The sequence below is a fragment of the Calidris pugnax genome, unplaced genomic scaffold, assembly GCF_001431845.1.
Source record: "Calidris pugnax isolate Ruff unplaced genomic scaffold, ASM143184v1 scaffold70, whole genome shotgun sequence".
Classification (NCBI taxonomy): Eukaryota; Metazoa; Chordata; class Aves; order Charadriiformes; family Scolopacidae; genus Calidris; species Calidris pugnax.
The window spans coordinates 6,442,083-6,585,040 of NW_015090862.1; the positions used below are offsets into that span (position 1 = coordinate 6,442,083).

General features: G+C 38.4%; 7 protein-coding genes across 18 annotated transcripts; 5 read left to right on the forward strand and 2 right to left on the reverse strand.

Moving 5' to 3' along the window:
- Positions 1-1,754: 1,754 nt before the first annotated feature.
- PYGO1 (pygopus family PHD finger 1) lies at positions 1,755-7,782 on the forward strand (the record flags this gene model as incomplete). The annotated part of the gene is made up of 2 exons (XM_014944302.1): positions 1,755-1,850; positions 3,584-7,782. Coding segments are annotated over 2 exons (1,218 nt in total), but the record flags the coding sequence as incomplete, so codon positions are not given.
- A 5,756-nt stretch (positions 7,783-13,538) lies between these two features.
- On the forward strand, positions 13,539-22,360 carry DYX1C1 (dyslexia susceptibility 1 candidate 1). The gene is made up of 9 exons (XM_014944340.1): positions 13,539-13,667; positions 14,222-14,369; positions 14,777-14,910; positions 15,804-16,044; positions 16,774-16,919; positions 17,580-17,689; positions 18,229-18,382; positions 19,397-19,502; positions 20,882-22,360. Exons 1-9 carry the CDS (start codon positions 13,545-13,547, stop codon positions 20,989-20,991), a joined length of 1,272 nt encoding a protein of 423 aa, XP_014799826.1. The 5' UTR covers positions 13,539-13,544; the 3' UTR covers positions 20,992-22,360.
- Positions 22,361-22,432: 72 nt separating this feature from the next.
- On the reverse strand, positions 22,433-24,083 carry LOC106889377 (chromosome unknown open reading frame, human C15orf65). Its single transcript, XM_014944303.1, is given in 4 exon segments — positions 22,433-23,300; positions 23,302-23,456; positions 23,459-23,626; positions 24,056-24,083. Coding segments are annotated over 4 exon segments (387 nt in total). The 3' UTR covers positions 22,433-23,264.
- Positions 24,084-24,819: 736 nt separating this feature from the next.
- CCPG1 (cell cycle progression 1) lies at positions 24,820-47,835 on the forward strand. Of its 4 annotated transcripts, XM_014944335.1 has the most exons (11): positions 24,820-24,893; positions 29,492-29,563; positions 33,349-33,463; positions 34,446-34,525; positions 34,718-34,925; positions 35,924-36,019; positions 39,101-39,355; positions 40,234-40,245; positions 42,820-42,941; positions 43,860-45,256; positions 47,043-47,794. In XM_014944335.1, exons 2-11 carry the CDS (start codon positions 29,504-29,506, stop codon positions 47,221-47,223), a joined length of 2,526 nt encoding a protein of 841 aa, XP_014799821.1. In that variant the 5' UTR covers positions 24,820-24,893; positions 29,492-29,503; the 3' UTR covers positions 47,224-47,794. The 4 variants fall into 4 exon arrangements, with proteins under 4 accessions (XP_014799821.1, XP_014799822.1, XP_014799823.1 ...); XM_014944336.1 differs by lacking the exon at positions 40,234-40,245; XM_014944337.1 differs by lacking the exon at positions 35,924-36,019.
- On the reverse strand, positions 47,783-57,159 carry PIGB (phosphatidylinositol glycan anchor biosynthesis class B). Its single transcript, XM_014944339.1, has 12 exons — positions 56,927-57,159; positions 56,704-56,839; positions 56,330-56,447; positions 55,607-55,711; positions 55,338-55,468; positions 54,642-54,782; positions 54,187-54,238; positions 53,561-53,772; positions 52,264-52,328; positions 49,768-49,978; positions 48,832-49,012; positions 47,783-48,280 (listed from the first exon to the last, which is right to left on the reverse strand). Exons 1-12 carry the CDS (start codon positions 57,036-57,038, stop codon positions 48,164-48,166), a joined length of 1,581 nt encoding a protein of 526 aa, XP_014799825.1. The 5' UTR covers positions 57,039-57,159; the 3' UTR covers positions 47,783-48,163.
- An 877-nt stretch (positions 57,160-58,036) lies between these two features.
- RAB27A (RAB27A, member RAS oncogene family) lies at positions 58,037-93,275 on the forward strand. 9 transcript variants are annotated; one of them, XM_014944341.1, is made up of 10 exons: positions 58,037-59,097; positions 59,603-59,753; positions 70,560-70,677; positions 76,468-76,658; positions 82,280-82,314; positions 84,212-84,384; positions 86,003-86,088; positions 86,833-86,936; positions 87,702-87,825; positions 90,526-93,275. In XM_014944341.1, exons 6-10 carry the CDS (start codon positions 84,232-84,234, stop codon positions 90,722-90,724), a joined length of 666 nt encoding a protein of 221 aa, XP_014799827.1. In that variant the 5' UTR covers positions 58,037-59,097; positions 59,603-59,753; positions 70,560-70,677; positions 76,468-76,658; positions 82,280-82,314; positions 84,212-84,231; the 3' UTR covers positions 90,725-93,275. The 9 variants fall into 9 exon arrangements, with proteins under 9 accessions (XP_014799827.1, XP_014799832.1, XP_014799830.1 ...); XM_014944346.1 differs by lacking the exon at positions 82,280-82,314; XM_014944344.1 differs by lacking the exon at positions 76,468-76,658.
- Positions 93,276-96,759: 3,484 nt separating this feature from the next.
- Positions 96,760-107,614, forward strand: RSL24D1 (ribosomal L24 domain containing 1). Its single transcript, XM_014944692.1, has 6 exons — positions 96,760-96,884; positions 99,048-99,161; positions 101,466-101,538; positions 102,271-102,334; positions 102,836-102,921; positions 104,553-107,614. Exons 1-6 carry the CDS (start codon positions 96,804-96,806, stop codon positions 104,624-104,626), a joined length of 492 nt encoding a protein of 163 aa, XP_014800178.1. The 5' UTR covers positions 96,760-96,803; the 3' UTR covers positions 104,627-107,614.
- The last annotated feature ends 35,344 nt before the right edge of the window (positions 107,615-142,958 follow it).

The window sequence follows — 142,958 nt, forward strand, 5'->3', positions numbered from 1 at the left end:
GATATGCTATCCTCAAGCATGAGTTTATTTTGAGAACATAATCGTGACATTATGCCCTAGTCTTTGAAATTCAGACTTAAAATTTGATAGGTGTTGATTTGGGTTGTCCACAAATCTTCCTTATGTATAATGAAAAATGAAATTAAATTTCAATAGTGACAGCCTAAGCCAAAAGGAAGTTATTAAAGCAGAAGCAGAACTGGATTCCTGCTTGAGGTAGGACTGTTAAATTTCCTGAAACCTCAAAAAAAGGAGCAGGGGAGGAAGGAAGTGGTAGGTGTGAAAATTTGTCAGACCTCCTTTGATCAGGAGTATTTGAAATAACTGTTGGATATTTCACTCTGTATACAATAGGTCTACTTCTTCCCTGTGAGAAAAGATTTTGTATTACTTTACTGAATAGTCCTCAAGATGGTTCAGCTGTCTGCTGAGAATACTTGTCTAACGTAGAGCGGCATAATGTCATACATTATGCTTCTTAGCATAGTACTATTGATAATTCACAGTTATCTTCAGGTTGCCTTTGGTAATAAAAACAAACCCATGTGTTGCATCTTGATAAAGTTTGACTTGTATTCTGAATATGAGTTTTAAACAAAGAACAGAAAAAAAATATATATACAGTAACAGTCTAGAATATTAAGAAGTGGGCAATCCAATGTAAAAATTTTAAAGAGCAAATAAGCTATTATTTTAATGGACCTGGTAAAAAATTAATTAATACACAGTTTCTTAATGTAATGGTTTTAGTATCTTAACACCTGTTGCTCTCGTATCACCTGAAAGTGATTTTCATACTTCAGCTCAGGGTTTTCTTCGCATTCCCATATGATGGGAAATTTACTTGAGCCCCCATGAAGGTAGGCCAGCTAGGATAATAAGGAATGTGCTAGAATCTTTTGTTGTTGTTGTTTTTTGTTTGTCTACAACCTAACTAGAGTTTTAAAAATAAACTCACGTTATATACAACTTTGAGAGCTTGTCCCAGTATTACAAAAGGTAGAGAAGAGTCCCAGGTGAAGCACAGATATCTCTATATTGCTCAGAGTCAAGTCTGATTGAGTAACCAATAAAATGAACGTTCTTTACTTCCTTTTGTGCCGGAGCAGGCATGCTCAATTATTCTGTGAGGTTTCTGCAGAATAGGGCAGGTACGCTTAGAGCCCCTCTCATTTTTGGCAGGTGTCTTTTTGTTTGATCAAGTCTTGGATTTAGTGAAATTCAGATCTGATCAACTGGAAATCTGTATAAACAACATGGCAGGTTTTCAGTGGTTTTCATTCATGTATCTACTACCGTTTGTTTTTTCCTTCATGGCATATTGTAATGCACTGTTGTATATCAGTACAGTTAGTTTGATAAATGCTATGTCTGTGTAAGTGAAATAGGAGGTGAATCTTAGGCGGGATTTTAAGCGGTTCTTTTGAAAGTTTTATGTATTATGCGAACAAGAAATACTTCTAACTGGTGAAGTGAAGATGTTAAGAACCAAGGGACAGACAAACATAAAATAAATGGAAATATTTATTCAAACTGCAATGAGCATGAATTGGACATTAAAGTGGTAATGGTGTAAGATTAGCTGTATACGAGGTATGTTAACTTCTACCTCCGGATGTTTGCTAGGACTTGCATTAATTCTGGTGCTTTACATCGCAAGTACAGTATTTGTAACAGATAACTGTTGCTATGACAGATGGAGGCAATCTTAAATACAGTCTGTAAGAAAACTAATGCAGTATTGTCCTGATTGAAATTTTGTAGGTGGTGACAGTGGATTGGATGGGTTAGGAGGACCAGGAGTACAACTTGGAAGCCCTGATAAAAAAAAGCGCAAAGCAAATACACAGGTAAATTCCCTTTGGTTCTTTGTGATTTCTAATAAATAGTGCACTCAGATGTTGTTTGCTGGTATGACTATCTGGCATTGTTCAGAATATCAGTCTGTTCTTACAAATAGCAGTTACATGCAAAAAATATTTCACTTGTACTGTGAAGTTGAAATCTTCATAATACTAGTTATCCTCACTGAAGTTATTTTAATCTCTGTAGGTTGCCAAAGACCTATAAAGAGAGGAGCACAGTGAGACTGCAATAACTTGTGTTTTACCATATGGATGTAATTCTGAGACAGACTTTCTTTTAATGGCTTTGTAGCCATTGGTAGAAATCTGTACAGCATGAGTAGATGCCATGAGACTACTTTTCTTCATACTTTTATTCCTAGATGTGTAAGTTTGTGGGCTAATGGATCAGTTCAGTTTGTTAATGCTTTGACCATACTCTTGGCGTATTCCCCAAGTGATTTTCAAGCAAAAGCTGTGAGGCAGGTTCAGCTCCTTTCCAGTGAATCCCTGCAGTCTGGCATTTCTATACAGTTTCTGTTTCCAGAAAAAGGAAGCCTGAGTACAAAACATCTAAAGCAATTAGGTATCTGTAGTGCAGAATTTTCCTTTGTGTGTTCATTCAGCTTTGAATGAGAGTATCTGTTAATTTGGTACTGCCCAGTGAGAGTAATTTTATTTATGTAGGTCAAACATCCACTTTCTGTTAGGCCTATCCAGATTCCATTGAGATGTGGATCTGTTCTCTTAGTTTTTGTTTTGTTTTAAAGTAGTCATGGTGAGAAATACTCAGTTAATTTAATGGTTTCAGACTCTTTCTGGGTGGAGCTTTCCTCGTATTCTGGAATGATGACAACTGTAGAGGGCACGCAGATTAGCTTCTTCTATTTTCTTACCAGGTTCAAAATTTGCAGCACAGCAGAAATTTTTGGGGAAAAAAGAAAAAAGTTCAGTTGAAGTTTATTAGTATTTAGGGGGAAATGCTTTCTGTGAACACATCTTGAGGGTGAACCAGCTGGATGTTCCCCACAGGCTACTCTACAATTGAATTTAATTCTGCAGCCTCTCTGATGACATTTAAACAGCCTCTGGTCTCCATTAAACACTTGGTTATGCTCTGTAACCAGAAATCCTTGTATTTTATACCTACTGACTATGGTTTGCAGACTGTCCACAAGCACTGAATGCTCATAAGGGACACCTTTGTTTGGTACACAGAACGTAGAAAATTCCTACATGCAGACTCCTATATTTTGTATACCTTTTTTAGGGTTTGTATATTGTCATAGAAGTGGGCTGTCTTAAGACATGTACATTCAGTAAAATGAACCCAAAATAAAACTAAGGAAATGCTTCAAATCTGCTCTTCAATATTTGGAAACGTTTTATGCATGTGTTTAAGTGACATGTGACTTTCTGTTTTGTTGCTTTTCTTATGTAAAAGATTAAGAACTAAAAGTCACACATCAAGTAGTATTTTCAGAAGCATGGTTGTGCAACTGCACAAGTTTTAAAACACTGAGATTACAATAAATCACCATGTTGCCTGGAGCCCAAACTCCTCTCTTGCCTCTGTACTGAAATTTCAGACAGCCTGGCAGGGTACAGTGGGTGAGCTTTACACAACAGCTGAACAGTTCTTTTAGCAGTAGTGCTGTTAATCCAGGACCTTTGAGGTTGGTCTGTCTCCCAGGGAAATACTAAAACTAATGTAAATGTTGTATTTAAAATATTTTTAGGGATCATCATTTCCTCCTCCATCTGAATATGCTCCACCGCCGAATCCAAGCTCTGACCACCTTGTAGCTGCAAATCCATTTGATGACAACTATAATACTGTGTCTTATAAACCACTTCCTTCAGGAAATCCGTATTTTAGTAATCCTGGTTATCCTGGCTTTGGAGGCTATAACACTTTCAGAATGCCACCTCACATGCTGCCTAGAGTGTCCTCGCCATATGGTGGTTCTTACTCTCTCAGAAATCAACCACATCCCCTTCCTCAAAACCCTGTGGGAATGGGTTTTAGCCGACCCCACTCTTTCAGCTTTGGTCCACATGATAATCCAGGTTTTGGGAATCAACCACCTTATAGTAGCGGTCAGATAAATCAAAATGTCAATATGCCTAGTCAGCATTTCAGACCAAATCCTGGTGAGAACTTTGGTCATTCTGGTCAGATACCTCACCCTGATGTGCCATCTAACTTTGGTCCTGGAAACAATCCAAATTTCCCAAATTCTCAGCTAGAGTCAAACCATTCTTTTGTTCCTCCACCAAACGCGTACAACCAGACAAAATCATCAGCACAAAAGCAAGACTTCAGTCAAGGTGCAAGCAAAGCATCAAGCCAGAACACTGCTGCTCATCAGCATCATCACAGGACAGAGGACATTGTGAGTCAAGGTAACAGTGACCTAAAAAATGTTACACGAAACAATGTGGTAAATCAGGATAATAGCCATTCTAATAGCGCTGATAACACTAATGCTGGTCATTCAAATGGGACTCAGAGTAAGTCCCGCCAGCCTCGAGGTACTGCTGAAGGATGCAACTCTGAAAAGAGCAACAAAACAGCCCTTCATCCCAGTCGTCATGGTCACTCATCCTCTGAACCCGTCTATCCATGTGGAATTTGTACACATGAAGTTAATGATGATCAGGATGCTATCCTCTGTGAAGCCTCTTGTCAAAAATGGTTTCATCGGATCTGTACAGGCATGACTGAGTCAGCTTATGGCCTTCTTACGGCAGAAGCATCGGCAGTATGGGGCTGTGATACTTGCATGGCTGACAAAGATGTGCAGTTAATGCGTACAAGAGAGACTGCAGGACCACCTGCATTGAATACGGACGGCTAACAACGTGAATTGGTGGTAGTGGTTGAAATACTTACTATGAAGATTTGGTTACAAATTGGGTACTTCACTTTCTGCAGACAATCAGTTGTGTTTGATTGCTGTCGTCTTTTTTTCCCTTATCTGTTTTCATTCATAAACTTCCATCTCAGCTTTTGTACTCTTTGTTTTCTGTGTGCAAATGTTTTACAGGATGGAATATTTTTTGTTTCCAATTAAACTGTAAAACATAATTGACAACTGATCAGAATTAGGATGTGCGTTGACAATTTTATCGAAGGCAAAAATGTGCCTGTATGAATAGCACCTAATTTGCTAGTATTAATGTCTTAGTAAATAACACTAGCATTTAGTGCTTGGGTTTAATGGTACTATATTTGCAAGTACTCATTACACTTTATTTTTTTGGAGGTGAATGTCCATTACAAATGTTCTTGCTATTTTTTCTTTGAATATAGTGGAGACAACATGGAGGAATGTGCAGTACTAATAGTTTTTATTTTAGGGTAAACACAGAGAATTTCATGTGTGCTTTTTCCTATTTTTGAAGCAAAACATTAACACACTATCCAAAAATTGATGATTTCATGTTTAGTAACACAATGAAACCTGCTAACTCTCGCACATTTATATTTCCTCAAGAAGGCAATGATCTCTTTTGACTTCTCAGCAAATACTTACTGAAGACTCTTGCTAGGTCTTGCAGGATTTGGAAATAGTTACAAAATATGATTACATTGGAAAAAGAACACATCAAGTTTATGAAGTCCAGTGCTTTAAATCTAGAGAATACCAAAACTAGGGTTGCATATGTAACCTTAATTTACCTTAAGCACATACATTAGGAAACAGTGTCTCCATCTGTCACGGCTGTGCAATCATGCACTTCTCTCTCATCCTTTCTCATTGCTGGATCTGGTCTGCTGCCTCACTGCTACCTGAGAAGTGTGAATGAACTAGTGCAGGGAAAGTCCTGCCCATCTTCTAGGGCTTTCAGCTGGAGCCTGCTCGGTCGCCCTGAGCTTCCACAGTCCACTTGGCATGAAGGAGGGTGCAAGGTGATGGACTGTGCTCAGCACAGGCTCTGAATTGGAGGATAATTTGGCCCACAAAGTCTTAAAACTGAATTACCCACTGCTGCCTCAGCCAGTCTTGCACTGAGGGGCTGGGAAATCTAGGGTGAAGAAAAATACAGCTTTCACATCAGGTGAGTTTAGCTCGCATCAGGAGCAAGTAATTGGAATTTAGCTTCTTAGCTAAACTTGACGTCCAGCTGACAAGTATGAATGGTACTAGAGCTTCAAGTGTGATGCTAAGAATTCCCTTTTAATATGGGTAATTTGATCTTATTCTTGATCTCAGAAATACACACCCCCCCTTTTTTTTTTTTTTTTTTTTTCAACGTGGGAAAGCATCTAGCTTTGAAGAATTCAGCCTTAGGAGTGTGGTGAAGTTGCATATGCAACTGAAAATGGGTCTTTCTGTATAGAGAAGTGTTGCTTTAACTTAACTAAAAGGTGGCACTGTAGTAACAGACTCTGCCTGCAATACTCACCACTGTACTGGAAACCTTTAGTTTTTAAACAATCAGCAATTAAATCTAATGTCAGGCATTACAGGTACTCGTCGCGCTCCTTAATGTGATAAAATTGTTCAGGTCTATGGTGATGAGAGAGGTAGGAGCCTATATAGACTACAGTCATCTTTATAAAGAGGTAGTTTCTTACGGTAAGCTATGCTAATGCATGAAAAGCAAGGCCTGTTTGTTAGTTCATCATTGTGCTTGATTTTAAATGGGCTCTACTGTAGTACTTTCCTGGAAGATACTGTGCAGATCTACATAACTGTCCTTGTTTTATTTTAAAAGTGAAAAGCTTTGTATACTGTTTAATGGAGAAGTGCAGCATTGCTCTCCTTTTTTGTCTTGCCTCTCATCAGGAAAAAGGAAATAATGTCTAAAGTGTAAATGACACAATTCTTATCTTGAGAATTTCCTGTATGGGGATGTAAAGAAAGTTTAAAGCAGATCCATGGCTTCTCTTTTCATCACTGTTTGCTTTATTTAGCAGAGAAATGGAAACTTAATCTTAATTTTTTTTTAGAGGTGTGATATTTAAAAGCAAACGACAGAAAAACCAAGCAAGCAACAACCTCTGTTAGAGAGATTTATTATTCAGTAGTTTTCCTAATGACTGACTGACTGTTAGAATTTGCTTTTGGTATCTAAAGTAGAAATTAAACTAAGCCTTTTTTAGGTGGATTTGTTCCTCTGGGAATCAGTGTAATCTCTGCAACAATTTGCACTGTGAAGGTAGTGGAGCTAGTTCAGACTTACAACAATGTCAATGAAATAAGAAATTCTGCTCAGTGAAAAATCAACAAAAGCTCCAACGATGATATTGTTACCCAAACATACTGTTCAAAATACCTTTCCCACTCCTGTTGTGAGAAGATGTTTGGGGTGTTTGTTCTCAGAATTCCAATTAATGTTTTAACCTTTTGGAGCAGACATTGTATTTAAAATACCTGTGTATTTCTTAATCTCTTCCTCAACCCTACATGAAGTTACGCAAGTATTTTCTGTATTAGCTACCAAGGATTAGAATTTAGTGTTCTTACAAACTTAAAATCAATTGTAGTATCACTTTATAAGGCCTTAAATCCTGTATTTGTGAAAGTTATTCTAACAATTTATTTCAGTTTTTCTAAACTGCTACTATGTTGGGTTTGTAACCCAGTAAATTTTCTGTGTTTTATTAGCCTGCAAATTCAAGGCATTAGCAAATGCTAATTATATAAAATAAAAACAAATTAACAACTAAACCAAATTTGTTACCACACAGATCATAGAGATATGACTGATTAGGATCTCCGAAAGTCATCCAGCCAATACACTTGCCCTGCTGATACGCTCTTGGCATGCCTGGACTCTTCATCTAGAGAGAGGGTTACACTTTGTTTTTCTCTGCATGTATTGACTAGTAGTAGTTCAAGTATGCACAGGAAAAACAACAATCATGTTTTGTTAGTAAGGTACTAGGAAAATGTCAGCTGGTTAGAATTAGAAATTAGTTATAGAAGGGCGGGTGGGAGGGAGGGTTGATTAGAATAGGTGAGGTTTTTTGTAATACTCTACATGAAACAATTTGTATTGAACTATCATGTGCTTCTTTCATTACTAGTGGTTTAGACTGTACTGGTGCTGCACACCAAAAATATTGCAAAGATTTTGTAAATCTTACAAACCTTAACATTTTTGTGTCCTTTTTAAATTGCTCCTTGTCACGGTCAGAAATACAGCCTGTATTACCCAAAATGTTTTGAGTGGGTTTTGTTTTTTTTTAACTTCAGGCTGAGATAAATAGGTATAAACTGGATTGAACTGCCCTTAATACTTAGGGGTTTTCATCCCTTTAAAATACTTGCTTCATTGGTGTCAGGCTAAGTAACAGTACTGCAAATAGGCTACAAGGTCGGTATCAAAAATCCTGTTTCTGGCTGTTTTACTGATCCCTTCTACAATTTGAGACAAACAGGTTAACTGTTTGTGCCTCCATCTCTTCTTCCAGAAGATCAGACCCAACGCTTACTTCCCAAGGGTGTTTAGAGGCCTAGTTGTTATTTGAGATCTTTGAGTGAAAGAGACAAGATAAAAGTAATAAAGTTTGCTCTGTTAAAACAGAAATATAACTTTGAGGGCTGCTCAAAGAAGAATATACTCTGTGACCTCTGAAGTTTTTACATCTAAGAACAAGTTTTGTAATCGCATTTTTCAGGCTTAACTTGAAGCACATGAGCATTAATGAAGTCAGTGGAGCTGCATGCACGGTTGAGATGGTTTCAAAGTGTTTGCAGTTCGGGGCCTACGATATTTGCAAGCAAAATGCTTTTCATGGTTTGAGATTTTTACAAAATCAACGGTGTTCAAATGTAGCACCTTTTTAACATTTGTCTTTATTCCAACTTAATATGATAACACATCTGCATTAAATATATCCCTTTCATTCTATAAATAAACATTGCCTGGCAGTAGAAGTATTGGTGTAACATTTTTAAAAAAGGAAGTCATGCTTCTTATCATGTTGTATGTGACTTAAATGACTGTTTCATATTAAAACTACTTTCCTTATGTACTGTTTAAATATACCTGTTTTGGGATATCAGTTCAGTACTTTTTATACAATCTTGAATGTGTTCCACATTGGTGACATGTATTTTTGCAACAACCTTTTTGTTTTGATTTTAAATTAGAGCATGTCTGAAGTAATACATGCATTAGTGCTGTGGTGTGTGGCAAAGTTAATGTATGTAATTCAAATTGGAAGAAAGTTTCCAGACTTTGTCCAACATTAACCCTGTGACCAGGGATTAAATTACTATGTAATACAAATTATTTCATATCACGATGTGTTTTAAGCTACTCTATGAAGTATGTGAAACATTATTGTTTATGGATTGGTGGCTGGCGTGGTATCTTGCATAGAATGAGGCGTGATAGATCGTAGCAATTCATGGTAATTAAAACTGATTACCTTTCAGAACACGCAGCACTTATGTGCATTGTCATCTTGTTGCCATAACTGTTAGTATGAATTTCTTTATATTATCCACTGACAAATGGGTTAACATTTGGTAATAAGCTCATGGGTGTGAAAATTCTATTCTAACACTCTTTACTTTGTTTACAAAACACATAAGTTTTTTATCTATTGGATGTGATTAGATATATGCAGGCGGATGTAGAACTGGATGTATTTTAAAGTTACTCTGCAATTACTGAGTTTTGTCTGAAGCTTTCTATATTAGAATAGACTCTTCCTTAAAATTGGAAATTAAGTGTACTTAGCAGAACTCTTAAGGCAATATAACTATCCTACACTACATCTTGAGTTATGCACATTCACTTCTTTGTATGGAACTCCAATGATTCTTGTTGGCTTATGCTTTATATGGAAATAAAGGGTCTTTTTAGTGCCCTAGTGTTGTGTGTCATCAGTTTTGAGGTAATTAATTCTGAATGGTGGTCAGCCTCTTAGAGGTGCTGCATATAGCTTAAAGTATTCAGTGTTGCTCTTAGTTTCCTGGTTCAGCAATGGCAAATTCCAACATCATAGAGAATACATGTTTTTGTATGGTTTGCCATACTTGATTGATTTTCCATTTTGAGTTCAAACAAATGCTCTGTCTGAAAATAATTTTTGATCCAACCCTACCTTTTTACTTGGAGGTTTGTGCAGCTGCATTGGAATTGCTGTACTGGGACGGTTTGGGATTGGAGTCAGGAGAGATGTTGTGTCTGTTCCTAGACACTTGCCTCATCTACTAAAGGATGGTGTAAACCTGAACTTCCATATAACTTAAGGAGGACAAGCTTTTAATATAGTTCTTCGTTTTGTTGCTTTATTGATACTTTTTTCTGAAATGTGAAATAATACGGAGTTGTTGAGGGATTTTTACTTAAAAGACAGTCACTCCTCCAAGTTTAGAGCAGACAGTGTGTTCTTTAGCGCCTTCTGACTTGGGATTTTTTTTGTCCACATTCTCCTTTCAGTATTAAAGATGAGTTGAAAAAGGCAAGTTACCAATCTACTGCCATCCAAACAATGCAAAATATAAGCTGATTAAGATTGTTGACATTTAATTTTTTTGTTTAATAATGATGTGATATTTTGCCTTTTAGAAGAACATATATCAGAATCTGATTCAAGCGTTCTTGGAAAATGTGTATGGTAGATTTTGTCCAGCACTGTATGTAACTTACTTTCTGTTGTCTGGTTTCAGTTTCTTTTAAAATAAAGATAATTTTTGCGGGGAAGTTGCCTGTTGATTTTATAAAGGTGATGTAATGGCTAGATTAACTCTTTTAATGCTTTGCCTGTGAGAATGCATTTGGATGTTATAATCCTGCAAAATATGAGGTTGTATTGATCAGAAAAGACAGCTCCTGCCTCTCTTCAAGAGGTCCACTGTTCTGGCATTAATCTGAAGTAACTTCAAAGCAGATTAGAAGAGGTCTTGCACTATAAACCCCATTTCGTTCTTATGAGATGGGACAGAAGGCTCAGGCACCTCTTGGCTGAAGAGATTTTTTTTTTAGAGCTTTCTGCACTTGGGAAGAGATTATGCAAATAATTATTCTAATTTATAAAATTATTACTGAGCTATTCCTGTGTGTTGAAATGCCAGAACTAACACATACCAAATCAGCACCTTACTAGTAATTTTTAAAAGCAACTGATATGGGTGGTCCTAAGCCACACATGCAAAAGAGTTTGTTGGAGTAAATAGCTCCTCATAAAATGTTCCTGCTCTTCTTAAAAAATATGGAAAGATGGAAGAAATGAGAGAGAATTTAGAAAGGACTGGAGAAAAAAAGGTTATTACATTAAAGATAAGAAAATGTAAACTACTTAAAGGACTTTTCCCCCCGTATATTAAAGCCTCTGAAGCTATTAGAAGTGAAATAACCCCTGGAAGAGATGGATATATGTATTGGCAACTGAGAGGTTCCAAAGTATTAATAATATTATTAAGATTTGACTGGAATATAAATCTCCATCCTTCATAGCACAGGAGATAGGAATTTAAGAATAAAGTTTTCCAAGGAAAATTTTATCTCACTACAAAGTTTCATGCACTTTTGACGATAAGTTAGTGCCGACAGAAGAACAATCCTGGATGGATCTTTCTCTTGGTTTATTTTGCAAAAGTGTCACAGTGAGAGCTTAGTTATTTGTCCAAGTAAGTTAGCAATGGGGGAATGTGCATGACAGAGGTGGTGTTTCTTCAGGTATGTATAAATATAAGATTTTTAAGGTTGATCCATGACGTTGCTCAGTCCCTTTTATGTCTTAGCAGCTAAATCTGATACTTTGCCTTAGAAATGTGTTAGTGACATTTACTGTCTTCTATAAATGAAATACATAGCTTTGCATTGAAGATCCAGCTTTTAAGCAAATAGACTTTTTTGTTAATGTATTGGAGCTATTTTTGTGTAACTTGAGAACACCGGATACAGGTAACCATAACTATGTCCTGTCCTGTAAAGGACATTGTATGCCCCTTCTGGCAGGAATAAATAATGAGCTGCTTTATTTCAGTATATTCTCTGTGATTAAACTAAAATTGTCACCAGGATGGCCAGGACAGAAGACCAGCAGTCAACAGACCGAAGACCTTTATTGTCCTTGAATGAAGTCTCTAAAACTGAAGGATGCATTTTGGATGACCACAGCTGTCACATTCTGGAGTGGTAGGACATTATCAGTTACTGTTACATTATAATTATTCTAGCTGGTGCTGCTATTGGAACACCCTGATTTAAAACAAAACCAAACCTTATACCCTTTAACTCCCAACTCTTCTATTACTTCATCTAGGAAGAAAATAGGCAAATAGGATTTTGACTACTGTGTGCCGTTCTGGCCTTTCTGTTTTCAATGCAGTAGAACTCGGAAAGCTTCGGAGTCAGCAAGGAAAAGCTTTGTAAAAGAAAAGTAAACTAAGTGTTTCTAGGTAAAAAGAACATCTCTCAAGAGTGGAGAAAGGGGTATAAAAAACTGAATGGCACAGAAGGGATGTTTGAACTTCCTCTTTCATCCTTGTCTTCACTTGCCTGAAGTTTGTCTTGGAATACCAACAACTAAGAGATATTAAATAAAGGTAACATGAGAGAGGTTTAAAACAAACCGGAGGAGTTTTGTTCTTACAGGGAGAATCTTTCCTCAGCTTTTATTTACTTACTTTCTCTTACAGTTTGTTAGACTGATGGCAGTCTGTTTCTGGAGATGTCATGGTTTAAGTCTGGGGTCAGAACTGTGAACCACAGAAGTCTCATCTTCTGCAGCTGACAGCAAGGCTCCTTATACCATGATGCAGATCCTACCGTAAGTCTGAAAACATATATTGTATGAGGTTTAAAAGAAAAAAAAAAAGTCACTTGTGCCAAAAATACCTAAAGCATTTTGACTTTCAGTTAAATCTCTTTTCTCTTGTACTTTTCAGTGCTCTTGGAATGAGGAATTGAATTCTCAGATTCCAGTCCATGCAAACATTCATCCAGATGATACTGATGTAGGTGAGTGAGAGTGGAAAATAACCTAGAAATTGTATCAGTTATGATGGATTTCTTGCTCTGAGAAAGTTTTGAACCTCTGTGATATCTACTTTTATAGATATATGTATATATACACACACAACTTAATAGCAACCACTGCTATTTGAACATTGCTTTATTATATAGAACATAAAAATCAAATTTTCAGTGACACACATCAGAAATCTTAGCTCACTTTTCTTTGGTCATATTTTAAAAGAAAGAAAAGGGGCAAAACTAGACTTCTTGGTTCTGGATTTTTTCCAAATAGTTCTAAGTAGTTGTTTACTTTAGAGGGACTCAGGCAGACTGGGATGTTTATGCAGATGTGTTTGGCTCTCCTTTCGAGCTCCCCAGCAGCCTCTGCTTTCTCCACAGTAGCTGTTCCAGCAGCAGAGAGTGGCTGTGGGTTTGAGGGAGGCCCAGCACACTCTGCACATCGCCGCCAAGCCTGTGAGGCAATCCGTCTTTCAGAGGACGTGGGGAAGTTTCAGTGCATTGCTAAATCAGCCCTCAGCTTTTAATAGTTTTTACCAGACGTTCTCAAAGAGCAGTTTGTCTCTTTATGGCCATGCATTTGGATAATAAAGCCCGCCTTCCTCCCCGCCCCGCTGAGGTGTGAATGACGACGACCCCCTCCCAGGCACCGCCGGATCCCTCCGCGCTGGCCCCGGACGCGCTCTTGCAGAGCACCGGAAGCTCTCCTGCCCCTAGCAACGGCGGCGCGCCCGTAGCAACAGGGCCGCCATGCCGGTGTGGCTGCGGGAGCACTGCTGGCGGCAGACAGCCTCCGCCGTCTACCTCTCGCTGCCCGTGCGAGGCCTTCAGGTCACTCCCGCCAACATCTTCTGCACCGACCAATACCTGAAGGTGAGGCGGCCGCACTCCTCTCAGGAGGCTGCTGTTCATGAGGTGTCACCGCACTGGGATGTGCTGTGCCCATGGGCCTGTGCTTGGCCTTGCTTTATCGCTCTGTTAAAAAGCACTGGCTTAATACACTATGGCAGCAGTGCTGTCAAGTTTATCATCTTTTATGATATTTACTCTATAACCTCCCTTTGTATGCTGCAGGCTGGTAAATACCCATCTCACCAGAGATAACAGCTTTACCACTCTTCATTCTTCTCTGTGGTAGTGCTCCTGCTACTCAATAAGTACCAGCTGCCTTTTCTCTCATACACAGCTGCTTATATTAGGACTCAATTCTAATTTTAAGGACTCTATTGCAGTGCTGAAGAAGCAACTTTTTCAGTTTCTTTTATCTAGTCTAATAAAATATATAACCTTTATACCGCATACTAAGCAAATTAGTTTTGTCAATAGCATGTGTTTCTTGAGGATTACTGTATGCTTGTACTGAGTATTTTGAATATGTGAGATTTAATTAAAAATTGTAAATATTAGTCCACGTTGTATTTTTATAGGTAAGCATACCTCCCTTTTTATTTGAAGCCATTTTATATGCTCCCATTGATGACACAAACAGCACAGCAAAGATTGGAAATGGAGTCATTTTTTTCACTTTGTATAAAAAAGAGGCAGCCATGTGGGATTCCCTAACTCTAGGAAATGGTAAGTTCTGCTGTGAAAACAAGGTTTTGTGTAAGAAACTCAGACTGTGCCAAAACTTTACAAACTCTAATAAGCAATGTGAAACTTCTGCTGCTAGATATCTGATAAGTTAAACCTTGCTGTTCATTGTTTAAACCAGAAAGTATATGAAAACAGACAAAGAATATGTGCAGCCTCTAGTGCACACAGCACAAAGCAATGTTTCTTGTAACTTACATTTTGTGTGTTAGCAAATCTTAGATTTTTCTTTTTTAGAGATGGGCTTGATAGAGACTGCTTTGTGAAATTTGAACCACATTGCGTTTTCCCTGACAAATAGCAGAAAGAATCCTGGTTTTATGAATATGGTACATAACAGTAGAACTTCACGCCTAAATTACTAGAATAGTTTTTATTTTTTTATCAAGCTGACAAGGAGAAACTGCAGTATCTAAGAGAGAATGCTGTTCTAAAAGCCCATGAAAAGGCAAAAGAGGAGACAGAAGCAAAAAAAGTTACAAAACAGGAACATAAAAAATATGCTTTGGAGGCCACAATGAAGGTAAGCTTAGAGGAAACTCTGCAAGACATGTAGTGTGAACAATTATCAAATAATCTGGTAGCTGCTTGGTTAAATGTACCTTAAAAAATATGAAAAGTACTCAGTTCTACTACAGTGGTGGAGGACCTTGTTATTTCTTTGTAGTTAAAACATATCTATTACCAAATATGAAAATGATACAGAAAAAAAATATTTAAGTTGCCATTTTCCATGAGTAATACTAAAATAATAAAAATAATTGGCAAGGAGCTCATATTTTTGTCAGTTCAAAGGAGACTACAATAATATGGCAAAACCATACTCTTTCGTGGCCTTTGCATCAGTGCAAGTGTTTAGTCATTTGGCACTATTAAAAATACAGATTTTTAGACAAAATTTTTATGTATAGAAAAGTCTAATCACTTTATTTGTGTTGAAAAGGATTTTAAAGAGTATACAATGAAATTTTAAGATTGAATATGAAATTTGGACCAAAATGGACTGCAGTTAGTAGCTGTCTTAATAGCAATGTTGTACCTATTCTACCTGTGTAATAATCTGAGAGACGAGAAATAGTGTATTAAAATTAAGCCATATATTTTACATTTATGTATATTCCAGAGATCTGCATTGGAATATGGGTAGGATTTTCATTGTTTGCAATGATAAAATTTATTTCTGAATGTGTTTGGATCATACCTTAGTCACAGTAGTAAAATAGTGAAACGATAAGACTTGTAAAATCTAACCAGAAATCTTTATCAGTCATTTTTAAGCATCTTTCATAACTCTGCTTGTATGATCACAGCAATGATGACACTATGCTTGGGACATGAAAGTGGGAAAATAATGGTAACTTAGTCATCTTACTATTATCAGGTGTTACATGTCTCATAGGCTTATCATTCAAACAGCTAGAAGAAGCAGAAAGAAAAAGAATTGAAGATCTGAAAGAAAAGGAGCGGCAGAAGGTCACTAAGGAGTTGGAGTTATGGCAAAAACAGCAAGAAGATGCTGAGAAACAAAAGAGGGTACAAAAAGAAGGGGAACTACATGAAGAAATAGAGCAATTAAAGGAGAAGAAAAAGGAAAAAATGAACAAAACTAGGATTCCCAATGAAGGAACTTCTAAGACCAGACTCAAACCTACTAAAGGTTGTATTATTGGAGTGTATTTTATTATTCTTTCAAGTGTGGGTATAACTTTATTCCTAAATATTCCTAAATATTTTGGTTCATTATTTATCTGTCTCCACCATACCAAACTAACTCTTTTAAACTGCAGTTATTTTAGAGTTTTTATTTTCAGGCAATTTATTGAGCTAAAGCATGGGAGTTCTTAGCTCTACTTTAAATCTTTGGAAATACAAAGGCAGGTTTTGTTCTAAGCTTCAGAAAAGTGAAACAGCAAGTGTCTCTGACAGTGTAATGCAGACTTTGAGGGTGGAGTTCCTGTTACCATAAGTTACCTAATTGCTGGCTTTCGGAGAAATATGCAGTCTCTTTCGCACTCTGTCCCATGTCTTGGCCCCACAGAAAGCCGATTCAGGGAACTAAAACAACAGAAAATATTTTATTTTTGTTTTGCTTGTTTGTTTTGGTAAGGTTAGTTTTAGCTCTTGCAGTTGCTCAGTCAGAGAATCATATAAGTGACAGAGATAGTGATGTAAGAGAAGTTTAAGTTCGGTTCTGACGGATAAATAGATGGCATGATACAGCCTGAACAAACATTTTTTGAACTTTCCCTTCAAAAGAACAACTCTAGACCTTTTAGAGGTTAAGTTCTAATGTGAAGAATTTCTAAATTAGGTGTACTTTGGAAGAAAAACAGAAAAATCCCTTTTGCTTCATTTTTCATTTCCAGTACTCCAATTTTCTTCGTAGGTCGTGGTTCCTATAGTATATTTTCAGAAAACTTAAAGGAAGAGCAGTTACCAGCTCCTCGATCTGCTGCTACAATTAAAATCAACTTTACATCACGAGTTTTTCCTACAGCTCTGCGAGAATCTCGCGTTGCAGAAGAGGAGGAGGTAGGATTGCTCTCTGTTTTAGTAAGATGCTTCTACTGTCTTCCAAGGTGGTGAATTTCTTACACCTTATTCAGTAAGTTGGCAAAAATGTTACCTCTGCCAAGAAATGTTACCTGTGCAATATTCTTCTCTTCTAAGGAAGTCAGTCTTATTTAAGATGTAAAGAAATCTTTTTACATAAAAATTCTTTTCACCAAGCATGTGATTATGCAGATTAATAAATAGCATGTACTTTTTGTGTTGGGAGTGGAAAAAAAGAAAGGCAGAAATATTAATTGAATTCCTTGAAGTACAAAGTTCAAAATGTCTTTACTCTTATATTTAAGATTCTTTAAGTTCTTCCTTCTTAAAAAGAAGCTCACAGTTAGCTCTTCTGAGTTCTATTGAATGAACACAAAGAGTCATTTTGGAAGTTCCAACACAAACAAGCAAACAAAAATGGGTTAGTGATGCAGTAACCTTACCTCTCACATAGTCATAAAATATTTGGGGAAACTTGGAAGGTTTTCATATCTGACAATATTAAATACTTCTGCCCATCCAAAATACATGGCAAATAGAATTCTTTTGATAGGACTGAGTGAAGAGATGAAAGCAAAATCCTTTTTTTGGATTTGAATTTTGCTTCAGAAAAAATACATGCACATTGTATATTGACAGTGGCTACGTAAACAAGCAGAAGCCCGAAGGACAATAAGTGCTGATTTGTCTGAGCTGGAAGATTTAAAAGAAGAGGAGAAGAATCCAGATTGGTTAAAGGAGAAAGGAAAGTAAGTTAGATTCCATTTGAAGATGTATTTAAAACAAAGTATTAATTATATAATGTGTGTCTATTGTTTAGTTTTGATATTTTTATCCTAGACACAGATGTATTTCCTTTCATTTGTACTTTTTATTGAGAGGTTAAATATCTCTCTAAAACAAGCTTTAGGGATTTGATAAAAATTTTGGTATGTTTATATAGCTGTGTTGTACAGAAAGGTTTGATTAGGAGATAGTAATTAGATACACAGTTTTCAAAATTAGTCCTGTGTCTACATAAATATGTTTACCTCTTACTGTTCTTCATTGCTTTTAAGCAGTCACTGGTTTTGTTAAGTCATGTGTCTATATGCTTTATTATCAGCATCAAGTTTCACTGAACTTCAACTATGTTGTTCTCAGGAAAGGCTGTAAATGGCCATTTCCAAGGAAAAGTTACTAAAACTTCAAATTTTTTGAAAATGAATTGTGAATAATACATAGTTATTTATTTTGTGATATATCACCTTGTTTAAAGTGCATATTTCACTTCTTGTTTTATACTTAGCAAAATGTTTGCAACAGGAAACTATCTTGCAGCTGTAAATGCATATAACCTCGCAGTGCGGCTAAACAATAAGCTTCCCCTACTCTATCTGAATCGTGCTGCTTGCCACCTTAAACTGAGAAATTTACATAAAGCTATTGAAGATTCCTCTAAGGTATAAATATATAGGTTCTCTGACTGTCATCTTATATGTGGTTGTGATTTACTACTGTGATGCTTCTATTTTATGCAGATCTATAAACAGTTATTATTGTGATTCAAAATTTATAAACTCAAAATTGATAAAACGAAGCCATTTTAATGAAATATTAAAACTTGATAATGATTGATCAATGAACTTTCATAAATTTAAAAGAAAACAACAACAAAGAAACCCCAAACCATACTTCCACACATTTAGACTAAATGGCCTTATGTTGACTCAGTATGTATTTCTTTACAGGTAAAATAGTGTAGCAATATAGTCACCTGGAAAAAAAAGACAACTTTGAGAAGGAAAAAAGAAACTGTACACAGATACTTTTTGTATTATGTTGTGGTGTTCTTCATTTTGTGGGAAGAAAAAAAAAAAAGGTGATGGTGATGAGGATACCTTAGAAAAATCCCAACAAACAAGACATTTTTAGAGAAGGACTGTATCAATTCGATATTTTAGTAGCCATTATCTGTGCAACAAGAGAGGAGGGATATCAAATGGCACGTGAATAATTTGAAGAAAGTTGTCCCAGAATTATTACTTCAAAAAAATAATCAGTACTTGGTGCTTGAAACTTGGGTTTTTTTAGTAACTACTGCTACACGACATGTACTTTTTTAGGGCTGGTTTCTTTCTTTTTTTTTTCTGTAGCATTGTATGTAATATCATGTATGAAAATAGAATACATTATTTGACTGTAATAAACATTTAACACAGTATTTGTCAGTTTTTAGTTGTGGCAACGAAACTGTATTTAGCAAACTGTGGGGTGATAGATACAAATCTTAATGAATAGAATCACAAGGTATATAGTTATATTTGAATAGTTATTTTCTATTTCTATTTGAATTGTTATTACATTACTGTATAATAATACTAATTAGGTGAGAGAAGTGCATGTAAATAAGAAAAAAACCACCAAAATTATGGAAAATTGACCTAAAAATATTTTGGGTTTTTTCATTTGTAAAGGCACTAGAACTGCTGACACCACCTGTTCCTGATAATGAGAATGCTCGAGTAAAAGCATATGTGAGACGGGGAACAGCATTTTGTCAGCTGGAATTATATACTGAAGGTGAGACCTTGATTTTGTGAAAACATACACATGGATTTATAGTGACATGCAAGTAATTCTGTTTGGCTGAATGAGACAGCTCACACCTTTATTTTTTTTCAGGAGAGCTATAAAAGGAGGCCTGTACAATCTATGTCTCTTTTTGTTATGAGCCGTTATACCACATTCCTTAATTTTTATTTTTTTATGTTACTGGCTAATTGCAATGCCACTTGAAAAATCTTTACAAGTTTTTAAAAAAATTGATTGCATGCTCCTAGTTTAAGGGAGTACAAGTTAGTTTTTCCTTTGAGGAAAGAACTTTAGTGAGTTGTGTATCCTCTGTTTGATCTATTGGGTAGTCGGTCTTTCTGTGCATAACAGTCAGCTATTGAGCGTTGCAGCAGAAGGTATTAGTTAAGAAAGAATGAGAGGTCAGAGATGAGGTATTTGCATTAGGAAGCATTCAAATGTAGGATGCAAACTGATATGAACTAGTTTGCACTAGTTTTGCTGTTCATGGAGTAATGGGTTATTAGTTTTGAGGTTATATTTACAATATTTACAACCATAGAACAAATTAACTTAAGATAACCTGAAATACTTCTACAATATTTGCTTGTGAAGTACTTCATACCATATCTTTGTAAAATGGTGTATGAAACCTGTATTGATGAGCAAAATGTTTCATCAAGTATGTGTGATTTGTGTGAAAATATTGGAATTAAGTGTCCCTACTGAGGTCTCCAAGAGTATCAGTTTAGTTGTGTAAGGCAAATTTACAAATGAAAGTTGGTAATAGGAAGCGAAGCATATTCAAAATGTCAGTGTGGGCTTTTCTCATTGGTTTCCTTTTTTTGCCTATGAATCACTTTGTCATTCCTTAGAGCTTCATTTGCACTTGGAAACCTTATAAGAAAGACAATTAAACAAGATTTTATTTTGCTTCCTGTACTCATGGTTTGCTTTCTTCTCCCCAAGCTCTAGCATTCACAGTTCGTGTCTTCGTTTTTCTCTTGTTTTCACGCACTTTAATTCTGTCATTCAACTTTTCTCTCTTCTGCAAAACGTTTTTGAACATTCCCCTCATGCACGCATGCATATATATACATATATATATATATGAATGAAGAGGCCCTGTTTTCATGTTTCAATACCTGAAGATGTTTATGTAGGAGAATGTTTCCACTAAAATGTTTTTTAAAATTATATAAACAAAATATAAATTTATTTACTAACAGAAGTTAAACCTAATGTCATTCTGATTTCATCTTGCTCAGTAGCAAAACTCAAGATCAATATTCTATGTATATGATTAAGGAACAGTTATTTCCAGGTAGTTGCTGAAGAGGATGCTCTTGCATTATTGATTGACATTCTTATTGATGTATCTAAATTAGGTCTCCAGGATTATGAAGCAGCTCTGAAGATTGATCCTGAAAATAAAACTATAGAAAAAGATGCTGAGAAGATTCGACACCTAATTCAAGGAACAACACAAGATTCTTAATTAAAAAAAAAAAAAAAAAAAAGCTTTTTGACCTGGGTGCCTTTTAAGGGCATCAGTAGGAACCTTAGTTCTCTTCAATATTTTGTTAACTAGACATTTTTCTGTTTCACTCAGAACACCTACAGAATTGGTAAAATGTTGGGTATATGAATCACTATTTTTGGAAAGTAGAATAGTATTGTAGATTAGATATGTTATATCTCATTTTGATACAAAGTTGTGGTTCTGCTTTCTATGAAATATTTGTGGGCTGAATATTAAAACACGCTTTTGGTACTTGATTTAAAGTTACTCATGACTAAATGAAATATCTGTCTGGAAATATCTACTGAATCTAGATAATGGGTTTTCAGGCAACTTCAGTAGCTCCATATAGTCAACAACTGTTAACTTCTTATCTTTCTGTTCTCCACCAAAGCTGAAACAGATGTGTGTGATATGGTTATGGTTATAACCTTTCCTCTTTTTTTATTGTTCATAGTGTTTGGTACATCTGAGACTAAGACAGTGAATTTAGATACTTGAATTCAGGCCTCTAGTTTGGAAAATCTCCACCTTGAAACTTAGAGGTAGATTTTATGATTTTATGTAGTGCAGAACATTGTTTTTAATGTTAAGTAATGTACATTCAATATTTTCAGAATATTTTGAAGCCTTTGTTCGGGCTGAAAAATTATAAACTTGTAGCATTGTAGTGTAGTGTAGTGACAAATTAATCCTGTGATAAATTGTCCTATCAATGAATATGACTTAATTCTTGCATCCTACTACAATTAGTAATCTTACAGAGTAGCTATACAGCATATTCTGAATCAAAAAGATTGTTATTTATATAATTTTTTCTTGAGCTAGTATTTAACTTGTACTCTGTTGACATTGGTCACTGTCTCGGGAATACTGGTGTGATTAAAGATTCTCAAAAAAAGAACCATCCCGGAGAGGTTACAAGTGGCGTAAATTGGCATGAAGTATGACACTGTGCTTTGAAGTCCTGCACCTATCATTTTAGATAGTGGAAGAATGTAATATAGTATTATATTGTTTATATATATATATACGTTAGCATTTGTATTACAGTGACAATGAAATGCCTGAAATACTGGACTTGAAGTGGTTCTGTTTTATTAAGCATTCTATGCAAGTTGTGACCATTTCAACTACGCTCCCTTCAGTAGCAGTTTTAGCAGACTTCTGAATTTTCCACATCGGCCAGTTTCCTGAATGCCATTTATGACTGATTTCTGTCTTTAGAAGAAAATATTTATTATGCAGATAAATGTCATCCTGTGTAAACTTTTCACTTTTGGAACAGGGAGAAGGTGGCAGGTGTTGGTTCCAGTTGCTTTACCTAGAGCCTTGAGAGGAGTCCTGAGGTGAGTCGGAAATGTCTGGGGTAGCTGCTGTTCCATCTTTCATACAGGTCCCTACTGCATTGCAATGGAAGGAGGTGAGAATACTTTATTTATAGCAATTATAGGACGGCAGTGTAGGAGCCTTAGTGGCTCAGTTGAGTGTAGTGGCACACTTGCCAAAATAGGGCTGTTTTCTGAGGGTAAGTGGGGGCTAACGAGGAGAGACAGCGGCAATGGGAAAAAGAAAATGCAAAGAAGCAGGTGCTGGTTCAAAGTTCCACGTTTTCTGCTTTGCTTTCAGAGCCTGTTAGAACAACCTGTATACATCTGTGTAGGCTGTTTGTATTGTAGTGATTCGTTATAGAGAGGCACCTTGTTCTACTGCTATGAAATAGAAACAATGCCCTCTTTAAAGGTTAGGGAAGCAAATAGTGCTTGGTGGTGTGAGCAGTATCTGTCTGTTTCATCTGATTATATTGGGAGCATATGGATGTTCCACTTCTGACTTCAATAGCTAAGCCAATGGTGTGGACATCGTTATCAAAGTCATGCTTTGTGTTGGTATTAGTGTCCTGAGATGTAGGAATGTGGAGATTGACTAAGTTTTAAAACCAGAAAATACTTCAATTTAACAAATAACCCTCAGGTTGAGGTCTCTTGCACTTAACTCTTTCTATAAAATTACAGTTCTGCAGTTATGATACCGGTTTCAAAAGTTTTATTTTTATGTGTTCAGGCCTGATTGAGAGAAGTGTATCATCAAATGGGCTACGTGTTTTTTTGATACATCTTATTCAACCCATCAAAACAAAAATAAATCAGATATTGACAGTTATTCCCAGAATGACTGAAATAACAGATTAGTTTTCTTAAAGCTAAGTATCTAGTCTAACCCTATGACAAAAAAATAGAGATGCATTTTTACAGACTATGCTGTAAATTGGGGTAGTCACCAGTCACCACTTCTGTCAGTGGTGGTGTTTAAATAACTACCTTGAAATGACCCACAAGTGAGTAAGTGTTTTGAAAAGGTTTGATCCACTGGGTGATAAGTACGGGGTACCACCTGTGAGATAGGTGGAACAGCACCATATTCACTTGAAGTTGTTTTAACAGTAAAACTTGAGGCTTTGTCAAAGAACCATTGGTCATGAGTGTTTTGGGGTTCAGCATATGAGAAAACACCAGATTGCCAGGATTTGTGCAGGGAAGCAAAGGAGGAGGTTGGCTTAACTCAGTGTTTGGACTTAGGGCAGTTTCTCGGCAGAAGTCATCTTCTTTCCCTACTGAGAGACAGATTTTAATTCAGCATTTCAAATAACAGGGCAAAGCATTTCATATTTGTTACACGTTTGTGGTTGAAGCAAGTGTTGCTCAAGATGTGTATTGAAATACATGCACAGTGGAAAGTGAGGAACTTAACACTGCTGAGTTTTGACCTTATTTAGTAATCTGTAGACAGCGATAAATGGACTCATGTTGACTATGAAGTATAGTGACAACTGGAATTTGCATCAATTTCTGCGTTAGTGATAATCTTGAGCATAGAAAATATCTTAATATATGTGGCAGAAATAATTAGTATGGATAATAAAAATAAAAATGAGTAAGAATATAGTGAGGCTTTGTGGATGGTTTGTTTTAGATTCTTATTTTCTAATGTACAGAAATACGTATGCTAAAATAGAGCCTTAAACAAACCTCCAAATTACTTTCTTCCTCATGTTCACATGCATGCATTTTTAATTTTTTTTCCTCTGTGGGGCATGAATTAAGTTATGACAGAGACTTGGTAGTACATTCATGCAGAGTGCTCTAACACGATATTGATGAGCGTGGGGTGAAATGGCACTGAATCGGGTACCTCCCTTGGTTTTGCTGAGTGAGCCGTTCAAACCCTGTGCTTCAGAGGTGCAATGACATCTTCTTTCTCTATTTGTCAATCGCTTAAGAGATGAAGAAAACACTGAAGTTGCTAGTTTAGCTAAAACTCAAGTAAGGAACTCTGGCTTTTCCTTTGCTATGTTTATTAACGAGGCCTGTTGTCGTCTCCCGGTTATGTTACCAGAGCCCTGCTCGGCGCAGACCCCTGGGCCTTGGGCACTGCTCTGCGCGGCGGGAACTGCCTCATCCCGGTCGCGGGCGGCCCTCGGGACGGACAGCTGCTCCTGGAGCAGTTCCAAACCTCCGCTGTTGGGAAACTTTCCAAATAGGTTAATTCGCCGCCATCTACTCGAAGGATCAAGTATTTCTAGCCCAGAGGCAGGCCCTGCCTGGCGCTCGGCGGCGTGGCGTTGCCATGGCAGCGGGGGCCCGGCGGGGCGGGGCCGGCCGGCCGCCGCGGTGCTTGCTGGGCGTTGTAGTTCGCCAGGAGCGCGGGACGGCGGGCGGCGGCGGGGCGCGGACTGCGCTGCCCAGGGTGCTGCGCGGCACCGCCGCCGTGCGCAGGCGCGGCCCGGGCGGGTCGGTGTTGTTTTTGACGGCGTCACCGGCGGTGGCGGCAGCGGCGGCCCCTCGTCCGTGCCGGGCCCCCCTGGGGGCCGCGCTCCGGTAAGGCGACGGGAGGGGCCCACGGGGGGGGCTGCCGCCTCTCTGCCGGACCTCGGTGCGCAGTCACCCGGGGAGCGTGGCGGCCCGCAGCGCGGAGCGGCTACTTGGAGCGGGGCGAAGCCCGGGGGGCGTTGGGGCCGGGGCAGGGTGGCAGTGAACGGGGCGCGGTGGGGCCGCCGGGCCTCTCTGAGGCGGCCGAGCGGGCTTAGCGGGCAGCGCTCCCCGCCGGGCCGGCCCCGGGCGCTGGCCTTTGCCAGCTTCCTCCTCTTTCATCATCTGCCTCCGTCTCCCCGGCTGATGCAAGGTGTTCTCTTCATAAATGGTGTTATTGTGGCTGTCGCGGCCCGGCCCGCGCTCCCCCGCAGGTGTGAGCGGGAGGGCGGCAGCGGGTGCGGGGCGAGGAGCGCCCGGCCGTGGGGTGGGCCCGCGTTCAGAAGCTGCGTTGGCCTGGCTGGAAATCATAGCAGGGAAATAGTCCTCAGGGGTTGCTAAGTATTCATCAAGAAGAATGTGGCTTTGGGGAAGAAATTACACGGCTTTGTGAAATAATAAACCTGCACCAAAACCCTGAGGTATAATACTGCTGTAACGTGTTTTTATTTCCGCTCTGCAGCAAAGAATCTGCTGTAGAAGAGAACTGAGTTTTTACTTGGAATGACAGCACAGCAAACTCTAAAGAACGCCCATTCCTGTCGGTGCCTTGTTATTCATCTTTGTCAATGCTTATTTGAGTTTTTTTTTAGTCTAGGAAATCCTCTTTGAAGACGGAAGAAGTTGTTTAGACTGTTATTGTAATGGTTATTCTTTCTGAGACTGGTATTTATTCTACTTCACAGTGGATAAATAGGATGTGATACGTGTTACGTTGTCAACAATACATAGGGCTGTAAACTTATACACCTTATGCTTCTGGTTTGCATTTCACTAAGCTTAGGGAAGTAGTTCACACTTCTGATTCCCTACACTCTTCCATCTGTCCCTAACAAAAATACTTTGAGGTTGAACTCTGAATATAGTGGGTATTTATTTTGTCTAGATAGAAATTTAAAAGGTGATGTCACTGTGAGTGTAGGACATTTGTGGGCCTAGAATCAGCTTTGCAGTTTAAACGGGAGTGTAGAAGAATGTGAACTATAACTTTCTTTTGAAAAATAGTGGCAGTGAAGGTATTTAGTGAGAAGCCAAACCAGTGAAGCTGTGTCTGGGGGGTGTGTATCTTTCTTTTTTTTCAATCTTTCCTTCAGGCTTGGCCAGACATATAGGGGATGTGGAATACTTTGCTGTATCCTATAGTTATCCTTGCTGATAGTGGACTAGAACCCCTGTTAGCGTCATCTTGATTTGTTAGGAAGTTTGCAGTCTTCATGTCTGTTTAATTCCTGCCTGAAACAACTTGGTTTTTTTAATAGCTTGCATTCAGGAAGACAGTGCAAACTGTATCTAGCACCTCTGGGCGGGTAGGAAAAGCCACCTGCTTCTTAGTGAGTCTTTTTCACTTGGTGGTGAAGAATACAAGCAGATGAAGACTTTTGTGAATAGATCAGTTTAGCCATTGGGCTGAGATTAGCTTTCCATGTTTCAGTTTACTTAAGGGATTGTGTTTGACCTCAGATTTAGTTATGACTATGTGTGTTATATTAATCTTTTACAGAAATAGGCTTTTACAGAAATTAGCTCTAGCTAATGATTGAAGTTTAGGAACACTGTACCTAGGTGGGTTTTTTTTTTTTTATTTAAGCTTTTTAGGCTGTTTTGCTCTTTTAGAGCTAACTAATGATAATTAATAAAGTGCTTGACTTTTGATAACTGTTTTACACATGTATGTGTGCTGAATGTGCTTGTAGGAATATAGCAACCCTAGAGATACCATTCAGTCTGATGCTACGCTAGCTATCTGTCACCTTTGATAAATTTAACAGTTCTATCTGTAAACCTCAACGATTCTGTCATTATTCTTTTTTATCCCATACTTTTTCTTGATATTAAAAACTTTTCTATTTTGGATATTGATCACCTGTATGCAGTTAAATATGCAGTATTAGTATAATCTGGTTGAAAATAAGTAAGGCCAGCAAATAATAGAAAATAATGATTATTTGTCTGCTTGTTCCTGTGTTTATTTTTTTAATATTTTTTTATTATGCCAATACTCACAGAATTAGGTCCTGAAGCTTTCATTTGGGAACAGAAGACAGGTGATTAACGCTTCATGGAGCCTGAGGCCATGGTTGTGTATTCAGTAGAATTGGTTTTATGCAGTGCTTAATTACCTGTCAGTCTGTGATCTAGTTGGAGAGGGAGAACACGATAAATGATGAAATGCTGAGTTAGCTAGAGGAAGACAGACACTACGATGTCCAGCACAGAGTCTGCTGTTAAAACTTGCACTTGTATCAACAGATTTTATTTTTTTTTTCCCTATTAAAGCATTTGCATTATGTGACTTGGTTGTTTTTCATCTGGCACTGATATGCACTAATACTGGAATTGCCATGTTATGAAACCACTTTCTTCCACAGTGGAGATCAAATTCACTAGTAAGGACTGGGTAACCACCTGTACTATATTCGCCCCAAACTGTATTTTTTGTGGTTACACAAAAGGCTTGGTTTTCAACAGCAATAAATTTGGTACTCTTACGGTCACTGTTATTCACTGAACTGTAGAATAATTAAATGGAAATATTTTTATACTGAAGAGAATTCTTAAAAGATAATTTCAGATCACCAGTACAGTTTTTGCAATGTAACCAGTGATGTTTCCGATAGGGAGCAAGTTCTGGTGCTGGTAGTTACCTTCCTCTGAAAGGAAAGCTGCTGCTGCTGAACGCCTGGTCAAATTAATTTCATGACAGCAAGCAGATATTATCGCCTCATGAGAACTCTGGAACACAGTCTTTGCCATTTGGGCATTTGTTATTTTTTGATGATTGAGGTAGTATGATTTTAAAGAAATCATTATTTTAAAAAAATATATATTTATGATTCAAAAGAGTATGAATTTAAAAAAAAAAACCAAAACAAAAGCCCCTACCCAAACAAAAAAACAGTCCAAACCCACCTCCCACCCTGATGTTCCCTACCTGAGATTCCAGGAAAAGCGCTAATGAAAGAAAAAATAGATCTAGAGGAAAATGACAACCATATTGAAAATGGGGCTTTATAATAAATGGAAATCCAGTTTTTCAGTAATTTTGATACCTGTGTTGATTGTTAGTAAATATTTTTGCTTTATAAACTGTGGTTGTGATGATCACCTGATTACTATTACCTTTTTTATGGAGGAATCTGTAAAATATGTTAAAGTTGAGGAAAAAGTGTTACATTAGAAAAGCATATGGTAGCTACCATAATGCAGAGATATGAGACAAATGTTTATTTTTTAAGAAACCTAAATGGAATTGGAAGTTTTATATTTTGTTGTGCAAATTTTCTAGCCTTACTGGCATATTTAGATGTTCTAATTCAAGGTTTGTGTATATTTTCTGTGTTAACAAACTAGGATGAAAGAATTGATAATGAAGTAGGGAGTAAATAAATTTGAACAAATAGGTGCCTTTCTCTGTGTTCTTACTGGAAGTAACTAGGTGTGGGAAATAAAGCAGATGTCTGAAGTTCTCAGAACTCTCTGCTTTTCTATAAAACAACGTTTATATTGACAGCTTTATTGAACCATTTTTTCTTTTGCTGTTTTGTTACTTTGTATGCATAACGTAACACACAGTTGATTGGAAATTGTTCTATTTTGGGGAAGATTTTCCCCCCCGAGTTAAATCTTTAGTAAATTTTATTTAACAACTTGATATATTTTTATTTTAAGGAACAAGAAATGTGTTAAATTTCTTTTTAAAGTCTTTCTGTTAGTTAAGGACTTAAAAAATAAGCTGGATGTGTAACAATAATGAATACTCTGTATTCCTTGTAGAGGAGAAAAAATAAACTGGCAGCTGCAGGCAGATAGTTCTCTTCTTAAAATAACTTCCCAAGTCATCCAGTAGCATTGTAAAAGGTAAAATTTGTACTTCAGGTTTTTTTGTGCTGTTTTTGTACTCTCCCGGTACTCTCTCAATTATCTTCAGAATCAGTATTTCAAGAGTAGTTGAAAGGAGTGAAAGCAACACAAAACATTGTTTTGCCTCCTAGTTGAAGATACTTAGTTCCAAAGGTCCTACTTTGTGTTGTCTCCAAAAAAAGGTGTTTTTCATGAATAAACTGTAGTTCCTCTGCATGTAACAATGACTTTACCTACTGAAACATGTCTTAAACAATTACACTACAAATAAATTTTAATTATTCATTTATTGACTAGTGTTGTTTGTTCTTAGCTAGTCTAAGAGCTTTTTGACTGGCTAAAATAGTTATGTACCTAACAAAGCTGTTTTTGCTCTGAATATAAAAAAGATAATAGGAAATATGGAAAAAATAATATTTTTCTGTAAACTTTTATTCTCTTTTTCTTTTTTTTTCAATTCCAGAGTAACAGTTTGTGAGTTAATGTAGTGTTCTGTAACATTATGATTTGTTTTCTTTGTTTTTTTTTTCAAGAGAGCAGTGAAATTATGTATCTCGCATGTTAAAAGAGTCTACTTTTGCTTGCAGTGTACTTTGAAAATGTCTGAAAATTCCAGTGACAGTGATTCGTCTTGTGGCTGGACCGTCATCAATCATGAGGTACCCAATCTCAAATTAATAAAGGTCTATCAGGTTGAGACTAGCCATATGCAGTAAAATATTATTTCAACTTCGTAGTTCTTGTTTTGTGTGGACATTGCATATCAACAGAGAATATAGAAGAGAGATATTTATAAATAAGAAAGCATAAATCTACTGTTTTATGTAGACCTTTTATTATATGTGTATCCTTTACTATAGCTGATACAAATTTTCTTATTTAAAAGAATAATTTTTTCTTCAAAGTTTTTACTTTGAGGAATTGCTAGAATTTTAGTGAGATGTTCTCCTTTGTTCCATCTTTCCTGAAGATATTGACATACTCTGTGACTTTTCTGTTGTTGCTAATGTAGTTCTTTTCCTTCCAAATCTCCTTCCACTACCTCTCCCCCCACTCCAAAAAATAAAAATGTTGGGAATAATGGGCAGGAAAAATAGACAGAAGGAAATGATTGCATGAGTTCTCCAGGTGTTTTCTACCACTAAACTAGCTGATCTTAGCCTTAACAGTTGCTGTTTAGGAGCAGCCCTCTGTCTTTACATTCTGTCTGCCTTACTATGAAGCTACAGTGAGTAAAGGAATGCCAACATTTTATTAGGTTTACTGGGAGATGAAGGTGATGGCAGGGCAGGGCAGCTCTCCTTACACCTGTGCTATAAGGTCAGGAATGAGAAGAATAGCTTTCTTGGCGTTTAACGTAGTGATTGATGAGGGCTTGCTGTACTTATGCTTGGACGATCTTGAAAACTGTGACAGCCTGGAGGAACCGTGAGGGCAATAAGAGATTCTTCTGTGGGAAGGACTGAGTTTTGAAGCGACTTTCTTTTGTGTTTTCCAGGGACTTGCAGAAGCTTTTAGCGCAAGTTTTTTGCAGTTCGCGCTGGAATTCTGGGCTTCCTTGGCCTTATTTTTCAGGAAGGAGAGCGCAAGGCATAAAATATATAGAAATAATCTGGATGTTGTCACCTTGTGGAGGAGGAATTCACATGGCAGTGCAGGACTGAGCTAGTGGCAGCAGCTGAGAGAATGGGGGTTTTTGTCCATTAGGCAAACTGTTACTGAAGAGATATCTTCTATAAGGAAGTGTACAAAAGCAATCTAATTATTGTGTAAGGAAGTTGGGATGGTAGATTGTGTGGCAGCAGATGAAAAGAGCTGGCAAAAGACTGTTCTTGGTTCAAAATACTTGCCTTTTAAAACTTACTCAATTGATGAGTGGAGCTCTATCAAATTTGTGTGGTTTCAGTTGTGTTTCTGTCCATCTTCTGATCTCTGCTATAGATTCATTTATTAGGCATACTTTTATTTGGGATGAAATGCTAGAATTCCCTCTTTATTTGGTCAAGTCTTGGGGTATAGCTCTTTGTAAAGTCACTGTTATGTCTGTGTACCCCTGGTTTAATTTGTGTGTTTATTTTCTGTCTTCTGATGTTTGATTAGTTATATAAAGTGACAATGGCTTTACTAAAACAAAAGTAGTTTTTAATTCCTAGTAGAATAAACCTTGAGACAAAAGGGAGAAAAAAAAGTGAAGCAATTCAAGGTCTGTTGGGATGGGATCCGTTGTTGCCTAGGTGTCTGCAGGGTAGGTGTCTGAATCTGATGTTGGTGTCTAAGTTTGCATTATATATATTAAATCAATACAATCAATGGAGTCTGGAGAGTGGTAATTCTTATGCTAAGGTCAACACTTACATTTGATCAAATGACTTGCTGTCTTGACTCTGTTCAATGGACCTGTTCATAACAGTGCCTTCAACTTTTTTTTGCTCCGTTTGCTCAGGTGTAGGCACTTGAAGCTAGATAAGATTAACGTTTTATCTTACTTTCCCCTGGCGGTGAACAAGGCAGGCCTGAGTGCTCACAAACTCTGAGGGGCCCTACCTGTTAGTGTGAACCTCCAGTATACTTTCCTACTTTAGTCCTGAGATTTTCTGTATCTCTTCAGATCTTGGCTGATGGGTGGGTCTAATATGGGGGGGGTGGTGGTGGTGGTGGTGTTTGTTTTGTTTTTTAAGTATTAAGCATTGTCTTGGAAACTGAGCAGGTTCTTGAGCCAGAATTCTCAGAGCAAATGGGTTAACTGTTTTCCTGGAACAACACTTACATATTGGCTGCCTGTGTCTTCTTGTTGCCTGCCCCAAAACATCTCTAGGAACAGTACTTGAGATATTTCATTCATAGTAGGAAAATAGGACGTAATGGGAAGAGATCATGGGTGGTGATCAGCTGTTCCTCCTTCACTGCAAACTCCCCTCTTTGCTGATAATAATGAAAATCTAGGTAATTCAAAAGGCAAGCCATTACAAGCTTGTGATGGTACTAAAGTTTTGAAAGCTCACTTCAGTTTCAAGTGGGATACAGGAGCGCACAGGCTGCCAGACTTTACAGGTATCTAATAAACGTGAAAAGATTTAGGAGTTGGTTACAACAGTTGGGTCACTCAGCTGTGAATTGCAGGCTTTACTTTCATACTTGGGATGGTTATTTTACAGATTATACGTATCTATAAAAGCCAACCAAGTCAAAAAAATCTTCACTCAGATTTTATAAGTTATGTATAATTGAGTGGTGAATTTCTGCAAAACAGTTGAGATTAAAATTGTGATACCTTTTTAGTCAAAAGAAGTAATTTAACAAATACTTTGTATTTTTTAAAGCAGTTAATTTTTGAAGCATTTTTAAAAGGAACATAACTTTGTAATGTGATATAGAATATATCTCAAGCAACTCTTTTTGAGGTATCTAATCTTCCTGGAGTACAGCCTCCTCTTAAAAACAAAAACATGAATGTTTGCTTAAGTTTTGAAATGAGACATCTAGGGAAAGTGATCTGGAAGTATTACTAGTACTGTAATTTCACACCTGCTGTTGCAAAAATAGCTATGTCTGTTTACTAAAACAGCTCAAGTTATTTATAGAGCAGAGTGACTTAGTATTTTTTCAGTTACCTTTTGCATGTTTATAGTTTTCTAATAACCTTACTTGTGTTCTATCAGTTCTTTTGAACAAAATTTGCAATGTGAAATTTAAATATTTAGAATTGTCAACCATATTGCTTGGCTTTAGTGCCCTGCAATCTCTGAGCATTTTTTATCTTCAGTTCCTGTTTCACTCTGAGGTTGTTGCTGAGTGGCAGCTGACTAATAATTAAGGCTTCTTTCTGGATTAAAGACAGAAATCCAATTTAGAGACTGTATGAATATGTGTTTTCCGGGTGTCAGAGATGTACTATTAAAACAGCCATTCAAATTTGCTGAGAGGAATTGAGATGGAGTAGAGTTATACACATTTTTTTCCTGGTACTCACTAGAGTTGATGGTGATACTCTTGATTTTCCATTTTTGGGAGTGGGTGGTGTATTTACATACAATACATGGGCATATGTGCAAGAATTAGATCTCGTATTCAAAACTCATTTGACAACCTCCTCTGTCTCTCTAAATTCTATTTAATAAATAGGTCTTATAAAGCTAATAGAAAAGAATTATTTAAAATACTTAGCATAGTTGTGAATTGATGCCTAAATTGCTTTGTTTTCTAGAATTGTCCTCCTCTGCCCTTTTTTAATCATGGTCATAAGTATTGCACACTAACAATTGTTTCCCTCTAGTTAATTACTTGGTATTTCTCTTGCTTTTCACTTAAAAAATCTTCAGTTTTAAAGGTTATTATTCTTCTGTTTTTATTGTTAATGTCCTGTTTTCTTTGTAACGCTTTCCTTCTGCTTTACTGATGGAAAACCCAATAACTGTAATGTTCATTTAAAACTCTTTGACTCCAGGGTTCTGACATAGAAACAGTGACTTCAGAAAGTGGAAGCACAAATGATAACCATGAGTTTGTTTCAGAAGAATACGTTTCTTTGCAAGAAGAGGAGCAACCAGTTGATTTGCAAGGTAAGATATTAAAAGAGGAGCAGTTCCATAAAATAGGTGTCTGTTGTAGCATTGGCACAAAATTAGTATTTTTAATGGTTTGTATACTTTGTAGGCCTCTATCACAGTACCTGCTTCATCAGGGTTATGGAAAATACTCAGTCATCAACTTTATACAAGGATTTTTTCTTTAAATAGATGAGATAGTAGAATGCCTTTCATTTTGTCAGTACTTTAGATGTGTTATAATATGCACTGGTGTTGCTCGAAAATAGTTCACAGAAGTGCTATTGATAAAAGAAATTTGCTATATTAAACATTTCTTAATAATGTCCTAGATCAAATAAGAGTACTTTGGAAGGAACTATCAGTGCTTTTACACCTAAAAATAACATTGTGGCACTGCGTTGGCATTTCTTGAGTTGGAAGTGTAAGTCTGGTGCATATTAATATAATGAAAATCCTTCCAATTCTTTTAATTGCTAAATATAATACTCAATTTGTGGTCATACCACTCAATAGTGGTATGAGAACGCAGGCTTGACAGGTTCAGTGTGCAGTTGACTAAATTTGAGCTTGGCCATGTTTCCAAATTCGTAACCTCTCCTTATAGAGACAGGGCTAGACACTCAAACTCCATGACTATCTGGAAAATACCTTCATTACAAATGTATTGTGGTATCAGCTTACAGTATAGTGTTGGTTTTTATCTAATTGTGCTTTTCATTCATAGGTTACTTGCATTATGATCAGTATGAGCATTTGAATTTGTGTCCTCCAAAACATTGTATTACATAATGACAAATTGGATTCTGATGTTTGCTAGAGGCATATTAAAAATGAGATTTAGTATATTTTTAGAAAACCTTACATGATGTGAGTAGATAACAGAAATCTGTCACAATTACACATATTTTAACATTATATGGGAGTGGGCATAGTATGTGGAGTTACTGGTTTTAATTCTATGTTTGTTTGTTTTTTCCTCTTTTTATTTATATAGCCCAGTGTGACAATGATGGAGAGATACCAGAGGTAGATAATACTCTCCCTGCTTTTGAGGAAACTCAGACAGTTTCAGAGGTAAATGATGTTATGTTATTCAGAAGCTTCTGTAAGCCCCCTCTGCCAATGTCAAGCAATGTTTTGAAGGCATTAAAAGAAAGATACTGACTTTTCCTTTTTTTGAAGTATTAAGAATTATCACTATTTTAATTTTTTTTTTTTTTTTATATTGAATGTATGTGAGTAGTGTTTACATTGCTCATTCCCTAGGGAAAGAAAGAAAAAATCCCTGATGATGTCTCCTGTGTTGGAACTATTAGCGATGATTCTGACATTGTTACACTTGAAGCTCCAAAACCAGAAGAAACTCAAAGTCAGGAGGAAGCTCCAGCTGATGGTGAAGAAGCTCAAAGCTCAGAGGATTTTAACATGGGCTCCTCCTCCAGCAGTCAATATGCATTTTCCCATCTGGAAACTGGTAAGAGCAATAAATTACTAAGCAACTGTGTGCAAAAATGTCACTGGGGTTGGGAGGAAAATAATCTTTGCTTAGGGAACCCTCTTTGTGTGCTGAGGGAAAAAAATATGTTCTTGTTGAGTAGAGTTCTGAGTATTTGCAGTCTCTAGGACAACTCTAGTTGCCCTAACTCTAAAACTTTGTCTAAATATACGTTTGCCATCTTTTTATTTGAAAGCATTTCTCTCCCATTGAGTGTTAAATATTTTAAATAGAAAGTAAATTTCTAGTTTATTTTTGAGAATTAAAATGATTTTTAGTTTGTAGAATAATTGTAGGTTTCCTCTTGGAAATTTTTTCTGCTTTTGTAGAGTTGCCATAAAAAACTAACAACTGGGAGAGGATTGGGAGAGGACTAATAGCAGAATGAGTACAAAATTTTTTTGCTTACCTTCATAGCTACATAGAAAAAATATATATATTTAATTTTTGAAGATACTCCCAAAACTTGACAGAAATGCAATGGATGGTATTCAGGAGGAAGGATATGAATATTTGACCTATTAAAAATAAACAAACAGAACCCCAACAAATGCAAACAGAAAATCTTACTGTTGTGTTACTTTTCTCTAGTTCTTCTTTTTTAATTCTGCTTGGCTGCTTATTTGTGATCTTTTCTGTATTCTCTATTCTCTATAGTGCTTTTGTTTTACTGACTTTTACCTTTCAAATAACTTTATTACAAGAGCAGGATTTTTCTTAAAATACTGTTTTGTTGTAGAAGTAGAATACAGCATTGTTAAAGGTTCATGTATCTGTATAGTATCCATCAGAATCAGAAAATGACACCTTAGCATGTAATTGTGACAGGTGATGATTTGTAACAAAGCTGTTCCCTTCTCTAAGTCTTCTGGATGACTTGACTTAATTTTTAATTCAAAATTGAGTTGACTTTCTTTTTTCTTTTAGGTCTGAGTTCTAAAATTGTTTTTTTTCCCCCATGTTTTTGTACACAAAAGTCAGTTGGCTGGAGAAGCTGAGGAAGATTCCTGATTGTGTAAGGGGATGGGGAAATGAGGTGAAAGAGCATGTGGCTCGCAGTCTTCCTTTCCAAGGTGGTGTGATCAAATTTGATCAGCTTGTGTAGAGCTGATTGCTTATGGCTTGCATGGAGTGTTCTTAAAATTATCAGTAGCAATCTGACTTGATCTTACAGTACTGATATTTCAAACAGATGCCGAAAGCCACTCCTCAGTGAAGAATTTGGCTAAGCTGTTGTTGTTTTATTTGCTATTTTGAAGAATGTTAAACTTACATGTACATTTGGAATGGGCATCAGTAAGCTTTGCAATACATTTTAATATGTATACTTGACCATTTAAGTGAATGGTTCTTGTTGGATTCCAAATCCATGTGTGACTGGCAAAAAGAATTTCTTCCTTCTAACTTAAGCTGGTTTCAGCATGGTCTAAAGTGCTGTGTATTTGGTTGATGGAGGATTATAGAAATGTCTGGAATACTTTTGCATTTATTTGAAATGCCAAAGTTACAGCAGTCAAAATTTTCATGCCTCTTTTTGGCAATGGAAATCTTTGCCACCCACTTCTTGTTGAGATTTCTATTATGTTGGAAAAGGATGAGCTTTAGATTTTCCTAATATAGATACTAAAACATTCCACAAAGATTTTCTGCCACTTCTACTTGCAATCCAATTCCTGTTTAGGCTGTCTTCACCATGCAAACAGAAATGTTTTTATATTGCTTCATGAATGAAGTTATCTAGCAGAAGTGCTCATATACTGAAATAAACTGTATCTGGGCTTTGGACGTGTCTGTGCAGAAACGTCAAAGAAAATCACATTCTTAACGGACGTTGTTGCTTCATCTACTTTCTAGTGTAGATCTGACACTTCAAAATCATAGCAGAAACTAGAATTTTGGGCCACTGCTGTGGTCACACTTTGTTTCATTCATCTCATCCTGTGAATTTTAGAGTACAGCTTTGTACTGAATTCTTAGAGCAGCTGAAAGGCAATGTCATTCTTGTCCAAAAGGGTAATGCTGTTTACAAATTGCCAGTGTTTATGAATGGCTCTAATTGTCCTACAGCCTTTTCTCTTTGCTTTCTGATTTGTCTTCTTTTTTTCTTCCCTATACTTTGCTGTCCAGTGTGTATCAAAGAATTTCCCATTTGGCTAGAAACAGCTTGTTCCTTAATGACTTTTGTATTCCATATGTGTAAGCTTCTTTGGTTGTTGCAAAAAATCTAAAAAACCAAATAAGCAATAATAACACTTGTATTATTAAGTATATCCTGTATAATCCTTTGTAATGTCTGACCTCTGCATTCTAGTAATAATACCCCTCTCCTGACTAATATCTGAATGCTTGTCTTTATTGTCCAGGATTGGAGAAGAATGCATCTGCTTAAATGACTAATTCTAAAATAGTGTCCTTTTCTGCCAAGCTATATAAATTAATTTAAGAATTTGCATGTCAAGTAGCTGTTTAAGTGATATGTCTTTATTGCAATGTCTGCTTGTTCAGTCTGGTTTGACTAACTGACTAAAATGGGTTTTTTTTTTCTTAGTAAGAGGGGAAGTTATCTTTCACTATCTGGCCTGTTGTTTGTCCATGGAGTCAGAAATTAGACATGTATTCCAGATGCTAATTGGTAACTTTTTCTGGGGTTGACGCAATCATTTCTATGAAGTTCAAATTCAATTTCAGTGAAGAATTTTAACTGGTAATGCTTTTTATAGACAAAGGTTAGCACTGATGGGCATTTTTGTCTATTCAGTGATGTGTGCATGGCTCTGCTCAAACAAATGATTCTCAGTTGTGAATGTTCAAGGACAGTAACTGTATTTATATTTTTAAATTTGAGTGATGATTTGTTATATGAGAATGAACAACCATATTTCTAGAGGAGGCATTAGCGTTGTGTAATTGCAGGCATCAAATTTAGAACTGTCTGAGCAGGAGCACTTTGTCATGTGCTGGAGGCTTCATTCATCACATTGAATCTATTTCAGGCATGTGTATTAGGTACATGAATATAAATTTTCAAAGCTTTTTTTTCACCCTGCTACTGCTTCTCCTTGATATTTGCCTTACACTTGAAAATGATGCTTTCAAAGGAGGGAGATTAAATAATCATTACTTCTATAATGGATTGTATAAATTTGTTTACAGTAGGTGCAGCAAGCATTTGTACCACTAATAGCAACAAGCAATTACAGCTCTCTTGTTATTTTCCTAGCTAGAATATATGGCTTTTGGGCCATAGATACATCAATGTACAAATGGTATCATAAATACCATTTCACAAAAATGCTATAAAGGATTCTTTTTATGGTTAGAATTTGTTCTTATCTCAAATCCTGCCTGATTTAATCTTCCAAAACATCAGTCAGGTAACAGAAGCGTTTTGGATTCAGATTGTTAGGGACGGACAAACACAGAAGCACCTGAGTGGTTCTTTTCCTGTACAGTAATGGTTGAAAATGGCTTTTGTGAAAGGTGGGAAAAGATGTTCATAGGTAGGATATGGTAGATATTAAAAGTGAACAAAACTACATAGTTAAATAAATTTGCAATGCAAAGCTGTGTTTGGGTATTTATAATAACTACATTAATGGAACTTTAATGGAATTTTTTCTGCAGCTGTATGTAGATGACAGGATGAAGTTTTTTGAGAGAATATGATAAAACTGTCTGTCTTTCAGAAGGCTTTGTTTTAGCCAGCCTTTCTGTTGCTCTCTTGTTATTAAATAGATCAGTCTCAAGATCTGTTAGAGAAGGAAAACTGAATTCTTAACCTTTCTACTTCACAAGAATTTGCAGAGGCAGTACATGTAGGTGCTTTAAAAGGCAGGATTGTCTGGAAGAAACACTGTCTAATCAGTGGAAGATAAGGTATGGGGAAGTGCCATACACTTTTTTTCTGAATTCTTGATTCTCTATCTTTTCCTTTTAAAAAATGATTTTTTTAACTTTGGAGATCAAGCATTCCTTGCATATTGGCCAGCACAAACTATCACACTGAGATTTTTATTTCTTTTTTTGGTCTTAATAATGTTCTTTAAGATAAATGCCAAATATGTTTTGCATAAATATGATGGATTTTGGTACTAGAGTTGAATTTTAAAGCAACAATTAGTGCATTTTAAAGACTGTTCTACGTTGGTTTTCAGTTTTTTCGTCTCAGGCTGGCAACGATGAATCGAGTAGTGATGAAACTAGCAATCAGTCCAGTCCCACAGTACGAAAACGTCGGGCTAAGAAGAGGCTGATCTCCAGCTCTGAGGGTGAGGGTGGGTCACCTGCTGAACCGGAGTCTGAACCTCCCAGAGAAGAGCAGCACAAACGCCAGTTCAGTAGCGGCCTTAACAGATGCATCATACTTGCTTTGGTGATTGCCATCAGCATGGGCTTTGGACACTTCTATGGTGAGTTTATAGAAAACAAAATATATAGAATTAACATTGTACATAACAAATATTATTTTATTGTGACTCTATTGTGACTTTTTACATTTCTTGTTCTCTGCTAACAGTCTAAATCTAAAAATGAGAAAAAGCATCTGCTAATGTATGGATAATATAGGAAGGCCCTTCAGCAGTGCTATTGTATTTAATTATTTTTAATTATAAAGTAAATAAAAATTAATTAATTTTTTGTTGCCCTTCCAGATAGAACTTTCTTCTTGTTCTCATAATGCAGTGCGTACCCTTCGTTTTTCACATCTGTTCTTCTGAAATAACTTTGTAGTAGTGCTTATCATTCCTAACAGCATTCACAGAACTATTTCAGGCTTTTGTCCCGTATGGACTTACCTGGTAAGTGTAAGAGCAAGGTGTGTTTTTAACTGGAGTTCGTAGTATCAATATTTTTTTCTCTCCAGTGGAGAAAAATACACTGTATTTGTCCTTGCAATTCCAGAATGGTTTAGGGAATTCAGGATAGCAGCATTTTTTCCATGTTCAATGTGGTGCCTTAAGTTAAGCATCACACAGATTGTTACTACGTTTAACAAATCAGAACTCATTACAGATCTAAATCTACATAGTGCAGTCCTGATCTTCTAAGATACACGTGTCACAATAAAAATTATAGAGGACATTTGTTTTTAATAGTAACTTTTCCTGAGTGGATTTAGTTTTATATCAAAATGTGCTGTCTTGAATGAAGTGATTCAATTTGAGACTGGGAATATGATTCTGATTAGATTTTATTTTCACTGATTGTTAGGAGTCTAAATTTTAACATTTATTTTGAGTTTTATACTAATTTTCACTTGACCCTGATTTTTTTTTTTTGTTCTTAGGTAAACCTGAAGGTAAGAATCATGAGTGATGTATTGTGGATGATGTGCTTGCATTCAGATTTCCTTTTTAAATTGTGCCTGTGTATGTGTACACACACATCCATATATGTATGCATACTTACAGTAAAAAAAAAAATAAAGTCTGAAGGATTGCTAGTGTATGTGGGATTATAGGAGTGACTAATCCGGACGTGTAAAATACTTTTTATTTAGCAGCTGCAGCTAGCAGTAGCTGGTGTAAAAACTGATTGATATACATTGGCATACTGGAAGGAGAGAGGAGCACAGGACTAGACCAATGCTTTGTGGTGGTCACTTGAGGTTTCACTTCTGTTAATTATTTTACTGTGTTTAAATTGGGGTTAATGATAAATATTATCCTTTTAAAGAACTTTGATATCTACAGATGAGAAATAGATTTTGGAACTGCACTCAGGGTCATACCTTTATTAAGGAATTCACTTTGCCTTGTTCATTCATTGAATCTGTACTTCTAAATGAAAATTGTCATTGCTGGTGACAGTGCTGACAGCATTCTCAACAGAAAGGAGGAAACTTTCTGTGGCTTTAGTTTTTGCTTCTACAAGTCAAAGTTCTTCATGTTTAAGTATAACTAATCTTTCTACCACTAGAAAGGAAATTAAACCCTGCTTTCCTGGGGTGTGGTGTTTTTGGTTTTTTTTTTTTTTTTGAACACAAACTTTAAAAGAAAAATCATCTCCCTAGAAGACTACTTTGCATTTTCTGTGATTCAACTCGGAATGAATGTTTTCCACTACAGTCTTTTAGTGCTAGGCTAATTGCCATGTGAGAAGATTAGGAAAGGGTTACTTCTTATGAAATTACTTTTTTTGGGGGGATGGAGATGTTAGAATAGTGTTTTCTCTCTAGCTAGAGCTCCAGGACCCCTTTAAGACTCTTGAAGATGTAGAAAGCAACTAGGATTAGCTTTTAATCAGTAACTGTATCCTAATCAGTATTAAACTGAGTTAGCTGGCTTTATGATGCTCTAGGAATGAGACTGAAAGAGGGCAAACTTTCCAGGAAAATAGGTAACTGGAAAAGCTAAAGTTAGGAATCGCTTGTCAGAAGAGTGTCTCGTTATAGACGTTCAAATATTTAATTTTTTTTCTTTAACCAGAATCTGCAAAAGGAAATATTGCTGTAATGTTAGGGATTTGGATAGATTGCGTAAAGAATCTGAAGGATACTGTGCCTTAGAGTCACTGGAAACACAAACCAATTGTAGAGGAATGGTACCTCACTACAAGCATTTTCAGTGACTTTGGTACCCCTTCTGTGTTGCTAAATGTGATTTTTGCTTACTGAATCTAAGTTATGATTCTTGATAAGCAGAGAAACAGTTTGAGTTCTCAAAATTACAGTTTCTCTGTAGTTCAGGTTCCTCTTAACGTGAACCCTTTACACTAAATGATGATTTTTCAGAGGCAGTCTTCAAATTCTTAGGGTCAATCGACTTCTTCAGAAGTATCTATAAAACATAGATATGAAAAAAAATTTACTGTCAGTATATTTAAATTCACTTATGCAAGGATCTGTGCTTCCAACAAGTGTTTATTATTACTCTACAAACTTAAAATCATTGCTGTAAAAAGGTTTCTTTCCCTTAGCTGAATTGAACTATTGAGGTTCAGCTTGGTTTAGTAGAGCATTGTCTGTCTTGAAGTTCATACTTGACAATATATTAAATAGAAATTGAGATCACAAAAAATTCTTTGGTGTAATACTGTTTCTTCTGTTTAATAATATGTTTCCACTTCCCCCCCCGCTCCCTTTAAATATGGGAATAGAAATCTGCCTATGCTTCACTGGTTTTGAAAGAAGTACTTAAAACTTGCGGTTGACATCTGCTGTGGAGTCAATTCAAGATAATTTTAAAAGCAAAGAAATAAAAACTACATCAGTGTTAGGATTTACAGAACATGTGTATAGGTAGGGAAGTACCCATAAAGAAGTTTTGCTTGACGGGAAAAAATTAGTGGCTAGTATAATGAAGATATCTTTTTCAGAAAACTAGTGTGTCCCAGCCTTTATCTGACAATTGAAAGGCCGGATATTTGCTTACTCTTCACTCATGGATAAGTGGGACAAGACAGGGCCTGCAGATACTTGCTGCTTTGTGAGCAGTGCATAATAATGGTGTTCCTGCATGAAAGTATAAATACTGTGTTAAGATCCTCTTATTCATGTAACCTGGCTTAACAGTAAAAGTTGTAATTCTGAAATGGGCAGTGCATGGATGGTCTCCCTTTTACCCTGATTGGCTTGCATGTTACTGAAAAAATGACAAAAATAAATCACACATACTCCTTCCTGCATCACTTTAGTTGTTTCGTGATTTTTGTGATACTTCTATATAGTGTTCCAAAATTCCTTAGTTTGTTATCAAATAAAAGACAGCAAATTTTGGTGTCTTCTTGAGAAATTGCTTATCATTGGAAGAAACAAAATCAGTATGTAACAATCTGGTTTTATGGTCTTTATTTTGTTACAGCTACAGTTAGTCTGTTCCTCTAACTACTTAATGTAAGTCGGACTATCAAAAGAAACTTTTTATCTTTGTAGGTACAATACAGGTCCAGAAACGTCAGCAGCTGGTGACAAAGACACGTGAATTAAAGGATATGAAAGATGACCTTTACCAGTGCCAACAAGAGCAAGGAGAAAGCGTGAATCATAAAGTGGGGGTAGGTATTAATTTAGCTGGAAGTCATTGGGTTATTGTGTCATTATGTGTGCAATTTACACGAAGTGAGATTAAATTCTCTCACAGATCCATTACATTTTTTTCTTTAGGAAGTTATTTCTGAGAATGTAATTTTTCTTTCCCTGAATTCTTGACAAAGATTTTGTATTTTTATCAAATTTGTTATTAGAATGCGTTTAAACATACTGGGTTTTATGTGTATAGTCTAGGAGTTAGGTGGACACAGAGACTGTTTCTTTCCCTGTGACATAATGCCAGGTTATCATTAATGAAGGCAGCTAAAGTAGAACATGCTGGTAACCTACAAGTTCCTTTTTTTTTAGTTTTCTTTTATGTTGCTGATAGCAGCATTTAAACATAATTCAATAGGTTTGGTTCTAGAGTTTGTCAGGGATGCCAAGAGACTGTGGTGATCCTTTTGTCTTAGGATATAGTTACATGAACATGTATTTTCAGGAGCAAATTTGGTTCAGAATCAGTTCCTCACTTTCTGCCCCAGCTGTTGAATCCCCTTGCTTCTGGGTTTGCAACCTCTAAACCCAGTTTGCTGAATGCAATCAACAGTAAACACAGATGTTTTAACTTTCTTTTAAGATGGATCAATTCACATACCCGGTTTGCTGTCCTTCAGCTACTGAAACCAATATAAGCGAGGGGTGATGATCTGTGGTTGGAATGGAGAGCCTCTCACGTGGTCTTTGTTGCCAAGAAAGTGTTTGTTTGTATATCCAAGATAAACAAACTAGCGCTATTTTTGTATCTTGCTGCAATGTGTTTCACTGTATCCAAAATTATAAGTAAACACTGTCTGGGCTACTGTGGCCTTTCATCTTTCTAGCTGAAATTGTAACAGTTCTAATTGAAGTGTTTTTGCTTGTTTTCTTTTTGTTTGTATTAGTCACTCAAGGGAGATCTTCCCACATGTTTGACCTCTACTGAGGTGGAGAAGAAATCCTTTGAATCTCAAAAAAAAAGTCTTGCTGCAGAAAATCAGCACTTAAGAGAATCTCTAGAGAAGGAAGAAAAAGCTTTGGCCTCACTTCAGGAAGAATTAAGAAAGCTAAGACAACAAATCAGAAACTTAGAAGATAAAGGTACTAGCACTGAGTCTATTGTAATGGAAAATCAGAAACTACGGGAACATTTGGAAGAGGAAAAGCAAAGAAACCACAACTTTCTTAAGCAAAAGGAAACACTTTTTGCAGAGGCACAGATGTTAAGGAGAGAACTGGACAAAGAACGTCACATTACAGAAGCTCTAAAAAAAGAACTGGAACAGTTAAGCTCTCGTCAAACACCTGACAGTGCTGATGATGATACATTAAGAGAAAATGAAGAAATAGAAATTCTGCGAGGAAGACTAGTAGAACTAGAAAAAAAGCTGAACTTCGAGCAACAGCGCTCTGATTTATGGGAGAAGCTGTATGTTGAAGCAAAAGACCAAACTGAAAAACAAGAAATGAGTGAAAAGGGACAAAAGAAAGGTCCTAAAGGGCAAAATAAGACTAAAAAGAAATCAAAGGAATCATTTTTTGGTTCAGTTAAAGAAACATTTGATGCTATGAAAAATTCCACGAAAGAGTTTGTAAGACACCACAAAGAAAAGATTAAGCAGGCTAAAGAAGCAGTGAAAGAAAACCTGAAAAAATTCTCTGATTCTGTAAAGTCTACATTCAGACACTTCAAAGATACCACAAAAAACATCTTTGATGAGAAGAAGTCAAATGATAAAAGACATGAGGCAAACAAGAAAGCTCGAACCTTTTACCGAGAACATAACTCCTATGAAAATCTGAAGCACATGCATTACAGGGGACCTAACATGCCAAAAGAATTCAGAGATGGAAGAAAACATCAGTTTACAACATTTGAAAAAGATACAGATTCACAGAAATGTCTCAATGATCCTTTGTGTAATAGAAAGCATCAGTTTGTCCTAAAGGGCTGCTCTGGTATTTTTGAGTGTGCTCATCAAGAATTCATTAGTCTCTTTAACAGAGTATCGGATCCTATCAGGGTAGATGAATTTAATCGGCTAATGAAAAAGTATTTGCAACAAGTTGTACATAACTTTCATCACTGGAGAGAACTAGAAAGTTTCATCAATAAGTTTTTTCATAATGGGGTATTTATACATGACCAGATGCTGTTCACTGACTTTGTTAACGATGTCAAGGATTACCTGGAAGATATGAAGGAATACCAAAATAATAATGAAAAGGTTTTTGACGATTTGGACAAATACATCTACAGATACTACTTTCATTATGATAATTTACCCCAATATGGACCCAGGTTTGTTTCCATGTTTCCTGAACTTGTTAACAGAATGAAGTAGTCTTTGTAAAGACAACTAGTGTCCTTGTTCTAACAGGTGATCTTCTAGCATGTATGTGTATATACATATATCCACACTAAAAGACCTTCTGAATGACTCAACAGAAATACTAGATTGTGTTATATAAAGAGGATCTGTAGTACCTTTATATATAAATTTTGTGTATGATCTTAGTTTAGGAGGCACTGCAGATCTACTGTACTTAGCCCAATTTAATATTTCTACTGAGTTCTATAGAAAACTCTGTAACTACAAGTAGGATTGTGTTAGACTGAGCAGCTATGATTGCCTAGCTGATGGAATGAGTAACTAGTTCAGGAGAAGCACTACCTAGGACTTCCTTGTTGTCCTTCCCTGAATAAGAAGGTTTTTGAATATATTTGAGCAGTCTCAAAAGTCCTGTTCTGGCAGGTATATTCCGTGCTGGCTTTTCAGTTGGCTTTTCCTGTATCTACTGATATTCTCAGGGCTTCTACAGAGCAGCTGAGGTCTGCTGCCTGCCTGGCCCAATGGAGCTAGATATATGGTGGACTGTTTCCACCACATAGACTTTGGTGAAAGAAAATTAAGCAAGGAGCCTTAATATATTGTGTGGAACTTGCTCTTTCTGGAACACTTATGTATACGTTTTATGTGGCTTTTATATCATTACTATTACAAAATCAACTACATAGTCTCTAATGTTTATTCTGATCAGGTAAGAAAAAATGTGATATATTAGCTAATTTATAGTACAGAAGAAGTTGTCCTTGTAGATGTAACAGAGCTTTTCCCTGTGCTGGTATTCAGTGCAAAGCATAATATTTAGATCAAGGTCCAGTTCTTCTTCATCAGGTTTCTGTTTTGGACTTCTGTTGTTTATTATTTAATGTGTTTTATTGCAGCAGGAAGTCTGAATACTTAACTACTTTGGGGTTACTAAGTATTTTGTGAGGTAGTACTTTCTCTTATCAGAAGTTGAACCAATGTTCCTATTACCAGCTACCAAGCAGCCTTTTTAATGTGTAGTTTTGGCAAACGCATAATTTTATGTTTTTATCTCATTAATTTAAATACTGAATTTTTGGGCACTTTAGTTCTGTTTGCAGAAAAACAGAATTTCAAATTCATTTACTGATAGCTTTATACAGAAGTTTGTATGATACTGAGGATGAAAATAACCTTAGCTTAGCAAAAGGGTAGAGACGCTAGTCACATGGTAACAGCATGTAATATAATGGGACTGTTTGCATCAAAAACTGCAACAGGTGAGCAACAGTGACTTGTCAGTGCCCCCTCTCTTTGTGTAAATGAACTTACTGTACATGAAAATTGCTGAAGTGCCTATAACACAAAGCATGCTTTCCTAAGGGTCTGTAAACTTTTCACTATTTTTATAGAGCAGAATATAATAGAATAACTGAAAAATAGATTGAGACCTTGCTCAAGCATCACAGTAGGGATAATCAAACAGATGTTGACCTAGTTTTATTCCAAAAAGAACTTTGGGCAACCAGCTGCAGAGTGTTTTTATTTTTAGAAAGGATTTATTTCAGATATACCAACTTACTGATGATTTAAACAAATAAGCCCTATGCCCATTTGGCTTACATGAGAAAGGGCTACTTTTTAATATTAATTTTGTTTTCTTTTCAGTCAGCCTCAGCATGTTAAAAACTGTTCTTGACAATGTGATTGTGTTTCAAGATGCTTTTAGAGATGTTTTCGTAAGAGTAGTAATAAGCTTTTGTTTACTCCTTGCAGTCGACCTAAAAGGCCTTCTTTTACACAAACTGAAAATTCCAGACATGAAAAACAAGCTCAGAAGTACCACCACCGTAATAAAAGAGAAGGTAAATGGCATAAACATGGTCGCACTAATGGAAGATACATGGCAAATCTTGAAATAGAGTTGGGGCAATTACCCTTTGATCCAAAATATTGAGTAATATATGGTAAAAATAAGATTCGAATTAATAATTCAAATCATCTCTGGAAACTAATTTTTTTCAACCAAGCAGCAAGATGCAAGTTTTTTCTCTAATTTGATTTTTACACGTTTTTGTTAAAAGGCAGAAGTCAAGCTTTCTAATTTGCATATTCTGTACTGTTGCTTTAAGTGTTCTTTGGAAATGATGGTAGTTTGGGTGCCAGCAGTATTGTTGCAGAAACTAGGCATGCAATGACTCCTGTATGAAAAATATGCTTCATTGCATTCCGTTAGTGTAGTTCAAGCTTGAGTCATGCATAATGTACCAATAATTAACTCCAATGTTTGATATACTAACTTCATCTCATCCTTCAAAAAATAGGTCTACATTATGGTAATGTATTTGCTAGTGTTTTGTAATTTTACACTTGCTTCTTGTCTTTTGGAGGGGGGGAGGTTCAAGAGCCTGTTAAATTGTGAAGAATTTGCTGTGCTGCATTCTAATCAGCTTGCTGATTTAAGCACTTGAAATGTCTTGCATATCTGCATATTGTAGAAGAAAAATAAAGAGACATTGTGGGTAAAAGTCTTTATTTATGAAACAAACCTGGCATAGCTGTACAGTTCTATAAAAATGGTCCACTCTTGTCTAATTTCTTATTGTTTAAATAGTCATGTGGTAACTTTGGTCTTCCTGATGTTTTTCTAGTGTTATAAGGTAGGTAAGCACCCCCCACCCGGCCATACTGCTACTGAAGTTGCCTTCAGGAAGAGGTTGAGATGTTTCCAGAGAGCCAGTGGCTGCAAAATCAGCCTTCCCCATTTAACTTACCCGGTTTCAGACTCACTACTCTCTCCTGTCTGCAGTACAAGATGATCTAAGCATAGTACTGCTAAGCAAAACTGATCTCGTTAGGTCTTAAGTCTAGAAACTGATCTTCAGGTATGATTCATTTCAGTTTTTTTTCCTGTAGACGTAGATGTGGCTTCCAACTCGTCCTTGAGGTACATGAGTGTGAAAGACAGTGGCTGTTTTCTCATAGCCCCTTAAAGCTAGAAATGATGATATTTCCTGTAAATGAACATACATTAGTTTCCACAGTCAGAAAGTGTAGTTGGGAGTATCAGAACAGTGTTCCAAAGTCTTCCGAAAACCATCAATTCAACTTTCCCCTGGGAGTTTTATCCTTTATTTTAGGAAAGACTGCTAGAAAAAGAGGTGCCTATCCGGTTTGATCCTGTCTGGAGTGGATATTCACCGGAGACTGTTGTTTGAGTACCTGGACTTCATAGAAGAATTGGGGGGAAAAGGTACTCTGGCTGCAGGCATTTTTGCTTGTCGTTGTTAACAGGTGCATGGTCCTAGGCACAGACCGCACATTTAAATATGATGTGAGGAGAATTCATAAAACATTACTTTATGGCATGTAGAATTTGCACAGAGGAGAGGGCATACGTGAGAGTTAAGTGTATATCAATGCAACAGTATCTGTACTGTGTTATGGACCAGAAGGTTCAATTTTCATTTACGCTGCATTTAAAAAAGTTGTTGACAAAAAATTTCAAAAATCTTAACTGTAACTTGGCCTCAAACCAGTTTGTTTCATCTTGCAGTTACCATACCTGTTCTAGCACACTGAAGAAGATCAAATGACTGGGTAATAACGTATCATTGTAAAACTCCTTATTAAGCCAGCCAAGTGGGTTAGAGTAAAATACATCTGCTTCATCAATATAGCTCTGATTTCCGGTTAGGTCTGGGGGACACTGAAGGAATCTCATTTTTAGAGGACAGTGAACATGACTAGGGAGAAAAACAAAACAAACACTTCAGGATAAATTGACCAATATCTAAGATTTGAAATGACTCATCACTTAAAGATACCTCAGATAAAACCAAGATTGAATAATTACTTTTTTCCCCCAGTTGTATTTTCTTCCCTTCTGTACTTCATATGAAAGCGAAAGTGGATTCGGCTCCAGACTGCTGTGACTATGTTGTTAGCAGTTCACAGAAAGCAGATTTATCTTAATAAAAACACCATCTGCATAACATCAGTTTATTAAAAAGGTACTTTTCCATATCAGCTTCACTGTTTATATCTGCTTTAACGTTTTGTTTACTTACCAGGATCTATTGCAAACTTTTTGGAACAGTGACTTCAGGCATTGTATGTTGCAATTACATGTCTTTACTCTCTAGCGGCAGAAGTAAAGGTAAAATTGAGACATTTTGACTGTAACAATTAGGCTTTAGTTTTGCTAGAAAAGTTACCACAATGAGGCAGCATGAATTACTTTTCAAAAGTCATAAGACTTACTGCATATCCTCATACAAAGCTATTTTACAAAAACTGAATAAAGCTTAGATGCTGATTTTTATTCTGTGGTATAACCATTTGGCTTATTTCCCCTATTCATTCTGTATTAACTGTGTGAAAAATCAAAACTCTTCCTGTATCCATCTATCCATCTCGATTTATGAAGCTTAGGAAAAAAAAAGAATTTCTGCTTAAGTGTATGGATTTTAATGTAATACACTGTTAACTATTTTAATACCTGTAAAATGGAGTAGAGTGGCATGGCATCATGAAGAAGACGTGTGCTTGTGACTGGTAAGAGTTACTACAGAGTTGCTGTACGTGACTCATAACATCAAGGGAGCCTCGCTGGTGAATCAAGCCTGTGTACAGGGCTGGGACTACATTTGATAAAAGCAGGAAAGTTGCTGCAGATTTCTTCCATGCTTTCAGGTGTTTCAAAGAATATCCTAGAGAAACATTTGAGTAAGTTTTGGAGATAAACAAATACTAACTGTTCCACATAGTATTTTTGAAAGTAACATAACTTAGTGGAAAACCACTACTTGGTTGATAACAATATTGCTTTGAGGTATTTTAATAAAACGTTCTTTCAGTCTTTACTCTTTAAATGGAAATTCAAAGGTTAGACTTTGCCCTTAGTAACTCTTGGATTTAGCAATAGATGTTAAGCCCATACCTGTCTTTTGAAGTACAGAAGTTTGATTTCAAAGCCAGTGCTTTGTCTCTTTAGAGCTTGATTTTAATCTCTTGTGAGAGAAAAATAGCCCATTCAGTAGTTTGGATGAATGATATGTGGCGACTTACTGATGTGTTCTGATTTACGCATGTCCAAGTAGAGCCAGAATAAATGGTAACTACGTGTGCTGTGGTATGGCTGTGGTATTCTTTTTCTCCAACATGCTGAAAGCTACAGCATTCTCTTATTGTTAGTCATTTTTGAGCTGCTATCCTTGGAAAAGCTTACTCCTCCATCTTTTCCCATCCCTGCCCTTCCTGAAGGAGCTAAGAATAGAAAGAGGCATTTCTACTGGTGGAAATAGCTGTATAAACCTGCTTCTCACAACCACAACTTAGATGAACCTGGCACAGAAGACAGCTTCACGTTGCAACCAGTCTGGAAACCCATATTAAGTCACGTGCTTCTCCGTATTAGGAGATTAAAATATTTTATGCAGCCTAGTTCTGTGACCACCTTTCCTGACTGACAAGAAACAAGTCAGAATAGGCCTGTTTCAGAAGTGAGTAACAAGTAAGTTACATTAGTCTTCAGTTAGTCTGTTCTGACAAATTGCATATCTTTATCTCAGATGAAAAAGTCCACTAATTAGTGTGGTTTAAACATGAGTGGAAACATTCTATTATAGGCATATTTTTTTTTACTGCTTTTGTGAGACACTCTTAGTTTACCTTTAAGTGTGCTTGGAAATAACTTTGAAATTCATGTGGTTTTTTCTTTTTTTATTTATAGTATTTTGAGCACTTTAAAGACAACTTTGTAACCACTGAGTTCTGAGAAATAACTTTTGTTAATTCTTTTTACTGAAGTATCCAAACATGATAATTAGCTCTTGATAAATTCAGATGGGCTCATTCCGTTATAGACATGAATGTTTAGAGGGATCGTAACAAAAAATAGTGGTCTGTTTGGAATTTTTCTGCTTGTGAGGTAGAACTGGTTCAACTTAAATGTGCTACTAAACTAAGCCAAGACATACTACATATTTGATCTTAGCAGAGAGCAAAATTATTGAGATTCCTACTCTTCTTTAGATCAGCAAAATAGGTCAAAGAAAATCCCAATTTCTGTTGATTTGTCTGTTTTGAACTTGCATTTAAACTAAAGCTATACAGCTTCACGTTCCAGAAGTTTTATTCTTTTGTTTGTAACTTTTCAGCATACTAGACTTTACGCCGTTTTACTTTTCCTGTAGATACACTAGTGGAGTTAATACCTAGATTTGTAAAATATAAAGTTCTTCCTTATTGGGCTCTTTTCTGTGTTTAAAAGAAAAAAACAACAACAATACCCCACAAAACAGGGAAAAAAAGATGAATGAATACTTTAAAAGTTTCTGCGTAAGATTTTTCTGATACTTAAGTTATCAAAAGCAATATGCTATCTGGTTTAAATTGTGGATGGATTCTCTTTAATTTTTAAGCTAACCACGTTAGTTTAGGGACCTTATTCCTGTTCTAACAAATTCACCTTAGAAAAGGATAAAGTTATCACGTCAACTGATCTAAAACTTCTGTGGGAAGTAACCTCCAGCTCGTGGTTGGTCAAGTGCAGACAGAAAACTAGCAGCATCATATGCTAACAAACACACGTGAACCTACAAAAGGATAATTTTAGGCTTTGAATACTTCAGGGTTTTTTTGTTGCATACTCAAAGGCATTTGTCAGGCATGTTTGAGAGAAGCAGGTGGAAATATACTACAAAGGAGCCAAGGAACAAAATTCACTGTAAGGGTTGCATTGCTAAAAATTAGGAGTCACTGAGGCAATTTTCATATTGTTTTGCAGGAAGTACTTTTACCTACACTAAGGATTTTCCATATGTGCTTCTCTAATTTGCTGGGCTTTTTTTTCTTTCTTTCCCCTAGCTGTGAGAAAAAGTTAGGTTAGTGTTAAGAATCCTTTGTCAAATATCTACATTGGCTATTAACAGTCTTTCTTTAGGTAAAAATTATATACAGGGAAGGTTGCAAGGCATTTGAAATTGATGCTTACCACAAAAAACCATGCAAAATGGTAGTACTGGATAGATGAACCTGAACTCTTTATGGCTCAGTGTGCTGCAATAAAACAGACAGAATACTACAGCGAGAAAGTTAAATGCATCAGTTCTGTTGACAAAGTATGTTTGAGAGCATGGAGGGCTGGAAGAAAAGCACATGCATGTACTAGAAAGCTTTTGGCATTAAGTATTTTAGAGTAAAAATGCAAAATCTCACTTTATAAATATAATGAGTACATGCAAATTAAGATTATTTGGTCAGTTTAAGCCAATCACTAATAAAAGTACCTGGCTACTATACCAATTAAGTGGTCTGATTCTATGACTACTAAAAATCACTTAGGTAGTACTTCACCAATTTGCTTTCTGTTATAATAGCAATAAAAAAGATGTTAAGCTAAGATTCAAGTACATGTTTGTATCTAACAAAGTAACATTCACCTTTGCTAGTACAACTGTACACAATTTTCCATGCCAACTTTTGGGTCTTTTTGGGGGATTACTGTGAGGCTTGTTTCATGGGAATCAAGCAATTCATGGGAATTACAAGACTAAGGGAGACAAAAAAGTCCTAAAACCAGTAGAGCTACATCCAGTTTTCAGTTTGACTGAAAGAAGAGATGGCATTTGTGGACTCACTACTGTTTTGATGTGTTTTATTACTACTGTAGTCCAATGCCATTTATTACTTCATACTTATTAATTTGCTGTATCTTTTCTTGCCTGAAAGTGTCTTCTGTTTAATTTACAGTTAATTCTGATGCTTTAGAAACAGCTTACCATCTCAACTTAAAATCAGACTTCTACTTCTCAACTTAAAATCAGACATACAGTCCTACGATAAATATTAAGAGCTATGTGTAGACTTGTGAGTGGAGTAAGTCTTAGAGGCCTAAGAACCTCTCGTCTTACTGTGGATGTATTGAAGAACCAAATGAAATAGTATTTTCATTAACGGGCATCCAGTAAATATGGTTTTCTAACTAGTTCTGTTGTTGCTTAAACATGTTAGGTGATTGAGTGTTTGGAGTTTGTTCATTTTCCATTGAATTTCATGCTGAATTATTTTATTCGTTAAGGGTCTAATCAATTCTAAAAATACATGTTTGGTAACGATTCAAGAAGTATTACATAAAATTCTAGAAACTATTGTGTAATTGACTGTATTTGAATAGCTTAAAGTTTTCTATCACTTAACTTGAATACTATGCTTTTTTGTTCTAGAAAGGATATGACCTTTAAAAACAACACCATCAGTGAAAGATAGTAGTTATACTTAGGAGAAATTACCTGTATACCAACACTGTCCAAATCACTGTCACTAGAAAGATGCGATACCTTTTTGGTGCCACCACACAGCCATGAATAAAGAAAGGGAGATGGGTACCCAAGATGACTGGTAGTCCCTGAGTGAAGTACCAGTGCCAAGGATGAGATCCATAAAATGTTCCCAAATTCTGCAGTACGTTGAATTTCAAGAAGTTCAGCTGAACAAGTACCCACTGGGAAATTTAGGGTAGGGAGGAAGAAAAAGTTAAAAACAAATTCAAAGTGAAAACCAACAGCTAGAGTGAATTACAGAGTCATGATTGGCCTTAAATGATACAGCATCTTCATTCATACTTACTTTTTTCTACTAAGTCATCACAGATTTCCTATATTGAGCAATTAAACAGAAGTCTGTAAGTTTTGTGGTTTGTTGATAACTACTGATTGAGAGCTAAGCATACTGATTTTAAGTAACAGTCTGTCATTGAAAACAACCACAAAGTCAGTGTTTAAGAATTTGTGGCTGAGAATTTAGTTAAGAGATCGTAGGCCAGACACAGTCACAGAACTAGACAGAAATTAGAAATATCTGTCCATATTAAAATGCTAAAAATCAACCTTTTAAAGTTAAGTTTAAAGCAACTTACCTTTCCAAAAAACACACGGTCAATAATTAAAGAAGTTCCTACTGTGACCAATCTGCAAAAATGGAAAGTTGGTTGCGCCAATATTGCCTGAATTACTTCTGTATCAGATTCTACGCTTCTTCAAATAGCTGTCAAAACTCCCTGAATAGTTATTCTTGATTTATTTTTTTATTGATATTATCCATACTCTTAGCCATTTTACAGTGGCCAGTTATCATCACCTGGTCTCCTTGGCACAATCCCAGATTAAGCTGGAATGCTGTTCATGTCTCATCCTTTCCTAGTGCTTTTCTGCAGCATATACATTAATTTAAAGGAAGCACGCCCCTTCTTTAAACTTTTGTAAAAGGACTTTATTTTTTGCTTGTTTTTTACATCAAGTCAGCTTTTCTGGGTTGTCTGCCATCTTAAGATTGAGCTACGCACATTCATAGTTAAATTCAGAAAGAACTTACCCAACTGGAATGCAGTTGTGTAGGATAAGGTCTGCTTTCCTTTGTTCTTGCAAAAAATGACTGAAGAGCAAAGGTATCCATGGGATAACAGCGGTGGGACGAATAACAATTGCAAGTGCTATCAGAGTTAAATATTTGCAACTGAAATGAGGGAACATAAGAAAAATGGAAGTTTATCAAAAGGTTTGATCTATTCTTTTGCAGACAGTGACATTTCAACAATTTAAATACTGTCATATCTCTGATAAAAAGTTTTTTCATACTGTGGATAGCTTTGATCCTCTCACTGGAAAGTTGCCAAATATGTAATTGCTTTTCTTAGCAATGGGGTTGCTAACTAGAAGCACATATTTGCTTTAAAATAGATAGCCAGTAAAAAAAGTTGTGACTACAAGTTCACCCATATATAAACCCAAACAAGCTTTTGTTATCTTTTCTCATTACCACAAACTCCAGTCCTTTAAAGTTTAAATTAAAGTTTCCCATAAAGTGATACTTTGCGCAAGGGAACTGGAGATACATTTTAAAGGAAATACCACAGTGCTGTTCCGTCCAAGATCTGCAGCTCTTACTACATGAATGAGGGGGTTTGATTCCCTGTATCTTAAGGGAGAAGTTAGTATTTTAAACAGTATCAGTAGATTGGTGTTATCCCAAGCCAAAAATTATCAGTACTGTTAGTACAAAGTTTCTCACCTGCTCCCCATCTTGGAACCTTTTATCGGATAGTAGGAAAGAGCAAAAATGGTAAGAAGAGTTTCCATGGTGTTTGTTAGAGTTCTGGTACAGGAATACCATGTAAACCAGGAACACAGCTGGCAGAAGTACTGAAAATAATTATGAAAAACAGGATGCAAAAGGAGAAATGTTAAAACAAATTCTGTAGTTTTAAATGGTGATAATTCTTCAAGGTGTGACTTACTATCATTACTGTGCATAGAATTTTTTTAAAGGCTGACACTCACCACACACTTTGCTGTTTCTGCATTTTCAAGGTGTCGCACTAATGAGTAAAGCTTCACATCAGCAAAAGCTGCCAGCACGGCCTGTGCAAGTCTAGGGACCCATATCTGGATAAGCAGAGAAAATGTCACTTGCAACAAACCTGCTAAATTCCAAGTTCAATGAGAGAACTACTGATTTAGTGGATGACTGGTCAGACACGAAAATAGTAAGTGAGTTAGTGAATATTCTTTAGCTTGTTTAATGATTTTTGTAATACAAATAATAAGGTCCTTTGCTAGGACTGATATTTCTGCCTAAACAAAGAAACTCTGAAGTTCAACTGAAATTATTCAGAAATTGAAAGTGGGATTCTTTGCCATTCATCTCCAATAGCAGTCAAAAGGGGCTGCTGTTACTGAGTTTAGTACAAATATACATTATTAAACACTTTGGAAAACTGAACCACTGAGGGTTTATGACTTAGTGTCAAACAATATCAGTATGAAACTCGAGACTGACGGAGGCCAAGAGAAGTCCTCCACAGTCACAGGCATCAGTACTGTGATGGGAGATCCATCGAGTTCTGCACCAGTGTGAAACACTTCAGAGGTCCCCGAGCTCATACATCTCTAATTGCCAGGTTCAAGCCTTTGTATTTTACCCAGACAATGATAAATTCCATTTAAAAGCATTGTATTTAAATTCAGTGTAAGAAGCAGATGCGTTCTTTTGATTATACTCACCAGCAGCTGGACGTCATCCTTAGCCAGCAGCTGCAGAGCTTTGTAGATGCTCGCAAAGATGAGCGGGTACGAGTAGCCCCTTAAGCCGCTTGCCCATTCCCAAGTCAGGTAGCCATAATTACTAATATTAAGGATCGATCATGAACAACCCAAACGGGACGTTTCATTCGAGTCCTGTTACTCTTAGACATTTACCCTTGCGGCCAAAAGCCGGGGGGGGTATTTCTGTGACTGGCCAGGCCAGTGCCGTACCGCCGCGGAACGCTCCCCCCGCCCCTGACCGCGACCCCCGGTGGCGCCGGTACGAAGCGGTGCCGTGTTCCCTCTCCCGGGCCCGCCGCAAGCCTCGGCCGTGAGGGCCGAGGGAAGGATATCTGAAGGCCATGCGATGCGCCACCTCCAGCGACTGCCAGTACTCGTCCGGCACGAAGCTGGTCTGGACGAGGAAGCAATTGAGCGTCCGCAGCCCCACCGTCAGCGCCAGCAGCGCGGCCGGCCCGCCGGCGCCCCCTGCGGGAGGGAAGGGAAGGCAGTCCGTCCAGGGCCCCTCCGAGGGCCGCCGCCCTGCCCCGCCCCACCCCACCTCTCCCCGCTTACCGGCGCCCCGCTGTCCGGGGTCGCTGTACAGCACCGACCGCCGCTTGCGGAGCCGCACCGCCGCCGGCCTCCGCGCCCGGACCCGCGCCAGCAGCCCGCCGGCCGCCTCCATCCGCGGGGGCGGGGACACCGCCGGCACTTCCTTCCGGTCGCTCTAGCGAACGGGAGGTCTCCGCTCGGTGGTTTCCCGTCCTTCAGGTGAGGGGTGGCCGGGGCCGTGCCGCGAAGCGCTCCCGGTGCGGAGAGCTCCGGGCTTTCTGTCCCCCGTCCCTTCTCCCCTCTCCCCGGCGGGGAGCGAAGGCGCCGCTGAGGAGCGGCCGCGGCGCCTGACGCTCGTGCCCGCGGCGCCTGACGCTCGTGCCCGCGGCGCCTGACGCTCGTGCCCGCGGGTGCAGCAGCGCCGCCTGCCGCCATGTTGGGGCGCCTGCCGCTGCCTCAGGTGGTGTTGGCCGTGGCGCTCGGTGTGGCCAGTGGGCTCTACATCTACCGGCCCGTCTTCCAGCCGCCGCCGCAGCCCCCCGAGGGCACAGCGGGGCCGCCGGCGGACGCCGCGCCGGAGAAGAGGCCCTAAGCGAATCGTGTGAGCTGCGCCGTTCCCCGGTACCGCCTGGCAGCCCGGACCTCCGCGCCCCCCGCAGAGAAAATGGCGCCCGAGCCTCTCAGCGAGTGGGAGAGTTCGTCGCCTGCCTCCTGGGCAGACCAGGCCCGCTCTGAAGCAACCCGCCAGCTGAAGGTGTACCTGCAGACGTGTGTTCGGTACCGACCTGTCGGGACGTGAATGGTGACATTTGTATCAAATCCTGAACGTTTAAAGTGGTTGTTCTCACGTCTAAGTTTAACCCCCGGGGAACTGGAAAAAGAAAGGCGCTGTTGTACGGTTACACTGTATGGGTTGGGTTTTTTTGATTGCCTCTGATCTGATCCTCCAAGCGATAAATATTGTTTTTATCGACTTCTCACGGTTTCAGTTCTTAATACTTCAGTTCTGTTGGGGAGTGCAGTTGTACTGATGGCTGAGGAGGGAACTGCACCCAGCTTGGTGCCCTTGGCTTGTACCTGTACGTATAAACATACACCCATGGGCCACACACGCACATACACGTCTTTCATCCCTGACAGAAAGAGGCTGGAGCAGCTATTGAATAGATAAGGTTGCCTCAAAGCCAGCTTGAACTTGGAGAAGCGCTTCAGCATGTAGCTCAGCGGGACAGCATTAATCTTTCAATAGCTGACAAAAGAGAACAGCATCTGAGACTCAGGGAAACTTCAGCAGTAGATACTTCAAGACTTCAGTAAATCTAAAAGGAAGCTAAAACCTGCAGATCTTGAGAGGGACTTCTTTCAGATTTTAGTTTTAACACAGAATCTTGTTTGGACATCACGAGGGAAGAAATCCTTTCCCTGGATGTGATACTATGTGATACTGGCTGGAGGCAGTGGGCAGACCTCGCAGGAGCTGAGGAGAGGACAGCAGTAGAACCTGGACGGGGAATGCAGGCGCGTGTATGATAAATCTAGTTTGGGCACTTGGAAACACCACAGGTCAGTGATGAGAGCAAACAGAACTGCTGTGGGAACTCCAGCAGCTTCCTGTGTTTACAAGACTATGAAAAGCCTATTTTAAAAAGGCATAACTGTAGCAGGCACGTTTGTAAGCATAATTGCTGGAAGTTTGCCCGTAAAGGTGGCAGTTGATTTTGAAAAGTCTCAAAAAGGAGGATGTCAGGACTGATGCAGACAGAAGGGGTAATTGGTGCAACTGAGCTTGCTGAAATTTGGAGACTATTTCTGAGAGAGCACGAAGTGCTTTCCTCCCGTGAGGGAGGTAGCCGGCAGGCGGCAGAGGCGCCTCACTGAAATCACGTTACCTGGCACCACGGGTTTTCTCTTCAAAACCTGTTTTGCCTCTCATGAATTTTTATTAAAAAGGCGTGTGGTGTGTCGGAAGAGCGGGGAGGAGGGCGGCAGGAGAGCCAGCCTCCTTGATTAAAACCGCCCTGGTTACCGTGAGCCCAGCGAGTGGCAGGAGGCAGCGCCGTTCCCGCCCCTACCTCGGCCCTTACGGGAAGTGATGTTGCCTTGACGGAAAAGGCACGCTTGCAGCCCAAAAAAGGGCAGGTGCGGAGGGACGCGGTGCTGCGGGAGCCCCGGTGGCCGGGGGAGGCGAGCAGGTAGGAGGGCGGCGAGCCGGGGTGGGGGGTGAGGGACTTTCGCCCTCCTGGCATCCCCCGACGGGGCGGTTGGGGGCACGGAAGGGCTTCAGAACGACCCCCCCGCTGCGAAAGGAGTTAATAAATTATCTCAGGACGAGCGGTTCGGGCAGGGAACTGGCAGGAAAAGGTGGTTTCCCTGTACTGCAGAGCGGGGCAGTGTCACAGGCTACTGGCACCTCTTCTGACACTGCTGCTGTGAACACGAGCACACAAATAACCCCTCTCAGGCCTTCCCATGCAGCAGCTGTGGGGACCTGCAAGTTTCTCACAGCTCAAGGCAGGCATTTCTTTTGTAAAACAGAAAAGTGGATTGTGTGTCTGATTTTATTTAAAAAAAAAAAAAAGCCTGTAAAAATGGTAAATTGTTGAGGGAGCAATGTAAGTGCGTTTTATCTGTTTAGCCAGAATTTAAATCATGTATTTGAGTATCAATATATCTGTCACTTCTTTCTGAACGCTGCAGGTTTCTCTCACAGTCTGCTTGTTGAGAGGGTTCTGGAGGTCTCTTCAACCTGATTCGCAGTGCTTGGGCTTGGGCTAAACTAATGCTTTGATGATCTTGGATCTCAAGAAAGCTAAATCCATCAGAAAAACGTCTTGGTTTTTCTAGCTCTGTAAGTAACTAGATCAATTATATTAATCTATAAGTGGTATTTTTTTATGGTGCTAGCAAAGTTTAAAGGACATGCCTAGAACTGTCTGAAACACCCAGCTTTAGTTTTTCTCTCTCCTTAGAGATGCATCAGGTGTATTTTGAGCTCTCTGATCCTATGACTCCTCAAACACTTTCCCTAATGATTAGTGCTTATGAGTTTTTAATCAGGATAGCATATTTGCATGTTTGAAGTTAGGAGTTCTGCAAGGTTTTATTGGCAAGGTGATGTTTCTCTATGCTTACAGTTTTTATTGACACTCTACAAGGTGTTTATTGATTTCCACACATAAAATGCAATAGTGGCACTAATAAGTTTCTAGTACCTATTCTGCCTGCTTTTTCTTGGAAGCTTATTCTTACCTAGACTTGTCTTCTCAGCCCTTGTTTCTTTTCATAGATTTATACTACTCCTGTGACTGCTGCAATTATTTTCCAGCCAGGGAAAAGCATATAATAAAATATGCATTTCAAATGTTGGTATGTAACTGTTGGAATAGCATTTGTGATGTTAAATGGGTGTCTTAAAAGCATGGTTAAAAAGATGGAAAAAAAGAACAGCATGTTCCTGTGTTTCTAGTTCAGGGTTCTAATTTTATGTCTACTTAATCTCTTGCACAAAGGAGTTCTGGGTGGGGGGAATGTGCTACATCTTACACTATTGTATTTTTCCAGTTAATAAAATTTCTCATCTGCAACCAGATATCTAAAAACAGATTGTAGTTTTGTTTTCATCACTATCGTTAAACATGGGAACACGTTATTTTATCACTTGACTACACATTTCCTTTTCTTTCAAAGAGAAGATTGGTGAGATAAAAGAATTTTTAACTAGCTTTTGGCACTTACAGAAACAAGTATTATGAGCAGTAGTACTTGTGTCTTCTGTAGATTCCTGGTTGTTCTGTTACTGCCAGGTATCTGTTGTGCTGGCATAATGACCATTGATTACTCTGTTGGTTTTCAGCATAACCCTGGACTTGCAGATCAACACCATTACTAAGAACAGTCTGTCGTAGTCAGCAGAGGGCTAGTAAGGAATTAATTTAGAAACAGGCAAAACTGGCACTAGAGATGGAATATAAGGAATGACAACTCCTTTTTGCCATTAGTGTCTTAGTATATAATTATAACAAGGTGCATTTAAAATGTATTAAACTTGTGATTTAAATAGTTAATCATCAAATACTCTCTTCTGTATTAAAGTTATGTTATTGTACTCCACTGCACATGTGATCTGATCCTGCAGATAGTTAAGTTTGTTCTTCAGTAATTTCAAAGGGTTACTTACATAGTAATAACTAAGCATTTGCTGGGCTGGGCATGTCAAGTGCTCAAGGACTTGCTTTTGCTCCTCTTCTCTTGCAGATACCACTCATGCTGGAGATACAATCATGTTTACAGAACTGACTTCAAACATGGCTGAAAAGTTGTTCAAGTACAGCATAGTTTAAGAAATGCTTATCTAAAAAGACAAACAGCAGAAACACTTTTTTTTCCTTTCTATTCATACAAATATATTCCCAACCACTCTTCTTTGGGGAATAGCATCTGGTTATGAGGATATTTTTTTTTTCCTCATTTCTTTTTTGGTCTTCTTAGTCTGAAAACTGCATTGCTGTTGGGAGGCAGGACTAACTTGAACCACATTAAATCAGCTGAGATCATACCCTTTTATCCCCAGTGAAGTTAAAACCATAGTGAATGAGAAGTCCTAGCCCCTAATTTCTTTCCTGGAACATCTTTATATTGTTTTGTTTTCATACATAATACAACAGAATTTACTTTTGGTTATTGTAATCAGTAGTCTCAATGTCTGTGATTTATTTTCCAGTCTAGTAAGCTTTGAAGATTAAATTATGGCATATAGATTAAAATATGGCATATAACCAGCACAATTTTTTCCTGTGATGTTGCTGTGGCTTCAAGGGGTTGAAAATACTCTGGTACGTCTATAGCAGTTTTGCATAGTACCAGGTGTTTGAATCCTTTTCACATACTGGCCAGCACTTTGGAGCTGACCTGACAAGTTCTTCAGTATTTTAAACTACTGCAGGGGGGTAAAAAAGCAAATGTCCTTGCTTTTATGGCTCTGAAGACAATATCAAAACATAACCAATGCAGTGCTATTTTCCTGAGTTTGCAAATGCATTTCCTATAGCTGTTCCCTTTCTCTCTGTCTGATTCTTTTACTGATAAGAAATGGTTAAGACTACACCATATTAGAAAAAGGCATTTCTGGAAGACAGTGTGAAGACTGGTAGTAAGATAGGAAAGGGGCAGGAATCAGCAATGAAGATACAAACTTAGCAGGAGGAGTACAGCTTTTCTAGAAATTTATGGTTTGCAATGGAAAAAGGAGTTGGTTGATACATCAGCAGTGTTTTTAAATTAAAAGTTAAATTTGTGGGCACTTGCAAATAGTATTTTGAAAATCACTCTACTTCTGCAGTGAATTCTTTGAGTAAAAGAGTTATGTGAATGAAAGGACTGTAAGGAGTATACCTCGCTGAAATATTTTATATGCAAATAAAACACGGATGGATATAGGACAACTGCTACACAAATGAAGTAGCTGATTCCAGATTAACTTCAGAGTTTATGATTGCAGTTTTGCAACTGGCCATCATACTGTTTGCGTGTACAGCTGTCAGTTGAAAAGGTGATAAAAGGATAAAGGAATAAATAGAAAAATAGTTAAGTATTAGTCAAGATTTGGGTTTTTTCCTTTCAGGTAAGGTGAGCTCCATGGTAGAAGTAATACCTTTTATTAGACCAACTTACATTGTTGGAAAGGATAGGTGAGCTTTCAGGTATGTAAGCCTCTTTTAGGTTTGAATTAGAAACAGCAGAATACAAAATAATAATTGAAAACAATTGAAACATGATCTTTGCAGTACTTTTGTTAAGAATATTAACCCATGAGGCAGCATATGTCACGAGAAGGTGATGAAGGTTCTCTTGCAGAAATACTATTTTAAAGGCATCTTCCCATTTCTAATTAAACACTTCAAAACAGCAGTGCTGTCATGGTAGCTGCTATACAACCATGAAAGGGAACAGCATGCGCTCTCTAAAGTTAACCAAATTTCACTCTCAGGGCCTATCTCATTATTTTCATAACTGTTGGATATTTCATTTCGTTCTTGTTGCTCTATGAACTGAAAAGGAAGAAAAGAGTTCTGTGCAGTAACATCCCTGGGGAATGGGAGTATTTGGACTGGACTGAAGGCGTTTATTAGTGATAAGGACTAATAAAGCATGTATGTTAGGTAGGAGGAAAAGAAAAGTTGATTCATTTTAATGATAAAAAATTACAAGCTTTCTGGCGTTCTTGTATGTCTCTGCCAGTCTTGCAAGTATAATGTTTTATGTTTTTATAATGCAGTTGCTGAGTGTAGGTTCTGTAGTTAATGAGTTATGTTCCTCCTGGAAATCCCTGCAGATAATTACATGACTAACATGGAGTGTGATGCATTTTGAGAACTTCAGGATATCACTCAAAGCTAGCAGTCCTAGGAGTTGCTTGTGCTGTGAAAGTGTTTTATGTGAGGTTTGCATGAGATGAATTGCTGTTATAGTTATTGCCAGTGGGTGGTGCTTTCCCAGTCTACTTTGAAGCCTAGCTAACATTTAGAATGTAGATTATAGCAAAAAGTAGGATGGGGTTTTTGTGTTTGGTTGTTTGTGTTTTTATTTAATTGCAAATGTTAATCATAATTCCCCTCCCCACGCTTTTTTGGTTCCAAACAAAACTTTATGCATGACTGGCTGTGACCCAAAATACAAGGTATCAAGTTAGGTTCTAGCCCTGCTAGTATTATCTGTTTGCAACAGAGTGTTTCTCATCCAGCACTTTAAGATCCTGTGCACGTAACAGCACATGCTCCACTGACTTTCTCCTCTAACAATGATTCAGCTTGACAGCTCTTTCTGCTGGGGCATGGACTGTCTGGCTATACTTAATTTTTCCATATTCTTTCTTGCATTAGAATGGTGTCAGGATAAACACATCTGTACAGAGATGGTGTCATCCAAGTTTAAAGACAGTAGTGTCTGAATTTGATAGCAAAACTCTCATGATTTTAGTTCGGATAAAAGTAGCCCTACGTTGGAATTGTTGAAGTGGTATTTTTTTTAATGCTCTTTAGCTGTGAAGTAGAAGAGGTGACTATAAATCTTTATTTGATAGTTTTCTAGAATTGTCAGTTTGGATATGCACAGGACGTGGGCTGAGATCCTGCTGTGTGTCAACAGAAGCTGAAGAGCAGGCTTTGGAAGACCTGTGAAAACAATATGCTGCAAAAGTTAGAATCATGGTTTCTAATAGGTATAAAACCAAAACTAAAGACAAAACCCCCCAACACTTGAGCTGCTAATACTGTGAAACTCAACCAGTTTTTATTCTATTAACTTTTTATTTTAAATAACAGATGTGCTTTAATTTAATTTGCTTTCAAATAGAAAATACCTTTAAATCCAAATTGAAAGTAAATGCAAAATTGAATGATAATGATGGCAGTGTGTGCTGTGGATGGTCTGGAGCAGTTTGGCCAGCTAGTGGGTGCCCTTTTTAAAGCTGAAAAACTGTAAGTGTTGGCTTTCAGTCGAAACATGCATCTGACTCTTTCCTTTATCCCACTGCCGATTTTTCACAAAGTGTATAGGGACTTCATATCTTTGTGGCTTCTTCCCCTCTGTGAAGGAGTGCTAAAACTGATCGATGGATTCAAATGTTGAGGGAGAAGGCAGAAATGAGAGAAATTCAGTGTCTCTGCCCCTCTCCCTAATCAGCTTTATTTCCTTAGGAAACCAGGCTCAGAGACATGTCCTCATTTCAGCTTTGTTTTTTGCATTGCAAATTTGGAGCTTTGCTACAAGACGTCCTTATTGCATTTGCAATCTCCAGTGTGATGTGTTGAGCCTTAGGGAATTTTTCTTCAGCCTAGTGTCCTGAGGGATCATGAAGAATGGGAGCAGTAACATTTTTTTTGTAATTGGGAGTTACACAGGGAGTGGAATAGGGTCAATGGAACTGAAAGATCGACTTTGGTAACGTCCCCCAGAACCACCACCCTTACAAGCCCACTCATTCCTCTTGCACAAGATCAACCAGTCAGGTTAGTCATACTTAACTTGGGGAGTTACTGAATAAATGGGGAAATGAAGGAGCTCTAATGTTAATGATGTTCATGATTTAAGAAATGGTAGAGGAGAAAAATAGGCATCACAGGTGTTTAGTTAGGTTTCATATGCTTCATTGCATGGAAAATCAAACAATAATATAGGACAAAAGGAATACTTTGCTGTAGCTCAGAAGAGGCATACTTCTCTATTTGTCAAATAATGCAAGTAACTGCCCTTTCAGTTTTTCCTACTGAGAGCAAATCTCAAGTGGAAAAGACACTGTTGTCAGTTTACGGGGAGAACGAAGGACCACTTGTCCTGTTAAATAAATTTACAAAAGATGTGAATGGGGTCTTATTGTGCCGGAAAGAAAGCCCAGCTGTGTCCAAATTGGAACTCTCCTGAGGTCAGTTTTAAAAAGTGGTGTTTTTTACTTGGCAATGAAATACTGGATCAGGTCGTGCAAGGAACAAATGCATGTCGATTAAGCTTAAGCATGAATAAAAATATGAAAGTAACTTTCAAAACTGTATTAGTATTACACAATTGTAAACCACTGAAAATCTGTTCTAAGGAAGCTGTAGCACAGGTTACCTACAACAGCTTCCTGTAAAGCAACTACACTTTTTAATTAAAAAAATATACTTAGTTATCAACCCTTTTAATATGTAGATAAAGATCATCGATCTAAAATGAGATTTGTAACTTTTCAGACAGAGACGTCAGATTATTAGCATGTATTTACAGCTTCTTACCAAAACACAGGGACACTTCTGTCCGCAGGCATTACTGTTCTCGATGCTCTTTTCGTGCAGTCAGGCACCCACTTCATAAGTTTTACAAAACATGGAACCAACATAAGTCTCACAGAAGAGCTGTAGCATGTTGAGTAATTAATGCATGCTTAGGTTAAATATTCCTCTTTTGAGTACAGAAGATGTAATTTGAATAGTGTGAATGTTGCCAAAGTATCTTTTCCTACATGCAAAAGGATCAAATTTGTTCATTTCAGTCAAAACGAACAATCATGTTTGTTCTTACACTAATACATTTTATTGCCATACAGAACTTTTTATTCACCATTTCTTGGTGTCTTAACACCTTGTGCATGGACAATGTATTTTTTTCCTATTACTTTCTCTCTAATATTTCAGGAGTCTAATAAGAGAGAGAGAACCTGGTTTAGGAATTTTTTTTTTTTTTTTTTTTTTCATTCAGATCTGGAGCAAGCACCTACACTCTTGGGTTTGCTTCAGGATAAACTGTGCCTACACTGACATTAATAGAAATTGATGTGGAGGCAGTAAACTTGTAGTTCAACAAAATTGACAAATCATTTAGATCAACTTGTTTGGGATAGTTTTACTAGTCTTTTCTGAGATACTAACAGGTTCTTCAAATATAAGCAAATTTTTTTTCAGGAAATAATCTTTGATGTTTTTCCTGTGAAAAAGATGACAGAGTTTGATATAAAGTTTGTCAAAATGCTGATGTTGAGTGCCCAATTACTGGGAAGGATTCCTTTATTTGGCAGTATGATGTTCCATGAAACCAAAATTGATGCTTTTAATTTGTTGATTATTTTAGTATTAACTTTTTTCTAATTCTTGAAGAGATCCTGGTAACTCTTGGAAGTTAGTAATCTAGAGCCTGTCTTGGAGGGAACTATTTTTAAGAAGCTCTTTGCTGTGTAAAACACTACTGACCTTTATTTCTTACAATGCTAAAAGAAAGCTCTGTCACCATTACTAGAAATTGCCTAGGCTCTAGTTGAGCTTATAGTTGAAAGAACAAAACATGAAAGTTTTACTTTAAATTTGAGTGTTACTAAATATTTAGCACATGTGCCTTTTGGGTAGCAGGAAAGCCTGCCTGACCTACTTTCATTTTAATCACTGGAGGGGTATTTCATGATTTGATGCTGGCAAAGTTCAGCTATTACATTTCTGGTGTGAAAGCTGATCTTCCAAGTGTGGGTTGACTTTTCTTTCTTTTTTTCTTGGAAGGATATTGATGAAAGGAAAGCAGAAAAAAATCAATATAAATGATTTTGTCTTCTCCTTTCAGGTTTTTTTAGTTCTGTTTTGAGGCATTGGCATGTTACTGCATTTATGGGCTGCTGTGACATTAAGTAGCAAGCTCATTTACCTGACAGCTGGTCAGTTTTCCTTTGCAGCATATCTCATCTGTCCTCTAATTTTTCCCTGAATGTCTTTTTGTGAGAAGCTGACTTTATCCCAAGGAAACAACTATAATTCTGTTCTAGAAGAGTCCGCCCATACCAATTAATGTGTTCATACTTTGCCTATTTAGTTTTTTCTCACTTCTTTTTGTGTTTTGTAGGGTATTTCTGTCACTATGAAATAGTTGCTGTATATTACATCCTCTGACTCTTCCTGAAGTTTGCCCGCGTATATGCAAATCAGTTCATAGGCAGTGTGTCCCAGTGGCTGCTTTTCCCCATCTTGCATTTTTTAAAGTTTCCTCTTTGATTCCCAGTAGAGGATTTGCGGCACAGGTAGGATTTATGAACACTAAGAAATAACACTTGGCAGTCTGCTGGTTGGTTTTCGTTCTATAGACTTGCAGGTCATCTGTTGAATGCATATGTAAAAATTACAGCTGTTGGTAAGGGCACGGTGAGCTTTTAGTGTGTGTTGGAAAAAGCCATTAACTGGTCAGGGTGCTAAAGAAGAGACCTCCAACAGAACTGGGTAATTGGGGCATGGGGGGAGTGGAGTCAGTTACTAACAGTGGTGTCGGGCACAGCTTTTGGCTTTGAAAACACAGATGAGTTGTTCAGTAGCATTATCTGAAATGGACTGGTGCTAGATCCTCCTCTTCCCTGATTTCTTCCTTGTGCCAGATATCTTAATTCCAGCAAGAACTGTAACAATCCAGCATTTTCTTCTAGGCAAAACACCTGCTACAGGGCAGGTTGGACGCTTGCAGCTTTTCTCAAGAGCATAGAATGTATGAAGGCAAATATTCTGATGCTTGTGATGAAGAATGTTCCACACTGTGCACTGTGTTTGACTCTACCCAAATTTCCTCCTAAATTCTTAGGCTGTATAGGATAGATCGATTTTACAAGAGGGCCATAAATTCCATGCATTCAGGTCATGTTCATACAACCGGTTCATAAAACTTGCTCATAAAAACAGTGAGAAGATTTAATAAACAAATAGGTGGCCATTCTTTTGTAGAGCTGTAGTTTCAAAACTACATTTCACAGTTTCAGAACTTTACTGGTGTAATGTTGATCCCCTCCATAAACTTAGAAAATGTCCAAGCTCTTACAAGCCCCTAGGATTCGGGTAGCAGGGAGCGAAGGGCATACCTTGGGCTGGCTGCAGTGGTTCCTGTTCCATCTGCTGCCGTACCGTTTGCGTGCATTTCCTGCCACCACAGTAGGCTTGGCTCAGCTGTTTCTGCAGCGTTTGCTGAGGTGCTGCAAATGTGTTTGTTTAAAAATAGAGACTTTAAGTAACCAAACATTGATGTCCTCCCAGTTTGTAAACTGAGGCCCTCTGTTTCGGTACTAACTCTGCAGTTTGAAATCAACATAACTTCACCCTCAGAAAATAAGCTTTATTTCAGCTGTACCTTTCTAGCAAAGTCTTATTGTTTCAAATAAAACCCTTTCCTGGAAGGGGGAAGGGAAAATTAATTGGCATTCCTCACACCAACTTGGTAAGAGGAAAGTTAAGCAGCCTTGTTTCATCCTGAAATGAAAAGCTTAAGTCTGGGAATTATTTATGAATTGTTTTCCCCTTAAAGATGGCAAAAATCTTACGACGTGTAAGAGTTTGAACTCCATTTACATTGCTGGTTGAGACTTCCAGACAGGCAGTTTGAGTTCAGTGTGTGTAGCCATCACTCAGGGCTGTTTGCAACATGGCAGAAGGGTTGTTGCTTTGTCTGTCAACACTTCTTATCCTGTTCCTCCTTCTGCACGCTGCACAGTTACCAGAAATTCTTGGGTGTTTGTGGTCTGAATATTTCTTCACAGTAAGTAATTATGCTGGTATCGATCAGGGAAGCAGTTAAAGATTAAAAATGTTCGCGTTGCTGAAAATTGAACCAAAATTTTTTTATTGCACATGGGAGCAAAAAAGGAACTTCTATATTCTTCTGAAACTGGTGGAATTTATAGACGATTAGAATGAGCTAAGAATGGGTAGATTTTTAAAAATTATAACCTGTAACAAAATGTCAAAGAAATGGAGTTTAAGTTAAAACTGGGAAAAAGCTAAGGCAGGGCATGAAAAATTGTTCCACCACAGACAGTTGTTTGCCAGCTCTGTATAACAGAACATAGATGTTCACTGGGGAAAGGGCAGTAAAAATTGCCTTTATTTGCAGAAGAGAAGGCGACATAGTTGAGCACTGAAATAAGGAGCTTGTGGAGTTGTCATCATTATTAATAGAAAAATGGATTAAGGACACGTTAAACGTTGTAGCAGGCTGTCTGTGTCTGCAGCACTTAAATTATAAGACAGTAGAGTAGTCTTAGAAACCATCTTAATTTCCTTTCTTTCTTCTCTGCTCTTGAAATAATGTGAGGAAAGAAACTGAGACAAGAAAGGGTTATGCAAGGCAACCTGTCTTCTGTAAAAGCTCACATCTGCGAAATCTTACATGTCAAGTGCAAAACTCAGGCTGTCCATACCTTTCAGTCCTCTGCTGTTAGCATCTGTAATGTCAGGGGCGCTTGTGAGAGGGGACAAAGCCTCGTGGTGACTGCAAATAGCTGCGCAGTTCCTCTGTCATCCCTTGGACCCAGCGCAGGGACCTCTGTCCAGGGAATGCCTTGGTGCAGGCACCAGTGCTGGAACCTGGCTGGGCACAGGGGTCTTGCCTGTTGGGTACCTGTGTTAACAGGCCCTGATGAACAGACTCGTTGTTGAGGAAGAGTTGGTTTACATGAAATCAGTGAAATGTTTAAAATGCCTGCATGTGTCTCTTAGGATTGGGCAGGGGCTTGCACTTTTAGCTGCAGCGGTTTAGAAAGTCTCTGGCAACAGCTTAACTCTGGTCTTTTGTTGGAGCTTGTTGCCATCAAAAGTGGTTCAGCAAAAGGGGCTGCACGTGGAGGCCACAAAGCCCTGTAGTACTACTGCCACTGCCCTCCCAAATCCTTCAGCTCCTCACATGGTCTCACTCTGATGTCTGTGCCAATTTTGTGATCAGTAACATTTTCTGCCATCCGTAAAGGCATAAAATTAAACCAGGCTCAAAACTGAAATTCTCCATTAGGTTTTAGGAGCTTTTGGTGCTCTGTGTGTTTTATTATAGTAGATTACCATGTTTGCTGTATTTTTATTTTTTTTTATTTTAATGAAACAGACTGCAACTTCCTCTCCCTATGACAAGGAAGAGGGTCAGTAGTTTATGCAAAGGCTCAATGTTTGTTACCAGGTTAGGGAGATCTGGTTAACTACTGCTTAGTTTTAAAAGGAGGAAAAGAGATCAGTTGATCGCTCAGTGAGACCACATGACAAGCAGCTGAATGTAATTAGGTGGGTAGGGCGGTTATGTGGGGCTGGCAGCTTTGCATGTCAGTGCGAATTTTAGAGCTATTATTCTGAACTACACTATATTTGTTTTTATTTTCTTTCTCTGCTGATACTACCTGTAGATGAGAAACAGCTCTTTTTGCATGACTATGGTATTCAGGAGATCTGAACTGTGTCAGGAAACTTGTCACTGAAGTACCCTTGGAAAACCACAGATCAATTTGCAGCTGTTAAGTATAGGTATGTAAACACTTTTCTCTTTTTTTATTTAATTTTATAAGATTTATTACATTGCTTTCCTTGAGCTGACAGTTGTTGTGTGCCAAGTGTTCCTCTGTTAAGAGCTTTGAAACAATGTTGCTGTACTTTTGACAAACTGCCTGAAATATTTTGATTTTGAGAGACAGGTCAGCATTGCTGCATCCTCATGTTCTAGAGGAGAAAGTAAACTTAAAACTGGGAAGTATACTGGCTTATGTAAAACATAGGCTTGGGTTTAAATGACAAAATTGCAGCTTTTTGGTATGTCTTTGGTCAATGCTTTTCGCAAAGACATTGGTCAGATTTAAAGACAGACCTGGGTAAGTTTATCAATAAGATTAAAACAAAGGACTGCAGTGTCCGGTGTCTGGATTCAATAACCATAAGATGCCCTTTCTAGTCCCAAGTCATACATTTCTTTTTGTGTAAAGTCAAACTTATTCTACAGTTAGAAAGTGGAATTAGACCTCTGATAGTAACAATAACATTTTATAACACAGAACAAAGTAACGCAGTATTTTTAAATATTTTACTGCTTGAAATTCCCCCCCCTCTTTATTCCTGTGTTCTCACTAACATACAAAGATGAATTTTACTTAACAAAACATTCCTTTAGAATGGTGGTGTTTTTAACTGAGTTGCACACCAAGATGTTTGTTCTCATGTGTACTAAATGTATTGATGATAAAAGGAATAAAAATGGTGCATTACACAGTCTGTTATTTTTAATTGGCAGTAGAAATTGGACTGCAAGGAACCCTGAGAGCTCATCTAGTTCACATTCCTTGTTTAATCATATAGTAATGGTTTCAGTTTTAAAATTAATTATGGTAAAGGCAATATGAGGATGGGATGTTATTACTGTGTTTTGTAATTTCTCTGGAAGAAACTCAAAATGTATATTCCCATCTGACTAGGTCATTCCTTGCCACCCCAAGCATGAATCTGTAATCGGGCATCCTTTCTAGCCCATGTTTTTGCCAGCGTTTTTCTAATCATGGACCAAAACTCCAGTTTTTGTAAACTGTAAACAACCAAGTAGGAATTCAGAGAACAGAAAACAGTATTCTCTTCCAGTTCTGCGGGAAGGTCACAAGGCTTTCCCAGGGTTTTAATTGATGTCTAGCATAGAGTATTTTAAGATGATTTTTTCTAGTCCTGATCATCACCCTTTGACCATCACCCTTTGACTTGTGTCTATGAGAAAGAAGTTACAAATTCATAAATGTATTTAAATAAATATGTTTTCTTGCTGTTTCCTTATAGACACGCTCAGTGTATGAAAAAACATAAACTAACTGGAAGGAAGAATTTTTGGCAACATTGATCCTTGACTTAGTAATTTATTTATTTTTTTCTGTGCTACACTGGATGGATAGTCATATCCATCATGTCATAGTTACTTCATTGTAATTTACTATTATATAATGCTTCTCTATTACCACATTACGTGTGCATTTTGGGTATGTGTTACAGAAACAATTTCTAGAGCATTTTAGGGTAGTGATTTCTAATAGCCTAAGTTATTTGAGGATTAAATTTTGATAATGTTGGGATTCTGTTGTATAGAGCAAAATATAAAAGAAAATATTCTAGTATAGTGTGCTGCCCTGCCCGTCTTACCTTCACCATACACCTAGTGGGTTTTGGTATACTTGCTTTTTTCCAGCATGTCTTTTGTTTACAACTCTATATTAAACAAAACACCCTTCATAATTAAGCCTGGTAAAGACAAACTAGTAATCTAATTCAGTTGGAATTCTTTAAACATGTCACTAGGAATGGCATCAAAGAGAAATTGTTTTGGGGTTTTTTTTGCCTTAAAAAAAGAAATGAAAAAAAGAAGACCAAGAAACATTCTGAAACTATACAAAATGTAAAGAATGAACTAAAAAGAATCTTAAAAGCAGTTAATGGAAAGACCTGGACCATATCCTAGTGGAATGAGGGAAATAAGCTCTGGTCAAAGGGAATTAGAAATAACTTTTCAAGGAAAAAGTGTTAAGAGTAACTTACTTGGTCTAAAATGTTTGACTTCATAACCAGGAAATAATGTAACTCCTGCTTTGAATTTTCTTTACAAAAATACAGTTTGATGCTTTATGATGCAACTGTTGGTATAAACAGAAGCAGAACTGGGATCTTGGTGAGGTGGGAATTCTCTGGGAGTGAGTGGGCTGATGCGGCACCACTATAGGCACTGCAGCTGTACTGATTAGTGCTGAGATTTTCCTTTTTTCACATATTGAATTTGTTTTTACTGGAATCTCATTACTCAATTTTTATTTCTTCCTATGGGAAATCACATGCACTGGTTTAAAATCAAACCAAACACTGCAAGCCAAAGTCAGCCCTTTAATAAAAAATGATGCAGCAACGCCTACTTTTAATGAGTCTTTTCAAATAGAAATTCTTGTTGGACAGTACCATTGCATACTCCCAGTTTCTTGTGACTTGTGCACAGAAGCATAACTGAATAGATTCTTTCATATCTATTTACCCTTTATATCCTGTTTTTCATTTAGAGGTTTGATGCCTTTTTCAATCAAAATATAGAATGTAAAAACCTGCAAGTCGTTATATGAAGTTGTTTGTCAGTTTGCATGAGATTTTTTTGGATTCTTGGTATGTATGCAGAGTTTTATACCTAGTGTGAAGTCAAGAAAGCAGTCTGAATCCACTGTGGTATGAAAACTACATATGGACTTTATTGATGCAGTTTTCTACAGCGAACTTGCACTGCTTGGATCAATTAGAGCAGTCTGACTGGCAATTTATTTTCTTAGAATAACTTTGTATATTTTTTCTTGGGTTATAGGGGTGGTTGTTCTGTAAGCTCACTGCTGCTATGCCATTTATTAGCTACAGCAGAAACATTCTCAATTATGTTTTTAATTGAAGACTTCTGGGGAGAGAAGTAGGAAATTGCCTGTTATTTTAGGTCAGTTGAAGTGAAAATTGAGGGTGCTGTATGTCTGCATGAAACGTTAAGAAAGAGTTCTGCAGGAAGGCATATACATCATGGAAAGCTGGCAACAGCTGCCAGGTTTCAGCCAGCGTTGTTACTCCAGAGCCATCTTGGGGCCCTCCCTCAATCTGGGAACAACTCAGATGGATAATATGGCAAACTGTGGGATTAGATATATGATTTTTCTTGCCTTCCTTGCAGGGCTCATGCATGCCTTCATGATAAGAATTAGTGTAAGAAATTCTAGTTTGCTGTGCTGTTTATCCAAGTGGTCTTTGCTGTATGTCAAGATTTAAATATAATTCTTGCTGTAATATGGGATTCTGATCAGAGCAGTAAGAGAAATGGTGTTGGCAACTCGGGTTGAAAAACAGCAGGCTTTTTGAATGGAAGCTTTGTGTTGTGCAGTTCAGCCCACTTAATCGGTGCTTTTTTTTGAATTATCCCTTCCCTGAGACTCTAGAAAAGAAGCAGTGCTAGGATACAAATTGAAGCAAACATTTTGCCAAAGCCCTGTCTGACTATTTTGGCAGACTGCAGAGCCTCAATAGAAAGTTTGGTCAGTGTTAGTACAGGCTGCAGTTCTGGAGCTGTTCAAGTGGAAGATTTGGTGACTTGTTAAAATATGGGCTTATTTTTCAATTCTTGTGAAAAAAGCCCCAAACCTGTAGTTTTAGCTTTGATTCATTAGAAGAGTTTGAGTAATATTTTTGAGCTGCAAGGGTGCTCCAAAATGTCTATGTGTTGCTGTTGCAGATCAAGATTTCTGCTTTGCTGTTGTATGTTAGTAACTTCCTGAAGAGGACAGGTTGTGGCCTGAGTACAGTGTGGCTCTGTTTAAGGCAGAAGTGGTGTTTTATTATGTAATGGATAAGTTAAATTCTGCTCAAAGTATTCTTAGCAAGTTATTTCTAACCTTTTCATTGCATTTATGATATATGGAAGCATCACATATGTTTACTATTGCCAGACATGTTTACTAGAAAGTCCTGCCTGGTACCTGCTGAAAATCTCTCTCTCATACTGTAGCTATGACAGACTCTGAAATCAGAGTCTTAGTTCCTTTTTAAGGAGTTCCTTTTTAATAATCCACTTAAGAGTGGATTATTTGTGACTGACCCATCTCTCAATTTCCTGTCCCCACATTGCAGTGGTTGCCAGCATGATCTGGAGTATGCCCAGTGAGCTTGGTACCTGCAAGGATGCTTCTGTCAAGATTTTATGATTTTTAAAAGTTTAGAAGTGAATTCTAGCTCTGAGCCTCAGTTTTATCAATCCAGATATGCCCTTCCACCTCTGTCCATGTGCACCACTTCCATGCTTAGCATCTCTGACTGTCCCTTGTATTTGAAGTCCAGGCACATTGGATTTGAAATTAAGAAGTAGAAGGAATAACCTTTTCTAATGACTTGACAAAGTTTTTTCTCAAGCTTCTGACTGTTTCCCTTGCTTTCCCACAGAAACTATAAATGTATTTTGCCCTTTGTGCTAGATCCATTTAAGAAACCCTTCTGATGAAATATTTCACAAATAACATGTAAATCCTAGTGTCCTGATATTCATAGATAATAGAGATTTTACAGCTCATTAGAAATGGATATTGATTAGTTGTTCAGTTAATAACTTTGATAATCAGCAAATTTTCTGAGGAACAGTATGTTTTCACCGGTGGCTGGAAGTGTGATCTGACTCGAGTCCTGCTCCAGAAGGCCATGGTACCGTGTAGTTAACTGCTTGCATTTGGCTTGTGGACATGGACTAACTTCTGATGGACTTACAAAATCTTTGGATGTTGCAATGTCATCTAATTAATGAGAAAACTTTTAACTTCCTGAGGCATAAATAGCCAGAACAAAATGCAGTAAATACTATATATACTGTGTCCCCCTGTTATTTCTTGTTGAACTAAATCAAGTAACTTGCACCAAAAATAAGGACAAATTCCAATATTTTAGAGAAACAATAATGCTAAAGAATGGGAGTAGCTGTAAAAAAAAAAAAGGAGGAACTTTTGTTGCATCTTCCAATCAAAAACTAGAGTTAGCAAGGAACATGGTTTACCTCCTATGAAGAACAAGAGAAGCAGATATTTCCCAATCCAAAGGATGAAAAGGTGGACTAAATTCTTCACTGAAATTCTTTCTTGCCTCACCCCTTTGTGCGCTTGCCCACATCAATGGATGAACGACGAAGTTTTATAGTCCCATTTGCAACATATTCAGGTTGTCTGTTGCTTGACATTCTTCATAGACTTTTAATTGACCTAATCATGATTATTTATTTTTGCCAGATTATTTCCCTGTAATGCAGTATGTATCTTGTACCCTTCACAAGCTTGGCAGTGTGACCTTTTGGAGAATCATTATCGGATTCCAGGTATCTGTCCTACAAAACAAGGTGGAAGGCAGCTGAGAACTTTCCGGCCCTGCAGGAGAAAAAAAAAAATAATATATTTTTAAAGAAGCTGCAGATATTTTCCTCTAGCTGTTTACAGTGTGTGCTTTAATGGGCTTAAACAAAGAACTTGGCCTGACTAATGTGCATAAAGCATAATACCTGCACATGTTTTCCCTGAAATACTGCTTCATTTATATTCTAACTGCGCATATAAAATTCCTTCCTTTTTCAATTTTTAGATTTTTAACCTTTTCTTATTCCTTTTATTCTGCTTTTTCGTGTGTCTGTTATTCTTACTGTCTGCTGAAGATTTTTATCTTCAGGAAAACCAAACCATTCCTTAAAGAAATGCTCAATTCTTATGATCCTGTGTGTGTCTTACTATCTTCTCCTTTATCTTTCAGTGGCTATTTCTGAGTGCAGAAATAGAAGTGTACTCTTTTTCCTTGCCCTTCTGAAGTTGGAAGTGTTGCTGAATGAGTGGGTGGGCAAACTTCTGGATATTTCCCTCCTTCTGTGAATATGACCAGCTTTGTGGGTGAAATCCTGGTGGCTCCTGCATTGACTGAAAGAGTTGGAAACTGTGTCAATCTATGTAAGACTGTCATTCATAATTCCTTGTTACTGTCAAGAAGAGGTTCAGTGATGTGTTACAATTGTTAAGGTTAGGCTGTGGGTAAGCTATGAGCTGGGTCCCAAAGCTGTCAGAATTGTGACATCATGAGAGGGTGCTGGGCATAGCTCTGAATTTCCTGTTCATAAGTTAGTGAAAAAGCATGGCACATTAACTCGTAAGGCATTGTGGCTTTAATGTATTAGAGGAACAGTTGAATGGTTGAGAAAGGAGTAAGTAGTATGGAGCTGTTTTAAATAAATAAGTAAATAAACAAAAATTTTTGCTTTATTTTTCCTAGTCTATCTGGAGTTTATTCACATAGTACAGATATTTGCTTCACTGCTACAACTTGAAAGCAACTTCTGGTAAGAGCTTGAGAGGTAACTTGGGAAGCAAAAGCTCTCATTCCCAGGAGGAGGACAGGTCCTCTGAGAGAGTTCAGATACCGTTGCAGATCTTTATTTATCTACATTATTTTCTTACCATGAAGGATGAAAGACTTAGAAACTGATGAGGGAATAGAGATGGTGCTGTTCTTTTTGCAGAAAAGTTGAAGCCGCACAGAAATCCTTTCGCATGGGTGACGTTGGAGTATCACCTGCAACATTCCTGGTTTTATTTTCCTTTTTTTTTTTCCAATTCCATGCTGCCTTTCATTCCTTTATGTAACTGAGCCATTCTTTGAAATTCATTCTCCTTTTTGTTGGTTTCGTTATGCTGAAATGCAGATGTAGTTGCAAAACTAACTGTTGTTTCCTTTTCTGGCTTCTTCATTCCCAGTTTACCCTGGTTTTCTAGAAATGAAATCCAGAATCTGCTGTTTCCTTGCCTGGCCTGTTGTGCAAGGTTCTCACCACACTTGCAGACCTGTTGCTTCACTTACCCTTTTTGTGATCCCTTTCTGGGTAGGATCATGATTTTTATGCCTGGCATCTCCCATAATGACTCATTCTCAGAGTGCTTTGTGTGCCTGTCAGTTCTTCTTGCTTTGCCAAATTCTGTGGTTCTAACAATGCTGACAGCTGACAAAGTGTCCTAGAGCACCTTCAGCTGAGATAGAAGCAACATCAGCATTTGGAAGCTAAAGCTTCACAGACTATTTTTTTTGCATGTGTTTTTGCAGACTCCTATATGTGTCCTGAGCACCCTTAAAATTACTTACATCCTTCCAAGAAAGAGACAATCCTTAGACGTTGATCCTACAATTCCTTAGAATTCCTCTATAGTTGAAACTAAAAAGGTCATAACAGTAAAATGTCAAGTATAAAGCAATTGAGCGCAATCAAAAGACAAATGCTTGGAGCAACCGAATCTCTTCCTTTCTTTTGTGAGAGGAAGGGATGTTTTTCTTCTTGTTATATTATAGAAAAGTCCCAGAAGTTGCAGAAAGTGTCATTTTGGCCAAAATTAATGCAAGCCAAGTCATATCTTTTCCTAAGAAAAAAATAGTGTAGCTCAGAATATTTCAGTAAAGTGCTCATTTATTAACTCTATTCCCCCAGCATAGCAGTTACTTGAGGTATGAAAAATTCTTGCCATAATTTGTTTATATTACGTTTGTGTATATCTGGCAGCTTTTAGCCAAAGGCACTTCTAATAGTGTTGACTAAGCAGGAACATTGTTTAACTCTCTGTCCCTTGTTTCGACAGAGCTGGCAAGTGTCCAGTGGTGACCAGTTCTGCAAGCATTAAGGTGCTGCTGAAGCCTTAGAGCAGGGTGAGGCCATTTGCTATGCTGCACCCATGCTAAGCAAGAGTGTTGTTACTGCTTTGCTGTAGTGTGATGGGAGTGCTGGTATGGCAGGATTAGCTAATTTATTCCTTTGAGGTCCAGATCACTTTCTCAGTGCTTCTGCTGTACCAGATCAAACTCAGATCGTGTCATGTATGAAACAGCTCTTGAAGTTGTTCAAGTCTGTGTGGTGCCCATGTGAGAAGCTTTTTTAGTATGAGTTTACTTGCATTTGAAAAATGATCAAACCTGTACAAATGTATTATTACCATGTACTTGTATTTACACGTGGTTCATCGAGAGACCTGTAGTATCTTCGTTTTCTGTCTGTGTGGGATTTGGACTCCTCTTTCACCAATGGCCACGTCAACTCTTTAATAATAAGCATGCAGCCTCAACTGCTTTTTAAGAATAAAGCCATATTTGGGGAAACCTTCATTTGCAAAGCATTTTTGAACTCTAAATAGCATTGCATTTTTCAGAGTGTATTTACAAATATGGCTCAATTATATATGAATGCAGTGGAACCTTGTTAAGTAGACTCCAGCTTTTTTGCTATTGCACACTGCTCTTGCTGTCATAGATGCCAAGGGATGCAACCCCTTCACTGCGCGCCCTCTGTCCATTGGGGGCTGGATCTCCATTGCAGGGGGACTTCACTGCAGTTTGGCTCCTATCTCTAGGACATGGCCTAGTGAATGTCCCACTGTTCCAGTGGGGTCTGTTTTTCTCGAGCAAAGAGGGGAAGGCCAAGACACAACTCCTCTGTCTTTGTAAGATCTCCCTGAGACCTGAGTGATACTTACAGAAGGTCAACACTGTTAAAAGTTAACTGTAACCCTTGAGTTGGGTAGTTGCTCTCTGTCCCCAAAGGTCAATGTGATAAAATCCCATGATATCTTAAAATATGAATTAATTATTGGTCTAATACCTGCGTTTTGGCAAGTTTGAAGTGTTGTGTCTCTTTATAGTTGAGCGGTATATCCTACCATGTTAGTCACTGGCATCATGGCTGGCTACATTGCAGATCTGGGATGCTGGGGTGATGTCAAGTTTTACAGAGAGTTATTTCACTTGGTATGAGGGGGAAGAGTGGATTGAGTCAAACCATTTTATTTGAGTAGTTCCATACAGAATAGTGGCTTTTTTGCTCTAGGGAGGGCTGGCTAGGTGGTGTAGTATGGGCAGCATCCCCTCCACCCCTAAAAAGCTTCCTCTGCTAAATATGTATTGCTTCTCTGGAAAATGGGGTGGTCTTGCAGGTGTGGTCTGAAGTCATGTCAGATGTAATACCTTCTGTTCCAGTATTTGCCAAAGAATAATTTTTCTCTTCTTTGAAAATCTGTGGTGAAGGCAGCTTTCACCGTGGTACCCGTGGGGCAATGCAGTGTCCATGCGTCTGTACAAGAGAGAAAGCATATACTCTATCATGGACACGTTTTTCTATGAAAACACTTGTTAGGAACGATGTCATTGTATTAAGGTGTGTGGGTGATGTAGCAGATACTTTAGATCTGCTCCTAGGTGGGTTGTGCACAAATCTCTTCTGAAATGCTGTTTGCCTCTAGGAATAAATGGCACACATGAACTGTGTACTTGCTTCCCAGCCATGCTGTCAGACAGCACCCTCCGTAGACATGGAGACATGAGGCACACCTCTTTATTTCTGAGCACCCATCAACACGAATGCAAACAGGTGACACGTAAGCCTCTTGGCTGTGTGCTAAATAGGTGGTGCTAGAAAAATACTCCTAGTGGAAGTACTATCTCCAGTGCCCTAACTGTTCCTTTAGAAGAGGTTGGGGTAAGTGGTATACTTTACTTTAAATTGATGTGCTTGAGGACTGTCTGATTTAGAGCATGTTCAGATTTACTGAATTTTATACTCTGTGTGTGTACACGTTTTTTGCAGCTCAGTGGTTTGGCTTTTTTTTTTTTTTCCCTTGTGTTTATTCATTTCTTTGTGCCTTCTTCCTTTTTCCTTCTGCCCTCCATCAGCCTTGTAGCAGCACAGGAGTTGCATGTTTTGTGCAAGGCCAGTTCAGGAAGCATATTCCCTGTCCCCATCCTGCACAGGGGAAATCCTGCATGCCAAGCCAATTTCCTTAATTTATACAGGAGCAACACTGCCATAGTCTTGAATGTTTTATCAGACAATAGGGTTGTGATATTTCTGTCCTGGAGGCAAAAATACAGGCCTGTTAACATTGATACCCGTTAACATGAAAGTAACTTGTGCTAGGAATTCCACTGAACAAGAGCGGCACTTGCTTTGCAGAGCATCCCTTCTTGGCAAGCCATGATCTGGATGTGTGAGTGTGTGGAGGCTCCAGAGCAGCAGCTGTACAGGCATGGCTTAAGGGATGGCTGTGGGGATCCTGACAGCAATGGGAAAGGCCAGTGGAGTTTTCCCAGCACTTGTTCATCTGCATGCCAGGCGAAGTGCAAAGCCAGAGCTGAGTGGGGTTTAGGGAGGGGTTTACAAAAGGCAAAACCCTGGAGAGCTTGATGTAGAGCCTAAAGCTGTGTCCATCAGTGAATTTTTTCAGCTGAAATCTTACTTGTAGAAGCAAGATTTGAGAATAATAATTCTAAAATTTAGTTTTTTTTCTTTTGGTGACCAGATGAATCCTGATTGTATCATCAGTTTTCTCTGATTCTTCCTTTTCTACCTTCCCCTCTCCTGATATACGTGGTATAGAAATGTGGAAGGAAAGTCTGGAAGATGTGAAGCTATAAAGCCTAATTTTAAAAAAAGGCAAAATTGGAAGGAAAAAATGAGATGGGTTTTTAGTAACAGGACCATGACTTTTAAAAACTCCACAGCAGTTTTTCTGTGAATATACTTTGCTGTGAATATATTCTTATTTCTGTTGTGCAGAGCTGGATGTGTCGGGGCATTAGGACTGCAGGTCTTGGGAAGTAGAGGGTGGAGATCTCTTTTTAAATATTTGTACAGGGAGGAGGACAAGGCAAGAAACTGCTATGAAAATAGCTCTTTGCATGTCTCCAAGGATAGGTTAACTGTGCAGGGTTTCACAAGAACCACTCCCTGGAGATATTTGAATAATAGATTGACATTATAGGGTGCAGTGAGAGGTGTGTGCATTTCAAAAGCCTAATGAGAAAACTTCCTTCTCAAGGAAGGCCTTTAGAAATTGTTTTTATGCCCTTGCTGAGAGAGGCTTCTACCAGCCATATGGAGAATTGAGTTTAAGTGGTCCGAATGATGTGGTGTGTTTGTCCAAACAGATACTCTGTGAATTAGATGTGACAATAGGAATACCTTTAGGTTTTACTTCCCCAAGGTCTAACCTTGACCTTTCTGTTTTAACCACAGCTTTCCCCCAGCTCTGTCCAGTGGAAGGGTGCAGCTGAACCCTAACACTTTCTTACAGCTCCAAGTAAGAGCTATAGTGCCCTTTCTTCCTTCATCACGTCTTGCACGAGGGTGCATGATAAATTAGCTTTCTTACAACGTAATTAGCAGTGATTAGGTGGCACTATTATTTGTATCTGTTATTAAAAGTATATTCTGTATACCTACAGCTAGCTAACAAAATCCCAACAAGACAAGGCAAATACAGGTGGGATAGCTTAGGAAAAGACACAAAGCTGGCTTGTCTATGTATAATACAGTGGCTCTACGATTTGCATGTAAGCCTTTTTAAGCAACAATTAATTTTAGGGGATTGAAGTTGAAAGAACATGTACTTGGGTAGAGGGGGAGCTTATACAGTCCTTTGCCCTTGGAGATCGTCTGAGGGCAAAAGAAATACCATGTACGAGATGGAAGTCAAAATCAAATCCAGTTCTTTAGTAAAAACCTCCTTGTTTGGTTTTTAAAATATTTTTCCCTTTCTTCTAGTGCATTTCAATGAAAAGACTTTGTAGAGCTACAAGGTAGGCAATCTGATTTTACTTTTTATTTTTCTGTCCCCAACAAGGGGAATATTTTAAAAAACAAAACCTAAAACCCCCTTTTGCTGGTATGTGTGTATCTAATGGATCAGGGCTCTTAATTTCTTCTAAAAATGTTCTTATGTCAGTGTGTGACTGCCTGTTCAACTTTCTCACTTGAATATGCTGCTCCTTCAGACCTCTGTGGTGGATGCAGGCTTGCAGTTGTGGTATATTTATGTAAAAACCTCACTGATAACTATTACTTGGGGTTTTTTGTTTCAATCTTTTACTCTATTGCAAAACTTTGTATTAAAATACAACAGTGGAAAGTGAATTAGCTGGCTGTGACATAGTAGTGTGTGTGAGTCACCTAAACCCCCTTTTCCTGCAAAGTTTTACTGTAATTGAGAGCATAATGTAAAATATGCCTTGGCTGGGGAAAGGGAGACTTCAAAACTGGAAATAGCAAAAAAGTGTCAGATGCTTTCCAGTGACTTCAGTTGAAGAGTATCTGAGTATAAATCTGACCCTTGCCGGCATTTGATCGCGGTAGGTTCACTCATGGCTAAGTTGACTAATCACAGTTCTGCCTTGTAACCGAGAGCAGTGCTAACATAAAGTTGAAGCTTTAAAGATAGTTATGGTTTTAGCTTAATGGTGATGATTGACGCCCACATACTTCAGATAGGGAGTTTGTTCTAAACCTCAAGCTGTGAGTTGATATACAAGAAATGAAATGGTGTTTTGCCATTGATGCAAGCTACTGCAGTGGTTGACTTGAATAATTTTATCTAGTTCAAGCTACAGATAGTTCCAAAAATGCTTGTTTATAGTTGAAACAGCAGATTTTACTATTTTATTTTATTTTATTTTATTTCATCATCTATTTTATGTTTTGTATTTTGGTGTCTATTTCCCTCCTTCATAAGAGGCAATTCAATGCCAGTTTTATGTTGCTTTTAGAATGGTTATTTTAGGCTTATCTTTTCATGTTCTTGTCTTTGAACATGACACAAGGCAGCTTTTTACTGTTTGTTTTGGGGGAAGAGAGGCTCAGTAGCTACTCAACAGGAAAGTACTAGTGTGCTTACATCAGTCTTTTCTAGTATATGTGAAATTTGCCAGTGATTTTTGTTACACATTTTAGCTGTTAACTGCACTTCGATCAGACTATACTTAATGTTGTTATTTTGTCAAAGGAATAAAAAGGGGCCATGTGTACGTGTGTGTTGTTTCATGACAATTCAGGATCAAGATTTAGTTCAAATGATTAACTAGCATCAGGATGAAAACTTGAAGAACTTTGAAAATCGGTTCTCTAAACAAAACAAACTCCAACAAAAAGAACAACATATTGCTTGAATTTTTCGTCCTTGTATGAAAAAACTTTTTCAAGACTGAGATGTAGCTATTAATAGAAAATTATTGTCATTTTTATTTAAATTCAGTGGGCAGTGGGCATCTGGAAAAAAATACTTTTTTGCATATGTCTGTAGAATCACAGTGAATGTGAGGTCAGAATTGCATTCCTGGGATGTTTAAGTAGCTTTTGCCAACTTCCATGCAGATCAAAAACAGTTTTGGAGTTCTTGTTTCAGATGTCTTGAATACTTTGACCTTGATTTTCAGTCTTTCCTGAAGAAGTTGAAGTTGTGTTGCCTTCTCTTTCTAGAGAGGAATGTAATAAGATTAACTATGTACTTTTTCAGTCACAGCTGAATTTGATACTGATAATTGGCATAGAGAGTTCAAGGTGAAACCACTGTAAAAAAGTACAGAACTGGTCCTATTGCTGGATGCTTTGTAGTTCAAGTAGTGATTTGTATTTTAAACATTTGTGAAAAGAAGCCGTGGCAGAATTGTTGACTGACTAATCCTTTTTGCTTTGCTTTTGAAGGTGTCTCCTGAATTCTCACTATGTCTGATGGGGACTATGATTACCTCATAAAATTTCTAGCACTTGGTGATTCTGGAGTAGGAAAGACCAGCCTTCTTTACCAGTATACGGATGGCAAATTTAATTCCAAATTTATCACAACGGTGGGCATTGATTTTCGGGAAAAGAGAGTGGTGAGTTTTCACAGTGTGCTACTTTAAAAGGGTACCTGTCTTGGTGACGGTTAGAACCTATTTTTTAAAAATCTGAACTGCCGATTCTTATGTGGAGGCATGCAACCAATAGTTATTGTGTACTTAATCTTGTGACAAGGAAATGGTCTCATTTTACTTGGTTATTTTAGTTGTTCTTGTGTGTTGTCCCTCCCCATTTCCCCCAAAGTTAGAGCTGATTCTAAACAAACACCTCTCACTGCTCAGCAAGTGTTGATGCGTGTATCTACTCCGTGAGTTGTGCATATAGTACCTGGAGTAGCACTTTTATTGTTGAACTCCTTTCCACAAGGAAAAGACTGGGCTGTAGTAAAAGTGGTTTTGCTGTTTGTGAACAAGAATGACTAGTGAACAAAGCCTGTAAGGTTGATTTAAAAATCTTTTAAAAACATGTGAATGAAGTAGGATAGCATGATGCATAGAGCTGATCTGGCTTCCTAAGCAGTTACCACTACTAGACAAGAATTGTGAAAAATGAGGTTTATTTATTTGGGGTTTTTAACTTCTGAATTGTTACTAAACTAGGCAAACACACTTTTGATGTGAAGCTGAGCACAGCATTAATATAACCAATTGGATGCTGGTCCTTACTGCACTGAGAAATTGAGTTGGCACAAATTTTTCTCATTCTTGTGTAGAAGTATTACGTAGTCTGATGATTTCCCAAGTGTCCAGAAATCTGGATGGTATCATGGGCATTGTGCAGACTGGCTTTGGATGGATGACATGCATCACAGTGGTGCAAGGACTAAATACCTTAGTGAAACACTAACTTACTCAACAGTTTCGTATTCCTTTTGTGGGATAGTGAACATGGTGGGTTTACTTGATCAGCACATTTGTAACTCAGGATAAGATTTAGGTTTCATAACCTGAATCATATAATCCATAAATTCAGCAAGTTTATGTGTCTCTTAAGATATGTTTGTAACCGGTAATCTTAGGGACAATGACAGCTGAAGGTAAAGAAGACAACCTAACATGAAGTGTTCTGAACAAGAAATGAATCTTTTCATCTGATACTTCCAAAGCTAACAGATGCCCTTATTTCTGTTTTCATGCTGAGTAAACTTTTCGGCTTTTGTTATTATCATTCAATTTCTGCTTTTTAAGCTATGATATGATAAGGTCTCTTCCAGCAATCTTTTGGCAGCTAAGAAGAGATGTCATTATCTTTATGTTGATGCATGTTTGCTAATGAGGTTGTTAGTAGTACAAATACGTTGCCAGATTGTATGATCCAGTTGTTGCTTTCTTATATTTTAATTTGAACATGTTGCAAGATAATAGCAAAAAAAAAAAGAAAATCAAAATACTAAAATTAAGCTTGTCTAATGAAACTTAATGGCCACTCTAAATATCTGTTTGGAGTCCATAGTCTATTGGATATGTCTTTTCCAGTTTCACTTTTACCCTGCTTTTTAAATATCCATTTGGATGTCTTATAAAGCAGAGAGATTGAGTTGTAGTTGGAATCTTTGCAGATTTGCTGCATTTAATGACTTTAAATGTTAGTTATTTTTGTGTTCTGTAGAGGCTGGACTGCTGACACTCAGTCTTGCAAATTTACCTTCTACAGGTGTATAGACCCAATGGGCCAGATGGTGTTGGTGGCAGAGGACAGAGGATACATCTTCAGCTCTGGGATACTGCAGGGCAGGAAAGGTATGTTCCACCTGCCAACTAGCAAGTAAGGCAGTTGTCATCAAGCTAGATGTCAGTGGAACTGAGTACATGAATTCTCTTTATTGATTATTACATTTTGATTGTATGACTCAAGATGGGAAAGAACACTTTAATTTTAACAGTGATGGAAAGTTTCCTATGAATACCCATTAAATTGCAACTGTAACCTACAACTGTAGAACATTAAAACTGTAATTGTTGCTTTTTGTCTTTTGGAAACTTTTGGTTCATTTTTTTATGGCCAATAAATATAGATGCTTTTAAAGCTTTTTATTTTTTCAGTTTTCCTTAAATTTCTGTAAATATGTCGAGGCCTTGGGAAAGTCAGACAGGTGGAATCACCTCAAAGGATCCTTTTCTATTTGTCTGTCAAAAGACTAGCATCCTAGTGGTTGGTAGTCTTAAAATCAAGATCTGATATGTATAGGGTTCAAAGTCTGAATTTCATTCTTATTTTAATTTCTGAATCTTGATCAAGTCATGCTTTATAGTAGAAGACTTAGTGTAAAGCTGTCACACTTGAGTGAAATGTCTCCTTGACTCCCTTAGGCCTTGATTAGACCATAGTAATGTTATGCAATCCCTACATCAGCAAACCAGTTATGATGAACATTTCATTCTAGTTAATTCAGTCTTAAGTTACCTCAGTTTCATGACACTGTGCAATTATATTTTCAAAGTGACTTGTCAGATGAGCCAACTAATTTAACTTTGCTGGTCTAGGTTCCGTAGCTTGACAACGGCTTTCTTCAGAGATGCCATGGGGTTTCTTCTGCTCTTTGATCTGACAAACGAGCAGAGCTTTCTCAATGTCAGGAACTGGATAAGTATGGCATTTCTTTATTTTTTTTCTTTCTTTCTTTCTCCGCATGGGCAGGGAGGGGGCTGTGTTTGTAAATATGGAGTCTCACTGAGAAATAGAACTGAAAATACTCTTTTTATAGCTTTTTCAGTAAAAGAAAATAATTTTTTTATTCATAATTGTAATAGCTGCTAGTGGTGGCTTCTAGTACTTACCTGAAATTCAGCTTTGCCCACTGAACTTGAATTTTGACCTACATAAAAGCAGGCTGAGAGAACACTATAAACCTGGCTCTGGACATATTCAGTAATTTCAGTGTGTGAAAGGCCTATGCAAAACTCTATTTTGACTCACCTGAAGCTTTGTCAGCAAAACTTAATGAAAGTCAAATGTTACTATACTGGTGTATCTAGGGAAAGGAGTTCCCAAACTACATCATTCATCAGGAGAGGGAAGTATATCCTTTCCTGGCAGCTCACTGAAGATGCTTGGTGAGCTTTAACTCCTTACACTACAAATATACAGCTTCCGTGCTAACTTTTTAACTTCTGCTCCCGTGACTTGTTCCCTGCCTTTTTCACTGGATATGTGGTAGTGGATATCCACCTGTTCTCTGGCTCCTCAGTGCAATAGCAGAAGTCCTGTGAGATAACAGAGAACACGGTTGTTTTCTGTTTTTCAAAGAGTCATTTTCCTGAAGGACTTTGTGTCCCCTGAAATGTGATGGTGTTCTTAGTGAGCTTTATGTGTAACAGTAAGTTGTGACCCCTATTCCTGTTGTTGCTGTTAGGTCAGCTACAAATGCATGCATATTGTGAAAACCCTGACATTGTATTATGTGGAAACAAGAGTGACCTGGAAGACCAAAGGGTGGTGAAAGAAGAAGAAGCTAAGGAACTTGCAGAAAAATATGGGTAAGTAACTTCCTTCCAGTTATTGCTGTGTTTAAACCCGAATGAAATGTTTTCTGTAATGCCTTTTCTGTATACTGAAAGGTTACTGTGAGAATAAGCATTTTAGAATGCTTAACTGGCTGGTATGATATCTTTTTTTTCTGTCAGAGATTAATGTTTTCTGCATTGCCTAAAAATTCATACTTAGTATTGCAATAATCTTGCACTGGAGAATGGTTAATCTTCTTTCCTTTCCAGTAAACAAAGTAAACTTTCTGGAAAAGAGAGAGAATTTCGCTGGAGAGGCAGGTGAATGATGGGGGTCTAATTCTTTGCTCTTGCCTGTGATGAGGCTTTCAACGGGGCACAGGAAAGCCAGGTCTCTTACAGAGTGAAATCCAAAAGAGCATTTGGTGAGGTGAGGAGTGTTCACCTCAGATTCTAGGGAAAACAAAAACAATACCAAGCAATGATATCCTAGTTTACAAGCTGAGTTGTTTCACTGAAGTTTGTTGTAGGGTAGCCATTGTCTCTGGCGTGGCCATGGAAATATGTGGCCGCAGTTTCTTTGAGAGCTTTGGAACTCATTCGCCAGCATTGGGGGAGTCTGCTTGCAGAGTGCTGGGTTCCCACAAAAGAGCAGTTCTGGTCTAGACTACAGTTTCCCAGTTCTCTGCCCCCTCCCCATTGAATCTTCCCTCAGCTGTTCAAGCAATTTTGTTGGTACTTCACCCTAGGTGAATTCACCTAAGGTGAATTTGTAGTGATTTAGTCTCAAAGGGGTCAGCCATGTTTTCTTGCAGGCTCTGCTTTCTCACAGACTCCTGGGGAGTCTGAAAATCAAGTCAGACCTTCTCCTTCCCTACAGGCACAGGTCATGTGTCCCTAAAGGAACTGTGTGAAATCTTTGTTCCTATCAGATACTAATTTATCCTGTAGTATCTCTTATACCCCCTTAACTCTTCCATGGGTCTCATTTCTGGACTACATTTGCATTTCAGTGTGGATCAGAAGTGCACTTTTGAAGCAAATAATTGGATTTATTTATTGTGGGTTGATTCTTATAGTGGAGCAGCTCTCTAGCATGTGAACAGGATCCCTTCTCAATTGAAAACTAAATTAGATTATGTGCTCCAACCAGTAATCTGCATTCAGTACAGAGAAATAGATTAGAGCTGGTCCAAAGTAAAGCCCACACAACTTGCATAGTGTGAGCACTAGGTCCCCAGTGCTAACTGCCTTGTTCTGCAGGTCTGGTCCTGTTCTACCATTCTATTTCGTATCACATAGTCACAAATTAGCTTTCTTTGACCTTGAAGAATCATTGGAGGCAAGTCAGAAGCAATCTGTCTATTGGACTCAAGTGGGTTTAGTGCCATATTACCTTCTTACTTTTTTCTTCTCCTGTGAAAATGCTTGTTTGAAGTCCATACCACACAGACAACAGTAAGTGTTTATGGTACTTTAACCAGATCCTTGTGAAGAAGCAAAAACTTTTAAACTGCAGCAGATGGCATGTGACCATTTCTTAAGGATTTGAAAGGGATGTCTTTGCATGTGACTTCTGGAAATAATTTATGAAATGTTTATCTTTGTGGCTGAAAATGCCAACTTAATTTAGGAATAGGGAGGTAAAAGTCAGAGTTATAGATCATGTCCAATCTGTACATGGTTACAAAGTTCTCTGCCCTGTAGAGATGAGACAGGACAGCTGCTAGCAGTCACTCCTGAGGGGAGCAAGATAAATCCTGCTGCAGCCAACAGTCTTCTGATAACTGAAGTGTGAGATCGTGAATATCCTCTTTCTGTGGAAAGGCCTGACGCTAGTAAGTGGTGTATTCTGAAAATGATCGCAGAAGACCTACACACTGAGACAGTAAGATAATATTTTTTGACCACTCTTTGAATCTTGCAAGTTAAGTAAGAAATACTTAACATTATTAAGTGATTGTATCAGTCACTTGGGGAGTTACACCAATGTAGCCACTCCAGCACCACCCTGTGGGGAGCACTGAGCACAGGTCAAATGCTGCAGACGTACCACTGAAACATCCCGACCCACAAACATAATGAAAACTTGCTTTGTATTTTCAATACCAAGGTGTCCAGAAATTTTTGTTAACAGAGACATAGGTGGTCTGAGCACTGAGGTTTGTTTTTCGTTTTTTTGGGGTTGTTTTTTTTTTTTAAATATGTAACAGAGCTCATAGTTGAGGTGTCAACAGAAGAAACAGTCACCTTTTGTAATGATAAGACACATTAGGAGTCTTTACTGCCTTGCTTGCAGGGGAAGGTCCATGCTAGCATTCTGTCTTTTGCAGTGACTCCCTAGGTGATGTGGATAGAAATCAGCAAGGAGAAACTATGCCATATTCTTCTGGACACTAGGGCCGTATTAAGCAGTCGCATCTCTTGTGGGGAACGGAGCTGAAAAAACCAGATCTCAGGAGCATAAATTTGGGAACTCATACTGGCCACTGCCTCTATAAATTTTGGACTCCACAATGTAAATTAAAGCTTATTCTTCTGCCCTACCTTCAGTCAGCCATTTCATTAATTTCATTTGCATTTCAGACCGCTGACCACTTAGTGTCTTTCTGCTGTGGAGTAGCAGTAACAGCGTTTGTGTGATTGCTAAGTATGTGGCAGTAGTCATGTATTGTTTTTTCTCCTATGAATATAAACTGTGTGATGTAAGTTTGTGGGTTTTGTCTTCTGCAGAATACCATATTTTGAAACCAGTGCAGCTAATGGGAATAATGTAAGCAAAGCCATTGAAACCCTGCTTGACCTCATTATGAAGCGCATGGAACGGTGTGTGGATAAATCCTGGATCCCAGAAGGGGTAGTGCGCTCCAATGGGCACAGCTCTACAGAACAACTGAATGAGGAGCAAGAAAAAGGCAAATGCAGCTGTTAACTCAGTTACAATTTATTTTAATGTATATGCTAAAGTATAGTACAGTTGCAGCTTAACTGTTTAACTTATGGACAGATCACATTGTGTAGTTATTTAATGAGCTATATTAATTCTTGATACTAATTTTTTATTTTTCCCTCTCAACATTGACCTTTGCTTGCAAGGTGTGCAGTTTATTAGTGATGGGACAAAGGTTTAATTTGGTGTAGCACTAGATATTCCTCTAATTCTCTACTTTGGAGGGAAGGAGAAGAATTTTCATTACCAAATTTAGAAATATCTCTGTGTGGGCAATGAGAAATTGTAGGCTTCTGTATTGAAGGATTTTCAATTGCCCTTTGAAGGCTCCATTAACTACACAGACTAGGCATTTATATTAGATATTGTGACAGCTCTTACACTCTACTAACAGCAAGTTTACCAACATGGTTCTTGGTTTTGAACAGAGATATTTAATCATTTCATCAATCAATAACAATCTTAAAGAGCAAATCCCTTGTTTTCCACAAAAGCCTGCAAACAGCTGTTCCTTGCTCTCTCAAACCATCAGTTTTTACTGATGAAAACCGAAAGCAAGCTATTCTATATTGAATAAAATCTAGAGAGAAGAGAGCATATGTAGAACACTTTGGGTATGTCATAAAATTGAACATGTAAACTACAACTGTACTATATAAAATATATCCAACACAGCCTGTGAGACCTCCTGACATCACTGGAATTTCTAGACCATGCATATACTTATATTTATATGTAAAGGGCATAACTGTACATCTGTTGTTATGTTCCTTTTATGTTACCACTCATGTTTTAACAAGAATGTAGAGCAACCTAAATGTCAGCAAAATTTAATCGGATCAAGTGCTTGGCACTGAATTTTTTTTACCAAAACAGATTTGGAAGGTTTCTTCAAATTTGGATTGAAAAATGAATGATGATTGTTTTCTGGTGAGAAGCAGTTAAGATACCAGTTCTATTTAGATCAGTATTTCTATAAATTTATAATGCTAATTTTATTCTGCCAGCCTTTGTGTCCTGTACATCTTGGTTGTCATATATTCATTTATGGCTTGTTCATTTCCTTTAGGTTGTATTTTAAAAAGAATATTGAATTGCTTTTCTTTTGTCCCCCCACAGATCGCATAAATGTCAGTTTTGGTTTCAATGGATCATGTTACTCTTTGATCATTTTTATTTATTCATACAACCTAAGGAACAAACAGTATTTTTGGGGCCTTTTTTCCAGACTGATATATGAGATGTGCCTACCAAACTGTTTTCTAGCCTGGCAGAAGTTGTATAACTGTAAAGTATTGCCAATTAAAGTCATAACATGCCAAATTGAGTCTTGTTACAGACTTTCCACAGCAGTTTGTTTACAAAACTCCAAAGCTATTGCTTCTTTAGAAATGTATTTATTTATTTAAATATTCTAAGTACTGCAGTTTCAGGCAAACATTGATATCAGTTGTGAACATGAATTGCAGCATAAGACATTATTTTAAAGGACCAAAAATGTTTCTAGAATAGGGGCTAGTAAAAAAAGAATAATTGATGTAGCCTCTGGCTATATTAATAATACAATAATAAGTGTTAAAACTTGATTCTTAAAATATTTTACAAAGTAATGCATAGTTCTTTAACAAACACAACATGTAAATATTAGATTTTTATCACAGCCTACACGGAATATTTTAAAAGTGCAATATAATTTGACTGCTCTGGGACTAGGACAGAGATTAAATCAATTTATATTGAATGAACATAGGGGGTTTTTTTCTACTACACAATACCAAGATTCTAAAACGCTTGTGGACCAGAGTTACTGTGGTTTAAGTCAGAGTGCCTTTTGAAGTTACCATCATGTTTCTGACCAGCAGAGTATCAAACTCTACTGTAGGACACAATACATTTCAATGTACTTCAGTGTCTGAATTTCTTTTAATGTAACTCTTTGCTTTTCAGAGGGTTGCAGTGGAACTTTGTCATGCATTAACTTTCAAGTGAGTTTTTGTGCTTGTAGCTCCATCCAGTTCTTGAAAACAGTAAGGATTATTGCGACCAACTACTGAGCTAAGTGACTACTGAAATGGTGTAAAACTACTTTTTTATGAATACTTATGTTTAGATTGGATATTAAATACTGAAGCTGGCATATTTTTGTCATGCATATTATATGTAACAATTTACTGTATAAAGAGAGTCTACATAAAATTGCTTTGGCGTCGGCCTTTGAAATGTGCCATAAGATTTATCTGTTTGAATTATTCTGTGACAAAACTTTAGTCCCTTTTTAGCCCTCATGAGAAATCATGGTAAATGTTTCAACAGTGAATTACACTATTCTTGCTAGTCTAGCACTGGTTTTAAAAACCAACCAAAGAAGAATTCTCATGTGATGAGAAACTGTTATTTCAAGAAAAGTTGTTTTCATTCAGTGTCATTTGAAGATGTTGATCTGTAATGGAACAAAGTTTTGGAAAGGATTTCCACTACGATGCTTTGTCCCAGGATTTCTTACTATAAAATAGTTAAACATTCCTGATCTGAACCTTGTCAGCGTTTGTTGAACTGAATTGCAACATTTCTTGTTGTTTCATTTCACTATCGGTTTGTGTCCGTCTGCGCTGTCCCTATCTGTTATGGTTTTTTTGGTTCAAATGTATCTAAGTTCTCTTCTATGGCTTAGGTACTTCTTGATGTTACCCTCTGGCACTGACCAAACCAGTCGGATGCAGGGCTGATGTGTCCTGAGTGATGCCAGAAGGAGCTCAGACCCATAGAAGAAAATAGAGGCAACACTACTGTATTCATGACACATTCAGAAAGCTGCTAATGTGAGCATGTTCAGAGCAAAGGGAATAAAGCAACACATTTTGTAAAATATACTGCTTCTACAAAGGTAAGGAGCCCGATTTTTCAGAGTAGCTGCTTCCATCAAGAGTGCTGTAGATTGCCAGGTAGGTTATGATATGCTGGAAGGCACAGCTACTTTTCAGACATTCCTTGATAGGCAAGATAAATGAGATGAACTAAACTTCATTAAGTTTAACAAGGTTAAGTGTGATTGGGTATTCTATCTGTGTTGGAATAACCCCATGCACTAGTACTGGCTGAAAAAAAAGTTTTGCAGAAGAGGGCATGGACATTCTGTTCAAAAATAGATTGACCAGGAGCCAGAAGGGTACTCCTGTGGCAAAGGTGGCCAACTGCATCTGGGACTGCATTAGTAAAATGAAGCAAGCAGGTTGAGAAAGTAAGTCTTCCCTTATATTCAGTAATTATAAGACCACCTCTGGAGTTCTGTGTCCTGTTTTGGACACCACAGTAGAAGATAGACATTGACACGCTGGAGTGAGTCCAGCAGATGCCACCAAGATCAGGGGGCTGGAGCACAAGGGGTAGGAGGAGAGCACTGGGTTTGCTTTGCTCTGAGAAAGCTAAGGGAGACCTTTCTGCTCTCTTGAACTATCTCATGGGAGAGCATACAGAAGATGGAGCCAGACCCTTCTCAGAGTGCACAGGGATAGGGAAGAGGCAACAGAGAAAAGCTGTTGTATAGAAAATTCTAACTAGACAGTGCAAAAAAATTCAACTGGATACCTAATTCTGTCTATGAATAACTGTTAATGGAGTATAAGTACATACTCTTTTTTGATTATTAATCTGGATTCTGGGTCTAGCCACCTCCAATCTATTTTGCCTTATAGATCAGGAATAAGCACTTCAAATACACAACATAATGGCTTTTATTTGAAGAGGAGATTAGCACCTTGATATGAAAAAAGGGGGGGGAAAAAATCCAGTTGTAAATGCTTGTTTTATCACTGTACTCTCACGTCCCATCTGTCTGCTGGAGGCGTTGGTGACAGTCTGTAATCCACAGTGTTTAAATTGTAGAAGCCACCAAAGGCTTCACAATATAGTACTCTGCCAGGAGAAAGCAGTGAAATAAATACAGCCCAGGAGGGAAATAAAGTCACATGAGCAGGAAACTCAAAGTGATCAAACTGGAAAAGAAGGATTGCAATTGCATATGCCAAAGCACAGCAGCCCTAGACCTAAGCAAACTTGTTTACTATTTGTTTTTGCCTCTAGCTGTAAACTTGGTGTCTTCATAGCTTCCCTCATAAAATTGCTTTGTGTGTGTATCTACTGTTTCCTCTTATCAGCTGGGTTGCTGTCTTCTGTCACAGCCACAGAGCCTTCCCTCCGGCGTGCGGCATGAGGCTAACTAATATCCTGTGCAGTGTTATCTTGCGCTCTGTCTTTCTGCCAGTTTGGAGCTCTTCTTCCTTGGGGCTGGGGGTGAGTACTAGTTGCCAGTCATATGCTCTAGCCTGTGTCTCCTGCAATAGGATGTGGCTGGGGTCTGATTTTCAAAAAGATTGGAGACAAGTTCTGTGCTGATAAGGTTACTGACTCTACTGTACTAAAGAAATTTTTTTCTTCCTTCCATCTTCCTTAAGATAGCACAAGTTGACTGCATTTTTTGTTCTTCTAGAAATCTGAAAGCAAAAACTGCCCTAAAGGGACATGCCATTCAACATGCAGATTTTTCACCAAATTCCCAGATAGTTAACTTCTTTTAAATGGAGGAGCAGGAATTGTAGTGGTAAAGTCTTACATGGTGAGGAAGATTTCAGACTCTGAGGTGGAAAGGCATACTAAGATTGAAGAACAGAGATAAAACCTTCTCCAATGCCAAACAATTTAGGAAGGTACAGAGCCTACTGTTCAGGTCCTTTCACAATTGACAGGTAACTGTAGGAGGGGGAACGGCAGGAGTAATAGGTTCCTTAGAATATTGCGGCAGAGACAGCATCAGAAACAGAGGCTGTGTCTGGTCTCCTCAACCACGGTCAGGAAAAGCTCTTTGTTTTTCACGTAGGCTTTATGTGATCCTACTTACAGGACTCCTGGGGGTATTGCTTTATTTGGGGCTGCTGGTTTCTTTGCAGGGTGGGTTGCTCAGAGGCCAGTAGCGTGTGGCAGAGGAGCATTACTGCTGTCATGTTGCGAGGCTGTTCATCGTGGGGGTGAGGAGAGGCTTCCACAGCCCCTGATACAATTGGAAGTCCCATTTTCCAGTGAGCAGCTTGTGAAGAGGTATTGTGCTGCCATGTTGCACCTCTTGGTGCTACACCAGCTGCTTGGGGACCTGGGGTTGGCCTGGCTGCCAGCTCTCCTGCCCTGTTGCCAAATGCCCATTGCCAGAGTAAGTTTTAGAATCATAGCATAGTTTGTATGGGAAGGGACATTGCAATGAGCAGGGACATCTTCAGCTAGATCAGGTTGCTCAGAGCCCCGTCCAACCTGACCTTGAATGCTTCCAGGGATGGGGATCACCTCTCTGGAAAACCCGCACCAGTGTTTCACCACTCACATTGTAAAGAATTTATTCCTTGTATCTAGTCTAAATCTCCCCCTTCTAGTCTAAAGCCATTACCCCTTGTCCTGTCACAACAGGCCCTGCTAAAAAGTCCCTCCCCATCTTTCCTGTAGCCCCCTTGAGGTACTGGAAGGGGCGGGGGGTGTCTCCATCTTCTCTGCTCTACCGGAGCAGAGGGGACTCCCCTCCCTCGCCCTGCTGGCCGCGCTGCTGGGGCTGCAGCCCAGGCTGTCCCACCACGGGCATGCTGCCGGCTTGGCAGGGCGATGATGGGGATGACCTGGCGGCTCGGGGCCGGGGCCGCGCGCGGGCCTGCTGAGGAGGCGGCCTGCGTTTGTCCTGGCCAGGGTTACGGCTGTCACCCCCCGTAACTCCCGTCCGGCGGGATGGGAACCCGGAGCCGGCTTGTTTCCAGCCCGGTGCCTGTGTCGGGGCAGTTGCAGTTTGTCAAACAGCCCGGCTGCCGTAACGGCGGCGGCGACACCGCAAACCAACCCGCCTTCCCCCCTCACCGCCTCCCCCGCGCTGCGGGCCCGGGCCGCCCGGACAACCTGTGCGCATGCGCCCGCGCCCGCTCCCGCGGCGCCTGGCGGCCGGCAGGGGGCGCCGCGCCTCCTTTGCAGGGCGGCACCGCCCGGCTTCCGGTCAGCTGATCGCGTCCTTCCGGCGGCGCGGCGGGGCCCAGCCATGCGGATTGAGAAGTGCTACTTCTGCTCGGGGCCTATCTACCCGGGACACGGCGTCATGTTCGTGCGCAACGACTGCAAGGTACCGACCCACCGCCGCCGGGACGGCCCGGCCGGGCCGCTGTCCCCGCCGGGACCCGCTCCCTATCGCGGCCGGGCGCTCTTGGCCTCGCCGGGCCTGCGCCGGAGGGGGCCCAGAGGTGTCCGCTGACAGGCGCTGCCGGGGCCCGAGGTCTCCCCGGGGCTGGTGCCGCTGTCCCGGGCCGGGGTGCCGCCGCCTGCGCTCCTGCCAAGCTCCCCCCTCGGCATGTGGGGGTTCTTGGGGTGACGTACCTCAAATTCGGACAAGAGGGCGGCGGCAGGCAGCGTTTCCCTCGCCCTGCCGGAGCCCACGGCCCTTTGGTGGGGCCAGGCTGTAATGTGGCAACTGCTGTGGCTGTCGGGAAGAGCGTGGGCTGAATTACTTGCTTTTCCTGGGAAATTATATGGTTCTCAGGGCAATTCAAAACTTCCATCCTTTAATTTTCTGATTTTAGAGAGGTAGAGGCTTCAGAGTAAAGGCAGGTGATTCTAAAGCTTTCGACAATCCAGATCACAGACACTAAAAGCTGTGTACTAAAGCTAATGCGTTATGTCTGTCTCATGGTACTCTACTAAAAGTTGTAACTCCCTCAGATATCTGATGTGACTTGCCCAATTGAGGCTGTCATAACAGGACATGCATAGCGCTTTGGGCTTTGCATTATGGTGACAGTTTCGTACATAAAATGTTGTGTACAGTTTCCCAGCCTCTGTGGTACTCCTTAGCAGTCCTATAGGGCATTGGAGACCCCAGTGTGAAACGAAGCTTACACTAATAGCTTCCTTCCTGTGCTCAGATGTCAAAATAAGTACTGGCTCAACTGTATTGCTCATCCAAGTCACATCTTTTGGGAATTCAGAGGTAGATGTAGATTGTCACAGTTCTGTTTACTAGAAAATGGCCACAAGGTGTCTTGTGTTTAAAAAAAAAATAATTAAATAATAAAGTAGCATAATAGCAGGTTAGTTGAGAACAGAGATTTGTCTGAGTTAGGGTGAAAACTTGACAGAAGAATGTTAAAAAAAATATTGTTTGAAGATGATTACTAGAAGTTTCATATTTTCTGTTAATTTTCTTTAGAAGTGGTTACTAGATGGGAAGGAGAGTGCAGTTGAAGAAAAACTGGGTTTTCAAAAACTTATGAATAACAAGTGTAATTTTGATTTTTCTCAAGGAAGGTTCCAGCTCTGCTCTGGATACTAGACAGCCAGGATAATTCAAAGTGATGCAAAAATTTAGGGTGGATTAAGAACCGTAAACAGGGATACGATTATGTGTTGTCCTTCATCCCCCCGTCTTACTGCCATCTTGCAGCATACTCTTGGACTGGAAAATGTCTGTTGGATTTGGGGCAGTTTGGGATAGGGGGTTGTTCTTTAGCTTGGCTGTGTTACGTGATTTCAATACTAATGAAAGGGAAACTTCAAGCATGGATAGTGATGTTTCTTTCATGCATCTTTAATGGGCCTGAAAGCATCACCTGGATGAACATAAGGTGCTTCCACAGCTGGCAGTGGCAGGTGCCTAAAATGGGTCTAGTGTTCTGTAGAATATGTAGAAAAATTGAAGGGTAGGGGGGAAAAGGTCAGTTAGGATGTTTTGGTATATGCTTTAACAGCTTTCAGTAAATTCAGTCCAGGACTTAACTAATGTGCTTAGGACTCCAGTTGCAAGGTAATCTTTAATGCTTAAAGCTACATTCCAGAAGATAGACTTTTTGTGTGTGTGTGTATTGCATTGAAAAATGTTATATGAGAGGTGTGAGGATTTTTTGTTGTTGTCAGGATGGCACTGTATCTAAAAAGTGCTGACAAGTATAGAGAATTGTTTATTCACAGTACAGGTTTAGTTTTATAGATATTTTTGCAGATGATAATTCTCACAGCTTCGGTATATTTTATTTATAATCAGCTTAATTATAAGCATTTGTGCATGTTCCTGACAGCTGTGAAAGTTATTTTATAATGAAAAAACAAGAATAGTACTTGAAATTCTGTGTGTTAATAGCTATATTTGAGCTAAAAATACTGAAATTTGAAAGATCAATGTAATTTTCAATGTATTATTAGAGAAACTTCAGTGTTTGATATCATGCTTGCAATAGGGCAGGAATGATGTGATCTGACTGTAAGTTTATTTCCCTCCCCTCCCTTCTTCTTTAAGATATTTAGGTTCTGCAAATCAAAATGCCACAGAAACTTCAAAAAGAAACGAAATCCCAGAAAGATGAGGTGGACCAAAGCATTCCGGAAAGCAGCTGGCAAAGAATTGACAGTGGTAAGAAGTTGAACTGGTTCACACTTTACATTAGCTCACTAAAATGGCGAAAATCTAGTCTCTTCCAGTTGCAAACAGGTTAGGTTAGCTACCTTAATGCGTTATCATTTAATTAGATGAGCATGAGGGATGGAGTACATAAGTGGAGAAAAAAAGGGAATGCGAAAGAGGATGTGAGAGTTTTCTTGAGAGTGGCTATTCATTTAGCTTGATTGTAACTTGGAACGTCCTATTTCAGCTGCAGTGTGGAAGCCGGTGTAGCAGGTTGGACTTAGCGGTTTCCAAGTCCAAGGCATTTTTTTCCTATCTATAAATCTCTTACTCTCTGTCTTTCTGCACAGTCAGGTAATCTGGGTTACTGGGTACCCCAAGAAGTCTCTATGTAGACACATAAGATAGTTAACCCTTTGAAGTCTCCTTAAAGCATACAGTATATAAGAAAAGTCCTTGCATAGATAAGAATGTTTCAAAAACAGCATATGAGATCTTAAAATAGTTCAAAACAATTTCAAGACAAAGTTACTTCAGTGGTAAAATTACTGAATGTTCATGTTTGGTGGGACAGTCCTTAAATAATTTAAGAATTACTGTGACTTAACTACATGTTTTTTGACAGAATACTAACAATTTAGGAAGTATTTTGTCATGGTGATTTGCTGCTTTCTGTGCATCTTCCATGGAGAAGAATGTAATTTTATTTTTTAATGTGACTTTGAGAAGCCATTGCCATCTTCTATAATTGTATTTCTTGCTTTCAAGTTCTTCCTGGCTAAGCTGAATGACCTTTTTGAAAGTAGCGGAGGTCTTAAATTAAAATTCCTTCATACATGCTCCAATTTTGAGATATATCCATGTATGCTAAGAATTAAAACAATATATAAACATTGTGCTTTGTTGTAGTTTGGTTGGTACCTATTCTTACATAAGCCAGCTTTGAGGAGAGCGTCTAAGTAGACTTGTAACAATGGGAAATACTGTAGTTTGTAAGCAGGTGATAGTTCTTTCTGCTTTAAACAGGTACATTGGATAGAGGTTAAATATATTTACTTGTTTTGCTGGTTTTCAATTATTTTCTGAAGGGCTTTCTTACTCTTTCACTCAGAATGGCTGAGGAGTCAGTCATTCTGTCCCCTCATGTTTGGAATTGAAAAGTTCTGATGGCCAGTATGAGGCAGCTCTGGTTTATCTCCATGTGTGTAGGTTAGAAGAGCCTGGTGCTTTGAACATTTGTACTCTTATAAGACTTCTTTTTGCTGTTTGTGGTATGTTTTCATGATAAAAACCAATGCTGTATATTTTAAATGGGTAAAAGCTGACTCAGTTTAGGATAAACTGTAGTGAATTTATATGGTGCTGTGTCACATTTAGGTAAAAAAGAATTTTAGGTAATTTTTTGTTTTTAAGAATAAGAATGACATGTAAATGTTAGCATACGGTGTGCTCTACAGCTTATATTTTGGATATTTTGCTTGATGCTATCTCAGTGTGAAAACTAACATTTATGTGCTAATGGAGCGTGGCTTATAAGTGTGTATGTACCTTTTCTTGCTGTTCTGTGCAATTGCTGTCATTGAAGCTGTCGTTAGCTCATGTGAAAATTACCAGCTGGTCCGATAACTCGGCTTTACCACTACAAAAAAGAATCTGTGGGCAAGGAAAAGTCCTCAGATAAAAGTTGATATAAAGCTAAATATGCGTAGCAAAAAAAAAAAAAAAAAAAAATCAGGGAACTGTTTTTCTATCTTAAACTCTTGCGGAAAAAAAAAAACCACAAAAAGAAAAACCTCCCACTGCCCCAAACATCCCATGACATCAATTGAAGTATTTCACAATTTTGAATGGTTTTATATTGTTTCAATATTCTTAAAATGAAATAGTGTTTCTTTTTTGAACCTTTTCAAAATTACAGGCTTTGGGTAGAACTTATTTGACCTGCATTAAATGCTTTTGACTCTACATGTTTTCAATTTTGCCTTCTACCTGTCTACTCGACTCTGTATTTCCTACTCCACATTGGTCGTCTTTGCTCCTTTTGTCTTGCTAAAATGAAAATAGCCAAGGGAGATGTTTCAGTAAATAATTCTCTTCAGACAAATCACTGTGGTTTCTGACACTTTGAGGTCAAACACTCCACTCTGTTTCCTTCTAGCTTAGTACTCTCTAAATGTTGTTAAAGTATAGGAACTGAGATTCTGCAAGGGGGAAAAAATTGTGTAAAATATTAAGATGTGAGTGCTATAGTAAGAATGTATTGATCTAAATATGCTTCTGTATATAATCTATATTTACTTTTTCTGAATATAGGATAATTCGTTTGAGTTTGAAAAGCGTAGAAATGAACCAGTGAAATACCAGAGAGAGTTGTGGAACAAGACTGGTGAGTCGTTTTAGAAAAAACAAAAGATGAACTATGGGGTGTGAGCTTTTAGTCTACTTGAATGTTTTCAAGAAGTTTTCTTATATTTCTGACACTTTGTAGTGATTGTGTTTGAAATAACTGGAATCATGACCAGATTTTTATGTGTGAAGGAGGTTTGAGTTGTGAACAGGTGTGGAGTTTCACTTGATTTTATTTTTTTTCAGAAACTGGTTAGGAAATAAAGTGCAACCTTCCTCTATTTTTTAATTATTATCTTCAAAAAACCTTAGTGGTTATCCAGCTTTTTAAGAGGCTCTTAGTGTAAGCGTTTTATATTCATGGAGTTGCTTCTTTGTCCCTGCTCATTCCACTTCAGTTTAATAAATCAATTGCTATAAAATGGAAGAGTTACTCATGTCATGAAACCAGGTGCAAGTTATCGCCTTCTCCTTTGTGGGATTCATTCAAGTAGAGTGAGAGTCTTTTGTTGTGATGGCTCATTGTAGAAAATATATATAGGCATGAAAATGGTATCATAAACAAGTTTTAAAATACAGTTCATCATAGTTGGTACACAGAATATTCCTCTAGTCTGCTCTTTGAAGAAGAAATAACTTCCTCTATATAGTATAAGAGTGGCCTCTGATACAGAGCTATTATGGGATGCTGGTAGTGTTGTTCTGCAAAATCACATGTATTTTCAACCGTAGGTATGTAAGCACATTTAAAACAACTTCTGCTTTATTTCAGTTGATGCAATGAAGAGAGTGGAGGAAATAAAGCAAAAACGCCAAGCCAGATTTATTATGAACAGGTGAGGAGAAGTATTTGTGTTATGGGAGCTCTCACAAGTCTGTATTAGACAGTCGATTTTTCCAGAGACATGATGATCAAAATTTTTAAATGGTTATTTGCTTTGTACGCACACATTCATCCAAGCAATAGGGTAAAATATTTTCAGTGGGCTCTACTGTGATACCAAACTACTATGCTTTATTGGCTGTCTAGTGAAATGTAGCTTTTGGACGCTCAATGATAATAGTTTTATTTCCTTGTTTGTAATATGGAGTCTTAGGCTTAAAAAAATTTCTGGTAAGAGCTGATATAATACTGGCTTTTTTTTCCTGGCTTTTTTTTCCTGGTTTTGTACCCAGTATATGCTTTAATTGGTTTTCAAATACTTTTAACCTTTATTTCCTTATAATCATAGTTAGTTACTGCTTACATACCTTTAGCTAAAGATGTGTGTCACGCATTAAAGCGAAAACATACATCTCCTCTTTGAGGGTAATTACATTTAATTCCCCTCCCCCAGATTAAAGAAGAGCAAAGAGTTGCAGAAAGCAGAAGACATCAAAGAAGTCAAACAGAACATCCACCTTCTTCGTGCCCCACATGCAGGTAAGAACTTGCTTTACCTGGTTTGCTTAGGTTAACTTGTGTATACAATTTTATGATTAATATTGATTTTTTTGGGGTATGATTAATTCTACAGATAAATAATCCTGTGCATTTCTCTTAAAATAATTTGTCTATTGAATGTGGAGAATAGCTCTTGCTACCAAATGGAGGCAGTGTCTTTGTTCTGAATCAGACATGCCTTTTATTTGCCTAGTCCTGCATTCATCCTTCCATTTCCTTATTTGAGTATTTTAAACTGCACTCAATACCTGATACTCTCTGAACTGCACGTTTGTTAACCAATCCGTTTATTTAAGTCTTCCCTTTGAATTGATTATTTGAAGTCAACAGACTGTGCCACTGACAAATAAAATACAGTAGTTCAACTCTACTTTTTGAATTTGTTAGCTAATTATGAGTTGGGGTTTTTTTTTGCAGTTCACTGTGTATAATGAAACGTGCATGAAAATGCTGTTTCTTCAGTGTAAGCCTAACATTTTAAAAAATATGGTAATTTAACAGATTTTCCCTCAAATCTGTGCCTAGTTCAGATATAATAATATATATCATTTGTTAGTGAACTGAGTTTTTCAGTTGGAGAAACCTGTTCTAAATAATTTTCTGGTTTCTGAACTCTTTATTACAAGTACTAGTTTATATTAGATGATGTTGATAGAAATGGATTGTAAAGATGATTTTTTTTTTTTTAAATACAATTAATGGAATTAAATAATGCCGAGATGTTACAAACATTTCCATTACTTCCTGTTTTATAAAAATTACCATTGATTTTGTCTCTGCAAATGTAGATGTGACATGTTATTAGACATTAAGTAGAATTCTGCTCTATGGGGTTTCTTTCCAGCTTGCGTTAACTACAGTCTATGATTGTATGTATGTGAAACAAGATTTTGTCAATATATATTTAAACTTTTGTTTCATCTGTCCCTTGTTTTTTGAGGAAAGAAAACAAAAAAGGATCTGAATTCAAAAGATTAAATCCGAGTGTTCATTTCTTTTGTCTGGCTTTGCTTATGTTAAATGAATGATGCACAATAGCACATCGTACATCTGTTAGTCAAACAGCTACCTCTTCACTGTTTTGCAATTCCTGCCTAGCCTTCAAGAGAGCAGAATCCAGTATCAGTCCCAGATTTTTTTTTTTTTTTTTTGGTTTGATTTTGGTAGCATTGTTAACACTATTAACAATAGTGTTAACACAAGTTAACACTATTGCCATCCAACACAGCATTCAGGAGGGCTTAAATTTTTCTAAGGCCATTCATCTTTTAAAAGTAATCCATTTTTGCAGTCCGTTTGCAGGGTTCTGCCAGGTATTGCCAGATATATCAAAAGTTCATCATACTTGATGAAAGCATATGTTGACTGTATTCAAGATTTTGCATAAAAACAGCATCAGCTTTTCTGTTAAAACAATTCTTTAGTAGTTTAAGTGGTGATGGAGGTTAGCAATAAATACTTATAAGCTTGATGGGTTTACTCCCAAAAAACTTTATAAGCAATATATTTAGGCTGTTTCACCTAGAATAGACACATAGATTGTTCAAAGAAAAACAGTTATTTAGGTTGAGAGAGACACCTTTAATTTATTTTTTTTCTTTGCTTTGAAGGCACACCAAAACAGCTGGAGGACAAAATGGTACAGAAGTTACAAGAGGATGTGGCTATGGAAGAAGACTCTTAAAATGCTTTTATTTTCTATTTATATTTCTTCAGCAGTTATAGTTCCTTACTGCCTCACCTGACATCATTTAGAACTGTGCTTACAGTTGAAGAAAAACATATTTTAATGAATAGTGGTCATTTACAGTTTGAATGATTTTTGGTTTTATAAATAATAAGATGGATACTGCTTGGGCAGTACTTTCAGTCATGTAATTTGAGCAAACCTTGTCAGCAGGAAGGAGGATAAGGCATATTGTTTGAGATACTATTTTTGGATAACTTTTCCTTAGTAATTTAAGGAATACAAGATGTTGGTCCTGAGCTTTTCCTGCTTTATCTGTTGTGCTTTCATACTGGCAAAAGCAGATAAAAATCGATCTTAATGGTTACAAGGTGGAGCAGGATGTATTCTTTTTTGTCAGTCCAGTGCAGTCCAGACTTATTTTCACTCTTGTTATTGGGAAAATTTTTCAGTTTGTTATGAATGCATGTACTCCTTTTTAAGTCAGCTTCCCCAAGATTACATTGCAGTTGACACCTAAGCCTGGCAAAGCTAACATTGGACATTCTTCTGTTTGGAAAATGGTAGAGGTGATAGCATGCAGTCTGAAGATGGACGTGCCATTCCCCCGACCTACTGAAACTCAAATCTGACATATAATCGTGCTGACTGAGATGCTCAATAAATCACATTTTTCACTGTTTTTACCTAATGCTCAAGATTATTTCAATAGAGAAGAAGATCGTGTTAAAGCATTGACATTTTGCGTACTGTGGTGGGATTTATCTTTATTCACTGTGTCATCAGTACTGAGATAAATACTCTGCTCAGAGAAGCCTTTCAAAGGCCTCTAAAATAGTATTTACTTTCTTGTCAGTGCTAGTTATCCTGAAAAATCATAATTCGTAGTTCTATTCCAAGCTTCAGTATGTGCTGTATCAAGCACTGGAAAACTTCCTCCTGCCTACTACCTACATGTGTATTGTGTAGTCAGAAAAGTCACATTTGAACATATGAAAGGGGGCGATGTGGAGTGCGTGAAATAAACAGGTATTGTACTCAGTTTTTCATCTTGTGATTTATTAATTATGTTTAGCTATTTAGAAAACTTTGAGATAAAAATAATTCAATTCTAGTAATAAAAATATGTAATTCCTTCATATTTTAATGAAATTAAAATTTTGCTATAGTTTAAAATTTGCTGATAATAGCTGATAAGTATTTTAGGTGTACAGTATTATTATTTCCCCTCTAAACTGTAATATAAATAAACATCTGAAAAGCCTATGGTAAGTTGACCAGAAAACATTTCAGTGGGGTAAAATCACTAAGCTGCTGCAGTATAATCCTTGGATATAGAGAAAGGAGACCTTCACAGAATGTTAATTAGTATGTCTATGTGTAGCTGAGCAAGTTGACTCAGTATTTCAGCTTGGGAAATGTATTTCTTGCATGGCTCATTTTACCATAGTATTTGATGTCTTTAACCCTTGAAATAGAATGCTTTATCTAAAAATCTTATTACCGATTTTTCTTTTACTGAGTTTTAAAGATACGGTGTTCAGTGAGTGCCAAGTTTTAATTTTCTCCAAAAATAGTAAAGTAAATCTGCAAAGCAGAGAAAGGTGATGAATAATCCCGTTGGATGTTATGCAGTATTTATAGACAATCTTTTACTTCATATGAGGTTTTCTTAGTATTAAATAATTTATATTACATTTTATCCATAGTTTTTCTGTCTGCATCTTTAAATGAACTGCAGTCCTTAACTTCTTTGTGTGCTCTATAAAAGCGTCTCTATGGGATTTTTAACCCTTTCCTATGAGGGTTTGCAAGTGAAACACTCATTTTGCAGCAGCTGAGAAGAGCCATTTGAGGAATACACTACAACCATAAATGCTGAACATCCTGCCAGTTCTATGAGTTGCTTAGTCTGTGTACTTCGTTACAGCCTGTGCAATAGTATAATTGCAAGTAAGGGCTATTTGGAAGTCAGTTCTGAAGTTGTCCATCATTGTGCAGGCATACTGTTTTCCTGAAAAGCAGAGACTTGTTGCCTGCCTTTTGTGTGCCTTGTGAATACATAGGAAGTAGTTGAGTTCAAACATTTGTCATAAGCACCCGTTCTGAAGGTGCCCTTGTGATTTTCTTCTTATCTTTTTTTTTAATTTTTATTTAATTGCTGTGATGTCCTGTTCTCCTGTCTGTGTCAGCTAGAGCAGGATGCTGCTGAGACAGCACATGGTGAGGGGTGAACAGCTGCAGCTGAAGAACACCATGGGGCTGGTGATCCTCCATCCTGCCCGTCTCCGCATGCAGAGACCTTCCCGAGGAGCTGCTGAGCTGTGGAGGAATGGGGGGTTTTTCTTTTCTTTTAGGGGGCTCTCTGTCAAACCACATCTCTAATAGGAATTGTTCTTATTCAAAGACATTTTGGTGAAGAGAGATTTTCTTTGCTTGCTTGGGATGAAAATTTTCAATAAGACAAAGCTGACTGGAAATTCCTTTAAATTTTTGATTTTGTTTACAAGACTTGGAAAGAAAATGTCCAGCTGAGCAGATGGGGAGCCCTCATCTGCCTTCTGTCTCTGGCGCTGAGCAACGCCCAGCCTTTTGGGGTGGCAGGACCTGCCATCAGTTCCCCCTTCAGTAGCAAGTTGGAGAGACGGTATTTAATGAGCAGCACATTGTTACTCATTAGAGATCTCTGTTTTCGTGTCATATGTGCATATCACTGATCCTGTCTGTGGTGAGATCTATTAGGAGTGTGGAGCACAAGGTACCGTGAGTACAGTCTGTTACAAGACTGATGATGATGTGTCCGTTTGATTTGATATTTAATCAGAAAAATTATTTATTAATTACTGATAGTGCTTACTTCCAGTATACAGCCTGTCTTCCTTGGCATTTACTAGATCCAGCAAACTCTTGCTGTTTTGTGTTTGTACTTGATGTGATTGGAGGCCTTTCTTCAAAATAAAGTATGATGGGATCGATCAGAATAAATGTGATACTCCAAGAAATGTCTTCTAGTTTTAGTTGCTGTCATCTTTTCTTACAAAACAAAGCCAGATGTATGTTTCTGTTGTTTTACAGACTGTGCAAAAGGTGGAAATGTGGATTTTTAATAGTGATTTATGAAGTGACTTTTTCTCGTATTTCCCCTTTTCCTTTTTAATCCATCACTTTAATGGCTTCAAGTTAAGCACTGGCTTTGTTTTCAGGAGAAGGTTAACGTCCTGCTAACACATTGTAGCTGCTGCCTCACCTTGTGCCGCAGAGCCTGGCGCAGGCCTGTGGCCCTGTGAGCTTACAGCACTCCCACGAGGCCCCAGAGACGCCTGCTAGATCTTTTATCAAATTTCATCTTTTTCTCGGTATGTGATTGTCATCTTAACTATCCCAAACCCCGCTGCTCAGGGTGCTGTGTGGGGAACCGTTCCTGTTTGGCCTTGCAAGCCTGCGGCACGCCCATGGTGGCGCCATCTTAGAAACAAGGGCGCCTTCCTGAGGTAAAACAGGCCCTGGAGAGCTCAGATCCTTTTGCTGAGGCCATTTACACTTCTTCATACAAAGTAAGACCTGGAGATAACTTCTTTTTGCCTTTGGTCATGGGTTGATTTTGCAATCTATTGTTTGTTGCTTTGGTTATCTGTGGAGTCTCTTATCTTGTGAAAATTTGATCTTGAGAGAACGCCTGAAAAAAATGAAGTGGTGGGTGATGGTGGGTTGTTTGTTTTGTTTTCTTGTTTGTTTTGTTTTTAAGAAAAAAAAAAAAAAGCAAAAGCCTTCTCAGGCTTCCCTTTCAGTCTTTTATTTGCAAGTGCTGACAAATATGGTGTGGAAAAAGTGAAAATTACTGCTTTCTCCAGAATTGAGTTATGCTGAACTGGTACGGATTTTCTTCACAGGAAATTAGGCCCTCCCATATTTTTTTGAAAGGTCTGTCTTTTTAATACTTAGCAAGGGAAAAATCTTTGAGATTCAGTGGATAATGGTAATTTTGCAAACTAGCCGAGAAACAAAAGGTGTTCAATACAGTAAAAACATTTTTGAAATAACATTTTTTCCTGTAACTATACCGTAAAAGCGTACAGCTTAAAAACTGTATCCAACCTTTTTTCCTAACCTCCTAAATATTACATTTGGTTGGGTGTCTTTAAAATACTGAAAACCAGTTCCTGAGAGAAACATGATGGTGACTGGAAGCTGTCAGTTTGCAGGAAAATGTTGGCTGTGCTGTAATTTATGTAGCTAACTGACTTGGTGTGTTCTTACAGCGTGAAGGAGCCCAGAACACATATGATCTTTTGTGACACAAAGAAACAAATCAGTTCAATATGTTGACATGGTCATATGTGTCAATGGCTGGAAAAGCAATATAGACAGCTGCTAATAGGTCCAAAGACTTATGTCCCAGGAGACGGTATTTCAGCCTCCAGGCTGTTCAATTCCTCAATTACTGTTCTGGCCTCAAAAATTCAATCTTCTTCGCCAGCGTAACTTATTTATGGGCTGCACTGAACTGCGACCAGGGAGAGCAGAAAGCTGAAATAAATCAACCACTGATAAAATTGTTTAAGTCTGCTTGTGGTCTGTCTGTCTATTTTTAGATCTCAATTTAAAAAGGCTTTATGCAGAGAAATGGCTAAGATTTTTTTTTTTAATCGGTATGAGTAATAATTAGTCTTTGATGTTTTCTCCTAAATAGAAGGAGGTTTTTTTCCTAGTTGTGACCTAATTGATCTGATTATAGCTCTAGTGTTCTGAACAAGCAACATTACTTGAGACTGGGTAGGAATACAGGGACAAATATGGACTTGTGGAGGTAGCTGAGGTGGAAGACGTTCTTTGCTGGTTTTGGTTGTTTGGTGTTCCCCACACCCCACCTTAGGTTTTTCATATTATGTTTAGTTTGGTAAAGTCACTCTTGTTGCTTAAATTGCTGTTTCTTCACCTGTAAAGTACTCAGAATATTTTATCTTATGCATATATATACATATGGCAGTAACAGCATGTTCTGAGTAAAGGGATGTCAGCTCTAGCTCTACAAGCAGTGTGATTTATTAGTGGCATTGTTTTACTACAGAGAACTGTCTCCTGAATAGAAATAAATACGTTATTTATAAGGCAGTAATTTTGGGCATCACCTGGAATCAAGGCAGGGGTGTCTGCATAATTGAAAAGCAATTCTTGTTTACAGTTTTATAAGCTGTTTTCTGCAAAGTGCCACTGTGCACTAAACTTGCTGATTAAGAGAATTACTTTGGTAATCCACTTTGACTGAAGTGATTCCTGAGTGGAGAATTTGATAGATTTCATAGTACTTGACACAATAAAAAGCTGTTAGAAATTCTCTCTTATGTTGAAGGTAGCATTGGTTGCAGTACCTCTGTTTAGGCAAGATGTTGCCAAAGGTAATGCATTCACTTCTTTAGCTTCATTGCAGAAACTTCCTCTAAAAAGCAGTGCTGGGCGAGGTGAGTGGTAGAAAGACCAAAGGTTTTTCTCTCGTACAAGGACTGTTGCCTGCCATTCCCAGCACTAAGCAAGTTCAGATACACTTCAGATCTCTATGTATTCACGCTTTACATATTCCCTGACACAAAACTTGGGGACAGAGGAGTACAGACCATACAGGTTTAGCTTGATTTATAAGGGTGGCAGACCTAAGCCCAGCAGTCTTCAGATGCAAGCTTCTAATGGTGGGTTTGGAAGTCAGAAAGAACCAGCCAGGCTGGCCCCTGGGCTGCTCCTGCCTTCTCGAAAGTTATTCAAGGTTAATTTGATTAACTCTACCCAGTTTGTGAGTAATCTCTGGGGAAAATCTTTCTTTTGAAAGAGAAGATACAGATATCATAATGTGATCCTGATTCATGTGTGGTATTTAGAAAGAAATAGTATTTATCCTTGAGCTAGGAATAAATTTAGAATGATCTATGCACAAAGCACTCTATAATCCAGCTTTCTTTAGGGCACAGCCTTGCTACTTCTTGGGTTGCCTCTTACAGAGGATCCCCAGGATATCTGGGGAATACTATGATGCTGCTTTGAAATAACTTGTGCTTTTTCTCCATAGATGTCTACCTCCATCTCTGGTGTTGACTTGAGAGGAGATTGCGTGCCAGATTTTGTCACTGATGCTGTCAAAAACTGGTGATACAAAGGTGACAGAAAGCATTCTTCACTTTTCACAGCTGATGTAAATTCATTTGTTTTGAAATGGAAGGAGATGGCTCTCCAGAAAATTGCTTTTACTGGCTGTTGAAATCTTTCTACACAGATATATAGACTTCAGGGTCTGCTTAACATACAGCTGTGAACACGGGAAGCATTCTTAGGTCAAACTAAAGGTGCTTGAGCAGGGTATAAACTTGTAGGCCTCCAATAACAAATTTATCCACTTCCTCTAGTGATAGGAAAATAGTGTCTGCATGCAGCCATACTGCAAGCTTTCCAGTGATCATCGTGGTCTGCACTTCACTCACTTCAATTTATTTTCTTATTGTATCATATGCAATGATCTATGTGAATCTGGTCATATGAGGAATGCCTAAACCATACTCTCCCTGTTTTCTAAGGATATGCCAACTCTTGCTGAACTACTCCCAGACTATGTCAGTCTTTTTGGCAGTCATTGAAATCCGCCTTAATTACATGATACTCATCTGTTTGTCCAAAATTTGTTAATAGTTATTCACTTTACAATCATTTTAAGTCCAATTTTGGAAACCTTTAAAGCCTTTAGACTGAAAATAAAGGAACTTTCATGCTGGTTCATATCTAAAGTTTGTTTAATCTAGTACAACCAGTATGACAGATCCTTTCAGAGAAGTATAACAAAGCATGTATCTGAGTGACCTTTTCCATAGTTTATCTTCCCAAATTCAAACAGTAATTTAGGGATTTCTTTGGAAATTGCTGGTGCACCAGTCTTATGTGACTGTAACTAACTTAATTTTGAGCCCCTTCCCCGTAGTTTTATTTCCCAAATGTAATGTGGTGATGAATACTCCTGTTTAATTGCTTATTGTGAGGAAGCACTTACTCGTGATTTAGTTTTGATACTACTGGGTCTTCTGTAGTTCTCATATTGCAAGAAGCTGAATAATCATTCTCGTCACCCTCTCTGCAGTGTAGGACCTCCAGTTACGTTCTAAACCAAAGGGTTAATCTGTTATCTTCTTCTGTAGGAAGGCATACTTCTCTGAGCATCTTTGTTACTTTTTTTTTGCATCTACTCTTCATGTCTGGTTTGTGGGATGAAATTCTTGAAATATTCAAGATATGGATGTGCCCTGGATGTCTGCACTGTTTCCTTTCTGTTCTTTGTTTCTTTTGTAACCGTCTTTTCAACCAATACCCACAGCTTTTTCCTGCATGTTTTTCAGAAAGAAAAATTCACAATTAAGAATTTGCCAGGTCATTCACTATGTTTTCTCTTTTTAAATCTTTAGTGAACAGACAAGCCCATGGCTATCTGCATGCATCAGACATCATGGTTAGGATTTTGCTTTATAGAGGAGTGAGATAGACAATATTATAAAAAAAAACCAGACACACACAAAAGAACTGCAAAGGGATTAAATTCTGTCAAAACAGATCTCAACACATGGGCATCTGCTGCTCTTAACAAGCCAAGAATATCACCTCAAATGCTCTTCTTTCATGAGAACTGTGACTTGGAAGTGAGTGGTGCTGTTGTCTTAAATGCTTGAGCATAGCTCATCATAGATGCAGGGAAGTGTTCACTGTTATGGAGTTTGATGAATTATTTACCTCTTTAGAAGTAAATTCTGACATCCTAAATACAGTATGCCATTTCCCTTCCCACACATTAAATGCGATAGTGGAGTGGTGAGCAGACAGCTACAAGTCATCAGACCTGAATTTTATTCCTGGGTCTGTGTTCCTCAGTAATTTTATTTAAGTTTCTCAGCTTTTCTGAGTCCTGTCTAAGATGATTTACCTGATCTCCAGCAGTACATTCCCTCTCTTTCAACTTTGTCCAAGCATAGAAAGGGACTGAAGTGGGACTTACCTCAGTGATTCATCTTAATTTTATCTTAGAAGCCTACAGGACATTTTTTATGCCACCTCAATCTTACTTTCCCAGCTCTGAAACAAATACAGTGCTTTTCATTCGTCCGTTCCATCTTTTTTTTTTTGATAGGTTTGTGTCACCAACAGGGGCCTTTAGGACCAGGTTCAGTCATAAGACACTTCTACTTGTTGCTGTGGGACTCAGATGGGACTGCTAATTTGTGTGCCTGATATAAATCAGTATAATACAAATCAGTCCTGGTGCCATTTAGTAATGACTCCATTTGTCTGAACCTGAACACCTGACTGTGATAAAGAAGCTCCTGTGAAAACAAGAAGTTGACTGTTGTTTTACTAGGTGAATGCCTAGGGCATGGAATATCTTACTGATTTCTGCTTCTTCTGCTGAAGTTAAATTTTTGGAAATTGTAGTAGTTTTTATATCTAGTAACACTTTGGATTCAATATGATTTTTTCCTTAAGCCATGTTTCAGAAACTCTCTCTGCTTATGTAATTTGGAAATCCTAATAGACCGGTGTAAGTCTAGTAAGCAACCAAATTTAGCACTGAAATCTCTATTATCACTAGGGAGACAGGACAAAAGAGCTGAAATATTCCTAAACTATTCACTGAGGATATAGTTACATGTATTTTGTGATTCCAAGGTTGCAAATTTTATGTTTTATAGCATGAAATGTGATCTAGTATTTTAAAATGAAATTTAAAACTTTTTTCTTTGGGCCCTCAAGCTTATGAAGAATGCATCTCAGCCAAGTAAGAATGCCTTAAAGAAGTGATGTCTTATTCAGTCTGCAGACAAGCAGAACAGATAGATAAAAGACAGATTTCCACTATTCTAAATGATGTTTTAATTCTGAAACTTGGGTTAATCAAAACCAAAACTGGCAACTCTTCAGCTTCCTGATCACAGCAGCATTTGATTTCATCTCACTGTCCAAAAATCATTCTTGCCACCTGACAGCTTTGAAGGTTTTTAAGCTGAAGCTGCGGATGTTCAAATCTTCCTGGTGTATTGAAAATTCAGAGATAAGAAAATTCAGCATTCAAATAAAGAATATGGGTTGCTATACTGACGATATTATGTATTTTCATATATAATTCTTAAAGTTCTGCATTTTTTCTTTAAAACAAAACAAAGAAGGCCCAGTTAATTGGTGTCAGAAAACGGTGGAAAATTATGTGGGAGAATCAGGCCCTTGGCTGAAATCAGATTTGTATGGCCTGTGTTTTAGGAACTTGATTTGTTTGAGTTATTGCAGCCTGAAGGAAACAAGTATCTTTCTTGAAAACTTGATGATGGGATTCCAGATAATCCATAACCTAGGGCATTCTCCTAAGGATGACTGCAAAGTGCAGTCAGAAAAGCTTTCCTTTCTTGGATGATAAAAACTTGAAATGAGTCTTAACATCCAGTCATTAGCATTCAAAGCCCTATCCAGTCATGAACATGTCTTTTTGCTCTTCTCTCCTCAGCGTTGTATTTGCTAGTTGGTAAGAATTTGATACATAAACCAGAACCTGAAAAAAAGCGTTCATTGTATGGTGGTTTGGCTGCCTGGCAAAAGATCTTGCTTTGGCAGTCGCCAGACCAATCTTGTGCAGTATTCCCGAGGGATGATTTCTTTCCAGAACTGTCCTGTTTCGGTGTGACCATCTGCCTCTACACAGTCATTTGGGCAAAAATATAAAATACAAACAGGAAATTGCCCTGTTGCCAGATTAGCTGCAGAATATGCACTAACGCTCTACTCAGTCATGAGGATTTAGTGCCAGGGCTCTTTGCTAAGGATAAAACACGGTATCATATTTTCTCTTCCTGTCAGTGTTGGATTATACACTAAATCCTGCTCGTTTTACTTTCAGAAGTAGTCCCAAAGGATTTTGGTGGGATTAATTGCATATGAAAAGCAAGCAGGATTTGGCATTCTGTGTACTATGAAAATGAAATAGAAGTAAACATTATCAAAAGCTTGAGCTTACTGCTGCTATTTCAGCGTGTTTTGTGATCTGAATCTTTTCTGCTGAATACTTATTTAAAGATGCTCGTGTAATTTGAGAAAAATCACTTAAAGTGCTGAAAGGGAAAAGCAAGAAATCTGTGTGCGTAGGACCTCAGTTCAACAAAGACTTGAAATAACTGCTCAAATCCCTCTTCCTCCCTGAAGTTAGGCACGTAATTTAGGTGCTTTGTTGAATTTAGGAGTCAACAAAGGACTCCACTCCTTTTAATCAGATGCACATTTGGGTTTTTGGTGTAGTTTTTCCTCTAATATTCTAAAGCATCTGCTGGGGAGGGGATGCAAAACACCATTATGATACATTGGGGATAATGCCCTAAAGCAGCTTGTGTCCTATTGATTTAGAGTTTGCAGAACACATTTTAATACTGAATAACGTGGGTGGATGTAAGGATGAAGAGCTCCAAAAACTAAGTCAATACCTGATGTACTTGAGACAGTTACAGCATCAACCGTCCTAGGTTTTATGTGATGGGGGAATGGAAGAAGTTATGTCAAAACAGACCTAAACAATTTATTTTTTTTTACTCCTCTAATATTTTGTAATCCATTTTATGGCTTTTTGGTGAGGCTATTTCACCTACCTCAGTTTTTGACCTTTTTGAAGTTGCCGGTTTGTAATTAAGGATTGATTTTTTTGAATGCTGTGTGGAATCTGTTTCAATTACTTGTTTTCCTGCAGTTTAACTGAGTTTACAGTAATCTAAAAGAAACCTTTGGGGAAGGCTGGCTTTCCTGAGAAGGGAATGGAGGGAAACTGGGTGTCCAAGTGCCCTGGAAGCACAGAGTTCCCATGTGGGCAGGGAGATCAGGGAACATGTATTGTAACTTACCCAAGTCCTTTAGAGTGCATGGACCCAAGGTGAGAGCCAAAGTGGCCTGGTTAATCCCAGTACCTAAGGGGCACCATCAGTTTTCAGAAACTAATTTCAGGATCCTGAAGCTCAGTTGTAATTTTGTGTGGAATCAGCCATGGAGAGAGGAGGAAGCACGGTTTGATACCTTGAGCACTACAGCCACAGGGTTTCCCTGCACCAGGGGTTCCTTGCTGCTGTTACTGTTCTATCTGTAAAATAAAGCTAAATATTTTGTGAGGATAACATCCAGTCTGTCTTGGATGTTTTGTGTCTTAGGCTAGAAAGAAGCAAACTGGATCTGATCGTATTCAAGGGACACTGACCCTACAGCAGCCATTGTGCAGGCTGTGTAACAGCTAGAGCAACAGCTTTCAATAAGTAAGTTTCTCTTGTAGTTTCTTGCTGCCCTGCAGCTGTTTGCTCCAGCCATCACCATCCTCTTCACAGCTTCCCCCCAGCAGCTCCTTCTGTCCTCCATCTCCTTGCATAATGCTCGTTTGATTCTTTCCCAGTCCATAGATGCTGTTAACAATAAACATGCTAGGGAAATAGTAGCACATGATCAATGCATTAGCTGCATTTTGAAAGTTCCGCAGAAAAGTTTTCAAGTCAACCCAAGCCCGTGATTCCTGACCTGATTTTTCTGTTCCAAGGAAGCACATTAACTTCCTGAATGAACTAAAATGACCTAAAATGGCATGATGTGGCTTTCCCCTGGGGCAAGGGCACAGTGCTCTACTTCTCTGTATCTCTACATTTGCCGTCTTAGTCAGTTACCTCACATATCGGCAGCCCAGCAGTCTTTATAGGGGCATAGGTAATAAATCCTACATGATAACTTTCTTACTGTTATTGCATGATCTGGGTGATTTAATACCACTCTCAGATGGTGACAGACAGCAGCATAAAACACTAGGCCCCAAGAGCTAGATGTGAAATAATTGTTGTGGTGCTCTTTGCTTCTAATTCCAGACAGAGGGGAGACCTGATACATGGTTTAAGTGCTGAAATATGTGATGTGTTTTTAGTGTTTTTATGAGAATCTTTCACATTGTGTTTAGGTACTCATCCATCATGCGGTATACTGGTTGTTTATCAAAAAGTTCCAGAACCAAAGGCATAATTTTCTGTAGGTTGATATGAAGGAGCAGTGTTTGTGAGATGCTGGTATTTTAAACACTTTTGACTAAAAGTTAACAAACTCATAAATGAGAGAAAAAATTCTTGACATTGTTTTTCACATCCATTTTTGAGCATTTCTTTTGAGTCATCCTGATTTGATCTCAAATGTTCCCTAGTCTCTTTGTTTCAGCCTGTCTTCTCTGAATATTGATAGTGATAGATGAAAACAGAAGATCCAATTACTTAATCATTTTACACATGCTTTCACTTTCAGCAAAGCAGCAAGGTGCAAAATCAAAGCATGTTTAAGATAGTTTCAGTCCTCATTTTTAGTCGTGGTACATTACCTCTCTAAAAAACAGCTGATGGTATGTACAGCATAACTACTTGAATTAAATATACGTACTACATCTTTTAATTCTCAGTGCCTGGATGTTTAGTATGAAGAGCTATTTTATTGTTAATATTGCTTTGCAGCATTATTAGCAGGGAAATGGGAAACATATAAAAAGGCTCTACAGATACTGCAACATACCAGAGAAGCAAGCTTGTTATTTTTATCCTTCAACAAATTACACTCCTCCCTACCGTATGAGACATGCATTTATTTTTTCACCTATGTGTTACTGATCCCACAGTTGCCATGCTTTTAATTTTGTTACCAAATCTGCACAAGTTTGATCTTGTGGCATCATGTTTAAATTTTGAACTGCGTCATCATCTTGCCATCTGTTAAACCCCTATGTCTGCTGAGCACTATTGTGAGAGAGCCACCAATTGCTCGCCAAGTCAAAGAAGGTAACAGATTTTTAATTAAGCAGACAGGATGGGAGTGGTGGGGGACCGAACAGTGAGTGACTATTGCTCGGATAGTGGTTGTGTCTGGCAAACAGCCTGCTAACAGCATGTGGTCTACCAGAAGTGGCTAATGTTGTGCATGTGTAACTGCTCCTTGGAGATAAGCTGAAGGAAGTGGACTTCCTGTAGGCCACGGGGGAGGGGGGGCGAGAATTTTAGGGGGTGGGGGCTGTGATTGATTGGTGCCTGGCTGTGTGAGAAAAGTGGGCACAGAATTAATTTAATCACAAGTTTGGTAGCTGAAAGAAGCTGAAAGCTCCCTGTAGTGTGTCTTCTGACCTAATGTGTGCTGAACCTATAGCTGCTTGCTTTGATAAATGAGAAGCCCCATATAAATAATTGCTTCTTCTATTTTCCATTGATTAGTATTCAGGATAGGTGACTTTGGAACTGAAAATGAAGAGATTAGGTGTACATAACGTCTGCCTGTTGGATGCACACAACCTTCAGATCATTTTGCACCAACAGGTTGCTGGGTGCTCACACAGCCAGCCTCCACTTGTGGATCTCCATTTCATCAAAGGAGACAGGAGGGAGGAGGCCCCAGCAGCTCAAAGCAGGTCTGCTATTTGGTTGGGACAAAAATCCCCTAAGCTTTAACAGGAATTTGTGCTGCTTTATTCTACTTTCCGTGCCTTTACAAGTTTACTTGGAAAGAAAAAGGGATTAAGAACATCTATGGCAGCACTAAACTGAAGATCAAAGAGCAGAGCCTGTTTGCAGGGGTTGTGACTGCATAATTAAAGACTAGTCTGGAGGGTGGACTGTGGGCGACTTATTGTTCCTTTAGAATTACTGTAGGCAAACTGGGTGGAAAATGAATTTATTTAGGTTATGAGACACAGGGGGTGCCTCATCCAGGAAATAAGGCTGCCTGCAAGCATTCAAGCTGGGTCTGGGTCCTCTAGAGTGCTGCTAATGCTGCCTGTTGTCAGGACCCCAGGACTGGGATAGGACAGGGGGTCTTAAATTGCAGGAAGGTGATACATCCCCACCACCAAACACTGGGGTTGGGAAAGAGAAATTACTCTGCTTCTGGCTTTTGAAGCATGACTTTGTCAGCCCCCAGTTGGTGCTGACATTATAGTGAGAGATTAGATTTATGGGCTTTTCACAGATCCTAAACTGTCCTGGCTAGTGTTTTTTATTTCAGCCCTGGCTCCCCTAACTGGAGTGTTTTTAATCAGGGGTTTCTTTTGCTAAATAACTTGCATTTATACCCTGACATCATGGAAGAAAGTTAAAAAATGGGAAGGAAGTCTGAGTTTGTGCTTCCCTTTCATCTGAGTTCTGCCTTTCTGCCACTTCTGGTACTGAATGAAGCTGTAAATTAATTTTCTCCATTGCCCGGGCTGCAGGATGGCTGGAGATGCTCTCTGCATGCCTGGTGGGTGCTGCCTGCCCTTGGTTGCCCCCAAAGAGGAGGGAGAAGATTGGTTTCTCACACGCTGAGAGAGTGCTGGAGGTGTGGGGATGAGGCCCGGTCCCAAACCATGATCAGTGCCCTGTATTTGTCAGAGCAACCTGTAAAGGGCTTGTATGCTGCCCACATGTTGGCTTCTGCACTGTTGGGCATGCACCCAATGCAAAATACTTCATCCTGGAGGTTTTTACTAAGAATGATGTTGGCTTGCTGATTAATCAAATGGCTGGTTAAAAGAAGGGAAATAGAAAGTACACTATTGACTTGATTTCTCCTCTGCTGTGCTTTTCATTAGATAATACTAAGTCTCATTATGACTTCTGAGATTTTTCTCTTCTATTGATGTAAACCTAGTCAATGGAATCAAAACCTCATGGAAATTAAATTTGCTGTGTCATCACATCTCTAATCTTGCTTGATTACAGCCCTGTTGTCAGAGCCAGGCTTCACATGCTTTAAATTCCCAGATCATTACTGAATTGTTTAGTGTGTAGCTGAGCGTATCTCTGCAGTGTTACAAAGACAGGAGTTTACTTGCTAATTCTCAGTGAAAGCACTGTTCTTGGCTGATCCAAGGGTATTGTTGGAGAAATGTCAATAAAATTGTGTGTGTGTGTGTGTGTGATTGTTTTGGGGCTTTTTTTGGTTTTCAATGCAGGAGAGGTATTTTCAGTATGGCACCAGTTGGAAAGGCATTGCAAATGCGAGCTTCTGAGTCAGCAAACAGCCATCCAGGTTAGGAATTAGAATGAATGTTACAGATTGTTTTGACAAAAACAAATGAATCTATAAATGTACCCGTTTCAGCTAATAAATCTTTTCATAAGTATTCATGCCATGTTCTGGTGTGACGCTAGCAAATACCTTTGCTGTTGAAGAAAAAAGAGGAGAATTTGTGTAGCTGCTGGTGATGCACAGTATAAACAATTTAGGTTAAATGGGGGGGGGGAGGGAGAATTTAAGGATGTCTTGAAATAATTTGTAATACTGATTAATTGGGACTTGTAGCCAAAATAAGCGATGCACTTCTAGAAGTGGGGAAGTATAAATTTCATAAGATAATATGCTAGGTATCATTGACAGTCTTGCCTGTACTTTCATCTGTGTTGCTAATGTGAATAAGTTTCAAATGATCTGTCTTCAAGAGATTTCACTGTCTTGTACAGTAGCCTGCACAAAATTATAGTAGTCCTTAGACATTTGTGTCTTGATAACTAATTAGAACCTACTCAGTGTGGGCTCTGGTGAACAATAAATTCAATTATCTCTTAAGTTTCCTGGGCCAATACTAGGGAAAGGCTGTGTGAAAAGCAGAAAACGGTGCTTGTTAATATTTGCTGACTAAAACCTGTAATGAATGTAACTTGGTTATTTTGATGTGTTACAGTTATATTCCCCTGTTTGTGAAAGGCCAGCATATGGTGAATTTTTTTTTTTTTTTTTTTTTTTTTTTTTTTTTTTTTTTTTTTTTTTTTTTTTTTTTTTTTTTTTTTTTGCCAGGAATATCTGTTTTAAAAATTGAGGAAAAATATTCAATACCCACCCTAGATATATCCAGTATTAATATTACTGGCACAGTATACTTATGCAAGCTATGCACATATTCATGACATGCTTTTACACATCACTAAAACTTGCCTATGTTTGTGAATATACTCCCTCTGAACCTCACTAATTCTTGCTGTGAAATCTTGAGCTTTGTATCCCAGCTTCAAGAGGTGCACACAGAATTACAGCTTTCAGCTCATGTTGGAACATTGATAAATTGCAACTGGTAGTGAGTTGCTACAAAAGCAGATCATCCACTTACATAAAGTGTTTTTTCCCTGGAAGATCAGATGTCTCTGTTCATCATGTACGTATAGCTACTGGGCTGGCCTCTCAGGGCCATCCCAGTGCAGGGGCCAGCCCTGGGAGGTTGATTTTACCTGCCCTGCCGACATGGTGCCTGGTAGCTTTGCTCAGTACCATGCTCTTCAGAGCTGCCTTTGGATGTTAAAATGCTGAAGTGCAAAGTTTACCAATGGGATAGGCAAACAAAGCAAGCGTGGCAGAAAGGGCATTGATGGATGGTGCTGGTGGATGGGGAGAAATGATGTGTTTCTTTTGGCTGGCACAGCAGGGACAACTTGGATGGAAGTCATGGACACTGAAAGTAATGAGGTAATTTTTTTTGTTTGGGATCCGCTACATCCCCATGATAGTGACAGAAAGAAGATCAGGAAATCTTTATAATTAAGAGGAGGTTGTAGGAGAAGAAAAATACAGTTTGTATAGAATTTTAATTATAATTAGTCAAGGAGAATAACAGCCTCTAAAAAAAAAAGCCTAAGATGTGAACACATTTCTAGAGCTAATCCAGGATTCTTTTTTTTTTTTTAACAACATCTTTTTAATTTGTTGAACAGCCAAAAGCTATTTTGGAGCAAATCCAAGGAAATAAACCATGTACAATAAATAAGGTAGAAGTTATAAAACATCAGCATGCTAGTGACTGCAAAAATATTATTAGTATTGAATCATTTGACAGTGTAATAAAGGAGGGCATTTAAAGAAAAATTTCTGAACATATGTTCTCTCACTGGTTACAATCTGAATTTTAAAGTTGAAATATTTAATACACAATTGTAAAGATAATGACTATGCTTGTCCTCATTAAGGTCCTTATTTGCAAAAATAAAAGTGGTTAATAAGTGTAAGTAGGTATCTAGACAGCAGGGTCAGTAATAAGAGTAACAATAGCCATCTGGTAATGACTGGGAGCTATACTTACAGAAGGTGAAATTAAACAGAGAAGCAATGGCTTCTAATTACACAGCTAAAAAAAGCCCTGGCTGGTTGTTTACAATACACTGCTGAAAGTATATTGCAGCTAGGGCATGAGAAGAAATATCCAGTCCTCTGATAAATGCGAACTGGGGATATGCAATAAAGAAATACCACTCATTTTGATATTTTGTCTTTAGTGATGCCTGGTTTCATACACTATGTAAAGTCTTCCACTGACCTTGGGAATTCTGCCCACATAAAGAGTGATCTTGCCTGCCAAGAAGGCAAATACCTAGAGAAAAAAGTAATTTCTCCTGTATCTTGAGAGAAAATATTGATGTAGCTTGATGGTAAGTATGGAAAATGTGACTAATCTTTGGGAGCTTGATCCTGCTGGCCAAAAACTATGCAGTGTTACCCCCTCATGACTATATTGGTGGGTGATTTGCCTACCTAAATATGAGGTTTAGCAAAGCTCCTTTAGTTTTAATATTGCTGCAGCTGCAAATCAGGCCTAAAAATCTTGGCACCTTGTCTCTGAGTTTTGAGCGGGGGGGGCGGGGATAATATTTTTAGCTTTTAGCATTACATTTCTAAGGACTAGGGAGTAGACAATATGATTAATATTCAGAAAAGGTACTGACTGTCAAGTTGTCAATTACAAGCATATCAGCCAAAATCAGCTGCAAGGAAAAACTCAATAAAAATAATAGAAAGAGGTTTATCGAAGAAAAGTGCAATTTCATTAGAAACACACATTGGTTGACTGGTGATTTTGATTAGAAAGATAGTGTGATAGCTGGTGGACGTTCTCTGGGACAGAACATTTATCTTGCCTTAGAAAAAGATGCCAATAATCTTGTTGAAGGAAGAGTAAAATTAAAAGCACAACCAGAAGAATATAAAGGGAGAGGAACGAACATTTCCATGGAGAGAGGTTTGAAAGTGATGGAAGCTGCAGTTCTGTGGGCAATTTCAAGTACAAACTCTCTTATTCTCATGTATAGCTGAAATACAGTTTTAAAGTGAGTTTGCAGAGTGGAATTTGGTATTGTGATGTATTTAGGAAGATGTTTGCATCTTTTGTGCAGAGATGCACCTCTCTTGAAGCAAATGTATACTTTATCATATGCTTTTGTTTTGCTTTTCCCTGGGTTAAAGTTAAGATACTTTATAGTATAATTCTTTTACTCATTTGCAAATCTCATTAGAGCAAGAGGATAAATACCAGCAGTAGGGAAAATGGAAAGATTGGCCTTGATGCCGAGAGACAGCCTCTCGTCTGTGCTCAACTTGTTTGTGACAGAAAAAGTCAGGCAGGTGAAACCTCCAGTGAGGCACCTACATCTCACTTCACAAATCAGTTCCTGGATATGCCCCCAAGGATCCGCACTCTAGCCCTGCACAGACACCCCAACAGAAGTGGAAAAAATGCACTAGACTTAATTCTGCTGTCTCCAGAATATGCCAGTAGACTCGTACCATTCCATATTTCTCATGTAGACTTCTACAAGATGAATGCTTCCCATGTCTCCCTGTTATTCAGGTTCTGAGAAGTTATTAGAACAAATGGCTCTCCTTGATTAGTGTGCCTGTCATCAGCCCTTTGATGGATCACATGCCTGGTGTTATTGCTAGCACAACATGTTTGGTGGTGTCACTTGCAAGAGTTAACTGGTGTAAACTGGATTTGAAACAAAGGGAACTGTACTAATTGACACCAGGAAGGGTATGTCCCATTATCTCTAGACTTGTAATGATTTTGTTGCAGTTTCCCAGCTGATGTAAACTGAATTTTACAGAATACTTTATTTCTGTTAATTCATAATATACGTTATTAGCAGCTGGTGATTTGGAGAAAAAATTGCTTGTTTTTCTTGTGAGTGAAAATAGCAGTCTCTGCTTTTGAAAATTACTTCTAGTGTTTCCCATGTTATCCACCGCACTGGCAACCACTCTACTGCTGCACCTTGTTATTGTATCTTAATCCAACTTTGTTTCATCTGCATGTTTGCTATCTCAGCTGACAGTAGCAAATTCTTCTCAGCCTGCACTGCATTGGGAGCGCTGGGGGTCCTGATCTGGACAAACTTGCTCCCAAACACGTGCACTGCTTTTTGCAGGGCATGTATCTCTTATTCCTCTGTAGGTTGGCCCCTGCCATGGCTGGGCACTCAGTGCTTCTGATGTGTTCAGGCTTCTTTTTTCTCTTTCCTCCCTTTCCTCATCACGGTCTTGGTTTCCTGCTCCAATGAAGTGAAAAACCTCCCTGGTCTGTGTGCTTGGCAGTTGGATTTTTTCATTCCTAGATTTTTTCCCCTCTTCTCTTTGAAAGCTTGGTGTGCTTGTCTCTAGCTGTCATGATTTAGAGTGTGAATGTCTCAAACAATCTTGAATGGGTTCTTGCAAAGCTTGTCATGTGCTGATGATGAACTGAAGCACACAGGAGAGTGACAAGGTCACAGAGGATTCATTGGCAGAACTAGTAACTGAGTTATGTTTTAGCCATGAGGCCGTTTTGCTTACTGCATCAAGGAATAAATTCTTAATTTTCATAGTAATATTTTTTTAAATGTTCTTAAATTATTTTGGGGTTTGAACTGAATTCAGAGTTATGTGTCCATTTCTTTTGACAGCAGTGATGATTTTGAGGGCAGATGTGTTCTCTGGGGCTGTTTCACAACAGGGCTCCACTGACCATTGTCCCAAAGAACTAAGAGAGTCCCTGGGACAGGGATGAGCAGCTGCCAGAATGGAAATGGTGGCAGGAGCTGCAGGAGCAACCACTGAAAGAAATATAATCGTGATCAGCACCTACGCAGTAACAGAACCTTCACTTTTGTTCCTTTTAAAATGATAACCGGTCTCTTAAAGTCTTTGCAAAAGAAACTTTGTTTTCTGAATTTTGAGACCTCTTAAAGTACAACGTTCTTACTGAAAAAAATTTGCCTTGTTCTCCAATTATTGCAAAAGATCTCTTCCCTACTACACACAGGAATAACGGAAATTAAAGCACATGTATCTGTGTGGAATGAAGGAGTCTCAGCTCTCCTTTTGCAGTTCTCCCTCAGCTTGTTTCAATAGCATGCAAAGTTCCCTTCACCACCTGTGAGGCCTGCAATCTCAAGCTACACAGCTGCCAAAAGCAATTTAGCTTTGTAAGCAATTATTTGCAAATGAACTGGCTGTAAATGAAATCAGGAATCTTTTCTGATTCATACTCTTTGTGTATAAAGTCACTTTTCTTTCTTTTCAAGTCCCTATCCTTGTCTTCCATGTTCTTTTCTTTGCTACTCTTCTATTGCTTTCCTTACCCTAATTTTTTCTGCCATTGTTATTTGTGCTAGTCTCAGTTCTTCTATTTCCTTTGTGCATTCTTCCCCTATTTATTCTATTCTCTCCTCCATCACTGGAGTACTATCTCTATCCGGGGTACCTTCTACTGATCTGTACCTACAGAGTGGCAGACTCTATTTGTGACTTGCGTTAAGGCCAGGAACTACGTGTGGCATGTAGCTAGTCTCAGCTTCTTCCTTTCTGTCTCTCCTTTTGCTTCTGCTGGTTTAGTTCCTGCAGCATAGCTTTTTACTGAACACAATGTGACTGAGAGAATGGCGTTTCTCCTAGACTGAAAGATGCAGCAGACAAATGTCACACCAGATGGGTGTTGCCAGAGCGACATATAGGTACACACCACTATTTCAACACCCTGATGCATTATGGCATTATCATAAATTGAAACAGCTGCTAAAGGATTTCAAAATCTGGCCTGCAGACTGCAGCTTGTATAATGTATTGTCTGTATTTGTTAAAGTGCAAATGGCAGGCAGTGATGGATACAGCATAAGAACATAACTGAAATTACAGTATTAGACTTTCAGGGTCTAGCAGAATTGGATTGAGAGGGTCTTCTTCTAGCTGAGCTGTGTTGCTCTTGCATTTCCAGTGCTGCAGAGACATGGAAGACGTGCTGCTGGCACCACCTCAACCCTTTCTGGCTATTGTCCTGTAGGGCTGACTACTGCCCAGAAACAACCATATTGAAAAATCAATCGTTGATTAGAAATTAATTTATTATTGTAACCCACACCGCTTTTTTTTTCCCTATTGATAGGCCAACGAAGAAATGAACTGATGGCCAAGTCCTACAGGAAATACAGAATATGACAGGTTTTGATTTCTGCAGCAGCCCAAGGTGAGTACGAGACTTCACTGTGATGGAGTCATAAACATATACAGAGATGTTTCTGGAGGGATGTACACCTGACCCTCTGTAATTTGTGGGTGAATAACCTCCACTGCAGTTGGATGGGGTTTGCACTGTTATACCTGGCTTAGCACTGCATGGCTCCAGCTTGGCTCTGGTGGGGTCTGTCAGCTGTGGCCCTGCACTGCTGGGGCTTGCTTGCGCAGCTCCCGTGGCAGGTTTGAGCCAAGTGAACTGGTCAGATGTGAGTGATTTAGTTTTATGCCCAGTGTCAGCCCTGCTGGATGCAGGCTGGCTCTGTGCCCAGCTGGTGCTGGATGGATGCACTAGAACGGGTGGGATGCTCTAACAGCGTGCGTACCAGCAGGGCCCTGCTGATGTCAATGCAGGGCTGTGCTGCAGTAGAACTGCAGAGCTAGGAGCCCCAGGTGTGGGACGCTCGCCTGCTGCTCTTCTGCTGCCCAAACATCCTGCAGGCTGACATTGCACTGCTGCTTCTCCTCTCATCCTGGGTGGGGGCAAGTGGCTCTGAGGGCCGTTGCTCAAGGCCCTGGTAAGCCCTTCACAGCACAAGTATGCACATCGGTGCAGGCTGGAGCAGGTGCAGAAGGAATTGTGAGGCTCATCAGGGAACAGAGAATATATATATTGTGAGGAAGCTTTGGTTGGCTCAGGAAAGCAAAGCCTGAGAATGGATGTGTTGCTATATAAATATGCCTAAAGAACAAACTCCAGGGAAACAGTTTTGCAAGAAATGTTGGCACCAGTAATGGGCATAAACTGGCAGTGAATAAATTTGGATTGGAAGTAAAGTTCCTAACTGTCAGAAGACTAAAACTCTTGGACAATGTATCTATAGCAGAAGCAAAAAGGGAGTTCAAGAGAAACTCTCTTATTTTAAGAAATGATTATCTGAAGTGGGCATGGTAGCAAGTTTTTGGAGTTGATATCAGAAGGCACCTCAGTCCCGTACACTTCATTTGCAAACTATTCAGGGTCATTTTTGTGGGCTCTGACTGGATAAATGTAATACTAGAGAGAGAATGAAGCAACAAGTAACCATGAAATGACAATTTGTACAGTTAGTGTAATGATTTTTCTTTGTGATAGAAAAAATCCAGGGAAAATAATTAACCACCTTCTTAAAGATGAACTTCAAAATTAGAAAATCATTTAAAAAATAGAAACACTTCCAATTTTCTGTTCTAAATTTGTGGTGCTTTGTAAGCCAGTGTGAAAATCAGCTATTCAAACCACCTGAATTATCTGGTAATTGTGCAGAATGTACTTGAAAATCCAGGTGATCTGTCTGAACAGCTGAGCGATAACATAACACAGACAGCTGAGAAAAAGTTCATCTTCAGATGGTGTTTCGTTACGCTGCAAACCATGACTGGCTAAAGCCTTTTCCAACCAAGGAGAGCCTGTACTCCTGCAAACCCTGGGGATGTGTCACTGTTATGACCATTCTTAACAGAGAGGCAACATTAAGATGCCATTTCCACAGCAGCTAAAATTTCTTGGGCAAGAAGACAAGATGTTTTGCTGTGATTGCTATAAAGCAGCCTGCTGCTGACATTATTGCAATTTGTGGTAGAAAAATAGATACTCTGTAAGTTGTCTATGGAAAGTCTTGGTTTTTCATGACCAAATGATAAAATCCAGCGTATGAGGCTACTGCAGGCCATCACCATGGTACTAATGCCTAACTCTTGTGTCACTCTTGGTGTTAGGCATTCAATGAAGTCTCTATCTGTCTTGCAGATTTGAATTTTCTCACTTCTTTCCTTGTCAAATCAAGAGTTTATTTTCCTCCCACAAATTTCTTACTGATGTTTATTACATGCTTAGTGGATACCAGAGTGCAAACTACCTAACTTTAACCTGGTATTCAGAAATTCGAGCTACCTTTAATTTCTGCTATCTTTTAATATCTTGTGAAAACGACTATATGTGGAACTGCTAAACTGACAGGCATAACACAGGAATGAAAGCCATTTTCTACTGGAAGCTGAATAAAACGTGCAAGTCCCATCAGATTCTGACTGTTGTCACCACAAGAGACAACATTATGATGCAAGACTTAGGCTCTTCAAGATTTAAGCTTTCCTATTTTGTGAAATGTAAATTTTGAAGTTGTTATTTTTGTATCAAAGCCATTAGCAATTAATATATGTTTATTCCTTCTTGCTAGTTAGTACACCAGAAATCCGAAGAGGGAATTATTTGCCTGATTAATTTTTTTTTTTTTTTTTTTTTTTTTTTTTTTTGTTTTTGGTTTGGGTTTTTTTTTTTTTTTTTTTTTTTTTTCTTCCTTCCTCTTTTTTTTTTTCCCCCTGATATTCCTTAAAACGTGATGTTAATTTAAATCAATTACTTCTTATGTTATGTTATTATTATTACTATAATTTTGCCCCTTTTTATTTTTTTTTTTTTTTTTTTTATTTTTTTTTTTTTTTTATGGTATGGGAATGTGCAATCTTCATTAGCTCTTCTTCACTGACTTGTGAGATACCTACCTATTTTTTATCTGTTAAAAAATCTTGAAGATTTGCTGTGGCATTTAAAATTTAAATGAAAAAAAAATGTTTTTTGTTAGATGTAAAGACTTGATGTAGACCTAAGTACTTTCATCTGAGACGTATTCAAATCTGGATTTTGTGGCTGTTGTCTCATTCAAAGAACTACAAGCCTGCATACAGGCTGAGCCCTGTTTTTGTTGGTTTTTTCTCTTTGGTGTGCCAGCAGAGTTTTGTCCGTGATAACACCCTAAAGAGTGATTTGTTTAAATTCTAAATGCTGTTCTCATTAAGTCAGGAGACTATGTTAATTAGTACACATAACACTGAAAATTGAGGGTTTATGAAACAACTTTTCACAGAGTATAAATGGTGTTCAGCTGTCTGGAAAGGACGGGCTAGTGGCTCTTCTGTGTGCTAGTGATCTTAGCCTTAAAATAGATTTGCCTTTGTTTACAAGTTGGGTTTAATTTGTAATTAAAGCTACAGAAGGAAATCTGATTTTTTAGACTAACTAAAGTTTTGTATGTGTTAAAATATTGTGAATTTCTGAAAAAAGATACTTAAGCGTCTCATGAGTCACTCTACTGACCTTCAGGGCTCAGGTAGGATAAATAACCCCTGAATATAAACCCTTCATGATCCTCTAAAGCATCTCTAGAACTATAGTTAGTGTGAAATTACTACATTTGTTAAAATAATTGGAGTAAATTATTACCATAAATATGGCCTTTATAGGCTTACCTGTATATAAACTTGCTTTGATTTATTTCATTTGTTGAAATACCTTTGTTCAATACTCTCGTTTTCGGTTTAGTATCAGCACGTTCCTAACTGACTTCTAAAACCAAATTGCATCTGCATTAAACTCAACTCTTTTTGACCTCCTATACTGAAATAATTAACTTGGTTCAAAAAATAATAGTGTGACTCATTTTGTGGACAAGCCGTTAGCTTGAATAATCAATCATATTTAGGCTCAGGGACAGGTACTGGTGAACAGTACATGCAAAATATTACTTTGTGCCAAGGCAAAACAGATTTTCATCAGTAACTACAAAAATGGTGCTTCTCAAGAGGGCACTTGGATTTGCTTTCCTGTTGGTGGATGCTGTCAGCATCCAACTGCAAAGTCAGGCTTCAAAATCTGGTGTTTAGTGTACTCAAAGGAAAGCATAAACATTGGCTCTGAAGAATTGTCCACTGGTTTTGGTTGAAAAGTGCAGCAGTTGCTTTATGCTGGCATTTGTAGGATTCCTGTATTTCAAGTACTGAGTGCCTGGAGACATACAGCCCTTGGGTCCTTGAGACACAGAAGTGTTATGAATAATTGTGGCATATGAGAGCCCAGAACGGCAGGACAGGATTCTGGGAGTGAGTTATGTATTTTCTGTCTCCTTAGAGCTGTAGACACAAGCAAGCTGTCTTTTATTTTGTCTCACTTTTCTGAGTTACTGTGATTTGCTTTTTGCATTTGCATATCAGCTGCTGTCTGACTGCCTGTTGTATTTGACAGAGACAAGCTGTGATTCAAATTACCAAAAGTGTAATTTCAGAGATCAGCTTTTTATGTTTGTCCCTATCCACATCCAGTTTCAGTGGGCACATGTGAGGCAGAAAATCTCCATATATACAAAAAAAGATTCAAAAGTTCCAGACTTCAGCCTAGATTTTCCTTCACTTAGGAGATTGTAGAAGTGAGATCTGGCTTTGCCTTAGAGTAATGCAGATTTGAACACCATTTACCATCCGGTAAATATTGAACTTAACTAATGTTCCATAATGTCCATATTCACTAGTGAATAAGACACAGCTGACATCCTTTGCTGCTGTATTGCTTTGTGGTCATTAGTCTGCTGGATTTTAATAACTGGTGTTGTTTGTGTTTCCCTACTGTACTCCTTGCAGAAGCTAGTCACCAAAGCTCACTGTGCTTAAGCATGCTGCAGTAAGCTTCTCCCTCTCCCTACCTACATTTCTGCAATTTCCAGATCAAAGTTTCCATACTCCCCTTTCCTCTGACACCATAATTTCTTTTGCTCTTCTTGATTTCATCTCCTTGAAATAGCTACCTCTACCATTCCTATTCTAGGCACCCCCCTCGCTCTATTCAGTCAACCTTGCCATATTTGCTCCCTTCCAGCATGATACCAATTTCACTTATTATGTGGCTTAAAACAAGAGTCCTCTTCTCTCTTCTCTTTTTAGTGTAAACTGTGCTGGTGTATTTAGTTGGATAATTTGGAGTGGACTGGGGATGACAGGGGAAAATGGGGGCATTTAAGTAGGTGGGATTGTTATGAGTATTGCTTAGTCAAACTCATCTCTTAGACAAACTCTAATTTGTAATTATGTCAGTTGCATTTTCTGTATCTCTGTACCATGTATATGTATATATATTAAGTTTGAAATTAAGATTTTCCCAAGTTAAAATATGCTTGTAGCTGTGAGGACTGCAGACTATCCATTGAAGCAGCCTTGCTGTTATGATTAGGTGAGGATTAAAGCCTGGTGGCTTCATTCTTGTGGGGGGCATTTGGGGGAACATTTGAGCTCTAGTGGAGTCCTGATGACTTCACTGAGACCTCTTGCGTATTCAGAGGACAGCTAATGGATCAGGAAATAGATAGCTTTAAATCAGTTACAAAATTCTGTGTAGTATTGCCTTTTATTTCCAAGTACTTTGCATATTTTCTGGCTTTGTGACTGCTTCATAATCAAAATATTTTATTACTTAAAAAGTGGTTTGTTGTGATGGGAGAAAGGATTTAGTAAAATAACTAAATATGTCATGCAAAAGATAAAATAGGCTTTACAAAAAATACTTGTGATTGCACAAAAATTCAAGGTGAAAACTAGGAGAAATACTTTTTTCCTTTCAATCTTTCAGATGCTTCTTGATTCACGGCAACATTGGCGTAAAAAAACCTGGGATATGGGAGGTAGATATGTGGGTCCAATTAGCATCAAAACTAAATGGTTGGCTTCTCGTGTCCTATATAACATGTTAGTTGAACTCTTTAACTGCTACATGGTAACAAGAAGTTCTGCATGATGCACAGCTGTATCCCTGTGTCCTTGTAAAGTCAAAGAACAATGCCCTAAACTCAATGCTTCCAGCAACTGGCTGCTGTGTAATTGGGTTGTTATGAAGCCAATAAGGAGAATACAAGCAGCTGTAACTGAAGCCTTTTTTAATCTGTCCCTACAGGCTGGGGGCAGAGTGGCTGGAGAGCTGCCTGGCAGAAAAGGACCTGGGGGTGTTGGTCGCCTGTCGGCTGAACATGAGCCAGCAGTGTGCCCAGGTGGCCAAGAAGGCCAACAGCATCCTGGCCTGTATCAGGCACAGTGTCGTGAGTAGGGCCCGAGAGGTGATTGTCCCCCTGTACTCGGCACTGGTGAGACCCCACCTCGAGTACTGTGTCCAGTTTTGGGCCCTCTACCACAAGAGGGACATTGAGGTGCTGGAGCAGGTCCAGAAAAGGGCAACGAAGCTGGTGAGGGGTCTGGAGCACAAGTCTTATGAGGAGAGGCTGAGGGAGCTGGGGTTGTTCAGTCTGGGGAAGAGGAGACTGAGGGGCGACCTTATAGCTCTGTACAAGCACCTGAAAGGAAGCTGTAGAGAGACGGGGGTCGGTCTCTTCTCCCAAGTTACAGATGTCAGGACAAGGGGCAATGGCTTCAAGTTACGCCAGGGGAAGTTCAGGTTAGATATTAGGAAACATTTCTTTACTGAAAGGGTTGTCAGGCATTGGAATGGGCTGCCCAGGGAGGGGGTGGAGTCACCATCCCTGGAGGGATTTAAGAAACGTGTAGACATGTTTCTTCAGGGCATGCGCTAGTGCCCAAGATTATTGGTTTGTCGTGGGCTGCTGAGTGGGTGGGTGATGGTTTTTTGGTTTGGTTGTTGTTGTGTGTTTAGGTGGTGGGTGGTGTGGTTTTTTTGTTTGTTTGTGGGGTTTTTTTTAAATTTTTTATTTTTTTTGTGGTTGGACTAGATGATCTCTGAGGTCCCTTCCAACCACCACAATTCTGTGATTCTGTGATTTATTTCTGATATTTTAAAATTTATTTTAATGAGATGTATCCACACACAACAATGGATCAGCTCATTATATTATCTTCAAAAGTTGGTCTAAAGTTTATGATCACATTCTCAGCATGACTGATATACTTAATGCTGGTGGCCACTGCAGAAATCATATCAACAGTCCATACTGCTTTTCTAATGAGCACTTTTTTCATCCAAAATTCTGGAGGAAAACCATGTAATCTGTGTGTTTAAGTTTGGTGTGAATTTGGCTGAGAGTTGTTGGCAGGGGTGGAGGGTGGGGGCGCTGAGTGGAGGAAGGGTAAGTAGAATGGAGAAAAATTAAAACAAACAAAAGAAAGAGATCTAGCCCAAGGAGGCTTTAAACAGAATTGTGGGGGGTGTGTGATGCCCAGACTGAATTATTGACCTTTTTTCATTGTGCCCATGAGGTTTTCAGCAACTGTAGAGCAGTCTGGGGATCTTTTCCTGGCATATTGCCCTGCTCTGGGTGCTCTGTGCTTGTGGAAAGTCATCTTTTCTTTCCCTGTTGGTAAAATGGGAATGGTAATACTCATCTTGCTCTCAAGAAGACAAAAATGGTGCTTTTTGTATGTCAGGATGTCTCTGTGAAAATTGGCCTTACTGTTGTAAAACAGTTTCTTTCAATGCGTGACATTGTTGTGTGAATGCTGGATCTTGTGTTCCTCTGTCAGGTCCTACTTGTTTTGAGAAAGTCTTCAGCTCTTGTCTGTTGTGAGGAGGAAAAAGGAGAAGAGGGGCAATGCTGGGAGAGGCCCTCAAAGGCAGTGGCAAATGGCCTGAGGTGCTCTGCAGCTCACCTGCCTTCACCCAGGGTCCGGGTGCAGAGGGTGGGCCACAGGAGACTAACATCTCTATCCTATCTGTAGCCCCTGCACTGGGGTTGGGCATATCCGTGCTTGAGTAACAATGCAGAGATCATCAAGGATGTGTTTAAAAAAAGTATCTAAATCTGCAGTTCCATCAGAATCCTGGATACTTCACTGAATTTCAGGAATGAAAGCATGCATTTCATTTCCAAATGGATTTGAGTCTGTTTTCTAACTCATGGCTAATTCCTGATGAACTTCTCTACTTGGAACCCAACTTATTGTAATTTTTTGGCTGCTGTCTGATCACCCATTTTGGAATTCCTCCTGTGACCAGGGACTTGGCTGGGCATATTAGTCAGCTGCAATGGAGAAATCAACTTTGAGTGGTTCACTTGGTAAATTACAGGCTGTGCTCCTAATTATAGACACACACTTGTGGGAACATAATCATACAATTCCCTGAGGTATATCTGGATTGCTGTGTCCAGATTTTGAAAGCCAGAGGGTAAGATATTGGGTTTTCTTTAACATTAAATTATGAATTGAAAGCCGGGGACCTGAGGCCACATGGCTCAATACATGCTGTGCTAACAAAATCATGAAAGCCTGCTTTGAAGTGCAGCAGGAAAATCTGCCTTCCCTACGAACATCAACCTGACCATCAGAGCGGTTGTTTAATTCTTGAATCCTACTCCTTGTCACAAGGCAAGAGTCCCTGGAGGATATCACCCCTACAGTAAACTGTAATCACAGATGACAGCTACTACCCTGAAATAACCTGGTGAAGGCTTCCATTGCCAGGAAGCAGCGATGGCAACAGAGAGGGGAGGCTGAACTGTGTCAGTGTTTCGTTTGTGTAACAGATAACTCCTGCTTAATGAATAGCTGAAATCAAAACATGCCATTTTATACCAGTAGGTTTTGGGTGAAACATCACTCACTTTTCTACTGTGATGTAGCATGTAAGCCTGCTCCTCAGCAGCAGCATTGCAGGTGTGTCACTCTGTGTAACCTGTGTTTATTTTGGAGCTGAATCCTCTTAGCGCTGCAGTCCAGGAGCCAGCCTGTGCTGCAGCCTCCTCTCAAGGGGACACACCACATGATCAGTGAATCCTCTCACATGCACTAGTGATCTACTGCTCCTTCCTCTCTTCTTTAAGTAATTTTATCCAGTGGGACAATGAGTCTGATTCTGCTTTTGTTTAACAAATATCTTTTTTCCTGACTCTGTACAGCACAGTGCTTTTGCCCCTCTGCTTTAATCTTAAGGGTGATGGCAGTCATGGACATGACTTATCCTTTTCATGCTGAGACTGCCTGTGTGAGGACAGCTGTCAGAAGAGTGCTATGGTTCTCATAACCCACTGTTGCATGGTTGTCTGTCCTCCTAAAAGACAATGATTAGTCAGATTGTAGCTTCCCTACTAGTGATCAGTGATAACCTTCTGGTGTATCTTGGAGTCTTGGGGCACTGACATCTTTTAGGCTTATGGTCAGAACAGTTTCCAGCACCCAACTGGTGATGGGATCTGCTGGGATAACATTTATCCAGTCTCTTGTCTTTAAGATTTCTTGCTTGTTATTCCCATCACATTAACAAAGGCAAGGAAGAGAAACCATTGATTGCTAGAGACCAAGGTTTGCTGTGGGCATTAAACATTTTGTGAAAAGGTATAAAAATCAGAAGTTTTCTCTTAAGAGAAAATACTAGTGCATATTAGGAAAAAATCTAGATGGCTAAAATATTAATGGAATGTTGCTCCTATTCATGTTGAAACTGTCAAAAGGCTAAATGATGATAAGGAAAATATTTCCTTTAATCTTGTCTGCAACACCAGAACCTGCTGGTATTCTTGGGAGGTTATAAGCAGATTCACCAGGTTTGCTTTTGGAGTACTGCCACTTGGGCTATTAACTCCATTTTGCTCTGTGGCCTGTCAGGGTGTCTTTGGCTTGTTTGTGGTTACATCTGATGAGCTAGCAGATGTTTGCTGAGTTGTGAAATTCTAGTGAAATGGTTTGCATATATGCCTAGAATATATCCTTTTTGGTAGCTTAAAAATAATTGCTACATAAAGCAAACTGACCATCACATGTTTGTTTATTACACATGCACATATGTATAAAATCTAAGTATCTACTCGCCATGCTTCTGATGCAGGCCATAGCTATCTCCAAAAAATACTTTTCGCAGTCTTGAAACTTTTATTGCCATGACATTTCCCCTTGCTCAGCAATATATTTAAAAGGGGTTTTCATGCTACTGAATCATACTGTACATACAAAGGAAGGAAAATGACAACATTATTAATCTTTTCCCTTGCTTCCTCATATAAATTGCTCAGGTTTTCTGTCTGGGTTTTACACATTCAGAGAGAAAATAACTCCTGTTGCTGTCATCAGTCTGCTGGCAAAATTTACTGTGATATATATTACTGCAACATGGCTCAATTCAATTTAAGTACTGAAATTCAGTGAGTTTTACCTTTGCACAGAGTGGAATTTTATGTACTTTTGTAAATCCCTTAAAAAGATGCTGAATTAACTTCTCATGACTTTTTTTTTTTTGTAATACAGATAATGAAAAATAATTCTTGTCTGTGTCTTCTCTATTATATGAAAAAGTAGGCCAAGGAATAAGTTTTGTCATGTTATATCTAAATTGCTTCATGTGTTACTACCTCTGAGTTTATGGCTGTATTTAAGTATTCTGGACAAAGTTGTTATGGCTTGAAGTGTTTAGCTTGTGTGTGTCCAGGTGCTAGGGAAGGAGAAGCTTTGTACAAATCAGTATGATGGGATTTAATCTCCTTTCTGACTTTCTAAGTGCAAATTGAATTTGTAATGGTACTTGCTCCTGCTAGAAGTAATAACAATTAAACCAAGTGGAATACCTGTAAAAACTATTAGAAGACTCTTCCTGAGAATACATGCTTAGGTAGCAGTTACATATTTTGTGTTCTTTCATTTCATTTCATCGCCTAAGAAGCAAATAATTTTAAATTGCGTATTATAATTCCAAGTTTTTAAGATAAATTAACAGCATTATTATTACTTTTAAAAGAGACTACTTCTATTTAGTTTATGTCTTCCTTTCAGATTACAGTACTTACAGTGTTATTTTAAAGATTAGCAGACAGAATTTTAGGATAAAAATTCAGTTTATTTTTTCATTGTGAATATATGCCACGGCATCCATTTCCTGGAGTTGTAATATAAGAACAAAACCTGCAGAGGGCACTGTATTGTCTTAGATGAATTTGAAAGAGTTCAGACTAAATGAATATGTAGGATTTTCTAGGTTCCTGCGTTTTGGAAGAATTAAAATTAGAAAATATTTTTTTCATGTATCTAGTGATAAGAGAAATTACAGATCAGACATAAGGATGGGAATCTCTGTTCCTTAAATCTTTGAGACGAAAGGACATAAACCAACAGTATCATGCCATGTTTTCAATGTAATTTTTGCCCTCACCTTCTTGTCTTCACCAGTTATTGTTTGAACATTTCAGCTGTGCAAGTGCTTGGGAAATTAATATTGTAACTTAGTAGGGTAAATCCAGAAACTGCCATGTGTCAGAGCAGGAGATCTGAAAAACACCAATACAAAGTGTGCAAACCTCTAAAGCAGGGCCCAGATTTCAGAGATGAGCCTCCCATCAACAGAATAGTACAATCTAGCTCTTCTGTAGAAAGTGGTTGGAAATGGAAATGTCTGTTGATTGTGGTCTTTCGGAGTTTAAAACCTGCTCATGTCTGTTTATACAGGCGAAGCGTTTTTAATGGTTATAGAAAAGTGATCAAAATATTGTGTCCCATTATGTGCTTGCAAAGTGGATTTAAATTACATTCTAGTGATTTTAAAATGCAGACCACAAGTTACTGTATATCTTTTCAAGTCATCTTGACATCTTTGTTTAGATTAAGGGTTTCTCCAAGAGCCAGCTGGTGCCCCAGCATTGCAACAGTCTGCCTTGTTTTTATTCTGCAGACTATTATAATAGAATTTGCTTTCTAGTTTCATTTTCACTACTGTTTAGATTTGTGTCTGAAATACAGTCATGTGTTTAGGTACTATTGCATGCTCAAACTGGTTTTAATCCCTTCACATACACCATTTACATTTGTTGCTTTAAAATTATTTTTTTTTTGCTTTGAGAGAACTACAAAAGATCATTGGCTCTTGAGACAAAGTGATGCTTTAGAGAGAACAGTGAACAAAGACTTTCACAGCTTGTAAAGTGCTCAGCTAAAAAAATACAGATGATAATCTGACGATTTTTATTTTGAACCATCTAGTTTTTAATATTTTGAACAATCTATCTTCTAGTTCTGTATTTGGGGGTTATTGTATGATAATGCAAGATAGGTATTCCAATGGCTTTATATCTGGCCACTAGTATTTCCACTGTGTTTTAGCAGTTTTTTCTACCTATAAAATCTGGCAAAGGTAGTGCCCTATAGGAAAAAAAAACCAAACAGGCTGAGAATGGCTTCACCTTCACCTTTGAGGCTTGCAGCCAAACTTTCATCCTTCGCTTCTTAGCCCCAATCTGACAACCCCTCCTGGTGTGCAGGAGAAAAGCTGATACTTGCCATGTGATCAGACCTTCCTCCAACTCAGCATTTAAAAAACGCTCTGTCCTTATGCATTTCTGTCAAGGAGACTTAAGAGGTGAATAGATTCCTGTTCCTTGATAAAGTAGAATTAGTCAGCTGTTAAGGAAATTTATTTGGCAGAGGATCGCTCCTGTTCAAGTCTTCTGAGGTTCATTGGGCTGGCACTTATGGTGAAGGGTAGTTTGCTTTTCTGACTGAACCAGCAAGCCAACACCTGAAAGTTGTATTAGAAAACATGTTCATCACTGAGTGGCAGAGATATGGGAGCCACCTGTATCTGAATGCTTTTACTGAAAAAGACTCGATACCAAGTCTGTAGTTTTGTTCTCTGCTTCCATGCCTGCTCGGACACTATTGGGACTTTAGTGGTTTCTGTAGTAGCACATGGCTGGACCTCTTGGAACAGGGAGTAATTGTAACAAAAATCAAATTTGAAAAACTGAAAAATCAATTTTTGCCTGTGATACAAAATGATGTTATCTATCTGTTAATCTTGATCTGTAGAATTAAGTTAGAACAGGGTGAGCTGTAAAGTCATGGAAAAGGCTAACAGTGCTAGCAGTACCCAAATGTCCTTTTGGCATTGTAGAAGTAGCAGGTATGACAGCAAAGAAAATGCAAAAAATCCTGTATTTGTTCCTGCCTATGGAGCCTGTCTCCTTGATGCCTGCCTTACGTTTCCAATTCCTGCTAGGTATTGTGAGAAGGAAAAGTATTAGTAACTCTGCAGAATGGGTACTAAGAACTCTGCACAGCTTTATATTTCCCCTGCAAAAGAGCACATTTAATTCACTTCCTGTAGAAGGCAAGGCAATATTAAAGCACTTGGAGAAGATAGATTTGTTCAGATCACTTGGAAGATGACCCAGAGCTTTCAATAGCCCTTTCTTGAAGGCTCCTACTGACTATTGCCTGAAAGTAATTATTCTCTGAGAGCTGAATGGCAATTATGTGTATTTGGTTTTGCCTTGTGCAAAGTCTGGAGAGCTTGTCATCCTGATAGCAGGGTGAGCAGGGAGTTGAAAAAAGAAAAATCTATCAGTTGCTGTGGTTTGCTATCCTGGCTGACAAAGACTGTGCAGATATTAAAGATTAAATTAACTGGATGCTCTGTACTGGTCTTGGCCCTCTCAAGCCAAGGTTCAGGTGTGTTCCTATTTTTGAACATTCTCTCCCTTGAACTGGGGATTCTGGATACACAGAGTGGTTAAAGTGGAGACACACAGGCAAGTTTTAAGACCATCAGACTCACTTGACTCACTTCCATTTCTCCTAAAACTGCTCTTGCAAACTTCCTAATTAAACTTTCCTACACCAAATACACAGCAATACGGGTAGCTTATGCCAGTGCCCCAGCTCTAGCAGCACTTGAGAACTCCTGTAAACCTTGACACAGGTCTCTTTCCTGAGGTCATACCCCGGGTGAATGGTAGTCAGCTGCCCTGTGGTACGGATTGCCTCTGTGAGCCGTGTTCTTATCTGAATGTAGAAACAAGAAAGGACAGAGCCATTTGCCATAGGTCTTTCTAAAAATAATCAAAGATAAAAATAATTTAACTTGCTAAAGAGCAGCTCTCTCTGGAATGCACCTCAATGACTTATTAATAAACTCCATAACTGGAGATTGGATTACAGCAAAGATGAACTCTCTGTCCAAATGAAACTGTCCAGAAGATTGTATGAGCAGGATATAATCTCTTTGATCAGAACTAGGGCATGTCACCATCATGAACACCTCTTAACCATAATAAAACATGCCGCAGAATCTGTAATGATCACAGATTGCTGATGTTGTCTGAGACACCAGTCTGTAAAGTCAGAACACTCTGAGTTGTTCCTGTGCTGTTTCTGTTTGGTATCTGATATGGGAATTCTGAAGCAAGATTATTTCCCCTTCCCCTTTTTTTTCCCCTGTTTTGTTTTTTTTTTTATTTTAAGTACCTAAAAACCATGTATGAAACTTTATGCTATGTTGCAGCCTGAAGACAATTTCTGTCATATAGTTATAAAGCTCTGTAAGTAGGTTTCTCTACTGAACTAACTGATATATTCATAACTGTAGTACTGCAAATAGTGCTCCTAATAGTAGTAACAGGGCTATCGTGCATCCATCATTATGTATATTTTAAAGTAAAAGATAGTTATTGTCTCTTTGGGTGTATTGATTTATGTAGCTGACTGCACGGCAATTTAAAGCAGATTAGAGGAATGCGAACATGTTTGTCTCTTCTGTTCTGATTCACTTGGGAGACTGTCTCAGCAAACAGTGATTATTATTTCACTGAAAAGGTTTTTAATACACTAAGCTTCACCTCGTGACAATATAATATGACTCTTTGAAATAGCGAGCTGTATAGAAATCTGTTGGGAATATCGACAGTATAGCGCCAAATTAGAGGTGTATGCAGTAGTCTGTCAGCTACTTTTCTGCTAACTGACGTATGAAGAAATGCAGAGCAATCAAACTCTTAAGACTAATTTTCTGTGTTCTGTTTTCATCTTCCTCAGGTTGCCCTTAAACCAGCTGAGTGTGTAACCAAGAATCACACTTTGTTCTAGGAACAGGAAAAATACCGAGCTGGCTAGAACGTTGCTTTAAACATTATTTTGTCTTCCTGAGGTTTGGCTCCTTTTATCTTGTCTGAGGCCATAATTCAAATTAGAAATCTTCATCTTTAAACGCACAATTCTGACTCCCTCCTCATGTGTTTACTTGTTCTGTCACTCCAAATGGTTTGACTGATAATTCTATCTGGGAGTAAAGAAAGAAACCATATTTATCCAATATTCTCTTATAGTTCAGTTAAGACTGATTCAACAAAGATATTCACAATTTATGTTACTGAATAGTTTCAAGCTGATATGGTAACAGCCTCCCTTTCAGTCCTTCCATGGATTCTGTGATTTGGAATGTGCTTTATAAAACACTGTGTGTAGGCTGATGCTGGCATGGATCGTTCTGTTATGACTATCAAGACAAAACTAGGAGGAACTGCAACTTCATTTTCAACTTGAAAAACAGAGCCAAGAACTTAATTTTCCAGAAGTTTCAATCACTGTTTTAAAACAAGCATTTTGTTAAGGATTTTTGGTCTAGTCACGTGTCTTGAAATCAAGCCACTTGAATACATTTCCTTGTAACCGCAATAATTGACATTTCAATTACTCCTTTTCGTTTTTCTGAGAAAAATGCTTCAGTTTGAAGATTGCAAATAATCTCAAAACTATTTTAAGCCATTTACATTGTGGCTGCATTGTTTCTAGGGACTAAACTGAAACACAGTCTGATCAATGATGCATAAATATCTTGGGCTGGATACATAAATGAAACACTCAAGGAGTGGTACTTAAACATTACCAATGTGTTGTAAATGGGGATTAAAGGAAGAAAATATTCTAGTTTAAAGTGTCTTCATCATTTGTGTGTGTGTCAACAAAGGATGTCAGAAAAGGACTATTTACATTGTACTGTTGTGATAGCCTGTGTCTTTGATCTGTTTTTTGCTCACCTTAGCTTGTTTCTTTTGAAGCTGCCATAAGGTAACCTTTGAGGCTGTGGAGTCTTGTTGGTCCTTCTCTTGGCGAAGAAGTGGATTTAGAGATGGCAGAGCAGGTGAAGTGGGCACGGAAGGGAGCTGGGTGTCTGCACCTTGTACAAAGAACCTTCGAGGAGGAGCGGGGAGCAACCTGCCAGGTTTAGGATAAAGACAGACAGAACTGCCTGGGGACTAAAGGGAACTCAGCACAGTTTGCTGCAGCTCAGAAACTGCTGAAATGCCAAGCCTGGAAACAAAGACCACTGCCAGGACAGGGGGCAGGAGCAGTCTTGTCTGCAAATCTTGTCTCTGTCTTCTCTTCCGAGTTGAGTTTCATCTGCGAGTATAAGGGTCTTCTGGGTTTTTATTTTTCCTTTTTGCTTTTTTAAAGGTCTGACTTTCTGTGTAACAGGACAATTTTCAGCTCAGCTCAGCTGAAGTTTTCTCTCAATTTTATGCCATACTGCTACTTTATGCCATACTGTTAACCTTTGGTTACCTCTAAATAATGTCTTCATTACTCTTTTTACTGAAATGGATTGAAGTAATGAGTCATGGCAGAAGAGAACCCAAACTGGTGCTAGAATTCATTTGGCCTGTGAAAAATGGGGATTTGGCCAATAGTGCAGTAATTATAACATCTCCTCAAGCTTTTGAATAGCTGTGGACAGACATGTTTTATACTGCCTGGAAGGCAGGCAATCAGTGAATCGCTCTTTTGTGATGGAGCATTGGAACTAAGTATTGATTAATACTCCATTTTTCTTAGGTGCTTTTTCTCCAGCTGGGCATTGTATGCATGAAAGTGACATCAGTCTGGTTGGATAAACATCCTCAGTGATAAAGTATTTTGCACTTACTTTATGTTAGTAAAAGTGTATTATTGTCCACTCGTATGTAAATGGCTGTGGCAGTCCAGCAGTCTGACTAAGGAGGGGAGATGGAGACACTCAAACCAGTTTTTAAAATTTTTCCATTGGTCTTTCTACAGTTTCAATGTGTTGTGACATGTTTGTTCACATTTTGTTAGACGCGGAAGTCTTAAATGTTGAGCCTTTTCTACATCTCTCCCTCCCCATCCTTCCCCCCTTTGCAAAAGAGAGTAAACTTTATGCTACAAAGGCAATGAAGTTTTGTACTTTCACTCCAAAGTAGAGACTTTTTTGGTGAGGTGTCCCTTATTCTGTAGCTGTTCTGAGCTTCAATGAAAATAAATTTTCTACTCCAGAAAATGTATTGTATCACAAATGCTCTTTACTTAGTTTGCACTCCAGGGAGTTTCTACTGCTCAGTCACAATACAAATTGCACCTATTAGTTTGCAATTTTGCCAAATTACTTAATTTAAAAATAATCTGACTTTAAGCAATCTTGTGGGACTCCATAGCCCAAACAAGTAAAACCAGTTAGGAATTTAAAATTATTTTTCTGGTGAAACCAAAGATAAAAGTAAACGGAATCACAGAAGATGAT

Coding starts and splice junctions, on each gene's coding strand:
- DYX1C1 (XM_014944340.1), top strand. CDS start 13,545: ATGCCGGTGTGGCTGCGGGAGCACTGCTGGCGGCAGACAGCCTCCGCC. Junction 16,920..17,579: donor GCGTTGCAGAAGAGGAGGAG/GTAGGATTGCTC, acceptor GTATATTGACAG/TGGCTACGTAAACAAGCAGA. Junction 19,503..20,881: donor GCTGGAATTATATACTGAAG/GTGAGACCTTGA, acceptor TATCTAAATTAG/GTCTCCAGGATTATGAAGCA.
- CCPG1 (XM_014944335.1), top strand. CDS start 29,504: ATGTCTGAAAATTCCAGTGACAGTGATTCGTCTTGTGGCTGGACCGTC. Junction 34,926..35,923: donor ATTTTCCCATCTGGAAACTG/GTAAGAGCAATA, acceptor TGTACACAAAAG/TCAGTTGGCTGGAGAAGCTG. Junction 36,020..39,100: donor TCGCAGTCTTCCTTTCCAAG/GTGGTGTGATCA, acceptor GTTGGTTTTCAG/TTTTTTCGTCTCAGGCTGGC.
- PIGB (XM_014944339.1), bottom strand. CDS start 57,038: ATGGAGGCGGCCGGCGGGCTGCTGGCGCGGGTCCGGGCGCGGAGGCCG. Junction 56,448..56,703: donor GCGCATCGCATGGCCTTCAG/ATATCCTTCCCT, acceptor TAATATTAGTAA/TTATGGCTACCTGACTTGGG. Junction 53,773..54,186: donor ACCGTGTGTTTTTTGGAAAG/GTAAGTTGCTTT, acceptor TAAATTTCCCAG/TGGGTACTTGTTCAGCTGAA.
- RAB27A (XM_014944341.1), top strand. CDS start 84,232: ATGTCTGATGGGGACTATGATTACCTCATAAAATTTCTAGCACTTGGT. Junction 84,385..86,002: donor ATTTTCGGGAAAAGAGAGTG/GTGAGTTTTCAC, acceptor TACCTTCTACAG/GTGTATAGACCCAATGGGCC. Junction 86,089..86,832: donor GATACTGCAGGGCAGGAAAG/GTATGTTCCACC, acceptor TTGCTGGTCTAG/GTTCCGTAGCTTGACAACGG.
- RSL24D1 (XM_014944692.1), top strand. CDS start 96,804: ATGCGGATTGAGAAGTGCTACTTCTGCTCGGGGCCTATCTACCCGGGA. Junction 96,885..99,047: donor TCGTGCGCAACGACTGCAAG/GTACCGACCCAC, acceptor TTCTTCTTTAAG/ATATTTAGGTTCTGCAAATC. Junction 101,539..102,270: donor AGAGTTGTGGAACAAGACTG/GTGAGTCGTTTT, acceptor GCTTTATTTCAG/TTGATGCAATGAAGAGAGTG.